Source organism: Watersipora subatra, chromosome 10 (genome assembly GCF_963576615.1).
Source record: "Watersipora subatra chromosome 10, tzWatSuba1.1, whole genome shotgun sequence".
NCBI lineage: Eukaryota > Metazoa > Bryozoa > Gymnolaemata > Cheilostomatida > Watersiporidae > Watersipora > Watersipora subatra.
This window is the reverse complement of record NC_088717.1, coordinates 21,502,007-21,614,612: the sequence shown is the minus strand read 5'-3', so window position 1 is coordinate 21,614,612 and position 112,606 is coordinate 21,502,007. Positions and strand designations below refer to the sequence as shown.

Sequence of the window (112,606 nt, the reverse complement as noted above, 5' to 3'; positions counted from 1 at the left end):
GTCACCAATGGAAGTTGTTTAATTGTTTTGCTACACACCCACTCTTATGGCGCCTTAAGGCGTGGTCACACGAGCACCGAACCGACGTAGGATCGGTTCGGTTCGGAGGCTGGTTCGGTTCGTGGCACATGTCACACGGCCACCGAAGTAACTTCGCTTCCTAGATACCATACGTATAGAGACAGGACACGGTTTCATTAGTAGTTGTTATGTATTTGAGTTAAATATTTCTATTGTAAACAAAAAACTTTGAGGAACAATTATAAATTATAATTACACAGCAGATTTATCAGAAGATCGTTCGGCTGCTCAAAATAAATCACTCATACAAATATTTTGCTAACCCTTCCCATCAACATAATTATATTTTTTTATTAACATATGAATGTTTTTCTATGCTGAGTACATAACAAACAAAAACAGTCTTTATCATAGTACTGTGGTTTTACATAAATAAATCAGTCAACGATAGTTCATCAGGATGAATATGGAACATTACTTATATTCTACACGAAAGAAAATCACAACCATTCCCTTACATTTATGCAAAACTTAAGTGCAACATCTTACATTTATGCAACCCAATCACAAGTCCGGGTGAACCTTGTCGTAAATTGCTTCATGTTGTTTATTTAACGAAATAAAAGTATCGTCCCATTTCTTTTTTAACTTTACTCACACGCACGTAAGAAGAAATGTGACGCGTGCTCGCTAGAATTCTAGAATTTTAACCAGCCAATAAGAGCAAAGGTTCGGCACGAAATTTCGAGCAGTACCGAAATAGTTCGTTTCGGCCAGAAATGTCCGCAGCCGAACTTTTTAGAGCTGAAAACGACGTCGTTTTGCGTCATTTAGTTCGGTTCGGTGCCCGTGTGACCACGGCTTTACAGTGCCTCGCGTTGCGTGTTCGCAACTCGAGTTGATCAACTCGAGTTGTGAACGCGCAACACGACTTTTCAAAAGTAAGGTGCAATATAGTGGTATTACGGTAGAATAACCGTAGATCTGGTTATATTAACAATGGTATATCAATAGGCACCCGTTAGCTAATAGAAATTACACTATTAGTCTGGTGGCCACAGGGCATTATCGTGTCAACAGGTGGCAGAAGATGGGGTCTATGGTAGCTTGACACTTTTAACATGTTTCTAATTTATTCATTACTAATTTAGTTTCCTACCGCTATTTTAGTTGATAAGCTAAGAGTAATTTGCCATTAAATGGTGAGTAGTTATACAAAAATAAATTTTTTCTTACGCCGTGTGCAGTCAGTCGGACCAGCTAATCAGAGCCGTAGACCAACATTTACCTCATGTTGTAGTACGGGGATATTAAATTACCCCGATATCAATTAGGTTTGTTCAGAGCCATCGAGTGTAACATCGAGTGTTACACTCGATGGCTCTGGGTTTGTTGTCAGTTTCCTGTCTCATCGAGCGACCGCCGCCGTTTGGAGTAATGATCAAAAACTTCAATTTACTAATTATACCGATTTCCAAAGCTAGCTGTCATGGATTACATAATTCAATATAATCAACTACTACATTATATTAGATAAAAGGTTGTTCAACGCACTAACACGTTCAACACTGCATCTTTATGGCAAGTCTGATTCTACAAGTGAAGCCGACGCCAGATACAGGTTGTTCTCATCAAGGACATCTTATGAAAAAACCTTCCACCAAGAAGGTTCTCTCCGTTGGCATTTAATGAGGGTCAATTACTAAGCAGCAATACAGCAGTGGAAAATTCAACCATTAATGGTGCCCCCAGATCCCACAAACCATATCTGGAGTAAAGATGATGATGAGATTTCTGGGCAATGCTTTCCTGATGAGCAAAGAGCTATTCCTAGGCAGCTTGTCCAATGGACCAGTTGCTCATGCAAAAAAACGAGTTTGCAAGTCTATGCGGCTGTGTAGAGTGAAGTAATGAAATGACTGACGAGATTGAGGATGGTAATCAATTAGACGGTGATGATGAGCTTTAAGATTATAATTATGTAATAGTTTTATTAAATACTTTGCAATATGCTTTCTAGAAACAATTAACAGTTTTTGATGTATCATGATAAACAGACTATGTACTTTGGTAAACATGCTATATAATAATCATACTAGTCTTCATAAGTCTTCATAGTCTTCATACTAGTCATCATAACTACTAAGATACCCATACAAAGACATGATATTAATTAATCATCCAGAAAGTTGGTTGTCATCGAACATACTGCACCACACATTCCATCATACTGGTTACATTCAACATTTCAACCATACATGGTTTCAAAATACTGCATGGTTTTAACATGCTACCAGTACAATAAATCTAAAGCTAAGCCAGAAATTTCGCATATTGATGTCAGTTAAATAAAAAAGAAATAATTTTAATAATAATAATTTCATTTAAAAGATTAAGTTTACATTAGATTTGTTAGTTAGTCTGCGTCACAACCAGTGTACCCAATGAGGTATACAGTATAGCCTGTCAATCAGTAGTTGTACAGGTATCAATGTAACGAGTATGAAGAGGGTTTCTGGCAGATCAGTGGCTAAGGTGATGGCGAGAAATGTTTGTCATATCAAGTCCCTGGTGGCCGACTACAATATAAAGAATCGCATTCATTAGAGACAATGAGTTCAAAATACAAAATGATCATATAGACATATAAGAGCTGACATATATTTATGGTGCAATATTTATCGATCATAACCTACCCGAAAAACGATCTATCAAAGCATGTAGCAATAAATTTAAAACTTGAAAATAGGAAGAGCTACAATACTGATTTGAACGTGTACGCAATGTGCATAACTCTACATAAAAGTAATAGATGTACCCCCTTTAGCTTTAACCACAACAATAATTAGTTAACTCATACATCGCATACTTCTGTAAGGTAATATTTGATATGTGAGTGCTATAACAATACAATATAATACAATTGATTAAAATACAACAAAATATGTATTAATATATATAATATGACACAACATAATGCAACATATCAGTCCTATGGCACAATTCAAATCAGTTCAATACAACATAATACAGCTATTATAATACAATAGAATATAGTGTAATAACACAATAATACAGTACTGATAAGTTCTGCATGACACAATATAGTAACTTAAAACTAACCAAACCATCAGTTAAATAACAATCATACATTTGCATAAAGGTACTACACCTTGTGTCAGGGATTACGTGTTTGTCACAATTTCCATTTCCATAACATTTCCATAATTCATTTTCATATTATTACCATTTCCATAACATTTCCATAATTTATTTCCATATTATTTCCATTTCCATAACATTTCCATAATTTATTTCCATATTATTTCCATTTCCATAACATTTCCATAATTCATTTCCATAGTTTTTTCCATTTCCATAACATTTCCATAATTCATTTCCATATTATTTCCATTTCCATAATTTATTTCCATATTATTTCCATTTCCATAATATTTCCATAATTCCTTTCCATATTATTTCCATTTCCATAACATTTCCATAATTCATTTCCATATTTTTTCCATTTCCATAACATTTCCATAATTCATTTCCATATTTTTTCCATTTCCATAACATTTCCATATTTCTAAAATAAAATTTCCATATCCATTTCCATAAAAATTATGGAAATATTTATGTTTATGGAAATGGAAAAGTAAACATTTCCATAATATGTTTAGCGATCCCTGGTGTGTACGTATGTGTGCCCGCTTGCGTGTCAAATGAGCGTGTGTGTGTGTGCAATCGTCAACTCTTCTCGAATATGTGATTAATTTATACATAATATGAATATGATATTTGCTTGCTAATATACTTTATTTAGGGTCCAGGCAACATCAAAACTGTATGCTACCATTGCCTATAACTAAGCCAGAGACGATTTGAGATGTTTTGAGAGTTTCTTTCAGACTCCCTTAATAGTTTCTGTAATACCACTGATGTTAGCTGGGTTTGTGTGTTACCATTGTCCGTACATGTAGCCAAGTCCAGAGACAATGTGAGTTAATTTCTTCCAGACCACTTTAGTAGTTTCTGTAATACCACGGATGTTAGCTGGGTTTGTGTGTTACCATTGTCTATACATGTAGCCGAGCAAGAGACAATTTGAGTTAGTTTCTTCCAGACCCCTTTAATAGTTTCTGTAATACCACTGATGTTAGCTGTTTGTGTATTACCATTGTCTATTCATGTAGCCTAGTCTATACAATATAACTCCCCTCTGTTTATATCTTGGATTACGTGTATGTTACAGTTTCCACAATTCAATTCTATATTATTTCCATTTCCATAAAATTTCCATAATTCATTTCCATAATTTCCATATTATTTCCATTTCCATACCCTTTCCATAATTTATTTCCATATTATTTCCATTTCCATAATATTTCCATAATTCATTTCCATATTATTTTCATTTCCATAATTCATTTCCATATTTTTTTCCATTTCCATAACATTTCCATAATTTATTTCCATATTATTTCCATTCCCATAACATTTCCATAATTCATTTCCATAGTTTTTTCCATTTCCATAACATTTCCATAATTTATTTCCATATTATTTCCATTTCCATAACATTTCCATATTTCATTTCCATATTTTTTCCATTTCCATAACATTTCCATAATTCATTTCCATATTATTTCCATTTCCATAACATTTCCATATTTCTAAAATAAAATTTCCATATCCATTTCCATAAAATTATGGAAATATTTATGTTTATGGAAATGGATATGGAAAAGTAAACATTTCCATAATATGTTTAGCGATCCCTGCCTTGTGTTGATATTGGTTTGACGTTTCAAAGAGCAATACAGTCTCCAATTTTGTAAATAGGCGAGCTAAGTCTTAATAAAAATCAGCAGAGGCATTCTATATTACAAATAGTCCAGTATTACTGGAATACCCAATCTAGGTATTCTAGTATAAGTAAGTATAAGTAATATAAGTAGCTTATAATGTTATGTAGTGCTACCGTTTTAGCCTAAAAATTAAACAAATTGAGTTAAGCTATTGAGTGTATGAAACAATGAGTGTCTGAAGACACAGCAACAATACCTACGACAGAGATTAGTTTATTGTATAGTTTGTAACCAATATGTAAAATCTGGACTGAGAAGTTTGACTTGAGAGTTTGATTTATTATAATCAACACCTATCACTCATTGATCCAACTGACTACAGTACACAGTGAAGGAAACGCAAGATTTTCAATAAAGCAATGCATTTAATCTTTGAGTAATTATTCATAAATATTAAGTAAATGAGTTTGCTATCATCTCACCTTATTTTTTTCAGGGGTTTGAGATTCTTTGCAACTTGAGAAGCTCTTTGTTATTTCGACTCACTAGCAATCTTCCTCAAGCATTCAGTGTGGCATTTACATACGACTAACACTGCGAGCTGCGATCTGACTGTTTGTAGATGGTGCTCTACATCTCATAAAAACTTTGGATTATCGCTTTTTTCCGTTAGTAAAACTTTGTTGACTTCTTAGCATGTAAAACTTGATTATAATGAATTATGTAACTGATAATAGCTAGCTGTGGTAATCAATTTAAATAGAAGATACTAAATTTGCGCTACTACTAACCGACGTATACGGCAGTTTCTAACACGGAACAGCGGAAACAGACTAAGGACACAAATGTTATCGGTGAATGCAAATACGCCCCGTATTAAACAAATGCATAGATTTATGTTTACCTAGCTGATTGGCTGATTTGGCTAATTGCGCATGGCGCAAGGGAAATCTCATTTATGCATTTCTACCCATCTTTAATGGCAAATAATCACTGCTTGACAAGAATAATTCCGGTAGGTATAATAAAAAAGTTAGGAGATGTTTTATTCTATCCATTAAATCTAAGATTCGTTATACCCCATTGTCGTGCCACCTTGCCAAAAAACGACACAAAAATGCCCTGTGGCCACCAGACTATATGTATGTACCGTAAAACTAAAGCTAATAGCGAATTATTAGAATTATACTGTGTTGTATGGAAATACTTCGAAAACAAGATACCAGCAGGGAATATAGCCAGACCGCCGTACATGCATATATTTCGTACAAGCATCAAGACGCCTAAGAGACATCAAAAGATTCCCTAATTGGAAATGTCAGAATTAGAATACATCAATCTTAGAAACTGATGAGTTGAAGTAAATTCTGGTCGTTGAGGATAGCCAACTCCCAACTCAAGAGCGAGTTCACGCAAACTCAATGAGTTGATGAACAGACTCGTGGGCGAGTCGATAAACAGACTCGTGGGTGAGCCGATAAACAGACTCGATGGCGAGCCGATAAACAGACTCGATGGTGAGCCGATAAACAGACTCGATGGCGAGCCGATAAACAGACTCGTGGGTGAGCCGATAAACAGACTCGGAAGTGAGCCGATAAACAGACTCGATGGCGAGCCGATAAACAGACTCGTGGGTGAGCCGATAAACAGACTCGTGGGTGAGCCGATAAACAGACTCGAGGGCGAGCCGATAAACAGACTCGATGGTGAGCCGATAAGCAGACTCGATGGTGAGCCGATAAACAGACTCGATGGTGAGCCGATAAACAGACTCGATGGCGAGCCGATAAACAGACTCGTGGGTGAGCCGATAAACAGACTCGAGGGCGAGCCGATAAACAGACTCGATGGTGAGCCGATAAACAGACTCGATGGCGAGCCGATAAACAGACTCGTGGGTGAGCCGATAAACAGACTCGGGAGTGAGCCGATAGACAGACTCGGTGGTGAGCCGATAAACAGACTCGATGGTGAGCCGATAAACAGACTCGATGGCGAGCCGATAAACAGACTCGTGGGTGAGCCGATAAACAGACTCGGGAGTGAGCCGATAAACAGACTCGATGGTGAGCCGATAAACAGACTCGATGGTGACTTCTCTCAACTGTTATACCCTAGCAAGCCAAGCGCAATAATTCTTGATGTTCGGTCAATAGCATTTATAGTGAAAGCAGCTATGATACGCTGGCTAATATCACAATGCTAAAGGCAGAAACAGTGACAAGAATTTTATACCCTATTTGCTTTTGAAAATCAAACAGAGCTTATTATAAAGAACGCAGTATCTTTATTGGTGTTATATCTCTCAGTACCAAGCAGTAACACACCAGCAATGATAAAACTGACAGGTTATATAGCAATTCCAAGAAAAATCTACAGTTGATTGGCTGCACAGTAATTAGGTCAACCAATTCCACAATAACATATTTCGAATACAAAAACGATCACATTTGTCCCTAACTAATCACGCAATACGAGTATTAATAATTTTTAGTGTTTGTATAGTAACATACAAATCTTAGAACAATATGGTAATAAATGATTAACATAAAAAAATTGCTAGTATAACCCATACATATACACTACATTGGACAAGTGTTAAGCGTGTGCCTTATAAATGACTATTCAAATTTGTCTGAATTGCGACGAACGTAATATAGATCCATTGAGTCAGCAAATTGAAGCTGCCGGATTATAGGCTTAGAAAAGACGTCATCAACTCTCTTACGCATGCTGACTGTCTATAAATACGGGTACACACTGATTTACAGTTCATTCGCTTTTACAAGCATGAAGCACTCGTGCACCTTTTGCGATTTTTCTTGCCACAAGGAGCGTGACCTACAGAGGCACGCTCGTGTACACAGACACCGCTGCTCCTCCTGTGATGAGGTGTTCACCACTCAGCCTCTCCTGCATGCGCACGTCTCTGCTGAGCACCGGAGAACACAGTCTACCCAGACTGAATCCCAGAGACCGAGGGGGTGTTCACCTCGTCGCCAACACCATCACCGAGGGCAACGCTACCAAAGGCCACGGCAGGACCGAAGGCCGTACTGGAGGCCAGCCCGTGATGCTTGCCCTACTCCACGGCATGAAGTGAAGTCCAAGATCGTCCGCCCATCGGTAGACTCCATCGGGGATGATAGTGACCCTCTCGGGCTACTGGACTCACCAGTCAAAATTGACTTCTGAGTGCCAGTAGTCCCACCAACCACCTCGGCCCTTCTCAGGGCCACCATTTCCATTTTAAGGGTTTTGTTCTGCGTCGACAATGGCGGAAACTCAGTGTCGTACTTATCATCCATTTTTTTTATTACAGAGTCAACACCGTCAACACCCCCTGTGGGAACCGCCAAGGAATTTGGGAGTAATTATATCTATCCACCCATCACCAAGCACTACCAAAAATAACTGAACTTACCCTCACCCTAAGCCACTATTTTTCCATGACATATTACGGTGCCAACGGAAACAATATTATGTAATCCTAGCATCCAGCCACAGTTTCGGCACTCTCCATGTGATGTATTCAAAGACAGTGTTCCTTCCAATGGACTTACTCCTACAACATAGTATATGATACGAACATTATATATACCGTCCTCAGGCTATCCTAAATGCCTATAAAAGCTAGCGTTTTTAGTAGCTCAGCCTCTTTGGCAGTGACACTTACAGACGTGTAAGACTGAGCTTTAAGGGCAGACACAAGCTTGCTGTTGGCGTAAGAGATTTATATATTACTTAGCTTTTTTCTCTACTACTTGTCATCTATCTTATATTTTAGAATTTTGCTACTTGTGTATTGGGTTTTGGTTCATAAGAATAAAGTATATTTGATTATCATAATCCACCTTTAACATTCAACATAGCTAGGCTTGCACAAAGATCTGGGTCAAGTTCTTAGCAACCATTACCCAAACATAATAAATCACATTAGCATAGTTTAGATTGAAGTGGAACTTGTAGTCATTAATCATTGATGTTATTGTGCTGTCAAGTAAGTCAAATACTTCGATAACACATATAACAACTGTGCCGAGTTTGCAACTCGAGTTGTACAACTCGAGTTGCACAACTCGAGTTGTACAACTCGAGTTTGTAAATATAACTCGAGTTGTACAACTCGAGTTGCAAACTCGGCACAGTATAATTTTAATAATGCGCTATTAGCTCTAGTTTTACAGTACATACAGTTTAATTTCTATTAGCTAACGGGTGCCTATTGATGTACCATTGTTAATATAACTAGATCTACGGTTATGCTACCGTAATACCGATATATTGCACCTTACTTTTGAAAAGTCGCGTTGCGTGTTCACAACTCGAGTTGTGCAACTCGAGTTGTACAACTCGAGTTGTGAACGCGCAAGGCGAGGCACTGCAAGGCGCCATACACTCTTGTATGGCGCCTTACAGTGCCTCGCCTTGCGCGTTCACAACTCGAGTTGTACAACTCGAGTTGCACAACTCGAGTTGTGAACACGCAACGCGACTTTTCAAAAGTAAGGTGCAATATATCGGTATTACGGTAGCATAACCGTAGATCTAGTTATATTAACAATGGTACATCAATAGGCACCTGTTAGCTAATAGAAATTAAACTGTATGTACTGTAAAACTAGAGCTAATAGCAAATTATTAGAATTATACTGTGCCGAGTTTGCAACTCGAGTTGTACAACTCGAGTTATATTTACAAACTCGAGTTGTACAACTCGAGTTGTGCAACTCGAGTTGTACAACTCGAGTTGCAAACTCGGCACAGTATAATTCTAATAATTCGCTATTAGCTTTAGTTTTACGGTACATACATATAGTCTGGTGGCCACAGGGCATTTTTGTGTCGTTTTTTGGCAAGGTGGCACGACAATGGGGTATAACGAATCTTAGATTTAATGGATAGAATAAAACATCTCCTAACTTTTTTATTATACCTACCGGAATTATTCTTGTCAAGCAGTGATTATTTGCCATTAAAGATGGGTAGAAATGCATAAATGAGATTTCCCTTGCGCCATGCGCAATTAGCCAAATCAGCCAATCAGCTAGGTAAACATAAATCTATGCATTTGTTTAATACGGGGCGTATTTGCATTCACCGATAACATTTGTGCCCTTAGTCTGTTTCCGCTGTTCCGTGTTAGAAACTGCCGTATACGTCGGTTAGTAGTAGCGCAAATTTAGTATCTTCTATTTAAATTGATTACCACAGCTAGCTATTATCAGTTACATAATTCATTATAATCAAGTTTTACATGCTAAGAAGTCAACAAAGTTTTACTAACGGAAAAAAGCGATAATCCAAAGTTTTTATGAGATGTAGAGCACCATCTACAAACAGTCAGATCGCAGCTCGCAGTGTTAGTCGTATGTAAATGCCACACTGAATGCTTGAGGAAGATTGCTAGTGAGTCGAAATAACAAAGAGCTTCTCAAGTTGCAAAGAATCTCAAACCCCTGAAAAAAATAAGGTGAGATGATAGCAAACTCATTTACATACCCTACAGGATGAAAATATTCGTTGGTCATAAAAATTCGGGATTTCGCGAACAGTCAATCACGCGAATTATTAAATTCAGTGAATAATTAGTTCTATTTTTAATCACAAGAGAGAATAACTACTTCATCAAATTGAAAACTAGTCGCTAGCCTAGTTTTTAATGTAAATACTAAACGTAATTGAGTTCCAAAACATTTTAAAAATTATTGCCTGAGCTTTGAGCTAACACCATTGGCAATGCATCACATTTATTTACAAAATTATTCGAGGTTGTCACAAGATACATGTATGCAGAATGGCGTCATCGCGACAATAGCCGCGAGGCAGAATTACTAAACGTAGCCGAGTTCCAAAACTATCAGCGCCAGGCTTCGAGCTTTATTGCCATTGCGTCAAACTTTACAAAATTATTCAAGGTTTTTACAAGTTATTCGGCATGGCTTCAGCATAGCAAAAAGCTCTCCTAGTCTTTTTACATTAGAATCAACTCCATCAATCTCTAATACCGAAGTCAAGGACGATCATGATTCTGATCTGGACATTATGGTATGTGTTGTGTTTTAGCATACTGATGCGAAGGATGTAACTTGGAAATGAATATTTCGGTGAACATTTATTTAACCGGAAACCGACTGAATCTCGATACGTTTATATAATAGCATTACGAGAATAAGGAAACAATACTACATAAGTATTGATCTCCAAAAGAGTATTACGATTATACAACATCTCCCCTTCCCAGGTTGATAAAATAAAACAGCCAAATAGCAGGCCACAAAACATGAATGGATAAAACTACTACTACAAACTACGTAAAGCAATATATGAATAAAACCATTATTCAATATAGTAATATTGACAGGATTGTCGGAAGCATGGCGTACTATATGCAATTCACTATAGATCTAAAATTTTACGTGGCCTAATAGTTCGGCCAAAACTAGACTGTTTTGCACTATCATTTACTTTGGGAGAATCGGTTGGTTCTAACGGAACTATGTTAGTGATATTCCGCCTGACTACACTCCCCCTGCTATCCTGCACCACCACTGAACGGGGCGTTGTGGGGGAACAACCAACAACTTCAGCGTCTCGTTTCAAGTCCCGAACATGAACATTACTACCTGGACTAAGGCAAGGCGGGACTACAACACGACGTCTTTCATCAAAGTTAGCTTTACACTGAATTCGACTGAGGGACTCTTTGGTACGGACAGCTTCCAGATCTGGCTGTTTGAGAGTTAGAACTGAAGGCAGAGAGGGTAGTGTTGTGCGAATTTTGCGACTCATTAGCAGTTCAGACGGGGAGAGACCATTTTCTAGTGGAGAAGACCTGTATGCCATCAGACCTAAATAAGGATCTGGCTCTTTCTTGAGGATTTTCTTCATGGTCTGGACTGCCCGTTCAGCAGCACCATTTCCTTGTGGGTGTTTGGGAGAACTGGTGATATGTGTGAACCCGTACGCCTTAGCAAAAGACCTGAACTCATCTGAGGCGTACTGAGGGCCATTGTCCGAAATTAAAACCTCAGGGACTCCATGGCGGGCAAAAATACTCTTCATGTGTAAGATCACTTTGGAACTAGTGGTCTCTTTTAACAATGCAACTTCGATAAATCGAGAATGATAATCTACTATTAGCAAATACCATTTGCTGTCAAAAAAAAACAAATCACTGCCTAGTTTTTCCCAAGGACGGTTGGGGAATTCCGAATGGAGAAGAGGAGCTTGCTGAACATTAGACTCCTTCCTGCACGATTCACACCTACGCACCATTTCAGCTATCTGTTGGGACATGCTAGGCCACCATACTGATTGGGCAGCTCTAGCTCGGCACTTTACAATACCAAAATGGCCACTGTGAATTTTTTCAAGGACCGAAAGACGCTCAATTTGGGGGATTACGATACGGTCATCAAAAACCAGGACACCATCAACTATAGAAAGCCTAGAGCGGCACTCAAAATAGGGACGTAGTAAAATCTCATGAGAAGGGAGGTACGTAGGCCAGCCAGACCTCACATAACTGAGAACGCGGGAGGTGACCTCATCATGCTCTTGTTGAACTTTCAACTCCTCTAAACGAGGTGATGAGGCAGTGCAATAAAGTGCTGACACAGCAAACAACTCAACATCCTCCATTAACATAACATCATCTTCACTGATAGGACCAAGAGAACGTGACAACGCGTCAGCAATAACGTTATCCTTTCCTGGGATGTGTTCAACACGGTAGTGAAACCTCATGAGACGCATTCGAAACCTCTGGATACGGGCTGGGTTTTTGTCTAATTCTATGTCGTTCAGTAGTGGGACCAAGGGCTTGTGATCGGTTTTTATCACTACTTTCAAGCCTATAATATAATCTCGAAACTTTTCGCATGCCCAGACAACACCTAAAGCTTCCTGCTCAATAGTGGCATACCGTTTCTCGGTTTCACTCAGCGCTCGAGAAGCTGCACTGACTAATCGCAACTCCCCATCATCTTGCACTTGAAACAAGGCAGCACCGATGCCACCTCGAGAGGCGTCTGTGTGTATAACTGTTTCACGTTGTGGGCTATATGGTGCAAGTTCTACTGAACGCTTCAACTCTTCCTTGACACCATTGAACGCTTGTTCCTGAGCTCTATCCCAAATCCACACAGAATTTTTGTGAAGTAACTCTCGCAACGGAGCACTGAGTTCACCAAGCTTGGTGGTGAACTTGCTGAGCTGGTTTGCCATACCTAAGAAACTGCGGACATCCTTAACACAGGTTGGCGTGGCAAAACTTTCAATGCCTTGAATAGCCTCAGGGTTAGCGCGAATACCGGAAGCAGATATGACATGACCGAGAAATTTTATGCTGCTGCAGGAGAACTTGCACTTATCAACATTTAGAGTCATACCAGCCTCAATCATCCTACTCAACACAGCACGAACTTTGGCATCATGCTCAGCAGTGGATTTTCCCCATATGCACACGTCATCCATATGGACTATTACGCCTTCGAGGCCATCCAGAACTTGAGACACAATTTTGGAATACAACTCTGGGCTAGATGACAGACCGAAAGGCAACCGATTAAAAGCAAACCTACCAAATGGAGACAAGAACGTGGTTAACATTTTTGCTTTAGGGGAGAGAGGAATTTGGTAAAAACCCGAATTGGCATCAAGGACAGTAAAAACGGTACCATTTCTGAGTTTGGCAAGACTTGACTCAACGTGAGCCATTGGGTGAACCTCTCGACGGACAACTTTGTTTAATTCTGTGTAGTCAACACAAATTCGGACTTTTTTGTTGGCTTTAGGAACAACAACCATAGGGGCGCACCAATCGGTAGGCTCACTGACGGGGGACACGACACCTTTAGTAACCATATCGGCTAGCTCTTGTTTAACATTAGGCAACAACGGATAGGGCACGGACCGTGGGGTGTTGATAGCGAAGGGTCTGCAGTCAGGGCGTAATTTTATGCCTACTTCCTGTTTCATCTTACCTAAGCCTTGAAAAAGTTTAGGAAACTCACTACGAAATACACAAGGTTCAGTAGTATCGTAAACAGAGTCTACATCACATTCACAAGATATCAAACCTAGTTTAACACATGCACTGCGACTAAGTAACGCTTTGGTTTGATTTACAACATACATTGTTTCACTATGATTAACGTTATTGACAGTAAGTACAGCCCTAAATGAACCTAGTACTGGTATCTTAATGTTACCCGGGCCTACAAACTGTTTCTTTGTTTTTTCAAGGGCTACATGTACACAGAGTGTACTAGGTAGTATGGAAACGTCTGCGCCGGTGTCCAACTTGAACTGAACGGGCGCATCGAGCTTGTCAACAGAGATGGTTTTTGTCCACACACCCACACTGGTGTCGGTTATTTCACCAAGGAATATGCGTTCTTCTTCTTCTACTTGGCTGATGTTGGGTTCAGATTTAGATCTACACACTTTAGCATAGTGACCGACCTTTCCACAAGATTTACAGCTAACGTCTTTGGCAGGGCATGTTCCTCTTGTATGCGTCAAATATCCACATCTGCCGCATGGAGTGTTATTACTCAGCTTGCTGACGTTACTACTCGCTAGGTGGTTGCTCCTAGATTTGGGTCTGCTGCTGCTTTGAACTCTTGAGACGGCGTCGACGGTGTCAGATTTGTTTGCCGCAGCTCCACCATGCCCAGCCAAGTCTTTCATGTGTTTGTCCACCTCTTCTGATTGTCGAGCCATGTTAATGGCAACTCCTTCTGTTAGCTGGTCCACATTCATCTTTTGCATTTCACGGCTGCAGTCAGTGTCGACGATGCCAACTACTATACGGTCTCGCATTTGCTCAGACCTGTTTGAAAACTCACACCTGTCTGCAATGTCATTAAGGGCTCGGATATATTGCTCAACTGTCTCTCCTGGCTGTTGATCGCGTCTGAAGAACATAGCCCTTTCATAAATAATGTATTTACGTGGGGTAAAATATTGCTGAAAAGCTTCAGTGACTTTTTTGTAGCTTTTTGCATCATCAGCGGACAGACTTAGGCCATTAAATAAGCCTTCACTTTTACTTCCTAGGCAGTATAAGAAACTGTCTATCTGCAACTGCTCTTCATCCTCACTGAGCTTCGCTACTGCATGATAGCGGTTCCAACGAGCAAACCATTCCGTCCAGTTTGCCGGGTCAAAGTCAAACTCCTTCGGAGGATTAAATTTTGGCATTATATGTTAGAGAACGTATCTAAATATATGCAATAAATGTTTGTGCATCTAGAATTAGCACGTACTGACCACCATGTTGTGTTTTAGCATACTGATGCGAAGGATGTAACTTGGAAATGAATATTTCGGTGAACATTTATTTAACCGGAAACCGACTGAATCTCGATACGTTTATATAATAGCATTACGAGAATAAGGAAACAATACTACATAAGTATTGATCTCCAAAAGAGTATTACGATTATACAACAGTATGTATTTGATTTGCAGTGCAGATACGTTTTTCCATAATCAACTGCATTAATTAATTCTTTTGTTTAAAAACTGATCGCTTTCATCAAATACTTCAGCTATTGTTTTTGTACTTCCTCAACACTCGTTAATATTTTTTCTTTTTTGTGTTTACTGCAGATTGAAAATGAAACAACCTACTCCGATTACGAAAACTAGAGACAAGTAGTAATACGTAATATTCATCAAGGCAGGAATATTGGCAGAGAGGCAACCAGTCAACCTACACACCTTCATCGACAACAACTCCTTGATATCGCTGTAGCAAACATGATTAAACTATATATTTTATTTCATGTATAGATGTATTATAATTTATTACAAACTTGAGTGTACAAATAAAATATTTCAAATACAAATAAAATTTTACAAACGATGAATGGAGTAAATATAAACAGTTTAGTCCATATGGCGGTTTTCTAGCAATAAAATTAAACTGGTACTCTTGATATGTGAATACTAGCATGTAATGGTGCTTTCTGACTAGATATTTTGGTAATAGCAGCTCTGTCGCTGTCACTGTCTTGGGTATGTGTTGAAGGCAATTCTCTCGCTACTACATGGCTGGTAAGGAAGTTATCATCAAAACTCTCCTCGTGGCTTACTATTGCAAAGTTCTGCCGGTTGGCCAAAGATTTGTGCTCGTAAAGGCGTTTTCGTTCCTTTTTAAAAACGGATATATTCTTCTCGTAAGTAGCTGCGGTCACTTCAACCTCAATTTCCAGACCTTCCTGAATGATTGGTGATCTTCTAAGAATGACATCTACCACCCTTGCAATCATTGTTCTTCGGTGTATGATGAAAAATCTCTCTCTCACACTAAAACAAATAATGAAGCAGTAGGGATGGAAAAAATTAGTATTGCGTTTTACCGAAGAACTAAAGTAAAATTTAACTAATTTAGTAAATGTAAAAAACTCATTACTTACCACAAGTTGTTGGCTTATCAAAGGCCTCCAAAGCGATAAATATTCGTGAAAACCTCTGGACGCAGCAAAAATTGTTTACCGTAGAATAGCATGTTCGTCTCGCAGTTGTAAGCTAATTATAAACCGGAACACGCGATGTGCGCATGCGTAGGAATATCTATTACTAGCCGCAATAGAGTTAACTTTTCCTAGAGAGTGGCAGTTTTCAGCCGCGAATAAATTCATCCGCGAATATGCATGAAAAAACAATTTTCGCGAAATATAACTCCGCGAATAAATTCATCCTGTAGGGTAATATTTATGAATAATTAATCAAAGATTAAATGCATTGCTTTATTGAAAATCTTGCGTTTCCTTCACTGTGTACTGTAGTCAGTTGGATCAATGAGTGATAGGTGTTGATTATAATGAATCAAACTCTCAAGTCAAACTTCTCAGTCCAGATTTTACATATTGGTTACAAACTATACAATAAACTAATCTCTGTCGTAGGTATTGTTGCTGTGTCTTCAGACACTCACTGTTTCATACACTCAATAGCTTAACTCAATTTGTTTAATTTTTAGGCTAAAACGGTAGCACTACATAACATTATAAGCTACTTACATGTATATTACTTATACTTACTTATACTAGAATACCTAGATTGGGTATTTTTTTAATAAACCAGTAATACTGGACTATTTGTAATATAGAATGCCTCTGCTGATTTTTATTAAGACTTAGCTCGCCTATTTACAAAATTGGAGACTGTATTGCTCTTTGAAACGTCAAACCAATATCAACACAAAGTGTAGTACCTTTATGCAAATGTATGATTGTTATTTAACTGATGGTTTGGTTAGTTTTAAGTTACTATATTGTGTCATGCAGAACTTATCAGTACTGTATTATTGTGTTATTACACTATATTCTATTGTATTGTATTATAATAGCTGTATTATGTTGTATTGAACTGATTTGAATTGTGCCATAGGACTGATATGTTGCATTATGTTGTGTCATATTATATATATTAATACATATTTTGTTGTATTTTAATCAATTGTATTATATTGTATTGTTATAGCACTCACATATCAATTATTACCTTACAGAAGTATGCGATGTATGAGTTAACTAATCATTGTTGTGGTTAAAGCTAAAGGGGGTACATCTATTACTTTTATGTAGGGCTATGCACATTGCGTACACGTTCAAATCAGTATTGTAGCTCTTCCTATTTTCAAGTTTTAAATTTATTGCTACATGCTTTGATAGATCGTTTTTCGGGTAGGTTATGATCGATAAATATTGCACCATAAATATATGTCAGCTCTTATATGTCTATATGATCATTTTGTATTTTGAACTCATTGTCTCTAATGAATGCGATTCTTTATATTGTAGTCGGCCACCAGGGACTTGATATGACAAACATTTCTCGCCATCACCTTAGCCACTGATCTGCCAGAAACCCTCTTCATACTCGTTACATTGATACCTGTACAACTACTGATTGACAGGCTATACTGTATACCTCATTGGGTACACTGGTTGTGACGCAGACTAACTAACAAATCTAATGTAAACTTAATCTTTTAAATGAAATTATTATTATTAAAATTATTTCTTTTTTATTTAACTGACATCAATATGCGAAATTTCTGGCTTAGCTTTAGATTTATTGTACTGGTAGCATGTTAAAACCATGCAGTATTTTGAAACCATGTATGGTTGAAATGTTGAATGTAACCAGTATGATGGAATGTGTGGTGCAGTATGTTCGATGACAACCAACTTTCTGGATGATTAATTAATATCATGTCTTTGTATGGGTATCTTAGTAGTTATGATGACTAGTATGAAGACTATGAAGACTTATGAAGACTAGTATGATTATTATATAGCATGTTTACCAAAGTACATAGTCTGTTTATCATGATACATCAAAAACTGTTAATTGTTTCTAGAAAGCATATTGCAAAGTATTTAATAAAACTATTACATAATTATAATCTTAAAGCTCATCATCACCGTCTAATTGATTACCATCCTCAATCTCGTCAGTCATTTCATTACTTCACTCTACACAGCCGCATAGACTTGCAAACTCGTTTTTTTGCATGAGCAACTGGTCCATTGGACAAGCTGCCTAGGAATAGCTCTTTGCTCATCAGGAAAGCATTGCCCAGAAATCTCATCATCTTTACTCCAGACATGGTTTGTGGGATCTGGGGGCACCATTAATGGTTGAATTTTCCACTGCTGTATTGCTGCTTAGTAATTGACCCTCATTAAATGCCGACGGAGAGAACCCTCTTGGTGGAAGGTTTTTTTCATAAGATGTCCTTGATGAGAACAACCTGTATCTGGCGTCGGCTTCACTTGTAGAATCAGACTTGCCATAAAGATGCAGTGTTGAACGTGTTAGTGCGTTGAACAACCTTTTATCTAATATAATGTAGTAGTTGATTATATTGAATTATGTAATCCATGACAGTAAAGTAATACTCGCTAATGATGCTACACCCGACCGTCAAGATTATACGGGGGCTACCCTAAGTCTGACTAAGCTGGACCGAAGACTGGCACTGACGAATTTGGACCGAACACAGGCCCGTAGAATCAGACCGAATACTGGTCTCGTAGGATCAGACCGAATACTGGTCTCGTAGGATCAGACCGAATACTGGCCTCGTAGGATCAGACCGAATACTGGCCTCGTAGGATCAGACCGAATACTGGCCTCGTAGGATCAGACCGAATACTGGCCTCGTAGGATCAGACCGAATACTGGCCTCGTAGGATCAGACCGAATACTGGCCTCGTAGGATCAGACCGAATACTGGCCTCGTAGGATCAGACCGAATACTGGTCTCGTAGGATCAGACCGAATGCTGGCCTCGTAACATGGTTGCCGGTATACCTCGACACGGTAACTCCTGAACAAAACTCTTGGAAGTTAGAGTTACTCGGCTACAGGCATGAAATTATCCAACTATCATTAAATGTCTAGTTCCTATTAGTTGGCAGAACACTTGTCTGGCTGAGGTGGTGCACTAGCGTGGATGCAGCTGTGGTTCGCTGTCTAATACCACGTGCCTTCGCACAGCGTTACAGACTCGCCAAATCTGTCTGTCGTCCCTCGAAGCCTTGTGTAGCTGCAGCTATGAAACGCAGTCTTAAGCCATGGCTTATGAGGAGAAGACAAAACAAATAAAGCTAGCGCTCCCTACTAGATAGTCTGCTATGAATCAATTAACAACACCTTGAGAAAGCGTCAAAGTTTATTCACAAATATCAGCACAAAGCACAACACGAGCAGAACGCTCTAACAACACGATTGCATGTTCTTATATACACACAAAAATGGCAAAAACTAAGATAATTGGTTAAAATAATATAGGTCAATTTTACTGACTGTAATTGGTTACACGCATGGATAAGACAGCAAAACGATAAGATCCAGTCAAATCTTACCACAAAAGTTAGCGCAAAACAAACAAAACGAGTGTCTATTACCTCCGCTTTACAAGTCCTCTCTCCGATACGCCCGCTTATTACCCATAAATACCGTAAGCTAGTTCTAACATGCTAATTCTAATGCTCCTCCAAAGCGAGTAGACTTCGCGATCTGACCTGACCCTCGTGATCGACTCGGACTATAGCCTATAGTTTCGAGCTGATTTTCTCCCAAAGGGCCCTTTTCAGGGCCACCACCTTGTACAAGAGTGTTGTTCATCTGGCTATGAGCGTTTACTTCACTACCCCCGACAAGAACTGAATTCTATCCCAGAATAGCTACTTCTTTGTCGACCGGAAACATCTCCTGAGCCTTACACAGGTCCAAGTGGAACTCATCTAGGTATCTGGGTCGACACGACTTCCTCTTTCCTCGGGGTGACTTCCACACCTGCTGTCTCTGAACGGCACTTGCGACCTGGCGGCCTATGTCATGGCTTTCTTGGGTGTCTTCATTTGTATCTGATTGAGCTGGAGTTTCCTCCATTTGCGATTGTTCCCCTCCCTGCCATAGCCGGATACGTCCTTCGTGTTGAACGGATAGCTTGCCGTTTCGGCTCATCTCGTAACTCTGATATGGAAGCACTGCCGTAATGTGGTATGGACCAATGTATTTGGGCTGAAGTTTTTGGCCCCTCCCAGTAGGTTTATAGAAGGATTTCAACCACACTTTATCCCCAACCATATATTTTGATGGTTCTTCACTATCTGAGACTCGAGGCATTAGCTGTTTCCTTCGAAGTTTTTCTCCAGCTATTTGTAAACGCTCCTGGAGTTGCTGGGCATAATCTTCTTGCAACACGGATTCCTCCCGTCCTTCATGGAGTAGATCAGGTGGTAGTCGCGTTTCTCTTCCGAGCATCAAATAATTCGGTGTTTCTTCTGTCATCCGGTGGGGCGTGGCACGTAGGGTTCTCATAATTTGTGGCAAAAGCTCATCCCATTCTCGATGCTCTGAATCACGCAATAGGGCACGCAGGGAATTCCCTACCGTTCGGTTTAATCTTTCTACCACTGAGTTCCCTTGTGGGTGATAAGGTGCCGTCTTGGTCTTCGTACAGTTCCAGAGCTTGCAGCATTCCGCTAGCAGCTGGGACTGAAATTGCGCCCCCTGGTCGCTGTGTAATGTTTCAGGAATGCCGAAATATGAGAACACCCGTTCATCCAGTATTTTAGCCACGGTGGAAGCTTTGCCATCTTTAATCGGAATCGCATCATACCATCTGGTAAAATGGTCTGCCAGCACTAATATTTGCGTATTTCCTGCTTCTGTCTCAGGGAGCAGTCCGCACAAATCTACAGCAACCACTTGCCAAGGCCGGCCTGCCGTTAGATGATTCTTGGGGTGGAAGTGGCGATGGCGAGCTACCTTGGCTTGTTGACACGCTGTACATGACGCCACGAATCTTCGGATGTCTCCCGTCATACCAGGCCAATACCATTGTCGACGAATAGCTAGTAGGGTTTTGTTGACTCCCAGGTGTGCCTGGTTATGATTTTCAGTCATGATTGGCAACCGCCGTTCCTGAGGGCACACAGTTTGGTGACTTCTATGGCGCCCATCTGGCAATTTGATCTGCAGAGCCCCGTTTGGGCCTATCTCCAAAAATTCTTTTCTTGACCACAATTTGAGAGTTTCTGCTGATGCATGTTTTTCATCAATAGCACCTGATGATTTCACGGCCTGTAGGACTGGTCCAATGTGTGGGTCAGCCAATTGTTCGGAGGTTATTTTTGACTTATGAATCTCTGGGTTGTCTAAGGCACTCAACTTAATCTCCCCTGTCAACCTAGCACATTGCTTGCAGTCTTGACACTCTTGGCAACTCAATCCATCAGCGTTGTTGTGCTTGCGACCGGAACGATGAGTCAATGAAAAGTCGAATTCTGACAGTGTTTCCATCCAACGTGCAAGTTGACCAGTTGGAACAGAGGTTCGTAAAAGCCAGAGAAGTGAGGCATGGTCCGTCCGTATCTCAAACTTCCTGCCGTATAGTTGTGGCCGGAAATGGTTTACTGCCTTGACTATGGCCAGAAGCTCCTTGCGGGTGACACAATAGTTCATTTCTTCCGGGGAAAACATTTTGGAGTAGTAGGCGACAACCTTCTCACCTTCCTTTTGCTTTTGGGAGAGAACAGCTCCAGTTCCCACCTGACTGGCATCTGTGTCCAAAATGAAGGGTAAGGTGTAATCCGGGTAAGCTAAAATAGGAGCTGATGTCAGCTTCTCTTTGAGTATATCAAATGCTCTTTGACAATTTTCATCCCAACGGAACTTTGCCTCCCGTTTACAAAGTTGACTGAGTGGCCTTTGGAGTTCGGAGAACCCGGCAATAAACCGACGATAGTACCCGCAAGTTCCCAGAAAAGCCCGCACATCAGTCTTGTGCTGCGGTACTGGCCAATTTCTAACAGCTGCAACCTTCTCTTGGTCTGTTGCCACCCCATCTGCACTGACAACATGTCCCAGGTAGTTTACTTGTTTTGCAAAAAGCGTACATTTGCTCGGCTTCAATTTCAGCCCCGCAGCCTTCAGTCGGGTGAATACTTCTTCCAACCTACTGAGATGGCTGTCCAAATCTTTGGAAAACACGATTATATCATCCAGATATATAAGCAGAGTTCGCCAGTGTAGCCCTCGCAGTACTCGTTCCATTAATCTTTCAAATGTCGATGGAGCTGAGGTTAGACCAAAGGGGAGGACTTGCCATTCCCACAAACCAGAACGTGTGGCGAAGGCTGCCTTCTCTCGAGCTCCCTTAGCTAGCCCCACCTGCCAATATCCGGATGTCAAGTCCAAGGTGCTAAACAAGCGGCTCCCGCCAAGAGCATCCAGACTGTCGTCTATGCGCGGAAGGGGGTAAGCATCTTTTTGTGTGACCTCATTTAGCTTACGATAGTCGACGCAAAAGCGCCAACTGCCATCTCTTTTTTTTACCAGCACCACTGGAGAGCTCCATGCACCATGACCTTCCTTGACCAGGCCATGTGCTTTTAGTTCTTCGACTTGCTTTTCAATCTCTTCCTCTTGCACAGGCCCATGTCTATACGGTCTTTGTTTGATAGGCCTAGCTCCAGTGCTGAGATTTATGTCATGTTGTACAACATCTGTTCGACCCAGATCAAATTTCTCTCTGCTAAATACTGCGTGATGTTTGCTGAGCAGATTCCTTGCTTTTACGGATCCTTCTTGATCCAGACCTTCACACCATCTGCAGACGATATCCTCCCAGTTTTTGTCTGATATGGCTGGGGTGGCCATGTCTAGGCTTTCTATTGCTTGTACTGCTGTACAAACCGCAATCCGTTTGCCCGCAGGAATGGTCACTGGATGATCGCTATAGTTCATCACCCGTATGGGTAAGAGCTGCCCATTAGGGCGGTGCAACGAGCTAGCCACTACCACTCCTGGGGCTGCTTGAGTGGGTTCAATACACCCAGCCCCATGTACCCAGACACGATTTAGTCGGGCCTGTATGACCAATTCCGTTTGCGGAGGAATCCTGCTTTCGTGTCTGGCTTGTACCCCGACCTGTAAGGGTTCTCCCTCTTTTGAGCAACAGCTGACTTTGATACCATCGCATTGGAACTGGCAAGTTTTAAAGTCGATTGAGCTGTCATGCTCCTGGAAAAAGTTGAGCCCCAATAAGGCGTGGTTGTTGATGTCCGCCACCCAGAATGGTGCACTTACTTGTAGACGACCCAGCTTAAAGGTTAGTGTTGTGACCCCATCTAACCGGATCTCCTCCCCATTAGCGAGCACCCCGCGACCTCAGGTGGGCGATACCGGTGTGTAACAATTTCGTGGCAAGGTCTCCAGCACCGCGGTTGGAATGACGGATTGTGTACAACCACTGTCGAGTAGCATGGGCATAGTTTTGTTCTCAAACCTGGTAGGAACAAATAGAGCAGATGTGTGCCCTCCAATGTTAAATACAATAGTTTGCTGGATAGGGTCCTGTTCAGCAGGGCTCAGGCTTGACCCTGCTGAACATTGCCGTTTTCCGCTTGCAGCTTTGGGGCCGGTCTAGGCATGGTCGGACAACTCCTGGCCATATGCCCAGTCTTTTGGCAACGGTAGCATGTAATTGGTGTACGCCTGGGCTGTATCTGTGTTAAGGCAGCGCTCAGCTGCTTTTGCATTTGCGCCTGCGAAGCTACCATTTGCTCAATTAAGGCGGCCTGAGCTGCAACTTCCTTCCGCAGGCAACTCACTTCATCTGTCTCGACCTGGCTTATGCGATTGGGTCCTCCAAAATTTAGCTCCCCAAACGACTGTACAAGCTCAACCACCTCTTCATAACTATCAGGAGTACGATGGCGCAGCTCCCATGAAAGCGGCTGACATCCCGATGGCAACGCATTGGCAAGTTCCTTAATGGCTCTTTTCTCTTGCTGTGTATCATCCAGCTCCGGAAAAGCTTTTTCTACCAATTTGCGCACATAAGCAGCAAATTCATGAACATCGTCATTCGCCTTCCACTTCAATGATTTCAATAGCTTCACTGCGCTATCTTCACTCAAACGGTAGCGGGAGGTTAACTGAGTACACATCCCCTCGAAGGATGTTGCTGTTAGTCCCTTTTTAGCAGGCCCCGATATCGCCATCTGAAATCCAATAGCAGCTTCTGGCTCCTCCCACTGCATTAACTGTGCAACTCGCGTGAACTGGTGTATAAATGTATCGACATCGGAGGTCCCATCAAACGTAGGTGTAGGTAGATTTGCCCTTTTTGATGCCTTCATTAGGTGTACAGTTTCTTCCGCCATATGATTCACATCAGCTGCTATGGCTCCCATCTGTCTTGTAATCGAGCTATTTCCAATAGCTGCCCTGGTTCGCGATGATATTGGTGAGGCTTGGGGTGTCGACATCCTCCTGTTTTATGTGGGTTCTCTGATCTTTCTTCAGCAAGATCCCACTGCTGCCACCAATAAAGTAATACTCGCTAATGATGCCACACCCGACCGTCAAGATTATACGGGGGCTACCCTAAGTCTGACTAAGCTGGACCGAAGACTGGCCCTGACGAATTTGGACCGAACACAGGCCCGTAGAATCAGACCGAATACTGGTCTCGTAGGATCAGACCGAATACTGGTCTCGTAGGATCAGACCGAATACTGGCCTCGTAGGATCAGACCGAATACTGGCCTCGTAGGATCAGACCGAATACTGGCCTCGTAGGATCAGACCGAATACTGGCCTCGTAGGATCAGACCGAATACTGGCCTCGTAGGATCAGACCGAATACTGGCCTCGTAGGATCAGACCGAATACTGGCCTCGTAGGATCAGACCGAATACTGGCCTCGTAGGATCAGACCGAATACTGGCCTCGTAGGATCAGACCGAATGCTGGCCTCGTAACATGGTTGCCGGTATACCCCGACACGGTAACTCCTGAACAAAACTCTTGGAAGTTAGAGTTACTCGGCTACAGGCATGAAGTTATCCAACTATCATTAAATGTCTAGTTCCTATTAGTTGGCAGAACACTTGTCTGGCTGAGGTGGTGCACTAGCGTGGATGCAGCTGTGGTTCGCTGTCTAATACCACGTGCCTACGCACAGCGTTACAGACTCGCCAAATCTGTCTGTCGTCCCTCGAAGCCTTGTGTAGCTGCAGCTATGAAACGCAGTCTTAAGCCACGGCTTATGAGGAGAAGACAAAACAAATAAAGCTAGCGCTCCCTACTAGATAGTCTGCTATGAATCAATTAACAACACCTTGAGAAAGCGTCAAAGTTTATTCACAAATATCAGCACAAAGCACAACACGAGCAGAACGCTCTAACAACACGATTGCATGTTCTTATATACACACAAAAATGGCAAAAACTAAGATAATTGGTTAAAATAATATAGGTCAATTTTACTGACTGTAATTGGTTACACGCATGGATAAGACAGCAAAACGATAAGATCCAGTCAAATCTTACCACAAAAGTTAGCGCAAAACAAACAAAACGAGTGTCTATTACCTCCGCTTTACAAGTCCTCTCTCCGATACACCCGCTTATTACCCATAAATACCGTAAGCTAGTTCTAACATGCTAATTCTAATGCTCCTCCAAAGCGAGTAGTCTTCGCGATCTGACCTGACCCTCGTGATCGACTCGGACTATAGCCTATAGTTTCGAGCTGATTTTCTCCCAAAGGGCCCTTTTCAGGGCCACCACCTTGTACAAGAGTGTTGTTCATCTGGCTATGAGCGTTTACTTCAACAGCTAGCTTTGGAAATCGGTATAATTAGTAAATTAAAGTTTTCGATCATTACTCCAAACGCCGGCGGTCGCTCGATGAGACAGGAAACTGAGAACAAACCTAATTGATATCGGGGTAATTTAATACCCCCGTACTACAACATGAGGTAAATGTTGGTCTACGGCTCTGATTAGCTGGTCAGATCTAAAAAAGATAACGATTTGTGAGTTTCTAGTTGCAATTCCTAAATCAGTTGCGGAATGTACACGTAAATGAATTTCGGCGCTTACAATATAACTGCGCGTTAATAAGGCCGTTTCTACGAAACTACAAAACTGCTAATGCTAGTTGCACTGAGTAGTTGTAGTAGGCTGTTGTTGTACATGGTTTTTAGTATACTATTGAATAGAGCTTGTACATTGATAATATCATTACAAACTATTACGTATGTACTACATTGCAAATCGGTTATTTTATATGACTACAGCAGGTTTTGGCTTGCCCACAAAACAGTTTTACTTTTTCTTCTAATTACAATCATACCTGCCAACTCTCACGCATTGGGCGTGAGACTCACGCAATCACCCCAAAGAAAAAATGAAAATGCGTGAGCAATGCGTGAGATTTTTGCCCCAATTTCAAAAAGTTTATACATGCTATCATTGATACATCAATTGCCCCAAAACCAAATCTCACGCATTGCCCCACTCGTGGGTTGGCAGGTCTGATTACAATACAAATTTGAACCTGACTTTTCAGCAATTATTAGCCTAGTTACAAAACAGTTATATTTCTATTAAATACATATTGGAACCTGACTTTTCAGCAAATATTAGTCTAGCTACAAAACAGTTATATTTCTATTAAATAAATCCATTACGTCCATGGTACTACTGATTACATATAATCGCCAACACAGCTACACAGTTTTCAAACCGAGTTAGGAACTGCGGGCTAGAAACTCACAAATCGTTATCTTTTTTAGATCTGACCGCGAAATTTGATAGTATCGGCTTCTCGATCTTATTTACATATGTAACCCGGTTGCCACGCCCAATTACTATGTTGACAGGTAACAGAAACTAAAGTCGATGTACTCCGTTTGCCACACCCAGTTAATGCGTCAACAGGTAATAGAAAATGTGGTCTACAGTCATTAATAACCTGACACCAATGATATACAGCCCCAAAGGATAGCCGACGGCGCTCATATGGGCGGGGTTTAATGATGAAGCTCTGTTGGGATTAACCCGAACACGGCACCCGAACAAACAAATATGCTGAATAAAGCACCTTCTAAATTTACGAATATTATGAACTATAGTGGTTATTTTACTTATCTGTTGAATTCATTTTGTTGTCAAATAAATATAGTATCCCAATATTGTCACCGTTATGATCAGTCAGTTGCCATTCACAAGCATTCGTGATATTAATAGTCACAATCGTAAAATAGCTCAAATTCGGTTTTGCATTTAGATTTTGAGTATGAAAACTACACTGCACAGCTTTGCCTGCTGTCCCATCTTATTGGCAAGGTAAAACAATGTGAAACCGATGAAAGACTTTGTCATTTTATATTAGGGGTGGCAAAATATTAATCAAAAACTAGAAAAAAAATGCCGTTGTTCAGGTAATTATATTCAACTTTAGGCATATACTACGACCTTTACTAATTTTAAAATTACTAAAAGTAGGTAATTTGAAATGTTTTATTTTGATTAGATACATTATTTTGGTTAGGTATTACCCCTGCATTGCAGAAATTCAATGTTTGCTATTGTGACCCGCGGGGTCTAGTGGCTGAATAAGCTAATGAAACGATAACAGCGATTCGTGTTTTCTAAAACCTAACTAGGCAACGCGACCGCCCCGCGAGAGTTGTGTTTGCTTTGAAACCCAGGCTAGCACAATCCTAATAGAGCTCCATAATTAAACCACGCCCATATGATAGCCGTCGGCTATCCTTTTGGGCTGTATATCATTGCTGACACCCTACCAATATTTTAGTTAATAAACTGAAAGTACAGTAGGTACTAATTGGCCATTGGAGGATGAGTAGAAATAAAAATAGTTTCTTACGCTTCACTCATCAGCCAAATCAGCCAATCAGACTCATTAACTTGAATATGAGTTTTTGTCTAACACGGAAAGGGGAAGAGTGGCAAGAGTGGAGAAAAATTGATAACACAGATAGCATTTAGACCCTTAGTCTGCTTATGGTATAGTGCAACAATTGGCATTAACCTTGCTAGTAGTGGTGAACATTTAATACCCATGCTTAAGTTGATACCCATGGCTAGCTATCATGAATCGCATCATCAGTTACAATCAAATTCTCCATTGTAATAAGCTAATAAGCTTTACTAATAGAGAAAAGGCAACAATATAACATTTTTGTGATCCGTGGAGAGATATTCGCAATGAGCTTGACCGATGGGTGCGCCAAGGGGTTTCACTCTCTTCTATTCATCCCCAAGGGCTGGTCTAATATGATCTAAAATGCACCCTTTCCACTGACTTACACATTAATAAAAAAATATCACTTAACACTTCATCACCACAGACTAATTGCGCACTTTATGGCTCAATCACTGCTCAATCACTCAATGAGACAGTTTTGGCACCTATCCACTGCACCAAGCTAAAAAAACATACCTTTTTTATTAAACACTCTAGAGTATCTGGCCACAAATAAAAAACACCACTAAAACATGATTTTTTTGTCGAGCCTTTGGGGATGAAAGTTGAGGGTGAAACTCAAGAGTATGGTATGGCGCCTTACTATGGCGCCTTACAGTGCCTCGCGTTGCGTGTTCGCAACCCGAGTTGATCAACTCGAGTTGTGAACGCGCAACACGACTTTTCAAAAGTAAGGTGCAATATATTGGTATTACGGTAGAATAACCGTAGATCTGGGTCAGATCTAAAAAAGATAACGATTTGTGAGTTTCTAGCCCGCAGTTCCTAACTCGGTTTGAAAACTGTGTAGCTGTGTTGGCGATTATATGTAATCAGTAGTACCATGGACGTAATGGATTTATTTAATAGAAATATAACTGTTTTGTAGCTAGACTAATATTTGCTGAAAAGTCAGGTTCCAATATGTATTTAATAGAAATATAACTGTTTTGTAACTAGGCTAATAATTGCTGAAAAGTCAGGTTCAAATTTGTATTGTAATCAGACCTGCCAACCCACGAGTGGGGCAATGCGTGAGATTTGGTTTTGGGGCAATTGATGTATCAATGATAGCATGTATAAACTTTTTGAAATTGGGGCAAAAATCTCACGCATTGCTCACGCATTTTCATTTTTTCTTTGGGGTGATTGCGTGAGTCTCACGCCCAATGCGTGAGAGTTGGCAGGTATGATTGTAATTAGAAGAAAAAGTAAAACTGTTTTGTGGGCAAGCCAAAACCTGCTGTAGTCATATAAAATAACCGATTTGCAATGTAGTACATACGTAATAGTTTGTAATGATATTATCAATGTACAAGCTCTATTCAAAAGTATACTAAAAACCATGTACAACAACAGCCTACTACAACTACTCAGTGCAACTAGCATTAGCAGTTTTGTAGTTTCGTAGAAACGGCCTTATTAACGCGCAGTTATATTGTAAGCGCCGAAATTCATTTACGTGTACATTCCGCAACTGATTTAGGAATTGCAGCTAGAAACTCACAAATCGTTATCTTTTTTAGATCTGACCAAATTTCGCTACTAGTAGGAGCTTGTGTAGAAAGTGTCCTGAATAGGGCGTAGCCGGGCAGATCATCGAGCGTGAACTACACGGACCGGACCGCTAAGAGCATACATCAATGGGTTTAATTTCAACACCATAATTTCATCGAGACGTAATGCTTGTGTTCTCGTAAGTCTGTAATTTGTTCTAGCTTTATATAGCAAATTGATCTGACTAAGGTCTGTACTGGCTTTTATAAGTTTGACTATTCAGGCCAAACAAGATATTGAGTCGCTTATGGAAATTGAGTTCCCTTTTTGTTGCTTTACTGAAGGTGTGTTTGTGATATTGAATGAGATTGTCAAGACAGTCTACTGATTAGTTTATTATGGAGCTAGTCGTCTATCTTTTATAAAACAACACTGGATATATGACTGTTGTTTTAGTCATCTAGTAAGCGATTATGAACTGTAAATGAATTTGCCTGCCTTTACTAGACTATTTCATAAAAAATAAAATGCGTGTGATTTTGTTCCAGTTTTTATTATAGAAAAAAATTACGCTAGCCAAGGAGCATACGGCTATCTGCTCTGCCCAACTGAGTGAGCGCGCTCCTTTATACACAATAAACACCCGTTCCGGCTAACGGAACCGAGCAAAAACCGTATAACATTAGTAATAAACATAATTGCTAACTCGTTGGCATGGTTATAATACAGCGATAAATAGCGATAAAATACATGTATATGGACAAATTAATAACGATATAATAAAAAGAACAACACAGCATACAAGATCTAACATATAAAAATATCTATACGAATTACAATGTCATGCTGATGATGCTCTCCTATAATCCCAGATTGAGTCAGCCAGCGACTGTGCAAATCTTCAAGCAGATCTTGATTGCTCATAGACAGGGCTGATAAATGGCAGATGGAATTTAACATCACAAAATGTGAGACAACTTTTTTACATCTCATGAGAGCCCCTGTTTCACAAATATATTATGAAAAGCCAACAACTAACTTATGTTAATCACCTTAAATACCTCGGAGTCATTATAGACAATAAAATCAACTCTAACTTTCACATAGAAAAGACTATAACCAAATCCTTATCAACTCTATACATGCTCATGAGGTCCTCAGAAGTTACTCACCTAAAACAAGAACGCTTTCTTTTCAAACCATCTGCCGCCCAGCTCTTGAATATTCATCAACTGTCTAGTCTCCAATTTTATCCAAGCACATAGACTCTCTCGAGTCTGTGAACAGAAAAGCTTTTAGGTGGGTGTTTAAACATAAAAAAGTGAGAGGATTTCTGACCTCATGTCTGAGTGGTCATGGGCCACCCTTGCAGAGCGTCAGAGGACGGTCGACAAAACTCTAAAAAACAAAATAATAAATGAAAAAATTGCAATACCAACCCATTTACCAATACCAACAAAAGCACTGAAGGTGCAATCAACACCAATGCTAAAAACACTCCTTTTTTGTGCAGATCCTTAACAGCGAACCCATTTTTTGTTGTTCACACATTCCCACCATGAACTTTCAATATTTATTGAACGTTCTTGCCCCCACCTAATCCCTACCCTCAACCTTAATAACAACGTTGCCCAACAAAGTTAAAAATCACTATAAAAACAAAAGGAAAAAACCCCAAACTAAGAGTAATCTTCTCATGTTACTTACATTATGGGGCGATTGCGATTAATTGATTTGATCTGGCTTGATTTGTCTTGGACTTGATGGCCCGGTGTCCACCACAGAACAACACCTTAGACGTCAAGCTGTATTATTGCTAATTAAAACATATATAATATCAAACCGATTGAAAACTAATGTTACCTGGCAATAATAATAATAATCTTACCACAATTGGTACATGCTTAAATGACGATCAGCCACATGAAGATGATGACTACTAAAAAAACGTTATTGCAGGCTTTATATTTAGTTTAGGGCTGCGCAGTCATTTTTATAAGTTATTCGAATGTAGACAAACTACACCATCTACAGGTAATTACCAAATAACATAACATGAGTGAATAGCTACCTTAGGCAAGCACTGCACTCGTGATATGATTATACGTATAACTGGTTTCTGGTGATTTTTAATTCAGCTACTCTGTGCTGCTCACTTTTTTACTTTCTATATTTGTTTGTGATGTATGGTAACAGCTAAGCTGATGGAGGTAGGTAGTGTTAGAGCTTAAAACCCTAATGTTTAACAAAGTGGAAGAAATAGCCATTTTTGTGACATACAAACCACACTAGCGCCATAGAAGCCTGCAGCTCACTAGGACAACAAATACTAGTCAAACATGAGCAGCAAAGTTCAATATGTGGAACAGTTGCCCCACCAGTTGAAAGAAAGAGTGTTGGAGCAATAAAAGGGCTGCACGGATGAGTGGTTTTAAATGTGAGCAGCTTTGAGAGCATCATCATGTACATCCCATAATCAGACCACAACTTCAAGAATTCTTAACGCAAACACTCAGCAGGTTTTTGTGGAAAAGTATTGAAATGAACTACGCAATGACAGTTGGTATTGGTCCAAGGGCAGCTACGAAGGCAGGCTAGATGGAGGATGAAGCAGGTGGTGCAAGAACAGGTGCAGACAGAAACACAAGAGAGTGTTAAGCTTAGGAGCAGCTTTAAAGAACCTTAGACTGCCAGAAAAGTATACAATACGCTGACAGGCAAAGAGCTGCATATTCAACCAGAAGCATTGCACCACTAAGTTCATCCGGAAGGTTGGCAAGTCATAAGTCATGACAGTTATCTCTATTACATATTGAAGTAGCCTGGCAGTCTAATGCGCGGTGAAAGATCATCGGGTGTCAATAAAGGGCAGAAAATAAGTAGCTACATGATTATTCAGAGATACTTGAAGGTGGTTGATTAGCACAGGTGTTAGAGTGCCTGTCTACTAAGCAGAACGTTATGGGTTTCATTGAAATCAACCATCTATCTTGACTTCTAACCCTGGTGACGGGTAAACAGATGGATAGATAAACACTGTGTTTGTTACAGCAAAGATGTATTTTTGTTTTATTTTATACATGTACAGTACATTTTATTATCTTTTATAGGATAGAATTACCTGTCTGCAAAAAGTGAAAAAGGCAAATCTGCAAATTTAAAAGCTATTACAATTTCTCAAATGCTACAAACTTATATATATAATAAAAAACAAGTGGTATAAACAAACAATATTTATAATAGATGCAAAAACAAAAATTAACACTTTTGAAGCAAAAATATTTGAATCGTTTGCTCAGCCAGTTGCATTGTGATTGTTGTTTTTGTTTGGGTTCATTTAATCTTCATCTAGCTGTTCAATACCTTCCACAGTGTTTTTTGCCCTCAACTCTTTGTCTGCGCTAGTGAACTAGTCTATATTAGCGGCCAAACTATTTTTTTAGCAAAGCAAAACTTTTACTTGTAGCCATTTAAAATACAAACTTTTCGCGTAAATAAAGAAAAACATATAACCGCGCTTACAGCTTGCACATGTGTGCTAAGCCCAAATTTGAGCTCCAGCAACGTACCCTAGGACACTTATATTTCGCTAGTACAGTCATACTTCGACTTATAAGCTTAATGCATTCCGAGACTGAGCTCGTATGTTAATTTACTCGCATGTTGGTGCAATTTATTTATATATAGAACAATTAAATATATATTGACTAGTTTCCATACTCTAAAAAATGCAAATAAAACACTCAAAACAAGATATTGTAACAGAAAGAACATGTTGGTTATTGTCCTAACTTACCACAAGCTTTTAAAAAGCAACAAATAAAAAATAATACAAGGAAATGTGATTAATTAAAATGTAAAATTAAATACATACAATAGCAGCTAACGCTAGCATTTGCCAGAGAGGGAGATAGCCTAGAGAGTTATATAGAGAGTTATCCTTCATTACAACAGTTGACTTTGATAAATTTGGATTTTATCAGTTTTAAAAGACAAACTTAGAAGCAAACCTAAAAGCAAACTGTCATTTTTAACTTAACATAATTAAAATTTCTTCGGCGTTCATAGTTAGAAGTTTCTCGCTGGATAGCTAATTTTCATTTGTTTCGCTTTCACGACTAACCGGCCGTTTTAAGATAAACGGAGGACATTTGCCTTTGTCGCCCTTTCAACATGTTGCGATTAGGACGAACACAGGTGTCGTCACAAACGGTTAATGTACGACCACTAGCCAACTTGTTCGAATGTTTATAGTTTTGATAGATAGCACCGGCCTTTTCACATAGCATCGTTCAGTTACGCTGTCACTAGCCAATTGTTGATCTTTTATCCAATGCCTGAGCAGTCTCTCCATCAGCGGTCGTGAAGATCGCTGCGTCGTTTAGAAACTATGGTTAGTCCTTTTGCGAACTAAATAAATGCCCTGAATATAATCCTTCTGTTTGATAATTGTGGATGTATTTCTGTCATATTGCTGAGCTAGCTCAATCACACATACACATTTCGCATATTTTTCAATAATTTTCTGTTTAATATCAACTGTTATCATTTGCTTTTTCTTTGCATTTCATCTTTCATTTTACTGGCAAACTTTCGGTCTACGCACTGTACTTTTAATTCACAAAATTCTGCACTAAAAATCGCGCACAAAAACACGGCACAAAAGTATAACCTGAGCAGTTGAAAAATACAGAATGATGCTGTTCTCATAAAACACCTCCGGCATACTTGGCAACTGACTCACGCGCTCGTATCTCAAACATGGCTCGTATGTTAATGCAAAACTTGCTTAAAAGCTGGCTCGTATCTCAAGTTTCTCGTACGCTGGAGCACTCCTAAATTGAAGTATTACTGTATTTAGTTTCGGGAGTAGCACACAGAGTAAAATTTCGCTGCAACTTAAATTCGCGGATCTGATGAGTGCGAAAATATAGTGATGTAAAAATAAATGCAGTAGAACAAACATAATTGGATTTGTCAGGTCCAGCTCACTAGTAAAAAACTTTTCAATTTGGGACTAGTTTGTATTTGTGAACCGCGGGCAGAAATGTGTGGGCGAGATCAACAATGCAACTTGATCGCTTGCTGCTACATGTATTTGTTTTTTGGATTATTAATGCCGTCAAGGTCCTTGACCTTGCCGCCGTGACTGATGTGGCACCAATATTATATCTCAAGTATTTATAGCATGCGGTGGCCATGGCTCAAGGTTGTTATTGTTTTTGGTTGGTAATAAAATTTATCGCTGCAATAATTATTGTTCAATTTTATGACTTTCCCTACCAGACTTTCATCCTCATCAGTTACAAATTCAGTGACTAAACTAATATCGTCATCTTCCTCGTTTGTCTTGGCTTTTCCACAGGCCCGTATTCCCTGGGATGGCTTGCCGGCTGAGCCGCCCCAACTTTTTAGGAAGTTTTGGCGGCTAAGTATAGTCAAACTCGGAGAACTCGCCCTCGGATTAAATGTGAAATTTTATCACGAACACTTGGTTAACTCGAACGAATTTGTTTGGTCCGTTCCCACGTAATGATAAGATGCTTTAGATAACTCGACCTCAACATCATTAACTCGAACAGTTATTTGCCCAACGGCTACGGGAACGGTTTTTATCGCTGTAGAATATCACTTTATTCCAAGCCATAGAGATAAATGTTAACTTTTAATAGTTTTTGGGCGTCATTATTATCATGATTGGCAAAATATTTTTATTAACGACTTTTATAAAGGTTTGTTAAAAGGTCAAGTTTTATCAAACATCCATTTGGCAATGGCTCAATGAAAGCGTAAAAACCTTGGGATGAACTAAAAATAAAATCGGCAAAATTGATCTTTGTTGAAACGCTCAAAAGGAAAAAGATGTCTTTTTTCCTAGCGTTTCAACTGCGATCAAGTTTAGCCTATTTTAATCTGAAAACGTCCTAGCAGTCACATCACCTTAAACAAACAAATCTCAAATAATAAAAAAAATGTTTATACTTTCCGATAAAATCTTTTAAAACTTTACGTGAGATGCCCAGTTGAGGCCTTACATGAAAGAAACCTGTTGAGGGGGCTGATACCGCCCCTCCAAACCCCCAGATGCTCATAACTAGTCGCCTAACATTAGCTGCCCCAATTTGCAACCAGGGAATACAGGCCTGCTTTTCCAAAAGAACTTGTTATCTCAACTTGCTTTGCCACGCTGCTCAGTCGGCGTGTTAGCTACAATGAGTTTAGCAGAAATCGCCCATTGAGCCCAACCACACACAAAGGTTATCTGCATTTCTAATATGACGATTTTATTGTGGATATCAATGAACAAAGCGCTTTAATTTCACGTTTTTGCCCGTTTGTTATGATAGTTTAGTTTCGCTCATGAAATTTTCGCGAGATGAACGACTCCGCCAAAACGCGAAAGTTAGATGACGCAAATACATAAGTGTCCTAGGATAGTACAAATTCTATTGGAATTACTCAAGCAAATAATTAGTTGTTACAATACAGTACAAATTTATTAACAAATACAAGGATTTTAAAAGGGTCTATTGAAAAGTGAAACCACATTTGGGTTTGGTAAGCTGAGACAAGGCTCGTATCTCGATATAGTCAGTTTCGGTATTGAAAGGCTTAAGTAGAAACAATAAATCAAGCGAGAAACAATGAGGAAGGATGCCAAACGGAGGAAAACAGCTAGAAGGAATCAACGACAACCAGAGGAGCAGCAGGTAACAGAGAGTCAGCACGTTCAACAAGAAACATTAAATCAGTCAGTTTGCTCAAAGAGTGGTAACCAGATACAAATCCTTGGGTTTTCACTCTATGCCTAACAAACAAACATCAGCGCGGCTAATGCTTTCATTATGCACAAAATCACTGGCTGGTAGATCAGTGTGTCAGTTCTGAACAACCAGTATGTCAAGGTCTTCTCATCCGAAGCATACTAGGGAACTTACTTGCTTCTTTCCTATCAGATCATGAACAGTTTGTAAGGGTTTGTGCATATTTCTTGACTTTAAGGAGGCTTTTGATTGTTTCAACCATGACATTTTAATACTGAAGCTAAAAGCGATTGGAGTCACAGGCTGTCCAGTAAACTTACCTGATTATTTCCAATCAGACCATGAACAATTTGGAAGTGTTAGGAATGTTCAATCCAGTAGTTGGCCAATATCAGTTGGAGTGCCACCAATATCCATTCTTGCTCCCACGCTTTTTATAATATACATAAATGACATGCTTACATTGTCCATGGTAAGTGCCACATATGCATACGCTGGTGACATTGTTTTCATCCGAAGCAACAATCCCATCACTTTGCTGCCTAAACGAGAGTGTGATCTTGATATCAATAAAGTTCTACCGTGGTATACCACCAATTGTATGAAGATGAATATACAAAATTCACACCTTTTGTTACTCAGTCATTGCAAAGTGAATTCCATATCCTTCAATTTACATGTTGGCGATAACGTTTTATTACGGCGCAGATCTAGTAAACTATTCGGGTTCATCAAAATTGATTATCCTACATAGTCTAAGCATATTGATCATGTTTGCAGCAAGCTTTTATCAAACATGTTTCTTTCGCGGCAATGCATATATTTCATAAACAGTAAGACAGAACGTTGATTTATTTTCAATTTGTACAGTTTCATCTTATCAATGATGAAAATGGTAAAATATATATTTCTCTGTCTCACAACATCGACAACAGAAAATGTTATTTTTTTTTAGATAAATCTATACTAAAATTGTGTCCCACCAATCACGTGTTCCAGCCTACTGCCCTTCCACCAAACACATCACAAAACCTTTAAACATTTTGCCCTATTTCAAACTTGCTAATTTATGCCTTTGTGCAACAAGTTTCAAAATACGGCATAAACTGTCCCCAGAATATTTGTATTTGTCTGTCATCACATATGACATTTGTTTTTCTATTTAGTGACAGCAACATACTACATCTGCCATCGTGTGTTTCAGCTATAATTTTCCATTGCCAATGGAAGATTATACTTACAGACAAAAACTCAGCTCTATGGGAAGAGCAAAAGCTGCTTCATAAACCAAATTGTTATGGTACACACCTAATCCAAAAATAAGTCTCTTTTGAATGGCTTCAAAAAAGTTTGCTGTTCTTGCTCAAAAAAGTGATAGAAATTGAGTCCCTCTCGAGCAGTCTGCATCAAAATATGGAAGTGGACAATTTACTGGCTACATCACATGAAGCAAATTATAATATTAATTTATATCCCATAGTAGGATGAGGGGTAGCCACACTCGCCTGTGTTTCAGGTGCTGGCTATGCCAAATAGACTAAAATGGTTTGGAGCACTCAGAACTTGTCATCCTCAAAGGTATAGTGAAAGTAGTTATATGGTAAATAATAAAAATCACTCCACTTGAACTCAAATAGTACTAAGGTTGGATAAGGTATTGTAACTGAGTGGTTTTTCCAGCCAGAATCTGTAAATCACATAATAATATTTTGAAAGGAAAACTCAAGCAACTAGAGTTTACCTGAGCATAATGCTCAATGGACTATGAATATATTTTAGGTCTGGTCGTTCCGTAGCCGAGGTTTTACAGTTATGTCTGAAAAACAACAGCCAGCCCAACATTCCTCTAAAGATGATGGTCACCAGCCTAAACCACTGCCACGCAGAACTCTTACAGTGAGTTTATATTTCAAAATATGGTAGGATCTTAAAAATTATAAATTTTTTGAAGTTTTTAAGAACAGGCAAAATAATCATCTAGTTTACTTGAGCATTCAGGTTTCTGTCATTAATTTGAGAAAACATGTTTTTAACCTATAATATGTAATTAATAAACTTTGAAAAAATATGTACATGTAATTAAAATAGAGAGGTGAAAGTTTAACGGTTTTTGGAGGAACATCATAAAAATCGTTTTCTCATTTGTACTTTCTAAAAATAGTATTTATTGCTCATTGTGATTAAGTGGTATGAATATTTTTTAGAGAAAAGACAAAAAATAAATGTAATATCCGTGTATTTACTAACTATAAAAATCTTACTGTATTATTTGCTACATTTATTTTTAGCTGTTATTGCTTTCATAAATAATATATAATCATTAAAAGTGATTGCTCCCATTTGGTTATGAGTTTATCGATGTGATAGACTATTTAATTTTAATCTATGTGATCATTGATTTTGGCTTATGCCAATCAATTTAATGCCTATTAATGCTTATGCCTATAACGGGCATTTCAAGATGGTTTATGCATCTTGAAAAAATGAAGATGCGTGTAAACAGTTCTTGAAATAACACAACAGAGACTTATATGCAAAACTAAATTGAACTGATAATACAAGCAAGAGTCATGCGCAAAGGTATGGAGCCACCTGCAATAATTTAGTATTTCTGAGATAAATAGCGAATAAAATTTAACAATGAAAAACCAATGAAAAACCCACATCGCAAAGGTTTTGATCTCAGAACCTGCCAGTCTGCACACCAGTGATCTAATCCACCACACCACAATGTTCAACAGATTTATGTAATGAATGATTGTTATAACATTCATTACATATGTTGAAATGCTCACTTTAAAAGTGCTTGCAGGTCATTGCAATTATCAAGCTGCCTCCTAACATGACTATTGTTTTGGTGAATATTTAGACTACTTGCTTATGATGTAAGTTACTCAAATTGATTGGGTAACATTTAATATTCATATATATTTTGGTATGTGTGTCTTTCCAGCTATATAGCTATTAAAATTCCTCGTTTTGATGGATTTGAACCCACGACAAATGTACTCGCGAGGTTCTTATCTGGGCGCTCTACCACTGAACTACAACGGCTTATTGAACAAAGACGTTATCATACATCCTATATCGTATGACACGCTAATTATTTTAGCTTTGCGCCCACGCGTTATGATACTCCTGGTAAAACATATTTTTCGTAAGGTCCATTACTATATCTGGGGTCAAGACCAATTCTTTTCATGCGGACAATTATATTATCTCCGTGGGAAAAGCCTCCGCATTCTCTCTCTTTTCAGTCAGACAAAGACAGTACGATATCTCATTTTTACATTTGTACCAGTATCGAGAGGTACCGGTATCATCGTATTTAAAGCTTTGATAGATAGCTTCTGGTAGAACAGTAACCTTTTTTATACACACACACACTCCTATGCAATAATTGTTATTAATAATTCTACATATTCAGGATTTATATTTTGTTTTCTCAGTTCGTATTATTTGTATCATTACCGAATAATATTTTATTGTAATTGTAGCAAACCCACTTAATTTAGCGGTTCCTTGCTAATTATTTCACACTTTCATCTAAACCTTTTTTATAGTCGCTTGATTTTTTTTATTTATTCGACCTGCACAAAACATTTTCCCCATGGTGGGAAGTTTGAAAGTTACGGTGGTTTGACACAGTTTGAACACTTTTACAGTTGTTTTATTTTCTTTCTTAAATTATTTTAACTACCATAAAAGCCCAAAAACACCTTTCTCATGATATGTAGTTTGAAATAAAAATGGCAAATATTGTAATATGTTAAATACAAATCCTAGTAATACAGTAGTAATACACAGCTAGTCTATGCATATATATATATATATATATATATATATATATATATATATATATATATATATATATATATATATATATATACATGTATATATATGTGTGTACACATCTATGTATATATATGCATGTACATATATATGTTTACTTACTGTATATGTATGTATATATACAGATACGTATGTACATATATATATATATATCCATGAATATATATATATATCCATGAATATATATATATATATATCCATGAATATATATATATATATATCCATGAATATATATATATATATACAGTGAAACTCGGATAACTCAAACTTCAAGGGACCGAGCAAAAGTGTTCGAATTATCAGAGTGTTCAAGTTATCAGAGCACTGTCACAAGTCCATGTATTCACTTATTTATTAGTAGATACATGAACATATACAAACTATAATATAAATCAAAAGCACAAATGGCTTGTTTCAAATTAAATGCTTCTAATGTAAAGTTTAAAACGTTTTTATCAAAAAGTATAGAGATTTTTCTATCACTTGAGATTGGTTTGTTGTTTGAGGTGATGTTATTGCCAGGACGTTTTTTAGAGTGACATTGGCAAAACCTGATCGTTGCTGAAATGCTCAAAGAAAAGACATCTTTTTCTTTTGAGCGTTTTACCCACGATCAATTTTGCCGATCTTTCTTGAAGTTTATGGAAAAATTACCTTACTTTACCTGGGTTTCGTTAAGAGCAACACTCCGAGGCAGTTCAATTAAAAGTTTTACGAGGTTTTACGGTACATTGTATATCACTCCCGCTTTTTGAATGGATAATTATTGAATGGACACACATATTTTGTGTTTAGGTCAAACGATGAATAGTTTTTTTTAGCTAAGACAACGTATACGTTTGATTACAACATTTTTTAAGACGTTTTAAACATTCAACATTCCGACGCTAATTCAACACGGAATCAACGTCGGAAAACTATTCATCACGGGCTAGCCGGGTCACGCACTCAAGGATTTTCGCCACGCAAATACAAAACAAAAACAACATGCTGTTTTTGTTTTGTATGTGCGTGGCGAAAATCCTTGCGCCCGTGACCCGGCTAGTCCGTGCTATTCATCGTAAAGCAGTATAAATCAAATTTCACCAAACCTTTAGAACAGTCGTTGACAAAAATATTTTGCCGATGGAGGTAATAACGACGCTTATGAATTACGAAAAGTTGAGGTTTACCTCTATGGCTTTGAATAAAGTGATTTTCTAAAGTGATAGCAACCGTTTCGGTAGCCGTTGGGCAAAAAACAGTTCGTTATAACAGTGTTGAATTCGAGTTATATAGAGCCATTTATCATTGCGTGGGAACGGACCAAGCAAATCCAGTCGAGTTAACCATGTGTTCGCTATATCCGAGGGCGAGTTATCCATGTTTCACTGTATGTATATATGTATATATATATATATGTATTTATGTATATATATATATGTATGTATATATGTATATATGTACATGTATATATGTATATATATATATATCCATGTATATATGTATTTATATAGATATGTATATATGTATTTATATAGATATGTATATATGTATTTATATAGATATGTATATGTATATCGAATTATGAATATGTACGCGCACACGTGCACACACACATAAACCAAAATATTCTAGGAGATATTTCATAATATGATGAGGGGTAGCTATTTTTACGAGTGTTCAAGTTACCGATAGTCTGAAATACTCATAATAGTGTGAGGGTTAGCGATATTCACTAGTATTTTAGGTACTGATATTCAGAAATTACCATCATGTCGATACTTGGATGGCTACACATGTATTTTAGGTCAGGTCTTCTCATAGCGAAGGTTCTACAGTTGTGTCTGGGAAGCAGCATCCAGTCAATACTTCCTCTAGAGATGATGGTCAGCCACCTAACAAACTGCCACGGAAGACTCTTGGAGTGAGCTCTTATTTAAGAATATGATGGGTTCCAGATAAATTATTCAAATTTTCAGTAACTTTTGAGAAGAGGCAAAGTAATTTTAGTCGCAAGTTCAGCATTCTGCCAATTATTTGGAAAAACAAATTTATAAACTATAATAAGTAACGAATAAATTCTAAGGAAATATATGATTACAATAAAGTGGTTGGAGTCTAGCTGTTTCTTATAAGAAAAGAGTGAACAACTCTGGTTAATATATGATTGGTTACTGTTCTGTGACAACACTGGTTAATAGATGATTGGTTAATGTTCTGTGACAACTCTGGTTAATAGATGATTGGTTACTGTTTTGTGACAACTCTGGTTAATAGATGATTGGTTACTGTTCTGTGACAACTCTGGTTAATATATGATTGGTTACTGGTCTGTGACAACTCTGGTTAATAGATGATTGGTTACTGTTTTGTGACAACTCAGGTTAATAGGTGATTGGTTACTGTTCTGCGACAACTCTTGTTAATAGATTATTCGCTACTGTTCTGTGACAACTCCGGTTAATAGATGATTGGTTTCTTGTTCTATGTCAACTCAGGTTAATAGATGATTGGTTACTGTTTTGTGACCATTCAGGTCAATAGATGGTTGGTGACTGTTCTGTGACAACTCTGGTTAATAGATGATTAGTTACTGTTCTGTGACAACTCTGTTAATAGATGATCGGTCACTGTTCTGTGACAACTCTGGTTAATAGATGATTGGTTACCATTCTGTGACAACTCAGGTTAATAGATGATTGATGACTGTTCTGTGACAACTCAGGTTAATAGATGATTGGTTACTCTTCTATGACAACTCTTGTTAATAGATTATTGGTTACTGTTCTGTGACAACTCCGGTTAATAGATGATTGGTTTCTTGTTCTATGTCAACTCAGGTTAATAGATGATTTGTTACTGCTTTGTGACCACTCAGGTCAATAGATGGTTAGTGACTGTTCTGTGACAACTCTGGTTAATAGATGATTGGTTACTGCTCTGTGACAACTCTGTTAATAGATGATCGGTCACTGTTCTGTGACAACTCTGGTTAATAGATGATTGGTTACCATTCTGTGACAACTCAGGTTAATAGATGATTGATGACTGTTCTGTGACAACTCAGGATAATAGATGATTGGTTACTGTTCTATGACAACTCTTGTTAATAGATTATCGGTTACTGTTCTGTGACAACTTCGGTTAATAGATGATTGGTTTCTTGTTCTATGTCAACTCAGGTTAATAGATGATTTGTTACTGTTTTGTGACCACTCAGGTCAATAGATGATTGGTGACTGTTCTGTGACAACTCTGGTTAATAGATGATTGGTTACTGCTCTGTGACAACTCTGTTAATAGATGATCAGTCACTGTTCTGTGACAACTCTGGTTAATAGATGATTGGTTACCATTCTGTGACAACTCAGGTTAATAGATGATTGATGACTGTTCTATGACAACTCAGGATAATAGATGATTGGTTACTGTTCTATGAAAACTCTTGTTAATAGATTATCGGTTACTGTTGTGACAACTTCGGTTAATAGATGATTGGTTTCTTGTTCTATGTCAACTCAGGTTAATAGATGATTTGTTACTGTTTTGTGACCACTCAGGTCAATAGATGGTTGGTGACTGTTCTGTGACAACTCTGGTTAATAGATGATTGGTTACTGCTCTGTGACAACTCTGTTAATAGATGATCGGTCACTGTTCTGTGACAACTCTGGTTAATAGATGATTGGTTACCATTCTGTGACAACTCAGGTTAATAGATGATTGATGACTGTTCTGTGACAACTCTGGTTAATAGATGATCGGTTTCTGTTCTGTGACAACTCTGGTTAATAGATGATTGGTTACTGTTCTGTGGCAACTCTGGTTAATAGATGATTGATGAATGTTCTGTGACAAATCTGGTTAATAGATTATTGGTTACTGTTCTGTGCCAACTCTGGTTAATAGATTATCGGTTACTGTTCTATGACAACTCTTGTTAATAGATGATTGGTTACCATTCTGTGACAACTCAGGTTAATAGATGATTGATGACTGTTCTGTGACAACTCTGGTTAATAGATGATTGGTTACTGTTTTGTGACAACTCAGGTTAATAGATGATTGATGACTGTTCTGTGACAACTCTGGTTAATAGATTATTGGTTACTGTTCTGTGCCAACTCTAGTTAATAGATGATTGGTTACTGTTCTGTGACAACTCTGGTTAATAGATGATTGGTTACTATTTTGTGACAACTCAGGTTAATAGATGATTGATGACTGTTCTGTGACAACTCTGGTTAATAGATTATTGGTTACTGTTCTGTGCCAACTCTGGTTAATAGATTATCGGTTACTGTTCTATGACAACTCTTGTTAATAGATGATTGGTTACCATTCTGTGACAACTCAGGTTAATAGATGATTGATGACTGTTCTGTGACAACTCTGGTTAATAGATGATTGGTTACTGTTCTGTGACAACTCTGGTTAATATATGATTGGTTACTGTTGTGTGAAAACTCTGGTTAATAGATGATTGATGACTGTTCTGTGACAGCTCTGGTTAATAGATGATTGGTTACTGTTCTGTGACAACTCTGGTTAATATATGATTGGTTACTGTTCTGTGACAACTCTAGTTAATAGATGATTGGTTACTGTTCTGTGACAACTCTGGTTAATATATGATTGGTTACTGTTCTGTGACAACTCTGGTTAATATATGATTGGTTACTGTTCTGTGACAACTCTGGTTAATATATGATTGGTTACTGTTCTTTGACAACTCTGGTTAATATATGATTGGTTACTGTTCTGTGACAACTCTGGTTAATATATGATTGGTTACTGTTTTGTGACGACCCTAGTTAATAGATGATTGGTTACTGTTCTGTGACAACTCTAGTTAATATATGATTGGTTACTGTTCTGTGACAACTCTGGTTAATAGATGATTGGTTACTGTTTTGTGACGACCCTAGTTAATGTCAGCAACAGAATATTTAGAACCATCTTATGATTATTTACTGACTGATTACTTATTGATGATTGCTGCCCTGCAGCAGCCATTCAGCAGGTGAACAAATTTAAAGATTGCAGACATTATTTGACATATAGCGAGTGTGACAGTTTATAAGTCTTCAAGCCTATTCTGAACTACGTGAGTACATCACTTTAGAATATTCTGGAAGAAAAACCTTTTAGGGTAGCTAAAATCTACCCATGAGTTATGCTGAAGGAATATGATCATATTTCAGACTGGGTCTACTCATGGGGCAAGTTCCAGAGAGACGCGTGGAGAGCAACAGTCTGCTGCCAGTTGGTCTGAGGATGCTGCACAGTTATTAACTGTTGATTCTACAAATGAATCTACCAACCCTTTTCAGGTACAGAGGAAAAAAGTGCTACTGTGTTACTATCAGAATCCCCATTATAGCCTTTTTAGGTTTTCTAGTTTTACTAGTAAAAGATCCTGCTCTCTGTTTATTCTCAAGGAGTGTACTTACAACTATAAACAGTAACAGATAATTTTTTGTTTTATGAGCACAAAACCTTTATTTGAATTCCGTACAACTTGACTAGCAATGGTTTTTTTACAAAACCTTTATTTTTAACCCTTTGAACCCTAACGGCCGGAGTTCCGGCATTCCCATGGCTCTGTTTACAAAAAAGTTTCTAAGTAACAGCGTAAACCAGTCAAATAAATTTTTGCACAGGATGTTAGAACCAAAATTTCACTTCCATTTGCAAGTTTTTAAAAAACTTTGTCTACATCCTTCGTTATAATAACAAATCTTTGTTAGGAAGATATCGCGAAAAAATTTATTACGACCGGAAACAACCGCTACGCTACATGTACATACTTGTATTAAAATATAAAAACTGTCCCTTAAAGTTCCTCATCCATAAAAGCAAAGCATACATTAATAAGTTTTAAAGAGAAGATTTCCGATATTAGCTAATTTTTATGATTAACTTTTTAAAATTCATAATTATGTGAAGTGAGAAGTTCTAGCTAGCAAACTCTACGTGTTGCACATACAAGCTGGATATTCTCTGATTTAAGCAGGTTTTATTTTTAATTTAATTAGGTTTAAACAGATGACTTACAATAATAGCTAATTTATATGGACACTTTTTTAGCTTTCCTGTTTGTGAGAAGGAAGAAATACTTTCTTCTTACAAATTTTCTTCTTTATTCGCAAGATGTACGTACATGCCGATGGGTGTAATTCAATGACCACAGGTCGAAAGTTAATGTATGATGTATAAATTGTAATAATACTTTGTATTATAAATATTGGCTATGTTGGGTAACCATAACAACATAGTGTGTCAACTAGATAGGAGGAAACATATACGAATTAGGGTCAACAGAAGTGCTGTTGTCTTGTGTTTAAACATCGGCTATTTTTACATCATAATTCATAATTCATTTTTGGTATCAAAGTTAACTGGCTGGGGGTCAAATAAATAATATAGCTAGAAGCTAAGAGCCCAACTGCTACAAAATTCATTAAAAGCTTGTAAAAGTACCGCAGATAGTCAAGTGAACTCAACAAAACCTACCAACAACCTAACAAGTATATTCCCTTAAAATCAGATAAATAAAGTGGTAAGTAACCTGTATTTTCTTATTTAGCAAAGCTAAGCTAGATTTACTTCAGATAAGAAAATACTAATAGCAATTTCTTCACACAAGTTTTCTAGCTACCTCCGTAAACATGTACTCTAACTCCAGCCTTGTTCCTTGTTTGAAATCTTATTTCCCCAGTTCTCATCATCCACCTTCCTTACGCTATTTCTCAAGGGTATCTGAAAACCAACTATGTACGGTAGTTCTAACGACTGCTGCGGTAGTCTTTACTATAATGGGAACCATGTCTGTTCTATCATTTGTAAGAAGCCACGGCTGGGGGTTGGAATAAAATATTAATTTCCACAGGATTTGAACTGGTAACGTTCAGCTTACTAGCCGGACACACTAACTCCTGCACCAATCAAAATGGTCTCTAGTATTCCAGAATAACTGTGCAGATACTTATTCCTTGTACTTTATCACCACACCTGATGATCTTTCACAGAACACTAGACTGCTTGGGTACTAGTAAATATTGAAATAAAGCTGACTACTACTCGATGTGTTATTAGCAATGCATTGTGGTATTTATAGTACTAGGGGCGCAGTATGTACAGCGGGCAAGTTCTAATGCTCATTTGGTATGTTCTTGTGGGTCAATTATAATTACACTGCTGGCCAAACTCAGTTTGATGACCTGCGTTTGATACATTGGGCTCCGAGTGATCATTTCCATTGCTTTTGTCTATAAAACTGATTGTTTGTGTGTTTCTAGCAATACTTTTTTCATACATGTAAAATATTTCCTGCACAATGCAGTATCATGATTACATGCGTAAATATTGAGATATTTTAAAATTCTGTCAACTAACCTTCAAGTGACCCTAATATTCATTTCCAGAACAAACCTCACGACAACAGCATTTATTATATCAGACTTGCAGTAATTAAGTTGCCTGCGTGTCACTGTCCATGAATCTGGGCTATATTATTTTGCCTTTGAAGAAGTTTGAAAGTCAGCACAGTTATACATTACATACACTATCATATGGCTTTACATTACATGCCCCATCATATGGTTTTATATTACATGCATTATCACATGGTTTTACATTACATGCATTATCACATGGATTTACATTACATGCGCAATCATATGGTTTAATATTACGTGCATTATCCTAGGGTTTTAAATTACATGCATTATCATTTGGTTTTACATTACATGCATTATCATATGGTTTTATATTACACGCATTATCATATGGTTTTACATTACATGCAGTATCATATGGTTTTACATTATATGCATTATCAGATGGTTTTACATTACATGCATTATCATATGGTTATATATTACATGCATTATCATATGGTTTTACATTACATGCACAATCACATGGTTTTATATAACATGCATTATCCTAGGGTTTTAAATTACATGCATTATCCTAGGGGTTTAAATTACATGCATAATCATATGGTTTTACATTACATGCATTATCATATGGTTTTACATTATATGCACAATCATATGGTTTTATATTACATGCATTATCATATGGTTTTACATTACATGCACAATCATATGGTTTTATATTACATGCATAATCCTAGGGTTTTAAATTACATGCATTATCTTAGGGTTTTAAATTACATGCATTATCATATGGTTTTGCATTACATGCACTATTATATGGTTTTACATTACATGCATTATCATATGGTTTTACATTATATGCACTATCATATGGTTATATATTACATACACTGTCATATGGTTTTATATTACATGTATTATCCTAGGGTTTAAAATTACATGAATTATCCTAGGGTTTTAAATTACATGCATTATCATATGGTTTTACATTACATGCAATATCATATAGTTTTACATTACATGCATTATCACATGGTTTTACATTACATGCATTATCACATGGATTTACATGACATGCGCAATCATATGGTTTAATATTACGTGCATTATCCTAGGGTTTTAAATTACATGCATTATCATATGGTTTTATATTACATGCACTATCATATGGTTTTACATTACATGCATTATCATTTGGTTATATATTGCATGCTTTATCATATGGTTTTACATTACATGCACTATCATATGGTTTTACATTACATGCTTTATCATATGGTTTTACATTACATGCATTATCATAGGGCGTTACATTACATGCATTATCATATGGTTTTATATTACATGCATTATCATAGGGTTTTACATTACATGCCCTATCATATGGTTTTATATTACATGCATTATCATATGGTTTTACATTATATGCACTATCATATAGTTATATATTACATGCAATATCATATAGTTTTACATCACATGCATTTTCATATGGTTTTACATTACATGCACAATCATATGGTTTTATATTACATGCATTATCATATATGGTTTTATATTACATGCATTATCACATGGTTTTATATTACATGCATTATTATATGGTTTTAAATTACATGCAATATCATATGGCTCTACATTACATGCACTATCATATGGTTAAACATTACATGCATTATCATATGGTTATACATTACATGCACTATCATATGGTTATACATTACACGCATCATCATATGCTTTTATCAATTTTTTGTAATCATTACAGAAACATCATACGCGACATATTACGACAAACATAACATACATAACAAGCATTCAATTTTGTATTGTGTTTCATTTTGTATCTCCTTTAGTATTTTTAAAGTCCCATGTGATGTGTATACAAATTCGGAATCATCCGCTCTTTACCAGGTGTGATGCGTGTCAACTTTAACATGCTGCAGAGTATGCTCATTTTAATCATTAATATTAGTTATTACAACCAGACAACATTGCTTTATATTTGTTGAATCACAGTCTAGGAACTCTAATCTTTCACCTTCATTTAGCATTGACATTGGCAAGCAAAGCATTGACATTAGCTTTATATAATTCTGACCATATTGACTGAATATGGCAGCAGTTGGTCATTGAATAGGTAATCACTTGCTGACAAATGTAACTAAAATGTGAATAACGATGACCTAAATGTTATAAAGCATTATTTTAAATCATCATAGTGGTTAGCTATGTGTAATGGGTAGATATTAAATATTTGTGGTATATTCCACAAACATTAACGTAAATATAACTAAACTTTGGTTTTAGCAACAAAAGCTGGTGAACATTTACAATTGTGAAATGTTTATGAAATGAACATTTCACAAGTATAATCATATGTTTGCAGGCATTTGATGATCCTTTCTATCTTTATGATGATGATGATGATGATGATGATGATGATGGTGAGTTAGAAGTAGAGTTGCACCAATTTTTGTATCGAAATGGGTATCAGCGCCGATATGGGTGTTAAGTATCTGAATCGGTATTGGCTGATCTTTTCTTAAAAAATCTGAAACTTCAGATACTTTTTACAGATCAACTATTTAGCAGAAAACAGTATTTTAGCCTGCTACACTAGTAAAATTCACCAGCTGCACGTTCCTTACTCTTTCCTACTGAATTTTGATGTTTCATGTTTTGGGCATCATTGTTCAACAAAGTCTACCATTTTATTGTTTTAAGTTGCGACTACTTTAGATTTCGGTGAAACTTGATCAGCTGGTAATTCAGAACAATCTTATATAAGAATGTTGACAAACAGTTGGCTGAATTTCAAACAGTCCATAATCGACTGATCTTCTCTAGCCAATAACAATCAAAAAGAACTTCATCAGCCAATGAATGTACTTTCATTTCGTAAAGAACCACCATCAGGTTCGCTTCTAAGAAGATTAAATAGTGGTAACTTATTTGTGTTGAAGCTTGTCTACCAGACATCAAAAGATTATCAAATCTCGTTTATTACTGACGATTACTACTAATACAATATTTTAAACATTGCTGAATACATTTGTAAGTTGTGGTATAACAGTTATTGTATGAACAGTTGATTAGAGAGTAGTTCAAATATTATAAACTGTCATACTTGAGACAACCAGGTAAGAAGCATTGGGGTTGTGTTGATATTTTTAAAGATGAGTAAATCTGCAAAGTAAAGATTTATATTTCATTCATAGCAGGGCTTTTTCAATGAACTAGACTGCAGTGGTTCTTAACCAGGGAGGAATCCCCCCAGGGGGAATTTTGGGATTTTAAGGGGGAATTTGACAGTTTACCAAAGGGGATTTGCGTGGCACCAATTTTTTTATATAAAGGGCAGCGAGAAGTGAATGAATTTTGGTCGTTTCAACAAAGCCAAAATCTAAAACTGCGGAAAAGGTAAGGATTGCTACACTACATGCATATACATACCTAAAATATTAATTGTTCAGTTACCGATTTGGTTTGCATAAACGTATAACATTTTGACAATTTGCTCTGTAGCCTAACATATGTATGACGTTTTGCTCATGTAGATATTGAACGTATTCAAATATTTTGATTGCATATCCTATATTGTAGGTGTTAGAAATGTCAAAGACAAAAAGACGACCATATGATGATTCCTACCTTAACTATGGATTCACTTGTATGATTAAAACCGGCATCGAAGTACCACAATACTACAACAATACTACACAATAGTACCACAACACTTAAGAAATAAACATGCAGAACACATGGATAAATTAAAGCCGTTCTTTGAAGCTAAAGAGAGAGAACTCAAGCGGGCAAAACTGGATTCCACTGGCAGCTTTCATATCCAAGCACAGGCCATTACCGAGGCATCTTATGCTCTGTCTTACCGTATCGCCAGAGATAAGAAGCCACCTACCATTGGTGAAACATTAGTTAAACCTTGTCTGCTGGAGTGTACTAAGATTATTCTCGGAGACACAACCGCTCAAAAGATAGCTGATTTATCCCTCTCAGACAGCACAGTGAAGTCGAGGATCGATGATATGTCTGAGGAAATAAAGAGGCAAGTAATTGAAAAAATCAAGTCATCTCCCATTTTGCCATTCAACTTGATGAGTCCACTGATGTTGCTAGCATTTCACAGCTAGTGGTATTTGCACTCTATGTACACAGAGAGACAATTGAGGAAGAATTTCTGTTCTGCAGTCCTCTAACAGAGACCACCACAGCTGCTGATGTTATGAACCTGGTTTCCAACTTCTTCAGCAAAGAACATCTGGACTGGGCAAACTAATTTTAGTTTGCACTGATGGTGCTCCAGCCATGCTTGGATGTCATGCTGGATTTGCACAGTTGGTATAAGAAAAGAATCATTTAGTGGTGAGTACCCATTGCAATAACTCTTCCCAAAGGATTGCAAGAACACCTTTCTTCAGTGATTAAAGTAGTAAACTTTAACAAAGGCTCTGCCTTGCAAAAACGTCTTTTCCACAAGTTATGCGAAGATATGAATGCTGGCACTCGTCACTATGGTTCCACACCGAAGTTCGATGGTTATCAAAGGGTAACATGCTTCTGCGTTTCTTCAATCTACGAGCAGAGGTCAATGAGTTCTTGAAAACTCATAACAAACCCAAACTACTGGCTTCAATACAGGTGGAAGGCTTCCATCAGTGTCTTGCTTACCTGGTTGACATATTTGGTTCAATCAATGAAGTGAACACAAAGATGCAAGGTAGAGACGGAAATGTGTTGAATGTAAGTGATAGTTTCAATGCATTCAAGGACAAGCTCAAACTCTGGGTGAAAAGACTGGCTATTGGGAATGTAAGAGTTTCATTTCCAGTGCTGCATTCATTAGTTGACAAGAAAGCTCCTTCTGCTTCTTTGCTAACCGACATAAAGCATCACTTAAACAGCTTGATAGCAGAGTTTGAGAGATATTTTCCAAAAATAGATCCTAGGACAGAGCAATTGATGAGCCTGACCCGAGACCCTTTCAGGCGCAATGTCCACGAGATTCCGGAACAGTTTCAGGAGGAGTTTTTGGAACTGACAAACCACTCCGCATTAAAAGACGACTTCAAGAAGCTATTAATAGAGCACTTTTGAGTTCAGGCCCAAATATTGTATCTCAACATAAGCCTTGCCACTTTCAAGATGTTCATACCATTTGCTTCTACATATCTTTGCGAGTCAGCATTTTCAGCAATGTTAATCATAAAGAGCAAATCTAGAAACCGTCTGGAAGTAGAAGCTGACCTATGGTGTGCCCTATCCACAACAACTCTAAACATCAAAATTCTGGTCAGCTCCAAACAAACACAGAAATCACACTAGTCTGCTGACTGTCTTACATTGATAAATATATTGAGTTCCAGTATATATTCATTTTTAATATTCCATGTAAATATGACTGTAATAAATGCATATATAGATGTATATATATGTATATAAGTTATATATGTAAATAAAGTTCACTATCTAGTTACAGTGTATTATTTGAAGGAGTTGGGAGAGGCAGGGAATTTCTGTCTTTAGGTTGGGAAATAGGGGAATGGGGCAAAAAAGGTTAAGAACCACTGAACTGGAGTATAGAGGTGAATGTTACAGGAAGCTTATTGATTTTTGTGGTTGAATGATCACTCTTCCACTGTTATAAGAAAACCATGATCTAACTTCTGGTGATGATTGCCATCAAATGAAAATATTGTAGCATATGACTTAAAAATTAGGTCCTTATTTAACTCCATAGCCGGAGTGATTTTAGGATTTGACTTGAAAAGTTTCTCAGAACATTGCAGTTTCATAACTGAAAGCGAAGATGGAAATTCGGGGAATTCTCCTCTGGTTAAGAACCACTGGGGTATAATCTGTTGTTATAGGTAGAGTCTATTGTTATAGGTAGAGTCTACTGTTATCAGTAGTCTATTGTTATTGGATAGAGTCTATTGTTATTGGGTAGAGTCTATTGTTATAGGTAGAGTGTATTGTTATAGGTAGAGTCTACTGTTATAGTTAGAGACTATTGTTATAGGTAGAGTCTGTTGTTATAGGTAGAGTATATTGTTATAGGTAGAGTCTGTTGTTGCAGGTAGAGTGTATTGTTATAAGTAGATTTTATTGTTATAGGTAGAGTCTAATGTTATAGGTAGAGTCTATCGTTATAGGTAGGGTTCATTGTTATAGATAGAGTCTATTGTTATAGGTAAAGTCAATTGTTATAAGTAGAGTCTATTATTATAGTTAGAGGCTATCGTTATAGGTAGAGTTTAACATTATAGGTAGAGGCTATCGTTATAGGTAAAGTCTATTGTTATAGGTAGAGTATATCGTTATAGGTAGAGTCTATAGTTATAGATAAAGTATATTGTTATATGTAGAGTATATTGTTATAGGTAAAGGCTATCATAATAGGTAGAGTCTACTGTTATACCTAGAGTCTATCGTTACAGGTAGAGTCTATTGTTATAGGTATTCTTTTGTTATAGGTAGAGTTTAATGTTATAGGTGGAGTCTACCGTTATAAGTAGAGACTATCGTTATAGGTAGAGTCTATCATTATAGGTAGAGTATATTATTAAAGGTATAGTCTATCATTATAGGTAGAGTCTCTTATTATAAGCAGAGTCTATTGTTATAGGTAGAGTCTATTGTTATAGGTAGAGTCTCATGTTATTGATAGAGTCTATCATTATAGGTAGAGTCTAATGTTACAGGTAGAGTCTATTGTTATAGGTAGATACTATTGTTATAGGTGTAGTCTATTGTTATAGGTATAGTCTATTGTTATAGGTATAGTCTATTGTTATAGGTAGAGTCTATTGTTATAGGTAGAGTCTATTGTTATAAGTAGAGTCTAATGTTATAGGCAGAGTCTATTGTTATAGATAGAGTCTATTGTTATAGGTAGAGTCTATTGTTATAGGTATAGTTTCTTGTTATAGGTAGAGTCTATTGTTATAGGTAGAGTCTATTGTTATAGGTAGAGTCTAATGTTATAGGCAGAGTCTATTGTTATAGATAGTCTATTGTTATAGGTAGAGTCTATTGTTATAGGTATAGTTTCTTGTTATAGGTAGAGTCTATTGTTGTAGGTATAGTTTCTTGTTATAGGTAGAGTCTATTGTTATAGGTATAGTTTCTTGTTGTAGGTAGAGTCTATTGTTATAGGTAGAGTCTATGGTTATAGGTAGAGTCTACTGTTTTAGGTAGAGTCTATTGTTATAGGTAGAGTCTATTGCTATAGGTAGAGTCTATTGTTATAGGTAGAGTCTATTGTTATAGGTATAGTTTCTTGTTATAAGTAGAGTCTATTGTTGTAGGTATAGTTTCTTGTTATAGGTAGAGTCTATTGTTATAGGTATAGTTTCTTGTTGTAGGTAGAGTCTATTGTTATAGGTAGAGTCTATGGTTATAGGTAGAGTCTACTGTTTTAGGTAGAGTCTATTGTTATAGGTAGAGTCTATTGCTATAGGTAGAGTCTATTGTTATAGGTAGAGTCTATTGTTATAGGTAGTCTGTTGTTATAGGCAGAGTATATTGTTATACCCTACAGGATGAATTTATTCGCGGAGTTTTGTTTTGCAAAAATTGAAATTTCTTGTATATTCGCGGATTAATTTTTTCGCGGCTAAAAACTGTTACTCTTTAGGAATAGTTAACTTTATTGCGGATAACAATAGAGTTAACCCTACTCATGCGCTCATTGCGCATTTCGGTTTCTGTTTAGCTTACAACTACGAGTCGATCGTGCTCAGCTATAATTTTTTTGCTGCGTTCTGATGTTTTCATGAATATTCATCAATTTTGAGGCCTTTGATGAACCAACAATTTGTGGTAAGTAATGAGTTTTTTTTAAAACCATCTACGAAATTAGTTCAATCTTACTTCGGTTCTTCGGTAAAACGCAATATTTATTTTTTCCATCACTACCTCTTCGTTATTTGTTTTAGTGTGAGAGAGGGATATTTCATCATACATGGAAGCACAATGACTGCAAGGGTGGTAGATGTCATTCTTAGAAGATCACCAATCATTCAGGGAGATCTTGAAAATGAGGTAGAAGTAACCACAGCTGCTATGGAGGAGAATATATATGTTTTTGAAAAAAGAACAAAAACGCCTTTACAAGCACAAATCTTTGGCCAACCGGCAGAACTTTGCAACAGTAAGCCACGAGGAAAGATCTGATGATAACATTTTTACCAGTAATGTATTAGCGGGAGAATCACCTTTACCATCTACACAAGACAGTGACAGCGACAGAGCTGCTATTACCAAAATAACTAGTAAGAGAGCACCATTACACGCTAGTATTCACTTATCAAGAGTACCAGTTTAATTTTATTGCTAGACAACCGCCATATGGACTAAAGTGTTTATATTTACTCCATTCATCGTTTGTAAAAATTTATTTGTTTTTGAAATATTTTATTTGTACACTCAAGTTTGTAATAAATTATACTATATTTATACATGAAAAAAATATATAATTTAATCATGTTTTCATGCGGCGATATTAAGGAGTTGTTGTCGATGAAGGTGTCTAGGTTGACTGGTTGCTTCTCTGCCAATATTCCTGCCTTGATAAATATTACTACTTGTCTCTAGTTTTTGTAATCGGAGTAGGTTGTTTCATTCTCAATCTGCAGTAAACTCAAAAAAGAAAAAATATTAATAAGTTTTAAGGAAGTACAGAAACAATAGCTGAAGTATTTGATGAAAGCGATCAGTTATGAAACAAAAGAATTAACTAATGCAGTTTAATATGGAAAAACGTATTTGCGCTGCAAATCAAATACATACCATTATGTCCAAATCAGAATCATGATTGTCCTCAACTTCGGTATTAGAGATTGATGGAGTTGATATCAGTGTAAAAAGACTAGGAGAGATTTTTTGCGATGACGAAGCCATGCCGAATAACTTGTGAAAACCTTGAATAATTTTGTAAAGTTCGATGCAGTGGCAATAAAACTCGAAGCCCGGCGATGATTTTAATGAAGTTCTGGAACTCGGCTACGTTTAGTACTTCTGCCATTGAACTTAAAACCCCTGGAATGGCAATCACGTGACTGTTACGTTGATAGTGATACGTAACGTATGCGCCATATTGGAGAGCTAATCTAATGCTAATTCCGTTTGTAAACAAACAGTGAAAAATGACAGAAATGTACATAATGAATAGTTATTTTCCAGTTGGGTATTAATGAAAACTCCTCCTATACAACGTTTAGAGTGCTCTGATAAAAGAAAACCTATTTATAACATATGGAGTGGGATATATCAAATGATAAGTACATTGTATATGTAAAATAGATTTTCGTGGACCATGTTTTTCATGCAAACTGTTGTATTACAGATGCATAAACCTAGCAAATGATATACTCAGGCAAATAACAACTGTTCCATTATATTAAAATTTATATTACATATGCATAAATGCATATAGAAAAACTTAGCACATGAAGTATTTCGATAAAAACAACACATAGGTATGCTGCTAAAACAGAAACTGTTTTCAAGATTTAAGTGATGATAGCTTATGAATGTATGATATGTATAATACAGTATCTGTAAAAGATGAAATAAACTACTGCAACAGCTAAACAAAAATTAAGAACAGTTGTAGTAGAGGATAATCAAAATAATGCAAACAAAGAAATACAGGAGTTAGTGTAATCAGATCACTAAATGTCAACATACACGTTACAGAAACTGTGTAAAAGGACATTTGTATACCACTGAATATTGAGCCAAGGGTCATCAGAGTTTCTTAGAACTAAATCAGATTAGGAATAACAGCGCAACAACAGCTGCAGATGAATATTACAGTGATTACATTGTTACTGGCCTTTTAAAAGTACTACTTTAGTATTGTATGCCACAAAGATGCACATTGCAGTTTCAGTGTAGTGTTTAAGCAAAATGATGCTGTCGGAGATCATAAAAGGACTGAATAAGGTTTTTCATCAATGATGCAGTGGTTGAATATGCCATCTGCTGTATCCGTAAGGTGTTTCCTAAGGCATAACACATCACTAGATCTTACACTACCGATAAAATACACCACACAATGGAGTGGATCAGGCTTTGTTTTAATACGAAAGTATTGATTTGCAACTAGCAGGAACCTGATGACACCGTCTGATGGACGCATCAATCCTCCATTGTTTTGTAGCTCGAGTAAATTATAGAGATGTCAGTACTGGATACTTGACTTAGTGGTAACCAGCGACTGACGGCCAATGTCACGACAGCACTTTAGTTAGCTTTTGCACAATGTAGCCAGCTATATAGACTATACTGTTACCTATAACAGAAATTTGACATCTGAAATCATTGAGTTCCACAAACTGATAAACTTCTGGAGTAGCCTGTATGATGAGAATCTCGTTTTGAGCAGTAACGTTACCTGTCTTGCCAGCATCTGATTTTGCATCACATTTGCTGATAAGTTTGCGAAAAGTAGCCTTAAACTGAGTAACAGTAGGATTATTATTCCAACCACCTAAACAAAAGCATCAATTATAACAATTACATCAATCAACAAAAATGAATGGCTTATTCACATAAACATCGTACCCTTAATATACAACAAAACAACTAATAAAATAAGCAAAAATACAAGTGATTACAAGCTCTTAAAAGCTCAAAAACAAAAAGCCGTCATAGATTGGAATCGGTTTATTTATCTGACGTAGTCATTACAGTTTGGTTAAACTACTTTAAGTCGAACAACCTTGCAGCACTGTGCTTGACAATATGGTTTTAAATTCAATCATTGGAAAGCATCATTCAACATTGAAAAGTATTACCTTTAAATGACTTCAGTCGAACGTTTTAACCTGTTGTCAAAACATGGATCATTGAAATGTTTGTTGCAGATAAGTGCCCAAGGATCAAGCTTATTCACTCTTCTGCGATTGCAATACCATTGTAAATAACAAGAGTTCTCAGTTGCTTTGTTTGGAAATCTAAAAATTAAGATGAAACTGTAGTAGTCAGTTAGCAACAGTAGTAATAACAATAGTATTATTACTCTTTTCTCATTACGACTAGCTATATCCAGGTACAACAATAAATAATATTATAGGCACTACAAACATTTTTTTTTCAAATATAAATATTTAAAAATAACCTAATGATTTGTAGTTCTAAAATATTAATATAAAAAAAAATTCCAAGTTTAAATAATAAAAAACCTTTGTTCTGAAGGAAGAACATTTCACTCACTAGCTTATAAATTTATCTAATCACCGACAAAATACAGTCAAACTCGTACACTCAGTAGTGACACTGATCGACTCTCACTCACCCAGTGACTAATGTAGTAGAACTAACTAGTGGCAGTACTAACTAGTAGTAGCACAGCTAGTATTAGCCGTAGACTTTAGTAATAGTAATATAACTAGTAGTAGAAGTGACTCACTTGTCAAATGTCATGCCCTTTCCTTTGAAAGTCCATTCGTGCGGTTTTTGCAGTTCATGGAATAGCAATAGCACTGTGCACCTACACCCTTTTCTCTCTTACATAAATGATTACGAGTAATCTCAGTAGTCTGTTCTATTGATTTAGCGGTGTATTCGTGATCTTCCATAGCTGCTAAATCTGAAATTAGATTTCTTTCTAACATTGAACACAATTAAATTAACTCAAACGGTAGGTGAAAATGGCATCGATGGGATTTCCGTTCTCACGAATGACCTCTACCATTCCAGGGATTTTGAGTTCAATGACTTTTTCCTAGCGGCTATTTTTGCGATGACGCCATTCTGCATATTTTGTGACAACCTTGAATAATGTTGTAAAGAAATGTGATGCATTGGCAATGGTGTTTGCTCAAAGCCCAGGCAATGATTTTAAAAAATGTTTTGGAACTCAACTACGTTTAGTATTTATATTAAAAACTAGCCTAGTGGCTAGTTTTTAATTTGATGCAGTAGTTATTCTCCCTTGTGATTAAAAATAGAACTAATTAGTTTACGGAATTTAATAATTCGCGGAATTGACTGTTCGCGAAATCGCGAATTTTATAACCAACGAATATTTTCATCCTGTAGGGTAGGGAGAGTCTACAGTTATAGATAGAGTCTATTGTTATAAGTAGAGTGTATTGTTATAGGTAAATCTAGTTCGGTACTGAGACTAAGTAGTCATGAGAAAACCTTACATGTGTGTCTGTGAGTATAACTTTATGATTGCATAGTTACCGTAAAACCTTTATTTGAACACCTTTATTTGGTGCTTTCTTTTTCAACCCTTCACTTCTATCAATCAATATGCCATAAATCTTTCAATTTATAATTTTATAATAGTAGTCTATCAAATGCTACAAATATATATTCAAGAACAAGTGACATAAGCAAACGATAATTATAAGACATGCTGAACTAAAAATCTAATTTTTTATTTCAAAAATATTTACATCATTTGCTCGGCCAGTTGCGTTCTGATTGTTGCTTTCATATGTAATCATTTCATTATCTTCTAGCTGTTCAACAGCTTCCACAGTGTCTGCTGACCTGAAATTTTTCTGCACTGCTGAACTTGTCAATATTAGTGTTCAAACACTTTTTTAGCAGGCAGAACCTTTTACGAGTTTCTATCTTAAAAACTTTTTGCGAAAATAATGAAAAACTTTTAACCGGATGTTGCAATCGTGTTTGGAGCAAGTCGTTCAAAGCATCGTAGTTTTTAAAAACTTTTTTGTATACGAACGATATATAGTATCAAGACCGTGTTAAGCTAATAACTATTAGCTTGATACATATACTAATTGTTTCTATGGTGTTGCAATCAAAGTTTTTAACGTTAAAACATAAGACTTGGAGTTAGAAAACAGACTTGGATTGGAACAGAAACGACAAACGAAATAATTTATTAATATATTCGAGCCATTGTTAGCACATTGCTGTGGACACTTTTCTATTGATCACTTGCTGTTATGGGTTCGTAAAGTTTAAGAATGTCAAATAGTGTCAGTCCAATAGAAGTGGCATTTAAATAAAAGTGGCATTCAATTAAATGATGGCACTCTATTTTTCAACAATTCTTCCATAGTGGCGCTTAAATAGAGGTGGCGTTCAATTAAATGTGGCGTTCAATTTCAGGTATTACAACAACAACGTAGTTCTAATTGGATTCAAACATCACTTAGTGTGAACTGGGTTTGAGAAGAATTAGATCAGGCAATATGATCGGTAATATGGAATTATCTTTCTTCATCTTGACGAAAAGACTACCCTGTGAGAAGCTTCTAGATATTCTGCTCTCTACATAGTTGTGCTCTCTGTGGTTTTCTTAACTAGCTGTGTAATCATGGGAGTCAGTTAGATCCTTGTTATATCAACTGCATCATATAAAAATACAATTTCATGAACATATTTCTATTAAAAAATGATCAACTATGAAAATTTTAGATGGTGTGAGCCACTTTTAAATTTCCTGAATTTTCTTGCATCACAAGTTTTCTTGCATTACTAGTTGGCATACCATATTATACCAATTTTTAATATTTAGATGTTTAATATTTACATGCTCTTTCTTGAGTAACCAGCTGTTGAAGTCTTATTGTAATTTGTAAAGAGATGATGTAACAATTATAGGTTCTAAAGGTTACATGTGTATATAATGTCTTTTATTAAATAGATTTGATGACTTCGTGAATTGTGATACTCTCTGTAGGTATCTGGTATCGGCACACTGGGGATGATATTCCTCCTGAGAATTCAGACCGGCTCCCACACAGACTGACTAATGAAGACATCCTGGAGGAGCTGGGGGAGAATTTTATAACCCATATGATTGTGAGATGTGTGCCTTTTCCTGACTTTAGTCAAGTTGCTCCAAAACTGACTCACCTCACCCTGTGTGACCTTCTTGAGGAATCTTTTCTCTTGAGGTATTTACAGATATTTATTATACAGCGTATTAATTCATCTGATGCTTGTTTAGTGGGCTGACTACAGAATAAATTAATAACGCTTTTAACCATAGCTCTGTCTCATTATTAACAGTTTATAAATGTGTTAACACTCTCATTTTCAGTTCAACAACTCCTTACGACTCCAATTTTCTTGGAATTCATCACAAACTAAAATATGCCTACATAGGTCAAGAATCAAGTTAATTGTACCATTTGCCATTGTTCTATCAGTCTGGATTCTTATATTCATCATATTCTTGTCAAATATGGTGTTCATTAATAGTTTTTATGAGAAGTTCTTGACTGTTGACGTTGATAGGATATATGGTTCAGATTTTTATTATCAATTATTACAACATTGTTTAGACTATCATAAACAATTGTAGTGGAATTTATTATTGGGAGATTTTTGTCTTGACAATATGTGTGTTAGACTTTTAGTTACAAGATTTTGTGAAAGTTCATTTCATAGTTTTTGAATTTTTAATATAAACTGTATCCATTCCTAAAGTTTACTGCTTTGTATTTAAAATTATTTATTGTTTGTAAACTCTGATCTGAAATGAGTGTGTTAACTATTTATAAAACTTTTAGACTATTTTGACTCGAGTCATTTTGCTTGTTGAAAATAGAGACGATTCAATTGTTACTGGTAGGATGTGCTGAGTCAATTCGAGTCTACAGTAAGTAGATGATACCAGAGAATTAATTCATTTCATTTGGTAGATGAGTCTTAAAGCTTACTAGAGCAAGTGTGTCTCTACGAATAGCAGTCAGGCAGATCCATTTGTAAAGTAGGATTTATCTACCCCTGACAATGCCTCATTGACCCTCGAAGGTTACAGTGAGTGAGGGAAAATGATTTAAAATTGGATTCATGTGTAAAAAGTTATTTTGTATTAGAAGTAACTAAGTTTCCAAACACTCATATAATTACTGTTTGTCCAACACTTGTATGTTTGTACTTACAGGACAAGTTAATATAGTTTGTTTAGCCTGAATATATTTTATTTTAATAAATTCAGGGATAATAATTGAAATAATTTTTCTTATTAAGGTAGATACTTGTTCTAGTATTAAGATAAATTAAAGGTAAACTTCATTGCTAAGTACAATTGTGTATTCTAACCGTTTGATAAAATGCTCACTCTCTCATATTTAGGCTGAACACACTGACTGAGCTCAAGTCATTGGACTTATCATACAGTAGCTTCTACCAAGGTCTACCTTCTTCAATTAGCCAGCTGAGATCACTAGAGTCACTTAACTTGTCCAACTGTCATCTGAGAGATCTTCCTCCATGGTGAGTCACATTGTATCAAAATTAACTGACCCTCGAAGGTTACAGTGAGTGAGGGAAAATGATTTAAAATTGGATTCATGTGTAAAAAGTTATTTTCTATTAAAAGTAACTAAGTTTTCCAAACACTCATATAATTACTGTTTGTCCAACACTTGTATGTTTGTACTTACAGGACAAGTTAATAAAGTTTGTTTAGCTTGAATATATTTTAATTTAATAAATTCAGGGATAATAATTGAAATACTTTCTATTATTAAGGTAGATACTTGTTTTAGTATTAAAATAAATTAAAAATAAACTTTGTTGTTAGGTACAGCTGTGTATTCTCCCCTGTTTGATAAAATGCTCACCCTATGCTATGTAGGTTGAAAACACTGACTGAGATCAAGTCATTGGACTTATCATACAATATCTTCTCCCAAGGTCTACCCTCTTTAATTAGGCAGCTGAGATCAATAGAGTCGCTTAGGTTGTCTCACTTTGAGCTGAGCGATCTTCCTCAGCTAGCTATCTAACTTTTAAGTGCAAGACTTGGGGGTTAAGATTCTATTATTCGCTATTCACTTCAAAGTTATTTAATTTGTTATTACATCTCTATATCATTAACATTACAAACACATTAGCAGTTCATGATTGGTGTGCTCTCCAGTATGGATCATTTTCAGAAGGTCCATCTAACAGTGATATTATCAATTTGTCGTATCTGTGGAGGTTTGAAAAAGATGTAGAGATAAAAATACATGATTCAAAACTGAAAGATTACATAAAGTTTCTACCACCGGTTCAGAGTCATTGGTCCCTGAAATATAAGACATAGCATCTGTTAGCTCTCTAGTAGGTGTGGATTATATATAGTCTAACATAATCCGGTAGCTCTTCGGTAGTTGTGGATTATATATTCTAACATAGTATCTGGTAGCTCTTCGGTAGTTGTGGAGTATATAGTCTAACATAGAATCTGGTAGCTCTCTGATAATTGTGGATTATATAGTCTAACATAGTATCTGGTAGCTCTCTGGTAGTTGTGAATTATATAGTCTAACATAGAATCTGGTAGCCCTTTGGTAATTGCGGATTATATAGTCTAACCTAGTATATGGTAGATCCCTGCTAGTTATTGATTATATAGTTTAACATAGCATCTGGTAGCTTTCTCGTAATTGTGGGTTATATAGTATGTCATAGTATCTGGTGGCTATGCTCTCCAGTTGTTAGATTGCTCTATAACTAGAGTTGCCCCGATTTTAATATCGGAATCGGTATCGGTGCCGATATGGGTGTTAAATATCTAAATCGGTATTGGCCGATCTTTTCTTAAAAAATCGGAAACTTTAGATACTTTTTACAGATCAACTATTTAGCAGAAAACAGTATTTTAGCCTGCTACACTAATCAAGATCATTGGCTGCAAGTTTCCTACTTTTACCTAATGAATTCCGGGCCTGTCACACAATCTATTTCATGTCTATAGCCTAATAAACATCAACACAGCTGAGGAATCTTTTTGCTTTAGTCAGGACGTAATCATCGAGTGTGATATTTCCCAATTTCAGCTATATGATTTATTGCAGCCAATCACGAACTAAAGCACAATGATGGGAAACAAGAATATGGCGTAATATTTCTATGTACTAGCATTACGAAAGTAATTTGAGCAGCTAATGCATAAAGTTATCTAACTCTTTTGATCCTGATGATATGACGTATCGTTGGCATCGCATGAAATAAACTTTTTGATAGACCTTGTTTGGCTGGCTATATCTCAGCTTCTGGTTGATCAATCTCCTTGATTCTTTTTTTAAAACATCAGTCAACACCTCAAGATAAATAATAAAGCATAAAAATATTATGCTTTCTCTATTCTTTAAGGGTGTACAAGTGGGAAAAGGGTATACAGTATAACATAAGAGCAACTAAATGGTAAAAACTGTGTAGCTTTGTGGTTAGATGTGCGTATTTACAAACTAGTGGTTGCAATTTTAGGGAGTTCAAATCCAGCATGAAGTGAAATTTTTATTCCAAGATACAGTGAAACTCGGAGAACTCAAACTTCAAGGAACCGAGCAAAAGTGTTCGAATTATCAGAGCGTTCAAGTTATCAGAGCACTATCACAAGTCTATGTACTTACTTATTTATTAGTAGATACATGTACATATACAAACTACAGTATAAATCAAAAGCATAAATGGCTTGTTTCAAATTAAATGCTTATATTGTAAAGTTTAAAACGTTTTTATCAAAAAGTATAGAGATTTTTCTATCACTTGAGATTGGTTTGTTGTTTGAGGTGATGTTATTGCCAGGACGTTTTTTAGATTGACATTGGCAAACCTTGATCGTTGCTGAAATGCTCAAGAGAAAAGACATATTTTTCCTCTGAGCGTTTTACCCACGATCAATTTTGCCGATTATTCTTGAAGTTTATGCAAAGATTACCTTACTTCACCTGGGATTCGTTAGGAGCAACACTCCGAGGCAGTTCAATTAAAAGTTTTACGAGGTTTTACGGTACATTGTATATCACTCACGCTTTTTGAATGGACACTTATTGAATGTACACACGTATTCTGTGTTTAGGTCAAACGATGAATAGTTTTTTTAGCTAAGACAACGTATACGTTTAATTACAACAATTTTTAAAACGTTTTAAACATTCAACATTCCGACGTTGATTCAACACGGAATCAACGTCGGAAAACTATTCATCACGGGCTAGCCGGGTCACGCACTCAAGGATTTTCGCCACGCAAATACAAAACAAAAATGACATGCTGTTTTTGCTTTGTATGTGCGTGGCGAAAATCCTTGCACGCGTGACCCGGCTAGTTAAGTTAGTGATTATTAAATTTCAATTATAATTTCAATGCAATTTTGATATGCATGTTTCAAACTAACCAAAACAGATGCTCCAGATAGCTGAAATTAAAATGAAAAAGCAAATATGAAACACAGATTGTCTTGGTAAAATTTATCTAAATTAATTGCTGTTAAATTTAAAAAAATGTCTGCCAAGGTTGGTCCCCTAAGTTTTTAACACAACAAATCTGGCCCCCTTTGTCATTGTCAAATTTATCATTGCGTTGGAACTGACCAAACAAATCCGTTCGAGTTAACCTTGTGTTTGAGATGAAATATTACATTTTATCCGAGGGCGAGTTATCCGAGTTTAACTGTACTTAACAGTGAAAAATTCCCAAAAAGTTGTGGCGGCTCAGCCGGCCAGTCGCCGCAGGGAATACAGGCCTATTGATAGTCCAAGAAACAAATGGCAGCAAGCGATCAAATTGCATTATCGACCTTGCCCACACCATTCTACCTGCGGTTCACAATTACAAACTAGTCGCAAATTGAAATTTTTTTTATCGGTGAACTGAACCTGAGGAATCTAATTATGTTTGTTCCACTGCATTTATTTTCACATCACTATATTTTCGAACTCATCAGAGCTGCGAAATTAAGTTGCTGCAAAATTTTATTCTGTATCCTACACACGAAATTAAATACTAGCGAAATATAAGTGTCCTAGGGTATTATATGTTTAAAGTTGTTAACTGCCCTGCCAAATCACTGTGTATTTTTATACATGTAGCGCAGCCAGAAACTGGCAGCAACTTTATTGACAGCTACAGACCCCCAGTACTAACAATAACTACTTGCATTGATTAGATGTTAGCTTGTCCAAGTCAGGTGCTCATAGTGGCAAAAAGTGAAATCAGCACCTAAATCAGTGGTTGCACCTGTTGAGATTACATGTTAGCTCTGTCCTCTAGGGTATAAATACGTAAAAGCTTTGTACGTATGGTTACATTGATTCTTGTGCACATTTCATACAAGAAAAACTAGTGTAGCACCTTTTGTGGATCCTTCTACAAGCGTTAGCTAGCTAGCAGTTTTCTGCATTGCACCAGCATTGTTTTCTTTTAAACCAGAAGAAAAGTTGGACAGGACTAGGCAACTTTTTTAGCCTGCTAAACATTTCCATTTCCTTACGCATTAAATTAATCTTCAAGTGTACAGCAACATATTAGCATTGATATGTTTTTGCCTTCTTTCTGCTTTATTCGCTACATGTACTAGCTAAAGTCATGTTACTCCAATGGTATGTACGTCCTGTATAATAGTAAATACAATTTCATTTTTCTTTTCGGTAGCCATTAAATGGTCATGTGTGCGTGAGGCCGCTTTCGATAATTGCATCGCTCGTCCTTTCTTATTGAATTCTGGTTGAAAAAGGTTTCAACCAGACACGCTAAATTTTATAATGAAAGTGAAGACAGAAAGGATAAAATTTTGTGATAAAATGTTGAAATTCATTAAAATAGTTCAAAATACATACTAAAACATAGTTTTTAGGGTGAGTTTGGCAAGCTAAACTTATTTGGAGTGAATTCAAAGATTATGTTATGCGTACCTTTTGAAGATAAGAACTTTTTACCGTACCATTCGCATTTGGTAAACAGATTACAATTTTACGGTACTGCAGATTATAATCACTAGGTGCACTTAATACAATGCAAGTACTGTAGATAACTAAAGTTAATATACTATTTTGTTACTAATTTTCAATATGTACAGCATTTTTATAAACATTTGGACGGTTTTTACCATTTTTTTCATTGTATAATTACATTGGTTTCCATACCCGGACATACAATTTTTTTGCCATACTATGCCAGCCTTGGAACGGATCAACATCGTATCTCGAGGGTGCACTGTATTTTAATTGTCATCACTGTACTACCTAGTTATGTAAATGAAAGTTATTTGGAGTTGTCCATGAATGTTTTAACTGACTACTAATAATCCTATTCTTTCTGTACAGATATATTATAAACAATCTGCTTGGTTACAGAAAACCATTCATAGCAACTTTCTCAAGAAATCTGATAAAAGTTCTGTTTGATTTCCATCCATTACCCTGGTTTCTTTTTTATTTGTTTATTATTTGCTATACTTGGATTGTTACAATCACCAGAAGTTGTCACCTCATGGGTCAATTATTGGTCACAAATCATTTCAACCAGCCCTGATTACTGGCAGCTATTGTAGGTGCCTGTATAAGCCTGACTCATTCCTTGCATATGGAATATTATATGTTTAGGTTGTTAACTGCCTTGCCAAATCACTGTGTATTTTTATAAATGTAGAGCTGCCAGAAACTGGCAGCAACTTTATTGACAGCTACAGACCCCCAGTACTAACAATAACTACTTGCATTGATTAGATGTTAGCTTGTCCAAGTCAGGTGCTCATAGTGGCAAAAAGTGAAATCAGCACCAAAATCAGGCGTTGCACCTGTTTTAAATGGTGGAGCCATTGCTCTGTGATGAGGAAACATTTTGTCTTGGGCTATAAATTTCATGAGCAGCCAACTCCGCGATAAGCCAGGCATTGCAATGGCTTACCGTTAACACACTTAAAACACACACATAGAACACACAGTAAATTTGAATAATTGCACACCTACTTATCCTCTGTATTATGTCGGTCTATCATGCCAAACTAGACTGTCACGGAACTTGCACATATAATGGAGATAGCGCTATACGTACATCAGTTTTCTCTTAACTGAGCCAACAGATAAAGCTATATTTTGCAGGCTAACTACAATGTTCTCGTTATTAAAATTGACTTTGTGAACTTGCACCGACCAGACAATTTGCTGATTTTTATGAAGCAAAAACTTTACATAAATTATTTACAATATGTGGATTTTACATTAATTGTGGCTTACGTTATTGGGCGTTTTTTGTGTATGCTAACAGGAAATACACCAACTAGACAGCTGTCGGATTGAACATATATTGAAGCTGCCATTATATATCGTATACAGTATATATGGTATATGCCGTATACAATATATACTGTGGATATCGTAGAACTATTTTATAACATGTGCATCGTAACTCGTGGGTGCACTGTAATAATTAATACATAATTTAGGGTGTACAAGTGGGAAATGGGTATACAGTATAACGTAAGAGCAACTTAATGGTAAGAACTGTGTAGCTTTGTGGTTAGATGTGTGTATTTACAAACTAGGGGTTGTAATCTTCATGAGTTCAAATCCAGCATGAAGTGAAATTTTTATTCCAAGATATGGCTGGACAGCCAGGGAATGACATATAATGACAACCAGATGACAAACTTTGAGATTTATATATAGATTAGGGATCAGATATTATAAACTTAGAAGTAAAGGTTTAACATAAAGGTACCATGGGATTATATGCTTTGCAGGTTGAACACTTTTACTAGGCTGAAAGAACTTAATCTATCAGAAAACTCCCTCTCTGATGGTCTACCAGAAGTAGTCAGCCAGCTCAATTTATTGGAGTCACTGGAATTGTCTTTCTGTAGTCTCACAGGACTACCTACAACGTAAGTCATATTATATAAGCCCTTACTGCAAGTGTTCAGTCAAATCTATGGAATATATAAATAAGCTGTGACTAGCTGTACTACCCGGCGTTTCTTGAGTAATAAAAAAGTATTTGGACAGAAAATTTATTTTTATATAACATACCGTATACAACATTTACTATTCTAACTTTTAAACTTCATATCATGAGAAAATATTTATAAGCAGTTCAAATGAATGAAGAGACAAAAGAAAACCACTATAAAGATTTTCAAGCTTTTTCAAACAACTACAGCTTTTAAATTTCATATTATGAAAGAAGTTTTTGTTGAAATAAATTTGGAAGAAAAATAAAACTCTATATTTGTTTAAAATGAAAATGTGAGTTAATTAGCGAGTAATGGCTAAATATAATCTGTTTAGCTATGATTACAATGAAAAATTATTTAATAAATAAGGTAATAAAAAAGTATGCTTTATTTTCATGTAATTATAATTTAGTATAATCAAGTATGATTTGTTTTTACTTAACATATAACAAAGTTTGCCACTCTTACATTCAAACTACATACCATGAGAAAAGGGTTTTCTGTAATTGAAATAAATTAAGAGAGAAAGTACAAACAACTGGAAAGGTTTTTAAACTTTTTCAAACAACTGTAACTTTCAAACTTGATATCATGAGGGAAAGGTTTTGTGCAGGACAACTAAATTAAAAATTTCAAACCACTCTAAATTTAAAAGTTCATCACTTTCAGCGACGTGTAAGAAGGTTGTTCGAAAACCGAGTTGCTGTAAATCTGAAACATTTTATCCCAATAAAACAAAACTATTTAAATTATGTAATCCGTTCCAAGGCAAGAAAACAACTTCGGTAAAGTATTTTTTCAACATTTCACACCATAAGCTGTACTGTATACTGGATACTATAAATCAGAGATGTCCAGAATCCGGCCCCTGGGCAATTTTCATGCGGCCCGCATCCTCTGTCATAAAATCAATAACGTCTCGCCCGCCTGTAGAATTAACCCTTTGAACCCTAACGACCGATTTTCCAGCATTGCGTAGGGTGTGTCATAATTCGTAACGGCCGAAATTCTGGAATTCACATGGCTTTGTTTACAAAAGCAGTTTCTAAGTAACAGCGTAAACCAATTGAATTAATTCTTGCGCAGGATGTTTGACCAGAAGTGCCTCATCCATTTGTAACCGTTTTCAAATATCTTTACTTCCTTCGATTTAGTAACAAATTTATTAAAGCGGTGTCGTGAGAAAATTGATACATTTGATACAAATTGATCATTTGTTGTTAGGTCATGAACGTGTGATGCAAATAAAAAATTTATTATTCCAATGATAACTTTCCAATATATTTTGAGTCATGAAATGATGATGAACATGTGCTCAATGGATATGATGCTATTGTAAATGTTTTTACGAGTTTTTTAAAATATTACAAGGTTTTATAGTTTTAGCCCGAACAATGGTGACGCACTGTTCTTTTCTGTTTGATGGCATTTTCTGTGGGTTGTTCAACCTTTTTACTAATGTTTTACTAAATATCATTTAATTATGAGCATGTCTAGTTATAATTAATAAAAATTAAAAACTTCGAATTGTTGGACAGATTGCTTAGGTTTACTGACATGCAATGTCAAAAACAACCAGGGTTCAAAGGGTTAATAAATTGGGCAGAAGTGCTGTTACCTGTGTGTTAAACATTTAAAATCCAATCAATTTTATAGTTACTGTCCGATTTTAAATGACCCCTGCACTTGCTGATATGCCTAGTACTTGTTCATTTTTCTGTAATTGTGTTTGAAAATTCTATAAATATTAAACTGCCATGATGAGATATTTTTGTGTGTTTCAAATGTAATTTGTATGCAAAAGTACAATTACTTCTGTTAAACTGTTACAAAAAATTTAGTGTTACAAAAGTGAAGTTTAGTGATTATTAAATTTCAATTATAATTCCAATGCAATTTTGATATGCATGTTTCAAACAAACCCAAACAGATGCCTCAGTTAGCTGAAATTAAAATGAAAAAGGAAATATGAAACACAGATTGTCTCGGTGAAATTTATCTAAATTAATTGCTGTTAAAGGTAAAACATGTCCGCCAAGATTGCTCCCTAAATTTTAAACACAACAAATCTGGCCCCCTTTGTAAAAAGTTTGGACACCCCTGCTATAAATAGAAACAGGTAGATTTAGAGCGTGTTTAACTTTAATAAAATGTGTTTTATGATGATGAAAATAGAAAACAAAAGTAAACATTTTGTACGTTTGGCTCTTAAAACATCAAAAACATTAAAGGTTGAGATACAATACTAAAATGCAAAAGTTTATAATGAAACAGCAAAAAATGCAACTGTTCAGTTACATCAAAAATCCTAGGAAAAAGAAAATATAAACAGCAATGGCACGTTTACTTCACATTTTTAAAGGATAATCATCCTCCAAAAAAATTTAGGGTAACTCGACTGGAGGGGCTATCTTCTTAGCAAATCTCTTCGGTAGAGGAGACGTCATCCCAGATGTTTCCTCCCTTTTTGTAAACAATTTATGCATCATCAAATGCTTCTCCGTTTGTTAGCGAATATTTCCATGCATTTCCGGAGCTTTGTTAATTGCAATGCGCATGCTCCGGTTTGGTCGAGAGCCGAATTTATATTCGAGCTCAGAGACGACCAAATCTCAAAATATTTGGTGAAAACCTAAGGCTAAAATAATTAGCACGCACATGGATTATGTGGTATATGATAGCATCACTGATTACTAAGTCCTGGTAGCTCAGTGGTAGAGCGTATTCAAATGAACTTTGATGATGCATTCGTAGAGAGTTCTAAGCCATCAGGAAACAGGACTTTAATATCCAGATTTTAAGATCTATAGCTGGAGGGTCAGACATACTTTTATAATAATTTCATGTATATAGAAGAAAATAGAATATAGATGCTACAACAGAAATATTAAATGATTTAAAGTACATTGATTAGTTATGTAAATGAAAGTTATTTGGAGTTGTCCATGGATGTTTTAACTGACTATTAATAATCCTATTCATTTTGTACAGATATATTATAAACAATCTGCTTGGTTACAGAAAACCATTCATAGCAACTTTCTCAAGAAATCTGATAAAAAGTTCTGTTTGATTTCCATACATTACCAAACTGGTTTCTTTTTTATTTGTTTATTAGTTGCTATACTTGGATTGTTACAATCACCAGTAGTTGTCACCTCATGGGTCAATTATTGGTCACAAATCATTTCAACCAGCCTTGATTACTGGCAGTTATTGCAGGTACTCTGTATGGTACCTGACTCATTCATTGCACATGGAATATTATATGTTTAAAGTTGTTAACCGCCCTGCCAAATCACTGTGTACTTTTATACATGTAGCGCTGCCAGAGACTGACAGCAACTTTATTGTCAGCTACAGACCCCTAGTAATTGCAATAACTACTTGCAATGGTTAGATGCTAGCTTGTCCAAGTCAGCTGTTCATAGTAGTAAAAAGTGAAATCATCACCTAAATCAGTGGTTGCACCTGTTTTAAATGGTGGAGCCATTGCTCTGTGATGAGGAAACATTTGTCTTGGGCTATAAATTTCATGAACAGCCAACTTCACGATAAGCCAGGCCTTGCAATAGCTTACCATGAACACACTTAAAACACACAAACAAGAACACACACTTAAAACACACACTTAGAAAACACACTTAGAACACGCAGTAAATTTGAATAATTGTGCGCCTACTTATCCTCTGTATTATGTCGGTCTATCATGCCAAACTAGACTGTCACGGAACTTGTACATATAATGGAGATAGCGCTATATGTACATCAGTTTTCTCTTAACTGAGCTGACAGATAAAGCTATATTTTGCAGGCTAACTACAATGTTCTCGTTATTAAAATCGACTTTGAGAACTTGCACCGACCTGACCATTTGCTGATTTTTATGAAGCAAAAACTTTACATAAATTATTTACAACATGTGGATTTACATTATAGGTGGCTTACGTTATAGAAGCGTCTACTGTATATGCTAACAGGAAATACACCAACTAGACAGCTGTCGGATTGAACATATATTGAAGCTGTCATTATATATTGTATACAGTATATATTGTATCTGTCGTATACAATATCTACTGTGGATATTGTAGAATTATTTTATAACATGGGCATCGTAACTCGTGGGTGCACTGTAATAATTAATACATAATTTAGGGTGTACAAGTGGGAAATGGGTTTACAGTATAACGTAAGAGCAACTAAATGGTAAGAACTGTGTAGCTTTGTGGTTAGATGTGCGTATTTACAAACTAGTGGTTGTAATCTTCGCGAGTTCAAATCCAACACGAAGTGAAATTTTCATTCCATGATATTAATATCTATGGCTGCACAGACAGGGAATGATATATAATGAAATCCAGATGACAAACTTTGAGATTTATATATAGATTAGTGAGCAGAAATTACAAACTTAGAAATAAAGGTTTAACATGAAGGTATCATGGGATTATATGATTTGCAGGTTAAAGGCTCTTACTAGACTGAAAGTGCTAAATCTATCAGCTAACCCTTTATCTGATGGTCTACCAGAAGTAGTCAGCCAGCTCAACTTATTGGAGTCACTTAACTTGTGTTACTGTGAACTCACAGGACTACCTGCAACGTAAGTCATATTATACGAGCCTTTACTGCAAGTGTTCAAATCTATAGAATATATAAACATGCTATGACTAGTGGTACTACCCGGCATTGCCCGCGTAATAGAAAAGTCTTTGGACAGAAAATTTATTTTTATATAACAAACCGTATACAACATTTACCATTCTAACTTTTAAACTTCATATCATGAGAAAATGAAACTCGGTTTTCGAACAACTTTCTTACACGTTGCTGAAAAATATGAAATTTAATTTACAGTGGTTTGAAAACTTTACAGTCGTTTCATTTAGTTTTAATTTAGTGGTCCTGCACAAAACCTTTTCCTTGTGATATGAAGTTTGAAAGTTACAGTTGTTTGAAAAACTTTAAAAACCTTTACATTTCTTTTTATTTTCTCTCTTAATTTATTTCAATTGCACAAAACCCTTTTCTCATGGTATGTAGTTTGAATTTAAGAGTGGCAAATTTTAGTTATATGTTAAATAAAAATAAATCATACTTGATTATACTAAATTATAATTTTACTGAATTAAACTAAATTATGTTATTATAAAAATAAAATAGACCTTTTTATTACCTCATTCATTAAATAATCTTTCATTTTAATCATAGCTAAACAATTTATATTTAGCCATTACTTGCTATTTATTACACATTTACATTTAAACACATTTACAGTTTTATTTTCCTTCCTAATTTATTTCAACTAAACACTTCTTTAATTATATGAAATTTAAAAATGGTAGTTGTTTGAAAAAGCTTGACCACCTTTACAGTTGTTTTTTTTCTCTCTTCATTCATTCGAACTGCTTATAAATATTTTCTCATGATTTGAAGTTTAAAAGTTAAAATGGTGAATGTTGTATTCGGTATGTTATATAAAAATAAATATTCTTTCTAAAGACTTTTTTATTTGTTTGCCAATGCCGGGTAGTATAGCTAAGTATACAACATTTACCATCCTAACTTTTAAACTTCATATCATGTAAAAAATATTTTAAGCAGTTGAAATGAATTAAGAGAAAAAAAAACTATAAAAGTTTTCAAGCTTTTTCAAACAACTACAACTTTTAAATTTCATATTATGAAAGAAGTTAGAATGTTAAAATGTTTACGCAGTTCAAATGACTGAAGAGACAAAACAAAACCACTGTAAAGATTTTCAAGCTTTGTCAAAGAACTACGTACAACCTTTAAATTTCATATTATGAAAGAAGTTTTTTGTTGAAATAAATTAGGAAGAAAAATAAAGCTGTATATGTGTTTAAAATGAAAATGTGAGTTTATTAGCGAGTAATGGCTAAATATAATCTGTTTAGCTATGATTACAATGAAAAATTATTTAATAAATAAGGTAATAAAAAACTATGTTTTATTTTCATGTAATTATAATTTAGTGTAGTCAAGTATAACTTGTTTATACTTAACATATAACAAAGTTTGCCACTCTTACATTCAAACTACATACCATGAGAAAAGGGTTTTGTGTAATTGAAATAAATTAGGAGAGAAAATAAAAACAAATGTAAAGGTTTTTAAACTTTTTCAAACCACTGTAACTTTCAAACTTCATATCATGAGCAAAGGGTTTTGCGCCGGACAGCTAAATTAAAAATAAATAAAACAGCTGTAAAGTTTTCAAACCACTGTAAATTTGAAAGTTCATAACTTTCGTCGACGTGTAAGAAGGTTGTTCGAAAACCGAGTGCTTGTAAATTCGAAACAATTTATCTCATTAAAATAAAACTATGTAAATTATGTAATCCGTTCCATGGCAAGAAGACAACTTCGGTAAAGTATTTTTTCAACATTTTACACCACAAGCTGTACTGTATACTGGATACTATAAATCAGACATGTCCAAAATCCGGCCTGGGGCAATTTTCATGCAGCCCGCATCCTCTGTCATAAAATCAATAACGTCTCACCCGCCTGTAGAATTAACCCTTTGAACCCTAGCGGCCGATTTTCCAGCATTGCGTAGGGTGTGTCAAAACCTCTGATGACCAGAATTCTGGCATTCACATGGCTTTGTTTACAAAAGCAGTTTCTAAGTAACAGCGTAAACCAATTGGATCAATTCTTGCGCAGGATAATTGACCAGAATTGCCTCATCCATTTGTAACAGTTTTCAAATATCTTTACTTCCTTCGATTTAGTAACAAATTATATTAGAGCGGTATCGTAAAACAAATTGATACGACTCATTTTTTGGTAGGTCATAAATGTGTGTTGCAAATAAAAATTTTATGATACTAAGTATAATTTCCAATATATTTTGAGTCATGAAAGGATGATGAACATGTGCTCAATGGATATGATGCTACTGTAAATATTTTTAGGAGCTTTTAAAAATCCTACAAACTTTTATAGTTTCAGCCCAAATAATGGTGACGCACTGTTTTTTTCTGTTTGATGGCATTTGCTGTGGGTTGCTCGACATTTTTACTGATGTTTTTCCAAATATCAAATATCAAATACTAAACATGCTCATAATACAATGTTGTATTATGAGCATGTTTAGTTATAATTAATAAAAGTTTAAAAACTTCGGATTGTTGGACGGAATGCTTAGGTTTACTGACACGCACTGACAAAAACGACCAGGGTTCAAAAGGTTAATAAATTGGGCAGAAGTGCTGTTACCTGCGTGTTAAACATTTAAAATCCAATCAATTTTATAGTTACTGTCCGATTTTAAATGAGCCCTGCAATTGTTGATATGCCTATTACTTGTTTGTTTTTCTGTAATTGTACTTAAAAATTATATAAATATTAAACTGCCATGATGAGATATTCTTTTACGATTCAAATGTATTTTGTACGCAAAAGTACAATTACTTCTGCTGAACTGTTACAAAAAATTTAGTGTTACAAAAGTGAAGTTTAGTGATTATTAAATTTCAATTATAATGTCAATGCAATTTTGATATACATGTTTCCAACTAACCAAAACAGATGCCTCAGATAGCTGAAATTAAAAAGCAAATATGAAACACAGATTGTCTCGGTAAAATCTATCTAAATTAATAACTGTTAAATGTAAAAAATGCCCGCCAAGGTTGGTCCCCTTATTTTTAGCACAACGATTCTGGCCCCTTTGTAAAAAGTTTGGACACCCCTGCTATAAATAGAAACGGGTAGCTTTAGACCATGTTTAATTTTAATAAAAAGTGTTCTATTGATGATGATGGAAATAGAAAAAAAGGAAACGTTTAGTACGTTTGGCTCTTAAAACATCAAAAACATTAAAGGTTAAGATACAATACTAAAATGCAAAAGTTTTTAATGAAACAGGAAAAAATGCAACTGATCAGTTACATCAAAAACCCTAGGAAATAAAATATAAACAGCAATGGCACGTTTACTTCACATTTTTAAAGGATAATCCTTCTCCAAAATTTTAGGGTAACTCGACTGGATGGGTTATCTTCTTAGCAAATTGCTTCGGTAGCGAAGATGTCATTCCAGATGGTTCCGCCCTTTTTGTAAAGAATTTATGCATCATAAAATGCTTCTCCATTTATTAGCGAATGTTTCCATGCGCTTCCGAAGCTTTTTTAATTGCAATGCGCATGCTCCGGTTAGGTCGAGAGCCGAATTTATATTCGCGCTCCGAGATGACCAAATCTCAAAATATTTGGTGAAAAACCTAAAGCTAAAATAATTAGCACACGCATGGATTATGCGGTATATGATAGCACCACTGATCACTAAGTCCTGGTAGCTCAGTGGTGGAGCGTATGCAAATGAACTTTGATGATGCATTCGTAGAGAGTTCAAAGCCATCAGGAAACAGGACTTTAATATCCAGATTTTAAGATCTATAGCTGGAGGGTCAGACATACTTTTATAATAATTTCATATATATAGAAAAAAATAGAATATAGATGCTACAACAGAAATATTAAATGGTTTAAAGTACTTTGATTGTTATCACTGTACTACCTAGTTATGTAAATGAAAGTTATTTGGAGTTGTCCATGGATGTTTTAACTGACTATTAATAATCCTATTCTTTTTGTACAGATATATTATAAACAATCTGCTTGGTTACAGAAAACCATTCATAGCAACTTTCTCAAGAAATCTGATAAAAATTTCTGTTTGATTTCCATCCATTACTAAACTGGTTTCTTTTTTATTCGTTTATTATTTGCTATACTTGGATTGTTACATCTACGAGAAATTGTCACCTCATGGGTCAATTATTGGGCACAAATCATTTCAACCAGCCTTGATTACTGGCAGTTATTGCAGGTACTCTGTATGGTACCTGACTCATTCATTACACATGGAATGATATATGTTTAAAGAATAGAGAAAGTGAAGTAAACGCTCATAGCCAGATGAACAACACTCTTGTACAAGGTGGTGGCCCTGAGGAGGGCCCTTTGGGGGAAAAATCAGCTCGGAACTATAGGCTATAGTCCGAGTCGATCACGAGAGTCAGGTCAGATCGCGAAGACTACTCGCTTTGGAGGAGCATTAGAATTAGCATGTTAGAACTAGCTTACGGTATTTATGGGTAATAAGCGGGCGTATCGGAGAGAGGACTTGTAAAGCGGAGGTAATAGACACTCGTTTTGTTTGTTTGCGCTAACTTTTGTGGTAAGATTTGACTGGATCTTATCGTTTTGCTGTCTTATCCATGCGTGTAACCAATTACAGTCAGTAAAATTGACCTATATTATTCTAACCAATTATCTTAGTTTTTGCCATTTTTGTGTGTATATAAGAACATGCAATCGTGTTGTTAGAGTGTTCTGCTCGTGTTGTGCTTTGTGCTGATATTTGTAAATAAACTTTGACGCTTTCTCAAAGTGTTGTTAATTGATTCATAGCAGACTATCTAGTAGGGAGCACTAGCTTTATTTGTTTTGTCTTCTCCTCATAAGCCGCGGCTTAAGACTGCGTTTCATAGCTGCAGCCACACAAGGCTTCGAGGGACGACAGACAGATTTGGCAAGTCTGTAACGCTGTGCGTAGGCAAGTGGTATTAGACAGCGAACCACAGCTGCATCCACGCTAGTGCACCACCTCAGCCAGACAAGTGTTCTGCCAACTAATAGGAACTAGACATTTAATGATAGTTGGATAATTTTATGCCTGAAGCCGAGTAACTCTAACTTCCAAGAGTTTTGTTCAGGAGTTACCGTGTTGGGGTGTACCGGCAACCAGGTTACGAGGCCAGCGTTCGGTCTGATCCTACGAGGCCAGTATTCGGTCTGATCCTACGAGGCCAGCATTCGGTCGAATCCTACGAGGCCAGTATTCGGTCTGATCCTACGAGGCCAGTATTCGGTCTGATCCTACGAGGCCAGTATTCGGTCTGATCCTACGAGGCCAGTATTCGGTCTGATCCTACGAGGCCAGTATTCGGTCTGATCCTACGAGGCCAGTATTCGGTCTGATCCTACGAGGCCAGTATTCGGTCTGATCCTACGAGGCCAGTATTCGGTCTGATCCTACGAGGCCAGTATTCGGTCTGATTCTACGGGCCTGTGTTCGGTCCCAAATTCGTCAGGGCCAGTCTTCGGTCCAGCTTAGTCAGACTTAGGGTAGCTCCCGTATAATCTTGACGGTCGGGTGTGGCATCATTAGCGAGTATTACTTTATTGGTGGCAGCGGTGGGATCTTGCTGAAGAAAGATCAGAGAACCCACATAAAACAGGAGGATGTCGACACCCCAAGCCTCACCAATATCATCGCGAACCAGGGCAGCTATTGGAAATAGCTCGATTACAAGACAGATGGGAGCCATAGCAGCTGATGTGAATCATATGGCGGAAGAAACTGTACACCTAATGAAGGCATCAAAAAGGGCAAATCTACCTACACCTACGTTTGATGGGACCTCTGATGTCGATACATTTATACACCAGTTCACGCGAATTGCACAGTTAATGCAGTGGGAGGAGCCAGAAGCTGCTATTAGATTTCAGATGGCGATATCGGGGCCTGCTAAAAAGGGACTAACAGCAACATCCTTCGAGGGGATGTGTACTCAGTTAACCTCCCGCTACCGTTTGAGTGAAGATAGCGCAGTGAAGCTATTGAAATCATTGAAGTGGAAGGCGAATGACAATGTTCATGAATTTGCTGCTTATGTGCGCAAATTGGTAGAAAAAGCTTTTCCGGAGCTGGATGATACACAGCAAGAGAAAAGAGCCATTAAGGAACTTACCAATGCGTTGCCATCGGGATGTCAGCCGCTTTCATGGGAGCTGCGCCATCGTACTCCTGACAGTTATGAAGAGGTGGTTGAGCTTGTACAGTCGTTTGGGGAGCTAAATTTTGGAGGACCCAATCGCATAAACCAGGTCGAGACAGATGAAGTGAGTTGCCTGCGGAAGGAAGTTGCAGCTCAGGCCGCCTTAATCGAGCAAATGGTAGCTTCGCAGGCGCAAATGCAAAAGCAGCTGAGCGCTGCCTTAACACAGATACAGCCCAGGCGTACACCAATTACATGCTACCGTTGCCAAAAGACTGGGCATATGGCCAGGAGTTGTCCGACCATGCCTAGACCAGCCCCAAAGCTGCAAGCGGAAAATGGCAATGTTCAGCAGGGTCAAGCCTGAGCCCTGCTGAACAGGACCCTATCCGGCAAACCATTGTATTTAACATTGGAGGGCACACATCTGCTCTATTTGTTCCTACCAGGTTTGAGAACAAAACTATGCCCATGCTACTCGACAGTGGTTGTACACAATCCGTCATTCCAACTGCGGTGCTGGAGACCTTGCCACGAAGTTGTTACACACCGGTATCGCCCACCCGAGGTCGCGGGGTGCTCGCTAATGGGCAGGAGATCCGGTTAGATGGGGTCACAACACTAACCTTTAAGCTGGGTCGTCTACAAGTAAGTGCACCATTCTGGGTGGCGGACATCAACAACCACGCCTTATTGGGGCTCAACTTTTTCCAGGAGCATGACAGCTCAATCGACTTTAAAACTTGCCAGTTCCAATGCGATGGTATCAAAGTCAGCTGTTGCTCAAAAGAGGGGGAACCCTTACAGGTCGGGGTGCAAGCCAGACACGCAAGCAGGATTCCTCCGCAAACAGAATTGGTCATACAGGCCCGACTAAATCGTGTCTGGGTACATGGGGCTGGGTGTATTGAAACCACTCAAGCAGCCCCAGGAGTGGTAGTGGCTAGCTCGTTGCACCGCCCTAATGGGCAGCTCTTACCCATACGGGTGATGAACTATAGCGATCATCCAGTGACCATTCCTGCGGGCAAACGGATTGCGGTTTGTACAGCAGTGCAAGCAATAGAAAGCCTAGACATGGCCACCCCAGCCATACCAGACAAAAACTGGGAGGATATTGTCTGCAGATGGTGTGAAGGTCTGGATCAAGAAGGATCTGTAAAAGCAAGGAATCTGCTCAGCAAACATCACGCAGTATTTAGCAGAGAGAAATTTGATCTGGGTCGAACGGATGTTGTACAACATGACATAAATCTCAACGCTGGAGCTAGGCCTATCAAACAAAGACCGTATAGACATGGGCCTGTGCAAGAGGAAGAGATTGAAAAGCAAGTTGAAGAACTAAAAGCACATGGCCTGGTCAAGGAAGGCCATGGTGCATAGAGCTCTCCAGTGGTGCTGGTAAAAAAAGAGATGGCAGTTGGCGTTTTTGTGTCGACTATCGTAAGCTAAATGAGGTCACACAAAAAGATGCTTACCCCCTCCCGCGCATAGACGACAGTCTGGATGCTCTTGGCGGGAGCCGCTTGTTTAGCACCTTGGACTTGACATCCGGATATTGGCAGGTGGGGCTAGCTAAGGGAGCTCGAGAGAAGGCAGCCTTCGCCACACGTTCTGGTTTGTGGGAATGGCAAGTCCTCCCCTTTGGTCTAACCTCAGCTCCATCGACATTTGAAAGACTAATGGAACGAGTACTGCGAGGGCTACACTGGCGAACTCTGCTTATATATCTAGATGATATAATCGTGTTTTCCAAAGATTTGGACAGCCATCTCAGTAGGTTGGAAGAAGTATTCACCCGACTGAAGGCTGCGGGGCTGAAATTGAAGCCGAGCAAATGTACGCTTTTTGCAAAACAGGTAAACTACCTGGGACATGTTGTCAGTGCAGATGGGGTGGCAACAGACCAAGAGAAGGTTGCAGCTGTTAGAAATTGGCCCGTACCGCAGCACAAGACTGATGTGCGGGCTTTTCTGGGAACTTGCGGGTACTATCGTCGGTTTATTGCCGGGTTCTCCGAACTCCAAAGGCCACTCAGTCAACTTTGTAAACGGGAGGCAAAGTTCCGTTGGGATGAAAATTGTCAAAGAGCCTTTGATATACTCAAAGAGAAGCTGACATCAGCTCCTATTTTAGCTTACCCAGATTACACTTTACCCTTCATTTTGGACACAGATGCCAGTCAGGTGGGGACTGGAGCTGTTCTCTCCCAAAAGCAAAAGGAAGGTGAGAAGGTTGTCGCCTACTACTCCAAAATGTTTTCCCCGGAAGAAATGAATTATTGTGTCACCCGCAAGGAGCTTCTGGCCATAGTCAAGGCAGTAAACCATTTCCGGCCACAACTATACGGCAGGAAGTTTGAGATACGAACGGACCATGCCTCACTTCTCTGGCTTTTACGAACCTCTGTTCCAACTGGTCAACTTGCACGTTGGATGGAAACACTGTCAGAATTCGACTTTTCCTTGGCTCATCGTTCCGGTCGCAAGCACAACAACGCTGATGGGTTGAGTCGCCAAGAGTGTCAGGACTGCAAGCAATGTGCTAGGTTGACAGGGGAGATTAAGTTGAGTGCCTTAGACAACCCAGAGATTCAAGAGTCAAAAATAACCTCCGAACAATTGGCTGACCCACACATTGGACCAGTCCTACAGGCCGTGAAATCAGCAGGTGCTATTGATGAAAAGCATGCATCGGCAGAAACTCTCAAATTGTGGTCAAGAAAAGAATTTTTGGAGATAGGCCCAAACGGGGCTCTCCGGATCCAATTGCCAGATGGGCGCCATAGAAGTTACCAAACTGTGTGCCCTCAGGAACGGCGGTTGCCAATCATGACTGAAAATCATAACCAGGCCCACCTGGGAGTCAACAAAACCCTACTAGCTATTCGACGAAAATGGTATTGGCCTGGTATGACTGGAGACATCCGAAGATTCGTGGCGTCATGTACAGCGTGTCAACAAGCCAAGGTAGCTCGCCATCGCCACTTCCACCCCAAGAATCATCTAACGGCAGGCCGGCCTTGGCAAGTGGTTGCTGTAGATTTGTGCGGACCGCTCCCTGAGACAGAAGCGGGAAATACGCAAATATTAGTGCTGGCAGACCATTTTACCAGATGGTATGATGCCATTCCGATTAAAGATGGCAAAGCTTCCACCGTGGCTAAAATACTGGATGAACGGGTGTTCTCATATTTCGGCATTCCTGAAACATTACACAGCGACCAGGGGGCGCAATTTCAGTCCCAGCTGCTAGCGGAATGCTGCAAGCTCTGGAACTGTAAGAAGACCAAGACGGCACCTTATCACCCACAAGGGAACTCGGTGGTAGAAAGGTTAAACCGAACGGTAGGAAATTCCCTGCGTGCCCTATTGCGTGATTCAGAGCATCGAGAATGGGATGAGCTTTTGCCACAAATTATGAGAACCCTACGTGCCACGCCCCACCGGATGACAGAAGAAACACCGAATTATTTGATGCTCGGAAGAGAAACGCGACTACCACCTGATCTACTCCATGAAGAACGGGAGGAATCCGTGCTGCAAGAAGATTATGCCCAGCAACTCCAGGAGCGTTTACAAATAGCTGGAGAAAAACTTCGAAGGGAACAGCTAATGCCTCGAGTCTCAGATAGTGAAGAACCATCAAAATATATGGTTGGGGATAAGGTGTGGTTGAAATCCTTCTATAAACCTACTGGGAGGGGCCAAAAACTTCAGCCCAAATACATTGGTCCATACCACATTACGGCAGTGCTTCCATATCAGAGTTACGAGATGAGCCGAAATGGCAAGCTATCCGTTCAACACGAAGGACGTATCCGGCTATGGCAGGGAGGGGAACAATCGCAAATGGAGGAAACTCCAGCTCAATCAGATACAAATGAAGACACCCAAGAAAGCCATGACATAGGCCGCCAGGTCGCAAGTGCCGTTCAGAGACAGCAGGTGTGGAAGTCACCCCGAGGAAAGAGGAAGTCTCGTCGACCCAGATACCTAGATGAGTTCCACTTGGACCTGTGTAAGGCTCAGGAGATGTTTCCGGTTGACAAAGAAGTAGCTATTCTGGGACAGAATTCAGTTCTTGTTGGGGGTAGTGAAGTAAACGCTCATAGCCAGATGAACAACACTCTTGTACAAGGTGGTGGCCCTGAGGAGGGCCCTTTGGGGGAAAAATCAGCTCGGAACTATAGGCTATAGTCCGAGTCGATCACGAGAGTCAGGTCAGATCGCGAAGACTACTCGCTTTGGAGGAGCATTAGAATTAGCATGTTAGAACTAGCTTACGGTATTTATGGGTAATAAGCGGGCGTATCGGAGAGAGGACTTGTAAAGCGGAGGTAATAGACACTCGTTTTGTTTGTTTGCGCTAACTTTTGTGGTAAGATTTGACTGGATCTTATCGTTTTGCTGTCTTATCCATGCGTGTAACCAATTACAGTCAGTAAAATTGACCTATATTATTCTAACCAATTATCTTAGTTTTTGCCATTTTTGTGTGTATATAAGAACATGCAATCGTGTTGTTAGAGTGTTCTGCTCGTGTTGTGCTTTGTGCTGATATTTGTAAATAAACTTTGACGCTTTCTCAAAGTGTTGTTAATTGATTCATAGCAGACTATCTAGTAGGGAGCACTAGCTTTATTTGTTTTGTCTTCTCCTCATAAGCCGTGGCTTAAGACTGCGTTTCATAGCTGCAGCCACACAAGGCTTCGAGGGACGACAGACAGATTTGGCAAGTCTGTAACGCTGTGCGTAGGCAAGTGGTATTAGACAGCGAACCACAGCTGCATCCACGCTAGTGCACCACCTCAGCCAGACAAGTGTTCTGCCAACTAATAGGAACTAGACATTTAATGATAGTTGGATAATTTTATGCCTGAAGCCGAGTAACTCTAACTTCCAAGAGTTTTGTTCAGGAGTTACCGTGTTGGGGTGTACCGGCAACCAGGTTACGAGGCCAGCGTTCGGTCTGATCCTACGAGGCCAGTATTCGGTCTGATCCTACGAGGCCAGCATTCGGTCGAATCCTACGAGGCCAGTATTCGGTCTGATCCTACGAGGCCAGTATTCGGTCTGATCCTACGAGGCCAGTATTCGGTCTGATCCTACGAGGCCAGTATTCGGTCTGATCCTACGAGGCCAGTATTCGGTCTGATCCTACGAGGCCAGTATTCGGTCTGATCCTACGAGGCCAGTATTCGGTCTGATCCTACGAGGCCAGTATTCGGTCTGATCCTACGAGGCCAGTATTCGGTCTGATTCTACGGGCCTGTGTTCGGTCCCAAATTCGTCAGGGCCAGTCTTCGGTCCAGCTTAGTCAGACTTAGGGTAGCTCCCGTATAATCTTGACGGTCGGGTGTGGCATCATTAGCGAGTATTACTTTAAAAGCATAATATTTTTATGCTTTATTATTTATCTTGAGGTGTTGACTGATGTTCTAAAAAAAGAATTAAGGAGATTGACCAACCAGAAGCTGAGATATAGCCAGCCAAACACAGGTCTACCAAAAAACATAAGTGTTTTGGTAGTCATCAATATATGACGTATGAAATCGACTTGTGTGCCATTGGTCAATTAAGCCAACTAATGCGCTCTCCTATAACAATCACGGCGTTTTAATTGGTTTAATCCCTGGAAGTATAGAACAATCAAATTGGGCCTAACAATCATTGCTCTGAGAATTCCGAAACCAGTCCCTCTGACGTGTAGATTAGTTTTAGAATAAAATAATTACACGCATCTATTATTTCGCAACATTCTGCTATCACTTTCTACAAATTATATTAGTTACATCATTTATTCTATACGCAGTTATATTATTATTTTGTATAATATGTATTATGATTATAATGTTAATCACAAAAAATAATCATAGATAAGATAAAAGATCAATAGAAAAATCAAATCAAAAGTTATCGTTTTCTTTTTTTACAGCAAGAGCAGCACGGTCAAGTTATTCTTTTTAAGATTATGGCTGTAGTGAACTTACAGTCTGTTAATAGTGACGATAATCATGAAAATCAACTAAATGCTGCAATAGATACACAATAGAAAAATGATGAATGAACAAAAATTCACATTCTCATTTTTTATTCTAAACGACTCGCAATCGCGGATGTCGCATATAGACTATACACGCGCCGTTCGTTGAACAGAGGATCTTCGGAGCATATCCGTGGAGATCGAGTTAAAATTTGAAGCACAATAGTCAAACTATGCTTTTCTGTTTTGCCAAATCACGGCGAGGGGTTGTGGGCAAATGCCTTTACCACACAATGTTTGCTTGATTTTCCTGAGAAACTAGAGCTAGTCTGTAAATTATTTACTATCGCGAGAAGCTTTTCACATCTCGTAGCCAAAACAATCATTATACGTAACGGCGGTAAGGGTGGACAACTCCGGCACATGAACATTAAGTCGATTTTATACGTCACAGTTTTCGGGATTTTCGAAGGGTTTTCCTCTGATTCTTTATTAGGTAGACCTGTGTTTGGCTGGCTATATCTCAGCTTCTATTGGGTCAATCTCCTTGATTCTTTTTTTAGAACATCAGTCAACACCTCAAGATAACTAATAAAGCATAATAATATTATGCTTTCTCTATTCTTTAAAGTTGTTAACCACCCTGCCAAATCACTGTGTACTTTTATACATGTAGCGCTGCCAGAAACTGGCAGTAACTTTATTGTCAGCTACAGACCCCTAGTAATTGCAATAACTACTTGCAATGGTTAGATGTTAGCTTGTCCAAGTCAGCTGTTCATAGTAGTAAAAAGTGAAATCAGCACCTAAATCAGTGGTTGCACCTGTTTTAAATGGTGGAGCCATTGCTCTGTGATGATGAAACATTTGTCTTGGGCTATAAATTTCATGAACAGCCAACTTCACGATAAGCCAGGCCTTGCAATAGCTTACCGTTAACACACTTAAAACACACAAAAACACACACTTAGAAAACACACTTAGAACACACAGTAAATTTGAATAATTGCGCACCTACTTATCCTCGGTATTATGTAGGTCTATCATGCCAAACTAGACTGTCACGGAACTTGTACATATATTAGAGATAGCGCTATACATACATCAGTTTTCTCTTAACTGAGCCGACAGATAAAGCTATATTTTGCAGGCTAACTACAATGTTCTCGTTATTAAAATCGACTTTGATAACTTACACCAACCAGACAGTTTGCTGACTTTTACGAAGTAAAAAGTTTACATAAATTATTTACAACATGTGGATTTACATTATAGGTGGCTTACGTTATAGAAGCGTCTACTGTATATGCTAACAGGAAATACACCAACTAGACAGCTGTCGGATTGAACATATATTGAAGCTGTCATTATATATTGTATACAGTATATATTGTATATGCCGTATACAATATCTACTGTGGATATTGTAGAATTATTTTATAACATGTGCATCGTAACTCGTGGGTGCACTGTAATAATTAATTCATAATTTAGGGTGTACAAGTGGGAAATGGGTATACAGTATAACGTAAGAGCAACTAAATGGTAAGAACTGCGTAGCTTTGTGGTTAGATGTGCGTATTTACAAACTAGTGGTTGTAATCTTCGCGAGTTCAAATCCAGCACGAAGTGAAATTTTCATTCCATGATATTAATAGCTATGGCTGCACAGACAGGGAATGACATATAATGAAATCCAGATGACAAACTTTGAGATTTATATATAGATTAGTGAGCAGATATTATAAACTTAGAAATAAAGGTTTAACATGAAGATGTCATGGGATTATATGATTTGCAGGTTAAAGGCTCTTACTAGAGACTAAAATTATGAAATCAGCAAAACTTATCAATTTCTCACAATAAATGGTCATATGAAGTATTGCATGCTGAGTGATTAGAATCTGTAGTTGTCAGCATTTCAACAGTCCATCACACAGACAGCAAACCAGAGGAGACAAATTCTTGATTTGTCTTGTGTAAAGGTATCATGGGATTATATGCTTTACAGGTTGAACACTCTTACTAAGCTGAAAGAGCTGGATCTATCACGTAACTCTTTCACTGATGGTCTACCAGAAGTAGTCAGCCAGCTCAACTTATTGGAGTCACTTAACTTGCGTCACTGTAAACTCACAGGACTACCTGCAACGTAAGTCATATTATATGAGCCTTTACTGCAAGTGTTCAAATCTATGGAATATATAAATATGCTATGACTAGTGGTACTACCCGGCGTTGCCCGAGTAATAAAAAAGTCTTTGGACAGAAAATTTATTTTTATATAACAAACCGTATACAACATTTACCATTCTAACTTTTAAACTTCATATCATGAGAAAATGAAACTCGGTTTTCGAACAACTTTCTTACACGTCGCTGAAAAATATGAAATTTAATTTACAGTGGTTTGAAAACTTTACAGTCGTTTTATTTAGTTTTAATTTAGTGGTCCTGTACAAAACCTTTTCCTCGTGATATGAAGTTTGAAAATTACAGTGTTTTGAAAAACTTTAAAAACCTTAACATTTGTTTTTATTTTCTCTCCTAATTTATTTCAATTACACAAAATCTTTTTCTAATGGTATGTAGTTTGAATGTAAGAGTGGCAAATTTTAATTATATGTTAAATAAAAATAAATTATACTTAGTTAAACTAAATTATATTTATATAAAAATAAAATAGACCTTTTTATTACCTCATTCATTAAATAATCTTTCATTTTAATCATAGCTAAACAATTTATATTTAGCCATTACTTGCTATTTATTACACATTTACATTTAAACACATTTACAGTTTTATTTTTCTTCCTAATTTATTTCAACTAAACACTTCTTTAATGATATGAAATTTAAAAGATGCAGTTGTTTTAAAAAGTTTGACAACCTTTACAGATTTTTTTCTCTCTTCATTCATTCGAACTGCTTATAAAAATTTTCTCATGATATGAAGCTTAAAAGTTAAAATGGTGAATGTTGTATTCGGTGTGTTATATAAAAATAAATATTCTGTCTAAAGACGTTTTTATTACTCTGTCAACGCCGGGTAGTATAGCTAGGTATACAACATTTACCATCTTAACTTTTAAATTTCATATCATGAGAAAATTGTTTTAAGCAGTTGAAATGAATTAAGAAAAAAAAGAAAACAACTGTAAAAGTTTTCAAGCTTTTTCAAACAACTACAACTTTTAAATTTCATATCATAAAAGAAGTTAAAATGTTAAACTGTTTAAGCAGTTCGAATGAATGAAGAGACAAAAGAAAACCACTGTAAAGATTTTCAAGCTTTTTCAAAGAACTACGTACAACTTTTAAACTTCATGTTATGAAAGAAGTTTTTTGTTGAAATAAATTAGGAAGAAAAATAAAGCTGTATATGTGTTTGAAATAAAAATGTAAGTTTATTAGCGAGTAATGGCTAAATATAATCTGTTTAGCTATGATTACAATGAAAAATTATCTAATAAATAAGGTAATAAAACACTATGTTTTATTTTCATGTAATTATAATTTAGTGTAGTCAATTTAATTTAAGTAATAATTTGTTTTTAATTAACATATAACAAAATTTGGCAATCTTACATTCAAAGTACATACCATGAGAAAAGGGTTTTGTGCAATTGAAATAATTGGGCAAGAAAATAAAAACAAATGTAAAAGTTTTTAAACTTTTTCAAACAACTGTAACTTTCAAACTTCGTATCATGAGGAAAAGATTTTGTGCAGGACAACTAAATTAAAAATTTTAAAACACCGTAAATTTAAAATTTCATCACTTTCAGCGACGTGTAAGAAAGTTGTTCAAAAACCGAGTTGTTGTAAATCTGAAACCTTTTGTCCCATTAAAATAAAACTATGACAATTATGTAATTTGCTCCAAAGCAAGAAAACAACTTCGGTAGAGTATTTCTTCAACATTTTACACCATAAGCTGTACTGTTTACTGGATACTATAAATCAGACATGCCCAAAATCCGGCCGCGAGCAATTTTCATGCAGCGCACATCCTGTCATAAATTCAATAACGTCTCGCCCGCCTGTAGAATTAACCCCTTGAACCCTAGCGGCTGATTTTCTAGCATTGCGTAGAGTGTGTCAAAATCCCTAACGGCCAAAATTCTGGCATTCACATGGCTTTGTTTACAAAAGCAGTTTTTAAGTAACAGCGTGAACCAATCGGTTTAAGTCTTGCACAGGATGTTTGACCAGAAGTGCCTCGTCCGTTTGTAACAGTTTTCAAATATCTTTACTTTCTTTGATTTAGTAACAAATTTTATTAGAGCGGTATCGTAAAAAAATTAATACGACTCATTTGTTGGTAGGTCATAAATGTGTGTTGCAAATAAAAAATTTATGATACTAACTATAATTTTTCAATATATTTTGATCCATGAAATGATGATGAACATGTGCTCAATGGATATGATGCTACAGTAAATGCTTTTACGAGTTTTTTTAAATCTTATGAGCTTTTATAGTTTTAGCCTGAATAATGGTGACGCACTTTTCTTTTTTCTTTGAAGGCATTTGCTGCGGGTTGCTCGACATTTTTACTAATGTTTTACCAAATATCAAATTGTATCATGAGCATGTTTAGTTATAATTAATAAAAGTTTAAAAGCTTCGGATTGGTGGACAGATTGCTTAGGTTTACTGACATGCACTGACAAAAACGACCAGGGTTCAAAAGGTTAATAAATTGGGCAGAAGTGCTGTTACCTGCGTGTTAAACATTTAAAATCCAATCAATTTTATAGTTACTGTCCAATTTTAAATGAGCCCTGCAATTGTTGATATTCCTATTACTTGTTCGTTTTTCTGTAATTGTACTTAAAAATTCTATAGATATTAAACTGCCATGATGAGATATTCTTTTATGTTTCAAATGTATTTTGTACACAAAAGTACAATTACTTCTGTTCAACTGTTACAAAAGATTTAGTGTTAAAAAGTGAAGTTTAGTGATTATTAAATTTCAATTATAAGGTCAATGCAATTTTGATATGCATGTTTCAAACAAACCAAAACAGATGCCTTAGATAGCTGTAATTAAAGTGAAAAAGCAAATATGAAACACAGATTGTCTTGGTAAACTTATCAAAATTAATTGCTGTTGAATGTATAAAATGTCCGCCAAGGTTGGTCCCCTAAATTTTTAACACAACAATTCTGGCCCCCTTTGTAAAAAGTTTGGACACCCCTGCTATAAATAAAACGGGTAGATTTAGACCGTGTTTAATTTTAATAAAATGTGTTCTATTTATGATTATGGAAATAGAAAACAAAAGGAAACATTTTGTACGTTTGGCTCTTAAGACATCAAAAACATTAAAGGTTAAGATACAATACTAAAATGCAAAAGTTTATAATGAAACAGGAAAAAGTGCAACTGATCAGTTACATCAAAACTCCTAGGAAAAAGAAAATATAAACAGCAATGGCACGTTTACTTCACATTTTTAAAGGAGAATCCTCCTCCAAAACAATTTAGGGTAACTCGACTGGAGGGGTTATCTTCTTAGCAAACTTCTTCGGTAGAGGAGACATCATCCCAGAAGGTTCTGCCGTTTTTGTAAGAATTTTTGCATCATAAAATGCTTCTCCGTTTGTTGGTGAATGTTTCCATGCGCTTTCGAAGCTTTTTTAATTGCAATGCGCATGCTCCGGTTAGGTCGAGAGCCGAATTTATATTCGAGCTCCGAGACGACCAAATCTCAAAATATTTGGTGAAAAACGTAAGGCTAAAATAATTAGCACGCACATGGATTATATGGTATATGATAGCATCACTGATTACTAAGTCCTGGTAGCTCAGTGGTAGAGCGCATGCAAATGAACTTTGATGATGTATTCGTAGAGAGTTCAAAGCCATCAGGAAACAGAACAGTAATATCCAGATTTTAAGATCTATAGCTGGAGGGTCAGATATACATTCACATTAATTTTATGTATATAGAAGAAGATAGAATATAGATGCTATAACAAAAATATTAGATGGTTTAAAATACTTTGATTGTTATCACTGTACTACCTAGTTATGTAAATGAACGTTATTTGGAGTTGTCCATGGATGTTTTAACTGACTATTAATAATCCTATTCTTTTTGTGTATGATAAATAATCTGCTTGACTACAGAAAACTGTGTTTAAACTTGAAATGGTTTAAAGTTTAATGGTTTAAACTTTAAACCGTAACAGTCTCGAACAGCTTTTATCGTTGCGCAAAAAACATTCTTTAGTCAGCAGTATATTGTTACGGCATGGAGACTCCTTGTTTTAGCAAGCCAAAAAAGAAAAGAAAGATGGGAATATAAGTTTCATGATATATGTTTTTATTGTTTATTCTATTAAAAATATAGTTATTGATACAACCGTTAAGTATAATAGAGAACAGATAGATAATGGCAAGGGGCTCTTTTTGTTAAATATACGGAAACAGTTTACATAAATCTTACTATCACATATTGTAATCAGGTAATGTAATCACATAATTATACGCAGTCCAATTAGAGTCCAGTCCAGTTAGAGTCTTTAATCTTTATGAACTTACAAACCTTCGAGGCTGGTAGCATTATCAATGTAACATAATATAATAGTAGATACGGTAAGCGTGGCAATTTTCGTTGAATTTGTTCGCCAATGCGCTCTGAGATTAGCATGTTCGTCAGAGAAGCGTTTTAAAAATCTAACCGAATATCCGTATAACCATTTACCGATAGGCTTTTACGGATAAATACCGATCATATCAAACCGGCCGCGGATAACTAGCTGTCACCGAAAATGATTGATTTCCTCGGATACCGAGAGTCCTCGGTATCGGTAAGAGCGGATAACCCAATACCTGCCTAACACTAATTTAGAGTGTGTTAACTATTAATAAAATATGTTCTATGATGATGGAAATAGAAAACAAAAGTAAGCATTTTGTACGTTTGGCTTTTAAAACATCAAAGAATTTTAAAGAATTTGTAAAGAATTTATGCATCATAAAATGCTTCTCTGTTTGTTAGCGAATGTTCCCATGCGTTTCTGGAGCTTTGTTAATTGAAATGCGCATGCTCTGGTTTGGTCAAGAGCCAAATTTATATTCAAGCTCCGAAATGACCAAACTCAAAATATTTGGTGAAAAACATAAGGCTAAAATAATTAGCACGCGCATGGATTATGTGGTATATGATAGCACCACTGATAACTAAGTTCTGGTGGCTCAGTGGTAGAGCGTATGCAAATGAACTTTGATGATGCATTCGTAGAGAGTTCAAAGCCATCAGGGAACAGAACTTTAATATCAAGATTTTAAGATCTATAGCTGGAAGGTCAGACATAGTTTCACATTAATTTCATGTATATAGAAGAAGAAAAAGATAGAATATAGATGCTACAACAGAAATATTAGATGGTGTACAGTGCACCCTCGAGATACGATTACCCTGACATACGATTTTTCGCCTTACGAAGTCAAACGTGAGATTTTCACCTCGTTGTACGAATTTTATTTCACCATACGACTTTGATAAAAGTTTTGTCCGAGTTAAAATTTGGCGGTCGGTGTGCTCATAACACACGTCGAAATAAAAACAGACACCAAAATATAGTTTGCCGAACGCATTTTCAGAACGTTAGAAGAGACACGATGATCGACTTCTCTCATGTCAGCAATCCGCGTAGAAAAATTTGTGTAAAATACACAAGTGAGAGCAAATATTCATTTGTAGTGTTATAATATCTTTTACTATAAACTTTTAAGTCAGCATACGTATATAACTACAATTATCTACATTTAATTCGTTAGCTATGGAATCTGAGACCAATACAAACGTTACAAAACGAAGGAAAATGATTTCTATGTCAACAAAGTTGGATGTCAAAAATAAGAAGAAGGCACCCGTATTATTCACATTGTGAAAGAATATGATCGCGACCAATCAGCATTTGCAATTATTATTAAAACAAGAACTCCATTAAAACAAGCACACGAAGGAGCTTACGACTGAAGATTTAAAGGAGTTAGAAGGCCATGCACGCGATCAGCATTCAAAAGGAGCAACCATTTAGTAAGGGCCAGGAAGTAGAAGATACAAAAAATCCCACATTGGCAGAAATATTTCAAGTGTTTAATTTACTGATATGGATTGGAACATTAAAACAATGCATGTATAGTATATATTTGTTATCTCTTGTGTGGCATGTTTTCATATTTTATTCATTTTCTGGAGGTTGGAGACAACTCCAGAAAATGAGACAACTCCAACCTCCGGAATTGCTGCGTGTGATCAACAAAGTAGCAATTTAGCGAATGACAATTTGGCTGTAGTGTTCCCTTAAGAAACTTCTTCCTCAGAATTTTAATAATTATTTATACTCCTTTTGATTTTATGTTTTCTTTTCTGGTTTAACCATGTCTTTGCAGGTAGGCTTGTTATCTTCTACATCAGGGGTTCCCAACCTGGGGTACAAGTACCCCTAGGGATACATTTTAGAAATCTAGGTGCAACAATACCAGTTATAAGCCTAATAAATTTTTGTTTTGTTTGGCTCTAATTATCAATAACTTTGCTGAAACCACTGCTATAGAGCTATTATTGGTATCATTTTAAAGCCAACTAGTTTTGCCATTCAGACAAACTTAGGCAAGCATCAGCCCTAAACACCAGGTTGTTTCGTCAATTATGTCAAGATTGCGGTTCAGACCATGAAAACCTCCTTTACTACACAGAAGTGAGGTGGCTTTCTAAAGGCAATGTCCTGAATCGGTTTGTGTGACTGATTGATGAGATTTCAGCTTTCTTTGCTATACAGACTTCTGAGAAAGCTGCAAGATTCAGTGAGAAGTTAAAGACTTCAGAATGGAAATGGAAAGTTGCATATCTGAGAGATATTTTCTTAAGATTAAACACTGTCAACACATCCCTTCATGAGAACTCTACCACTATAATTTATTTTACAGACGCGCTTAGAGCATTTATCATGAAGCTAGAGAGGTGGAGAGAGAAATTCAATGCTGGCTTATTCGATATGTTTAATAGTTTGTCAGAAGTAATGCCTTCACATGATTCAATTTCATTCGTGAAATATCTGGTTGCAGACCACCTCTCTCAGCTGGCTTGAGAGTTTCAACAATATTTTCCAGACTTAAATGACACAGATTTGAAGTTGGCTAGAAACCCATTTAAGTTAAATGTAGCTGATATTGATAGTGACATGCAAGAAGAGTTGATTGACCTTCTCAATGACTCTGGTGCACATGATAGATTTGAAGATTGCGTTCTTAGCAAGTTCTGGTGCTCATTGGTAACATCCTACCTAAAGCTTTCAGAGGTAGCTTTAAAAGTGTTGCTCATATTTCCTAGTAGTTATAAGTGTAAGCAAAGGTTTTCCTCACTTTTGTACATGAAAAGCAAATATCGCTCACGACTAAATGTTGATGACGACCTCAGAGTTTCATTATCTGTTACTGAACATCAAACAGATCACTGATGCAAAGCAGGCACAGCCTTCCCATTAGACTAGCCAAAATAAAGTGGAATTTAACAAAACGCTGCGATGTATAAAAGTTGTACTGCATAGTTATCATTATTTTAATAAATAGCAATTTCATACCATACCATATTTCTTTACCTGTTCAAGTGACACATTTCAATAATGCACACATGTCATATTAATGAAGTTAGAGCAATAATACCCTTGATTGAACTGTCTTTTCCAAAGGGGTACATTTTTTCGCAATATGACTCCCAAGCGGTACCTAGGCCAAAAAAGGTTGGGAACCCCTGTTCTACATGAATACAAGTCATAGTATGTATATGTAACTCGTATAACTAGCTACTCAAGATAGTTGGCGCATTCACATTACTTTCTGATTCTTGTTAAAGCCCTGTCTTCTAGGGTATAAATACGTACAAACTTTGTACGTATGGTCACATTGATTCTTGTGCACATTTCATACAAGAAAAACTAGTGTAGCACCTTCTCTAGATCCTTCTACAAGCGTTAGCTAGCTAGCAGTTTTTTGCATTGCAGCAGAATTTTTTTCTTTTAAACCAGAAGAAAAATTGGACAAGACTAGAAAATTTTCTTTAGCCTGCTAAAAATTCCATTTCCTTACGTATTAAATTAATCTTCAAGTGTACAGCAACACAAGCATTGACACGCATTAACACGTTAGCATTGATACGTTTTTGCCTTCCTTTTGCGTTATTCGCTACATGTACTAGCTAACGTCATGTTACTCCAAAGGTATGTACGTCCTGTATAATAGTAAATAAAGTTTCATTTTTCTTTTTGGTAGCCATTAAATGGTCATGTGTGCGAGAGGCCGCTTTCGATAATTGCATCGCTCGTCCTTTCTTATTGAATTCCGGTTGAAAAAAGTTTCAACCAGACACGCTAAATTTTATAATGAAAGTGAATACAGAAAGGATAAAATGTCGTGATAAAAAGTTGAAATTCATTAAAATAGTTCAAAATACATACTAAAACTTAGTTTTAAGGGTGAGTTTGGCAAGCTAAACTTATTTGAAGTGAATTCAAAGTTTATGTTATGCATACCTTTTGAAGGTAAGAACTTCTTACCATACCATTTGCATCTGGTAAACAGATTACAATTTAACAGTATTGCAGATTAGTGCATTTAATACAATGCAGCTACTGTAGGTAACTATAGTTACTAAAGTTAACATACTATTTTGTTACTAATTTTCAATATGTACAGCATTTTTATAAAAGTTTGGATGATTTTGACCTTTTTTTTCATTGTATAATTACAATGGTTTCTATACCCGGACATACGATTTTTTTGCCATACGATGCCAGCCTTGGAACGGATCAACATCGTATCTCGAGGGTGCACTGTACTTTGATTGTTATCACTGTACTACCTAGTTATGTAAATGAAAGTTATTTGGAGTTGTCCATGGATGTTTTAACTGACTATTAATAATCCTATTCTTTTTGTACAGATTTATTATAAACAATCTGTTTGACTACAGAAAACCATTCATAGAAACTTTCTCAAGGAATCTGATAAAAAGTTTTGTTTGATTTCCATCCATTACTAAACTCGTTTCTTTTTTATTTGTTTATTATTTGCTATACTTGGATTGTTACAATTACTAGAAGTTGTCACCTCATGGGTCAATTATTGGTCACAAATCATTTCAACCAGCCCTGATTACCGGCAGCTATTGTAGGTACTCTATATAGTACCTGACTCATTTATTACACATGGAATATTATATAATTAAAGTTGTTAACTGCCCTGCCAAATCACGGTGTATTTTATACATGTAGCGCTGCCAGAAACTGACAGCAACTTTATTGGCAGCTACAGCCCCCTAGTACTAACAATAACTACTTGCATTGGTTAGATGTTAGCTTGTCCAAATCAGCTGCTCATAGTAGTAAAGTGTGAAATCATCACCTAAATCAGTAGTTGCACCTGTTTTTAACGGTGGAACCATTGCCCTGTGATGAGGGAACATTTCGTCTTGGGCTATAAATTTCATGAGCAGCCAACTCCACGATAAGTCAGGCGTTGCAATGGCTTACTGTGAACACACTTGAAACACACACTTGAAACACACACTTAAAACACACACTTAAAACACACACTTAAAACACACACTTAGAACGCACAGTAAATTTGAATAATTACACAGCTACTTATCCTCTGTATTATGTCGGTCTATTATGCCAAACGAGACTGTCACGGGACTTGTACATATAATGGAGATAGCGCAATATGTACATCGGTTTTCTCTTAACTGAGCTGACAGATAAAGCTATATTTTGCAGGCTAACTACAATGTTCTCGGTATTAAAATCGACTTTGAGAACTTGCACTGACCTGACCATTCGCTGACTTTTATGAAGCGAAACCTTTACATAAACTATTTACAATATGTGGATTTTAAATTATAGGTGGCTTACGTTATATGAGTGTCTACTGTATATGCTAACAGGAAATACACCAACTAAACAGCTGTCAGATTGAACATATATTGAAGCTGTCATTATATATTGTATACAGTATATATTGTATATGCCGTATACAATATATACTGTAGATATTGTAGAACTATTGTATAACATCGCCATCATAATTGTGGGTGCACTGTAATAATTAAAACATAATTTAGGGTGTACAAGTGGGAAAGGGGTATACAGTATAACGTAAGAGCAACTAAATGGTAAGAACTGTGTAGCTTTGTGGTTAGATGTGCATATTACAAACTAGTGGTTGCAATCTTCGAGAGTTCAAATCCAGCACGAAGTGAAATTTTCATTCCATGATATTAATAGCTATGGCTGCACAGACAAGGAATGATAGACAACGACAGCCAGATGACCAACTTTGAGATTTATATACAGATTAGTGAGCAGATATTATAAACTTAGAAATAAAGGTCTAACATTAAGGTATCATGGGATTATATGATTTGCAGGTTGAACACTCGGACTAGGCTGAAAGAACTAGATCTATCATATAACTCTTTCTCTGATGGTCTACTAGAAGTAATCAGCCATTTCAACTCATTGGAGTCACTTAACTTGTCTCACTGTGAACTCACAGGACTACCTGCAATGTAAGTCATATTATATGAGCCTTTACTGCAAGTGTTCAGTCAAGTCTATGGAATATATAAATATGCTTTGACTAGCTGTACTACCCGGCGTTGCCCGAGTAATAAAAAAGTCTTTGGACAGAAAACTTATTTTTTATATAACGCACCGTATACAAGATTTACCATTCTAACTTTTAAACTTCATATCATGAGAAAATGAAACTCGGTTTCCGAACAACTTTCTTACACGTTGCTGAAAGTTATGAAATTTTAAATTTACAGTGGTTTGAAAAATTTCAGTTGTTTCATTTATTTTTAGTTTGTTTTTCCTGCAGAAAACCTTTTCCTTGTGATATGAAGTTTGAAAGTTACAGTTGTTTGAAAAAGTTTAAAACCTTTATAGTTGTTTTTATTTTCTTTTTTAATTTATTTCAATTACACAAAACACTTTTTTCATTATGTGTAGTTTGAATGTTAGAGTGGCAAACTTTGTTATATGTTAAATAAAAATAACTTATACTTAATTATACTAATTTATAATTATATTTAAATAAAATATACTTTTTTATTACCTCATTTATTAAATAATTTTTCATTGTAATCATAGCTAAACAGATTATATTTAGCCATTACTTGCTAATTATTTCACATTTACATTTAAAGAATAGAGAAAGCATAATATTATTATGCTTTATTAGTTATCTTGAGGTGTTGACTGATGTTCTAAAAAAGGAATCAAGGAGATTGACACACTAGAAGCTGAGATATAGCCAGCCAAACATAGGTCTACCTAATAAAGAATCAGAGGAAAACCCTTCGAAAATCCCGAAAACTGTGACGTATAAAATCGACTTAATGTTCATGTGCCGGAGTTGTGCACCCTTACCGCCGTTACGTATAATGATTGTTTTGGCTACGAGATGTGAAAAGCTTCTCGCGATAGTAAATAATTTACAGACTAGCTCTGGTTTCTCAGGAAAATCAAGCAAACATTGTGTGGTAAAGGCATTTGCCCACAACCCCTCGCCGTGATTTGTCAGAACAGAAGAGCATATTTTGACTATTGTGCTTCAAATTTTAACTCGATCTCCACGGATATGCTCCGAAGATCCTCTGTTCAACGAACGGCGCGTGTATAGTCTATATGCGACATCCGCGATTGCGAGTCGTTTAGAATAAGAAATGAGAATGTGAATTTTTGTTCATTCATTATTTTTCTATTGTGTATCTACTGCAGCATTTAGTTGATTTTCATGATTATCGTCACTATTAACAGACTGTAAGTTCACTACAGCCATAATCTTAAAAAGAATAACTTGACCGTGCTGCTCTTGCTGTAAAAAAAGAAAACGATAACTTTTGATTTGATTTTTCTATTGATCTATTATCTTATCTATGATTATTTTTTATGATTAATATTATAATCATAATGCATATTATACAAAATAATAATATAACTGCGTATAGAATAAATGATGTAACTAATATAATTTGTAGAAAGTGATAGCAGAATGTTGCGAAATAATAGATGCGTGTAATTATTTTATTCTAAAACTAATCTACACGTCAGAGGGACTGGTTCGGAATTCTCAGAGCAATGATTGTTAGGCCCAATTTGATTGTTCTATACTTCCAGGGATTAAACCAATTAAAACGCCGTGATTGTTACAGGAGAGCGCATTAGTTGGCTTAATTGACCAATGGCACACAAATCGATTTCATACGTCATATATTGATGACTACCAAAACACTTGTGTTTTTTGGTAGACCTGTGTTTGGCTGGCTATATCTCAGCTTCTGGTGGGTCAATCTCCTTGATTCTTTTTTTAGAACATCAGTCAACACCTCAAGATAAATAATAAAGCATAAAAATATTATGCTTTCTCTATTTTTTAAACACATTTACAGTTTTATTTTTTCCTAATTTTTTTCAACAAAACACTTCTTTCATGATATGAAATTTAAAAGTTGTAGTTGTTTGAAAAAGCTTGAAAACTTTTACAGTTGTTTTTTTTTCCTCTTCATTCATTTCAACTGCTTAAAATATTTTCCCATGATATGAAGTTTAAAAGTTAGGATAGTAAATGTTGTATACCTAGCTATACTACCCAGCATTGGCAGAGTAATAAAAAAGTCTTTAGAAAGAATATTTATTTTTATATAACATACCGAATACAACATTCACCATTTTAACTTTCAAACTTCATATCATGAGAAAATATTTTTAAGCAGTTGAAATGAATGAAGAGGAAAAAGGAAACAGCTGTAAAAGTTTTCAGGCTTTTTCAAACAACTACAACTTTTAAATTTCATATTATGAGAGAAGTTTTTGTTGAAGTAAATGAAGAAGAAAAATAAAGCTATACGTGTTTAAAATGAAATTGTGAGTTCATTAGCAAGTAATGGCTAAATATAATCTGCTTAGCTATGATTACAATAAAAAATTATTTAATAAATAAGGTAATAAAAAGTATGTTTTATTTTCATGTAATTATAATTTAGTATAATCAAGTATGATTTGTTTTTACTTAACATATAACAAAATTTGCCACTCTTACATTCAAACTACATACCATGAGAAAAGGGTTTTCTGTAATTGAAACAAGTTAAGAGAGAAAGTAAAAACAACTGGAAAGGTTTTTAGACCTTTTCAAACAACTGTAACTTTCAAACTTGATATCATGAGAAAAAGGTTTTGTGCAGGACAACTAAATTAAAAATTTCAAACCACTGTAATTTTAAAATTTCATCTCTTTCAGCGACATGTAAGAAGGTTGTTCGAAAACCGAGTTGTTGTAATTCCGAAACATTTTATCCCATTAAAATAAAACTTTGTAAATTATGTAATCTGTTCCAAGGCAAGAAAACAACTTCAGTAAGGTATTTTTTCAACATTTTACACTATAAGTTGTACTGTATACTAGATACTATAAATCAGGCGTGTCCAAAATCCGGCCGCGGGCAATTTTCATGCAGCCCGCATCCTCTGTCATAGAATCAATAACGTCTCGCCCGCCTGTAAAATTAACCCTTTGAACCCTAGCGGCCGATTTTCCAGCATTGCGTAGGGTGTGTCCAAGTTCCTAACGACCGGAATTCTGGCATTCACATGGCTTTGTTTACAAAAGCAGTTTCTAAGTAACAGCGTAAACCAATCGTATTAATTGGAGGTTTGACCAGAAGTGCCTCATCCATTTGTAACCGTTTTCAAATATTTTTACTTCCTTCGATTTAGTAACAAATTTTATTAGAGCAGTATCGTGAAAAACTTGATACGACTCATTTGTTGGTAGGTCATAAATGTGTGATGCAAATATAAAATGTTGTGATACTAACTATAATTTTCCAATATATTTTGAGTCATGAAATGATGATAAACATGTGCTCAATGGATATGATGCTACTGTAAATACTTTTACGAGTTTTTTACAATCTTACGAACTTTTATAGTTTTTGCCCGAACAATGGTGACGCACTGTTCTTTTCTGTTTGATGGCAATTGCTGTGGTTTGCTCGACCTTTTTACTAATGTTTTACCAAACATTGTATTCTTAGCATGTTTAGTTATAATTAATAAAAGTTTAAAAACTTCAGATTGTTGGACTGTTTGCTTAGGTTTACTGACACGCACTGACAAAACAACCAGGGTTCAAAAGGTTAATAAATTGGGCAGAAGTGTTGTTACCTGCGTGTTAAACATTTAAAATCCAATCAATTTTATAGTTACTGTCTGATTTTAACTGAGCCCTGCACTTACTGATATGCTTAGTACTTGTTCATTTTTTTGTAATTGTGTTTAAAAATTATATAAATATTAAACTGCCATGATGGGATATTTTTTATGTTTCAAATGTAATTTGTACGCAAAAGTACAATTACTTCTGTTGAACTGATACAAGATTTTAGTGTTAAAAAAGTGAAGTTTAGTGATTGTTAAATTTCAATTATAATGTCAATGCAATTTTGATATGCATAGGAAATGTTCTTGTTTGAAAAAATGCTAGTATACATTAATGACAGATTTGTGCTGAACTTTGTACACATGTTCTAATCAGTCATCAGTAATATATCACTGGTGTCAGCTGGTGGAAGCAGCAGCAGGGTGCATATTATGTATTAATAAAGGTAGAGACAATTGAATGTTAATAAGTCTCTATCACCATTTCATATGACTGTAATCAAGTTATTTAGCTCATGATACTATCACTAGTATAAATACATTTGACTGATTTACTTTCACCTATGACAATCTTGAAGTTACTTCACCTAGTTAAGACATACTTGCACCTGGCTCACTTTCACATTGGCTGTATGAACATCTCACACACCTGAAGTTCATTCATAGAATGTTGCTAAAAGAATAAATTTAGTAACATTTTACTGTCAACGGACTGTCAAAGGGTTAAACTGAATATTTAATAATTATGGTTACAAGGAACACAGTAGTATAGTGGTAAATAATGATTAGTATATCTGATTATCTGATGTAAGCCACAGACATTCAACATGAAGCCAAGCATGAAGAAGTTGCTACTGTATAAAATTGTTAGCGATTTCATGTCACCTTCATTTAATAGTTGTGTTTGTGATATACGCTGCTGTTACGTTGGTATGTTGAGAGTGAGGCAGGGGGACTATCCACTAAGTGCACCACATTAAAAATTCTTGTAATCTCTCAACACATGAGTCACCTATTCACCTTTAGTGAGTGCAGCACTGATGGGCCTAGATTGAGTTCAGATAAACATTCCACTTGATTTGAGATAAGAAAATAGATGCCTGTCATTGCTCTTTAGTTCATAAAGTAGTTGTTCTGATGACCGAGTATGATTTTTATTTGTACTCACTATTAAAAGACTGGATTTTTAGTACCTGAGGAAATAGAAGTTAATTTATATATATATATATATATATATATATATATATATATATATATATATATATATACACCCTAGGACATTTATGTATTCGCTTCATCTAACTTATAACGACATTTATTTTAACGTTTTTAATGACCACTATAGCGTCGTAAATATAAACCAACAAAATAATTTGACTGTCAAAATTTATTACGTTATTATCTTGCAATTAATTATGATTATTCTCCCATTAATAATGATTTATAATGATAGGAACTTGATGTCAATGCACACACATTAGTAGCGTTATTGTTTGTTGGGGACATCAATCAATGCAGTGAGCACCGCGTGTTGAAAGAAAATAAGACACACTGACACTCACAGTACTACACAAGCAGCATATGGCTCTGGAAAGGTTAGGATTCACCACTGACACCTCTTCAATAACTTGTAATGATTCAGAAGATGAGGCAATAGAGAATGAGTTAGCTCTGATAAATAACACTAATAAAAAAGGAAGAGAAGAAGTTATAATAACTACAGACTGTGCTAGTATCTGTAGCTGTAGTATTACTAGCAGCTGTATCATGTATGTAATTGTATACAACTTGTAATTACTGTAATAAAGATGTTCAGCAATTATTAGCAGCAATTGAGTGTTTGGGAAAACGTTAAAATTAATATACACAACACCGTTGATCGTTAAAATTAAAATACGGTAATATAAAAACAAGCTAAATTGTGACAAAAACGTTAAAATTTTCAGCGTAATTCAATTCCATGCTACAGTAGTCCAAGACACAAATGGCAGCAAGCGATCAAATTGCATTATCGATCTCGGCCATACAATTCTACCTGCGGTTCACAATTACAAACTAGTCCCACATTGGAATTTTTTTCTTACCAGCGAACCGAACCTGTGGAATATAATTATGTTTGTTCCACTGCATTTATTTTCACATCATTATTTTCGCACTCATCAGAGTTGCGAAATTAAGTTGCAGCGAAATTTTACTCTGTATGCTACACACGAAACTAAATACTAGCGAAATATAAGTGTTTTAGGGTATACTATCTGATGATGGTATGGTTTGACGTGGATCCATTTTGAGATATAAATACATATATATATATATATCTCAAAATGGATACATGTTAAACCATACTATCATCAAATAATATGGTTTAAGATGGAACACTAAATCCACCAGTAAAAAGAAGTACTCACAGTAAAAACTCTGCTGCTCTCAAATAGTATGACACCATTTTAAACAAATATTGTGTTATTGAAACAGTAAAGTGATCTAAAGTCTTCATATAGTAAATAGAAAGATTTAATCACAACATGTTTTATATTCTATATAAATATTAGTGAGCAGATATTATAAACTTGTTGTAATCCTAGTAAACTATACCAGTCTATGTACATATATAAATCTCAAAGTCTGTGTGTCATATCTCGTGTCTATGTCCAGTTATAACGATCAAAATCTGGCAATAGAAAGTCTGCTTGGCGCAGCAATTGAACTCACAACCTCCAAGTGGAAAGTCTACAAACAGGGGATGTAACTCCTATGCTAAACCGTGCTTATTATTCTCAACTATTATATCTATCATTATCACGATTGCAGTTTACAAGTTAAATATGTACTTTCTATTATTAATTAATATTACCTTGCGCATCTGTTTTTCCTTTGAAATTTTTTAAGAGCCATTATTACACAATCCATTTTTATTTGTACTTTTCCAATATGAGGTTACAATTTCAAATTTGTGGTTACTCTACTTCAAGGTTCACTCTGCTTCTACTTATCCAGTTCTTCCTCAGAGCAATTGCTAACACTGTAAAAGCTAAAAACTTTTCACACGGACAGTTTTGCGGTGTATTATCTCAAGTAGGTATTGCTTCTACATTCTATCTCCGTTTGGTCAGACAAGGTACCTTCCTGCGCTTTACTGCTATAAATTTGTACCAGTATCGAGAGGTACCAGTATCGCCGTATTCCAAGTTTTCATGGATAGCTTTTGGTGGAACAGTAGCCTTTTTATGCACACATTTCTCTGTACTAATTTTCATTATTAATTCAACATATTCATAATTTTTATTATGTTTTCTCAGTTTTGTCTCGATTGTCTCAGTATCAAATCATTTATCCTTTCAGAGAAATAGACCCTCTAGCCATTATTTGCTAATTATTTCACCCGTGAACACTGTTACTGTTGGTAAGACAGGGACACTGTAACCCGGTGTTCCCTGTCATGGCGATAGCACTGTCAACAATCCAGGCTAATGTAGAGTATGAACAAAGAAAGTTATCAGAGGCTCTCGTCTGAGTTTTATTAAAGTTTCAACACTTAGTTTTTTTGTTACACGGAGTTATTTGGTACATTCTCAATGTAATAATTGGTAAAATTAGTTAGCTAGTACATGGTTTATGTACCAAATAAAACCTGTTAGTTTACCACTGTGATAAGGTTTATAAGTCACTTTGTAGAGTAATAGTAATATGGTAAAGGGCAAAGCCATTTGGGCATGATTGTGTCGCGCGAGACATTTGAATGCTTTCTTGCATACTTTACAGCCAAGATGTGAACTTTTGCTGTCGTTTGTGGTGTTTTCTGCATCACTTGACACCGACTATCACTGAATGAGATTTCATCATTGTCAGGCAATGGATTGAACAACTATTAAGTATTAAAGCTGGTGTGACGCGTGGGACCATAATTTGACATGAAAACTAATTTGTGATCAAATGCAAAAATCTTCTGAAGTTTTTGACTCATGGCATTATTGTTCAACAAGCTACTATTTCTACTATCTTTCTGCTAGAAATATGTACTGTTTTGTTTTCAGGCCTAATTTTAATGATTTTGTGAGGTTAGAAAGAAGGCAACCACTTGTGACGTGCGGGACACAAATAACATTATGAAAAATCTAGAATTTTTTAACGATTTTCAGTTGTTAAACAACAAATTATCATGATTTGGAGTTACAACATTTATGTACATATGGTTAACCAACTAATAATAAAAAAATTAGTACATATTATACTCATTTTACATAAACATGAAACATAAAACTCAAAATTCAAAGATTGTCAGACTTTTACGCAGTAAAGCATTTTGTTTTAAATCGTCATATTCTGCTATTATTATTTCCTGATTTGCTAGTAAAAAAGTATCTCAGTGACCTGATAGTTCCCGCTGATGCAATAACTAGAGATGCTTTAAAAAAACACATGCCACATGAACTTCTTGCGTTTACGGTGAATGTACTTTATAGTGTAGATACTTTTGTTGGCTTCCACTATGAGCATTTCTCCAATGTTGACATCAGAGTCATAGGCCAATGCGACCAGCATTTGTGGTGAAAACTGCGTTGGAGTTTGTGAAATACCTCCTGTGGCTACCTCTTGATTAGGTTTGCTGCTCTGTGTATGTGGAATTGGCTGCCAGGGGAAGGACACCGTTCCATCAGAACAACGGCACTATCTTTTTTAGTTGCTATGCGATGGCACGATGGAATGCCATGGATTAGAGGCACCATGGACCTGACTTCTTTGCAGATTTGCGCTGTTTCAGTCATCTTATCTTTTGAGATAGAGAATATTTTTATTGGTTTTGCTGATTTGGAAATTATTGTTGTTGCAGCTTCTGCAAATGACTTTGTCGAGTTTACGACATACCTTCTCTGGTACACTGCCATTAAAATATGTTGTTTGATGCTTTCCTGCAATACCATCTATAGCACGTTGGCCATGCGATGTATTTTTTGTAACCATACTTTAAAAACATCCATTTGGTTTAAAGACTATCTCAAGAATTGACGGAATCTCGCCAAGGGTGTGTATCAGTAGGGTAATCTTGACAGACTTCATGTTCTGAGTTACAAAACCTAGCAAATTAATTCCAATTTTTCATTTCTCTAAAAAAGTGGCTTTTTGTCATGGAATATCTAACATTGCTTTCACATGCAGGGTATCAAAATAAAATCTCAATTAAAGGCAGACACCCTCATATTATTAAAAATTTCCCATGTGTCACAAATATTTCCATGTACCTATAAAACACAAAATTGCTGTTTTCAATAAATTGGCGAGTTTGGTTGGTGCATAGCAGCCCAAAATTGCATTATAAATAAAAAAAGATTTACCTCAGAAATCTTAGGAAGAACAGGCTGCAACTAAATGCACTAAAATTGTGGAACGCTAGACAAACTGCTCTTTGGTCGCCTGAACAGTAAAAAAAAATTAAATTTGTTAGGAAAAAAAATCTGGGCTGAAAAATATACTCTTGTGTTGATTCCAAAAGAAAATCAATACTTATTTCAGAATGAATGGTAAAGTTTGAGAAAAGATAACCTATTTTCCCGCACATCACACACCATACCAGAAGAATCTACTTGCATGCCCCATATCATCATGATAGAAGGCTTAATTAGGAAAAAATTCATGTTTATATATGTCTGAACATGTTTGCTCACTAATTAACAGAAAATTATGGTCACAAAAGGTAGAAAATGATGGCCTATGTGTGTGACACTTGCCCTAAATACTACCACATGAGTGACAGTAGTTGACTAGTGCTGTTATGGTAATATAAAACGCTAATCAGTCAAAGTCATTCTTGTTTCTTCATTTGAATTGTTTAAAAACTAACCTGAACAAGAAAGCAGGTTACATAGTTCATCATCTCTTAGCTAGCGAGAATACATAGTTCATCATCTCTTAGCCAGCGAGATTACATAGTTCATCATCTCTTAGCTAGCGAGTATTGCTTGCTAGTCTAAACGACTAATATAATATTAGGTACATATTTTTCCATCAACACATTTACATGTATGTTTTGACTTACAATTGTAGCTTTGTAATATCATCTAACAGGCCAGATTTGTGTATTAAGACACTTTATGTTGCAGTGTGGGTAAACTGAAGATGCTCAAAAATCTCAACCTTTCCTTTAATGAAATTGACAAGCTGCCTCCAGTAGTAGGGGAGCTGAAGGAGCTGGTCACATTGGATATTTCATTCAATAACAAGCTTATTGCTCTTAGCTCTCAAATTCTATCTTTGAGCAACCTACGAGACTTGTGGCTAATTGGATGTGACTCACTACAAAACCCTCCTGAGAATGTTGCACAGCAAGGTTGTTCCGCAATACAGCAGTACTACAAAGATCTGGCAGGAGGAAAGGAGAAGATGATGTCTGCAACTGTTGCAGTTATTGGTAAATCCAGATCAGGCAAAACCAGTCTAATTAAGACTATGCAGAACGGGTCACGAATTCTGACTGAAAATTTGAGCTCCCCAGAACGAATTTCTACAAAAGTATTCAACTTTGAAAAAGTATCATTTGATGAAAGATCTCTGTATTTCACTGACTTTGGAGGACAGGAGATCTACCATCACGCATACAGGTTGACCCTCAGAGAGAATTGCATCCCAGTCATTGTTGTTAACATGCATATGTTTGTAGAAGAATCGAATAAAGTTGGACCAAAAGAGTCTGTTCGAGCTCTTTTCTTTGACTGGATGGCCCATCTTTACATAGCGCATCCGAACATGCTACCCCCGGCTCTCGTATTGACCCACAAAGATTTATTGGATGAAGAAAAGTTTGAAGCAGGAAAAACGAAGCTTTTACAATATTGCAACGAAGTACGTGATGAGATTCGAGATGAAGAGAATCGACTTGAGGAAGCAAATTTTTGCCGCATTAAAAGCTTCGGAGCGGACACAGACCTGTTCACCCCAGAATGGATCTTCGAAGTGGGACGTGAATATTCAGACGAGTTTACAAGACTGAGGGATCAGCTGTTGGAGCAAAGCCAAAGATATGTTATGGAGGTGCCTCGGCTGTGGAAACAAGTGGAAGATGTGAAAAGTACTCTAAAGTCAGACTTCACCACTTTTGAATCGCTGTTAGACAAAGTTCATGAGTCACATGGTGTTGTAAAGAAGCAGCTAGAGGTGATAATCAAATACATGCATCTGAGTGGTAAGCTTCTTTGGTACAATGACATTGAGGGTCTAGATCAACATGTCTTCCACAAGATATCTGCTGTTACAGACTTGCTAAATGTCTTGTATGACCATGATGGTGATTCCAAGTGGGACAAGCGAAGAGAAAACTTCAAAAGCTTCAAAGTTCAAAATGTGACTTTGGTGGAAGAAGAGTTTGAGGAGTCTGTGAGCCAGTTTAAAGCCAAAGGAGTGATCAGCTTGGTACTGCTGGCTTACCTAATAAAAACTGAGACAGCATTTACTAAAGATGATGAGCAAAGGGTGGCATTGACAATTCTTTCAGAATTTCGTATTTTGTTTGGTTCTCTCTTGCCTGTCGATTCCAAATTCATAGTTCCTCATTTTGCTCAAGGGTTTCAATCAACCTTGCCTACGACGAAGCTTGACTTACAGTTTCAGACAGATATTTTGTGTAAAGGACTGGCACTTCCACAGTATGCGTTTCATGAGCTGACAGTGAGACTTTTGGAGCTATACTCTGACCCGTACAATACACCCGTCGTGAAGCACAATGGAGTATCTATTGCTGTTGATAATTCCCAAGTCCACTTTACCCACGATGCTAAAGCAGGAAAGATAACAGCCTCTGTTGCTTTTAACGTGGAAGAATTTCATAAAGCATGGAACTATCTCAAAGACATTGTCAATGTGGCCATCAAACATCTGCGAGAAATCTGGAGAGCTACTCCGTTGGTATGCATTTTCTACTGCGCCCACTGCAGCCTAACTGGTCAGCAGCACCCAGAAAAGGTCGTCAATCCTTCTTGGAGTCTTCTTTCACGTGCGCAGCCAGACCCTAGAGAAAGAAAGATGAGAAGCATAGTATGTACCGGGGAAAGCGTGTCTTCAGTCTTCAAGTTTCCAAGTAAGTGTAAAAATTTCTCCTACATGATTATATTCAACTCAACAAGATACACAACTAATTTCTGACTTTGTTTTAAGGTCAACCTTTGTCAGAAGATGAGAAAAGGAAACTCAAGGAATACGTGTCAGCAAAACAAACAGCCACAGCATCAGGTAAGCATCCCATACCTGACTGATTTCTGAGCTAGACAAGTATGCATTGGTTTAGTAACACCAATATATTTCACTATTTCTGTCTGAATTTGATTTATTTTTACGATAATAAAGAGTAATGAATAGTAACATTTTTATAGTGAATACTGAGTAGGTTTATTTCTATTATCACAGCATGATGATATCTAGTAGTGCTTTAAATCTTATTTTTGCAAGTAATAACTACATCATTGTATAAAAGTTGTAAAACTCTACTCTTCTATTTGTTATAGTGTCTGGAATCATTCAACCATACACTACTCCCTCCTGCTCATCTGCTTTCAATGGAAGTCCTGATCTGATAGGCTTATCATTTGTTGATGTATGCAAGGCTATCTCTGATGGCAGCCCGACCCACACAAATAAGACAGAGATCAAAGACTTGTTCGACAACACTGATGTGGCAAGTACCTGAATTATGTTATAAACTATATATTATTAAAATAGTATCAATTAGTAATTTAAATTCTCATTTCTGTTTGACTATTTGAAATAAAAGAATCAGTTTTTCGAGAAGATAATATTTTTGAAGATCATTTTTCGTAAGATAATAAAGTTATTTATAGGACTCAAATATTTGTAGTGGTTTTAAATCCATTTTCAGGTTTTACATTTATCTTTTCCATCAATTTACTGAAAGCACTATTTTATATGTAATACAAGTGATTTAGTACTACATGTGCTATATTCACTACTGCAGTTACTATCTGATTGTAACTATAGCTAACATTCAACCCTGTTAAGGTATTCAGAAATGTATATTTGCTCATTGTTTGTTAAATATATTGCTTACAAGATAACATATTAAATAACTAGCTTTGGAATTAATCTACATACATTTATCAACATTCCATAATCATACGTATCTCCACTATGAATTTTTAGTCAATAACTCAGTAAGTCTTTCTCAGGTCTACAAGATGACAAACCCTCGAGGAAGAGTACTGATAATCAACAACAATGAGTTCCATGATGTTCATGGAGAGACATCTTACAGACATGGATCAGAGCATGATGTTAAACATCTGCAGGAAATGTTTGGTCATCTCCATTTTGATGTTGAAACAAGGGAAAATCTAACTAGCAAGGTATGATATCAAATCTATGTTTTTCATGATTGATTGTTAACCCTTTGAACTTTAACAACTGGTATTCCAGCTTATCTAGGGTGTGGCATCGCATAGGGCGTCAGAATCCCTAGCAGACGGAATACCGGCATCCACACAGATCTGTTTACAAATGCTGTTTTTAAGTGACAGTGTGAACCAATCAAATTAATTCTTGCGGCGGGTGTTAAACCAGAAATTTTGCTTCCATTTTCAATCGTTTGCAAATATATTTATTTACTTCCTTCATCGTAATAATAATTCTACTGGGATGATGTCGTGAAAAAAATTGATATGACCTGTTTGTTTGTATGTCATGGATGCAGATGATGATGCAGATGAAGATTTTTATGAGACAAACTATAATTTGGCTGATTATTTTGAGTAATAAAATGATGATGAACATGTGATTGATAGATAGGATGCAACTGTAAAGACTTAGAAGCTTTTTTTTAAATTGTACGAATTTTTATGGTTTCAACCTGACGAACTGTGAAACCATTTTTTTAAGATTTGGTGACGTTTGCCATGCGTTGTTGTGAGTTGGATTATGAGCGTATTTAGATGTATTTAAGAAGTTTTAAACCTTCCTATTGTTGGACAATTTAACCAATACTACTGACACACATTGACACGAACAGCCAGGGTTAATAGACAAGCATGTTTTATTTGGATGTGTCTATTTCTATTCTTTTGTCACACAGCCTACCAAATGCATGTAACATCTTGTAGACGATCAAGGCTTGTGTTTTGTGAGTGTGATCTATCTCTTTTGTGATACAGTTAAACACTTAGTATGCTTGAGTCAGGGTTGGGCTGATGGCAGACATTTCACTTAAATAATTAGT

The 112,606-nt window shown here is 36.6% G+C and overlaps 3 protein-coding genes across 3 annotated transcripts; all 3 read left to right on the top strand.

Moving 5' to 3' along the window:
• The first annotated feature begins 51,420 nt into the window (after positions 1–51,420).
• On the top strand, positions 51,421–51,953 carry LOC137406868 (protein FAM200C-like). Its single transcript, XM_068093474.1, has 2 exons — positions 51,421–51,722; positions 51,833–51,953. Exons 1-2 carry the CDS (start codon positions 51,421–51,423, stop codon positions 51,951–51,953), a joined length of 423 nt encoding a protein of 140 aa, XP_067949575.1.
• Positions 51,954–52,228: 275 nt separating this feature from the next.
• LOC137406867 (protein FAM200B-like) lies at positions 52,229–52,771 on the top strand. The gene has a single exon (XM_068093473.1). The coding sequence runs from the start codon at positions 52,229–52,231 to the stop codon at positions 52,769–52,771; it is 543 nt and encodes a 180-aa protein (XP_067949574.1).
• A 445-nt stretch (positions 52,772–53,216) lies between these two features.
• Positions 53,217–111,067, top strand: LOC137406866 (malignant fibrous histiocytoma-amplified sequence 1-like). The gene is made up of 10 exons (XM_068093472.1): positions 53,217–53,259; positions 61,350–61,566; positions 62,753–62,893; positions 69,135–69,275; positions 73,810–73,950; positions 88,157–88,297; positions 98,595–98,735; positions 108,492–110,461; positions 110,554–110,613; positions 110,886–111,067. Exons 1-10 carry the CDS (start codon positions 53,217–53,219, stop codon positions 111,065–111,067), a joined length of 3,177 nt encoding a protein of 1,058 aa, XP_067949573.1.
• Positions 111,068–112,606: the final 1,539 nt, after the last annotated feature.

Coding starts and splice junctions, on each gene's coding strand:
- LOC137406868 (XM_068093474.1), top strand. CDS start 51,421: ATGGATAAATTAAAGCCGTTCTTTGAAGCTAAAGAGAGAGAACTCAAG. Junction 51,723..51,832: donor ATGTCTGAGGAAATAAAGAG/GCAAGTAATTGA, acceptor CTATGTACACAG/AGAGACAATTGAGGAAGAAT.
- LOC137406867 (XM_068093473.1), top strand. CDS start 52,229: ATGCTTCTGCGTTTCTTCAATCTACGAGCAGAGGTCAATGAGTTCTTG.
- LOC137406866 (XM_068093472.1), top strand. CDS start 53,217: ATGGGGCAAAAAAGGTTAAGAACCACTGAACTGGAGTATAGAG. Junction 61,567..62,752: donor GAGGAATCTTTTCTCTTGAG/GTATTTACAGAT, acceptor TCTCATATTTAG/GCTGAACACACTGACTGAGC. Junction 62,894..69,134: donor CTGAGAGATCTTCCTCCATG/GTGAGTCACATT, acceptor TATGCTTTGCAG/GTTGAACACTTTTACTAGGC.